Source organism: Microcebus murinus, chromosome 7, assembly GCF_040939455.1.
Source record: "Microcebus murinus isolate Inina chromosome 7, M.murinus_Inina_mat1.0, whole genome shotgun sequence".
Classification (NCBI taxonomy): domain Eukaryota; kingdom Metazoa; phylum Chordata; class Mammalia; order Primates; family Cheirogaleidae; genus Microcebus; species Microcebus murinus.
In genome coordinates this window covers 40,272,783-40,416,961 of record NC_134110.1, presented here as the reverse complement: position 1 = coordinate 40,416,961, position 144,179 = coordinate 40,272,783, and the positions used below count along the sequence as shown (strand labels likewise).

General features: G+C 39.8%; 1 long non-coding RNA gene and 1 other non-coding gene across 2 annotated transcripts; one reads left to right on the top strand and one right to left on the bottom strand.

Annotated features, from left to right (window-relative positions):
- Positions 1 to 61,376: 61,376 nt before the first annotated feature.
- On the bottom strand, positions 61,377 to 138,192 carry LOC105882744 (LRAT domain containing 2). The gene is made up of 8 exons (XR_012920153.1): positions 137,459 to 138,192; positions 129,030 to 129,161; positions 128,468 to 128,592; positions 127,930 to 128,056; positions 123,085 to 123,170; positions 102,881 to 103,183; positions 74,595 to 74,672; positions 61,377 to 61,631 (listed from the first exon to the last, which is right to left on the bottom strand). It is a non-coding gene; the product is annotated as an LRAT domain containing 2 (transcript).
- On the top strand, positions 66,438 to 77,788 carry LOC142871928 (uncharacterized). Its single transcript, XR_012920154.1, has 4 exons — positions 66,438 to 66,513; positions 70,352 to 70,533; positions 76,250 to 76,340; positions 77,575 to 77,788. It is a non-coding gene; the product is annotated as an uncharacterized LOC142871928 (long non-coding RNA).
- Positions 138,193 to 144,179: the final 5,987 nt, after the last annotated feature.

The window sequence follows — 144,179 nt, the reverse complement described above, 5'->3', positions numbered from 1 at the left end:
GCCAATAATATTCAAAGGGAAAAAAAGACAAGATTTCAAAAATTATAAATACCCTCAAGACACAGACTTAATAGAGTCTCCAAACATAATATCTATCATGTCACAGCAAACCTACCCAAAATCACAAAGAGAACACATTAAAAATATTCAAAGGGAAAGAAAAAAAAAAACATATTCTACTTTCAAAGGAATAATAATAAGATAAACCACAGACACTTTGACAGAATCTATGGAAGTCAGAAAGTGATAGGAGTGAATCTTTAAAGAAAGATAATTGTCAGCCTAGAATGCTATACCTAGTAAAAATATTAGAAATTAAGGCAAAGTAAACATTTTTTTCAGATTTAAAAAAACTAAAATAATGCAAACTGTATTAAAAGAAGCATGAAGTTTGTTGTTCTTTAGGCAGAAGGAAAATGATTCAAGAGCGAATCAGAAATTCAGAAAAAAAATTAACACCACTAAAACAAGTAAAAGTGTGGATAAACCTAAAAGAATATTTATGATAAAAAGCCATAACAATGTCTTGTGATGTGTATATTTTAAACTAAGTTGCACAAACACAGTCACAAAGGATGTTCAGAAGTTTAACAGACTTAAGGTGCTATCTAGAATTTGTATGTTCAGGAAGTTATAAAGTGAAAATTTACTTGGATTAATTTTCACTGGGTGCAGTGGCTCATGCCTGTACTCCTAGCACTCTGAGAGGCTGAGGTAGGTGCCTATATTCCTAGCACTCTGAGAGGCTGAAGTAGATGGATTGTTTGAACTCAGGAGTTCAAGAACAGCCTGAGTAAGAGTGAGACTCCATCTCACTGCTTTCTACTAAAAATAGAATAGACCCCATCTCACTTTCTTTCTACTAAAAATAGAAAGAAATCAGCTGGACAACTAAAAATATACAGAAAAAATTAGCCAGGCATGGTGGCACATGTATGTAGTCCCAGCTACTCGGGAGGCGGAGGCAGAAGGATTGCTTGAGCCCAGGAGTTTGAGGTTGCTGTGAGCTAGGCTGATGCCATGGCACTCTAGTCTGGGCAACAGAGTGAGACACTATCTCAAAATAAATAAATAAATAATTTTTAAAAATCTACTTGGATTAATTTTAATACATCAAGCATATATTTTAGAATACATAGAATAATCACTGAAAGGTAATAAAATAATGTCTAACCTACTAGCTAATAAAGAAATGAGATGTTTTTCCAAAGAAAACCTTGATTAATCCTAAAGAAGGAAATAAAGGGGAAGGAAGATAGAATAGATAGAAAACAAATATAAATATGAAAATCAGTGTTGCATTATATATATAATTACTGATTTATACTTTACAAATTAAATTGCACATGGAAGACTCCAATTTAAGGGCAAAGACTGTCATATTGGATGAAAAATGAAAGCCCAGATATATGTTTATAAGAAAGACACCTTAAATAACATACACCCATGGAATGATTGAAAGTTAGAAAATTTAAAAATATATATTGTGTAAATACTAGCCCAAACTTGCTACTAGTGTGGCTATACCATGATATGACAAAGTACACACTAACATAAGGAGGATTACTAGCAACAAATACTGACATTTTACATTAAGTAATGGGCTAATTCAATGGGATGACATAACAACCCTAAAATTGTAGTTACCAAATAACATAGTCTAAAAGTATGTAAAAACTGACAGAAATAAAATTAGAAATATACAAATCCACAGAGTGGAAGATTTGACAAATCTTTCTCAATCTTTGCAAATAGAAGTAGAAAATAGAAGAGAAAGTAGAAAATAGAAGTAGAAAATAAAACATTTAAAAATTAATAACAGTTTTAGATACCTCATATAAGTGGAATCATGCAGTATCTATCCTTCTATTTCATTTAGCATAATCTCCTCTAGGTTCATTTATGTTGTCACGAGTGGCAGGATTTCCTTCTTTTGCAGGGCTGCATAATATTGCATTATGTGAATATACTATGTTTTCTTTACCCATTCATCTATTGATGGACACTTGGTTGCTTCCATGACTTGTCTACTGTGAATAATCCTGCAGTGATCATGGGAGTGCAGATATCTTTGAACTCCTGACTTTAATTCCTTAGGATATATACCCAGAAGTGGGATTGCTGGATCATATGATAGTTCTCATTTTAATTTTTTGAGGGACCTCCATACTTTTTTCAAATTCATAGAAGCAGAGAATATAATGTTAGTGGCCAGGGGCTAGGGACTAGGGAAAATGTGGAGTTGTTGCTCAATGGCTACAAAGTTTGAGTAATGCAAGATGAGATCTCATAGTGCCTAGGCAGAGCCCTCATAGCTTAGCCACTTCCCCAAAGGTTTTATCTCTTAATACTGTCACATTAGGGTTCAAATTCCAACATATGAATTTTGGAAAATCACATACATTCAAACCATAGCATAATTATTTCCTCAAAACATGGAAAGCCCTAATAAAATGATCTATCTGGCAGTATCAATTTCTATTTTTCACTGGAAACCTTGACATATCATTTGGCATTACAGGATCTTCTTTGATTCCAATTGATTTCAATTTTTTCAGTGCTTCCACAAATAGACAGTCAGTTGTCTAATATTCCAATTTTCCAGCAACCCCCATTTGTGCTCAAGTTCCTGTGAGAGTGGCAGTTCAGAGACCTCCTCACCCTTAGGTATGGGATTTTCATCTCCACAGAATCCTCTCATATTTCATCCTATCCACATTTCATGGTTATATTATCTAAACTCACAGATCTAATACCCTTTTAATTCCTGTTTTAAACCAAAAATCTCATTTTCTACTTAGTCTTCACAGTTCTTTTGAATTGCATTATTAAATAGGTCTCAATAACTTGTATGTGTTTATGCTATGCTTGCCCAAGATTGACTACTGGAGGGTGAAAGCTAAGTCATGTTCTCTCAGATTGGTATGGATAACTGAATGGAGAGTAGCTCTCACCCAATTTTATTTGAGATTCCAATATGATTGTTTAAAATTCCAGTATTTTCTTTTGAAAATATAATATTAGAATACCAGCATTCATGTGCATGTGACCTCTAGCCTTCATCAGTACCTCTCCATTACTATGCCCTTTGACAGGAGGAACATTCAAAAACAGAAAATAAAGATAACTCTCCTATGTTAGCTGTATATGATAAATTCAAAATTCTATTCAATTTGTTTTTAATTTTTGGTTGTTAGTGTTAGTTCACATGGGCTTCTATTCATAATTCCCCCAACAAATACTTAAAAAAGAAGATCTAGAGATTTCCACTGAAAAATCACACAACATATTCACATTTATATATGTATCTATTTATATCTATAGATAGATATAAACATATGAATAGATATATGTGCATATATAATGTATCCCTATATATACTATATATTTATATTTTGTTATCACACTTATAGATAGGATGTATAACAAATAAAATCAAAGAAAATTTTCCCAAATCTCAGTCTTTTAAAAGATTTTTTTTGGCATTACAGTTTGAAATAGCCATTATTGAAATGAGAACAAGATCTAAGTAGAGAAAGATAGAAGCATTTTGAGGCAATATTTATGGCCCAACTGTGGGCTAAAAACAAAACATTTATTGGTACATCAGTCTTCATGCTCATAGGGTTTTCCTTAATCCCCCACTAGTTCTATGCAACTCAAGTTTATATTCAGAAAATGTAAGAAGTTAAATTGCTTTAGGTTTGAAGCTTTAGTAGGGAAGAATTACAAGTATAACAGGACAAATGCTTCTCATATATTTGTTGTTTTTAATTTTTTAAAATATTCCATTTAACCAAGTGTAAGCTCCACAAAATAACATATTAAGGCATGCTATTTATTAAATGTCAATGATGTGCCATGTATTGTGCTGGATGACTTACATAAAATGTCATATTGTGATACAAATATTCTAAGATATAATAACTGTTATTATCCCTATATTACATATAAGGAAATTGAATTTTAGCATGGTTAAACAGCTTTTCTGTGGTCTCACATTCAGCAAGTAATGGTTTAAATTTTAATCCAGGTCTGTCTGATATTAAATCCACACACTGACTTCTTCACTATGTAAAATCAGGAGGGAGTTGATAAAGTGGAGTAGTTTGTGTAAAAGAGATCTCAGTATGATTGAGAAATAGAATCACTGGGAGTATATTAGCAAATAATAATAATAATTAAAACGCTAAATGACTGGATACTGTGAATTTAATATTTCAGAAATGGTCCCATTTTAAATAAAAACGAGATGACAATTGTCTTATGGTTAAAGTGGATTGAATATGAAAACTCTTTGCAGGGGAGAACAAAAGAAATGAGGAGCAAGAGTGTTGGCTGTGCCATTCATTTTAAGGTTCAATTTATCAGGATAATGACTGCCATTGAATTGGAGACTTAGTTTCTGTTATGGTTTGAATGTGTGTGTCCCTCTGTATTTCATCTGTTGGAACTTAAATCCCAAGATGATGGTATTGGAAGGTGGGGCCTTTGATAGGTGATTAGATCATAAGGGCTCCATCCTTTGAATAGGATTAATGCCCTTAAGAAAGGGCTGGAGGGAACTAGCCAGGCTCTTGTGTCCTTCCACATTTTCTTCCATGTGAGGTCACCACAAGTAGACGCCATTGATGGAACAGACCCTCACCAGACACCAAATCTGCTGGTACAGTGAGCATGGACTTTCTAGACTCCAGAACTGTGAGAAATAAATTTCTATTATTTATAAATTACCTCGCCTATGGCATTTTTTATAGCAACAGGGATAGACTAAGGCAGTTTCCAAGGTCCATTAAAGGAGAAGTCACAAATAGGTACCAGTAAAGAGAAGAGGTAGAACAGATGGGGATGACTAAGACAAGAGGAAAAGAATTAGTATTTTTTAATAAGCTTGAACAGATAATTATCTAGAAGCCTTATCACTGAACAAGAAGGGTGTCAATCCCACCTTACATTCTTTAGCACTTAAAAATCAAACATTTGTTATCTCACAGTTTCTGTAGGTCAGGAATCTGGGCATGTTTTAGCTGGGTCTTCTTCTTTAAGGTCTCTTACAGGCTTCAACCAAGGTGTTAGCCTGGGTGAGGGTCTCATCCAAAGGCTGCTTTTGGGGAAGGATGCACTTTTAAGATCACTTGGTTCTTGACAAAATTTTAGTTCCTCAAAATCTATTGGATTTGGGGCATACGTTCCTAACTTACTGGTAGCTGGAGATATCCCCTAATATCCTTTCCATTGACTCTTCCCCAAATGTCAATTTATTTCATCAAAAACGGCAAGGAATAGTCTCTCGAAAGATAGAACTCACAATCTTAGAACCTAATTATTAAAGTGACATCCCATTGCAGTGGCCATGTTTCATTAGTTAGAAGCAAGTTGCTAGCCCAGCCCACACTCAAGGAGAGAGGGTTACTCAAGGGTGTAAATTCCTAGAATCAAGGGTTATCAGGGACCATCTTAGAGGCTGTCTGCCCCACTGGGTGTGAGGGAATATGAAGCATCTCACTGAGAAGCCGCAAGGGAGGTGGCATCCTCAGAGATCAGCCAGGTTTCAGCTAAGGGTAGACACTATAGTGAATATCAAGAGGAACTATGTTGATTTGCAGTGGGATAGGGATTCTAGTAGGTGCAGAAGAAGGATTTGAGAAAGAAACTGGAAAATAGGTTGAAAGAAAAGGAAGCTCAGAGGAATGTGGCTAAGAATTCCATGAGGAAAAAGTAGATGACCAGAGGAGCTTCTGATGATAGCATGGGCTATCATACCCTGTTTCCCTGGATATGGGGATCAAAATACAGTTAAGGCAAATATACACCCTGGGTTGTTCTCAAAAGTGAGTTATTTCATGCATTAGTAAAAGGCAGTCTAGAATTAGAGGTACAGGTTCTTTCCAGCAACCACAACAAACTTCGCTGACCACATAGTGCCCAAACAAAAAACCTTCACTTCATCTCCTCACCTCCCTTGCTTACAACTGTCCGTATCAACTCAGATACCTTAATATTCATATGAGAAAATAAGTGATAGGATGGATGACTCTACGTATCTGAATATACAAATCAGGCAATGCTGTCAGAGGATGGGGAGGTATAAGATTCTCATGTAATAAGAAATCCATACAGAGTTGGACCTCTGCCCCTCTTTTCCTGGCACACAGCTTCTAAAACTCTGAGAATCTCTGAAGCAGTAAGTATATATATTTTTTCTGGTACGTTAATGAGATGACTGACAGCTGGGAGCTCCTAGATAGCCTCAGGATAGAGACTCGTTACCAGGGCAACCAACAAGTAATTGGAGGGTTGGAACTTTTAGTCACCCTCCCTACCCATCTCCAGGGAGGAGAGAGAGGCTGAAGATTGAGTTAATCACTAATGGCCAATGATTTAATCAATCATGCCTACATAATGAGGCTTCCATAAAAACCCAAGAGGACTGAGTTTGGAAATCCGGGTTGGTGAAGGTGTGGAGGTCCAGGGAGGGTGGTGCACCTGGAGAGGGTACAGAAGCTTCATACTCCTTCCCATATACCTTGCCCTAAGGACCTCTTCCTCTATCTGCTTGTCTGTAATCTCTGTAATATATTACATAATGAACCCATAAACATATGTGTTTCCCTGAATTCTGTGAGCCATTCTAGCAAATAACCCAACCAAAGGTGGTGGGATGGGCTAGTCAGAAACACAGGTCACAACCTGGACTTGTGTCTGGCACGCAGAATGGGGAGCAGTTTCACGGGGGTGAGCCTTTTACCTGTAGGATCTGATGCTATCTAAAAGTATATAGCTTTAGAATTGACTTAAATTGTAGGACACCCAGCAAGTGCCTGAGAATTGCCCCATGTGAAAAATATACCCACACAGCTGGTGTCAGAAGTGAAAGATTGAGAGTAGGGTGAGTATAGAAAATAAAATAGTTGGCTTTTTCTATTTACAGGAAAGAAGTATTTGGACAGGTCAACTAAACTGGGAAAGATGTCACGTCTGGATGTCCAAATAGGATCTAGGGGATCATGTATTGATTTTTGTGCCTCCTTCCATTTGGTTAATAAATTATGTTTCGAGGTCTAATATTTTCAGTTTCTGCCAAATTATGGCAAAATCTGCCTCTACCAGAAGCCATAACGTTTTTATGCTGGCCACCTCTGATGCCTGTACATGAGTGAATCGTGTTCCCAGGAACTATCATCCACTGTTTTTCTGATGTAGAGTACTGTAAATTGTTAGGCAAATTGAATATTGAGGTCCACCAAGGCAGAATCCTCTCTCCTGTCTCGTTTCCTTTCCCGTCTTCAAAAATCTGTATCTAGTTTAAAACAAACATTATGGAATGCTGATATAATTACATAGATATTTAAAGCTTTCTAAATTCTTCCATCACCAAAAACTAGAAGACAAAATCAAGCCCTTGCCCCAAACTTTATTTTGTATTACCAATGATGAATGTAATCTCTGTGAGAATATAAAATATCCCTCTTTCACTTACACTCTCTCTAGGGAAGTCATTTCAGGACTCTTTACGATTGCTTTAAAAAAGCTATTCCAATAAGTATTCAGCATTCAAAGGGAGTTAACTGGCTGTGGGCCTTAGGCCTTTAGAGACTTAGGACACAGGAAGTTTCTGAAAGTGATTCTATCAACTTTAAAAACATTGAACAAATATTATCAAAGGGCCTGGCATTCAGTGGGATGTTTCTTTGTGTTTTTATCTGTCCATTGGGTACCCTTGGAGAAGGATCCTTGGTGACAGAATCAAACACCAAAGTGCCTACTTGTTCAGAACCAGGCAGAAATGCAAAGCCGGAATAATATCCTTTTGTTTCTTTTCATATGAAACAAGCTTATGGGGTTGCGGGTGTGAGGTAAAGAAAGTAGAGCCAAGACCCACAGTATCCTGTTCCATTGTTTGGAAGCTTTGAGAAATATTGCTTTATGTCTTTTGTCATTTTTTGTTTCAAACCAGGGAATTTTTTAATGTGCTTAAACACTGGAGTAATCCTGGTGACAGAACTGGATAAATTGCCTTTTGGGGAAAATATAGAGACACTGAAGCAAGTTTATTATGAACAAGAAAATGGGTGTTGTTTCCTGGGACTCATGAATTTTCGTCATTTTATGTTTGGTTTTTTAAAAAAAAAAAAGTTGCATCTCCCTTTCCCTACTATCTAACTATCTAACTTCCACTATTTCAAATATAAGAAGAATGTTCATGGGTGCTTTAGAGCAGCACCTACCTCTGATACGTTTCCCTTTGTTGGATATTTTCTTTGCTTTCCTTATGTTCTGATTATTGTTACCACCTTATTGGTCCCAAAGTCAATTTTTTCATTTTTAACTTTCTGGCTTAATTTTTGTGAGGTGGGAAATCCATCCTTCGATTCCCCTTAACATTGGTGAGTAATATTAAATAACTAAAATAACGTTAATGAATAGTAGGGAGAACATGAAAATTATGCAAATAAATAATAATAAGCATAAATGTAGTAAAGCTTTTTAAATACAGACTTTATCCTATTTGTTAAAATTACTATATATTACCCCCCCAAACAATTTAACCAGTACTGTAAAAAATAAAAATAAAAATCTCAGGACCACGCTCAACTCCTTATGAAAGAGGGAAGATCAAGCCTGGAGGTTGAGTCAGGCAATCCCCTTCAAAATGAAAAACTATTACTAATGTTAGGCATTAGCCAGATTTCCCAGGGAAAGGGAAAGGGCCCAAGGCAGGGTGGGGAACCTGGCCCTCAGGCGTCTACCAGGACTGCCATCACAGATCATTCATAAGGAAATTCCTTTCTGGCCTCCCATAAACAAGGACATGCAAATTGTAACTTTAGTTCTACAGGGTAAGACTAGCCCCTAAAACTGAAGTCTACTTGATTCCACACCAATAATGTTGATTACAAGTTGATGTTTTCAGATGCAGAACAGAGACAAGATATGATCAATCATTCTTCCTTCTACCCAGGGATATCCCCACAACTGATTCTTTCATTGCTCCCTTTTTCTCATCAAACATTTACTTTGGCTTATGTATAATGTAGATTTCCTGGGCCTCATAAGAATGTAACTGTCTGTCTTTCTGCCTACCTCCTCTCCTTTTTCTGTCTGCGTGCCCTCTCAACTGTGAATACTGAGTTCTAAATTCCCACTTTAGAAAAAACAATCACAGATATGTCTGTCACTTGTGTTTTTTCCCCAGGAAATTCCTCAAACTTTGGCTTAATAAACCTCCACTGATTGAGACCTTTATTTCTACCACTTATTTTGGGTTGTCAGTATGGTGCTTATTACATTTGAGTTCTCTGGTACCAGTCTATGCTCTGTCACTTGGAAGCTAACTTATGTTCACCCTACCCCCTGTAAGCCAAAGCTAAGGGAAAGAGTGCTCAAACCATGGCAACTGGTCCGAGTCCCGTTCCAGTTTCCTATCTAATGAAGTACATCCATTCATTCAATACATATGATCAAATGTTCACTATGTGCCAAGCAAGGTTAAGTGCTGGGCAGTCAGCAGTGAATGGTATAGACAGTATCAGTGGTCCTCACTCTCATGGAACTGATGTCCTAGTTGGGAGACAGACAAAACCAAACAAGCAAAACAAGCAACTAATTTACATCGACAATGACCTGAAAGAGAAACAGGGTGATATGACTGGGAAGTTATCAGGGTCTGAGAAGGGATGCTGTTTCCACACTGGTCATGGAAAGCTTCTCTGAGAAGACCACGTTTGATCAGCCACAGGAATGGGGAGCAGGGGCCAAGTGCAAGGAAATCTGGGGACAAAACATCAAGGTAGAGGGAATATTAACTGCAAAAATAGTAGAAATAGGTGAGCTAGAAGTGTTCAAGAATAGAAAGAACAGTGTGACTACAACATGGTGAGAAAACAGTCACACAACTTGGAAAACAGGCTGGGTCAGATCGGACAGGGCTTAGTAGATCATGGTAAGGAGCTTAGATTTTATTCTAATGGCTACCAGAAGCATGAGGGAGAGGAGAGTGATATGTACCCTTACTCCATCCAAATAATTGATAATGATTACTCTTGGTAGATTTTTATTTCAAACAACAGTTTATACTCATCAGAACATGATAAATTTTCCACAACACTGAAAAGAATCAGGGTTTCTGGGAGAAATGCCTTAATCCAGGTGTGTGGTGGTGGGAGTACAAGAGCCTGAAATGTCTTGTTATGCCTAAGAGCAAAGAAGTGCCCAAAGACTAGCAATGCCATGTCAAAGCACATGAGAACCGGCTTGAGGGGGCACTGAATGACCACATGTTAGACTATTTGATCATTTAAAAAAATATTTTAACACGCTGAATATGTTCTTTAAAATATCTCTACTGATAATCCTTTGTGTGTGAGAGATTGTGTGTGTATGTGTGTGTGTATGAGACAGAGAGAGAGAGAGAGAGAGAGAGAGAGGCAGAGAGGGAGAGAGAGGAGAACAGAAGGAAAAGTTCCTTTTAAAGAATGACAAATAAATTTGTAGAAGCAATTATAATAGATTTTAAAAGTTACAACCTTTCAATGTGTAATAATAAGAGAGTCAGTAAAGGATCATATATAGTGATCTTTGGGCAAAAGGTTTTGAATTACAGATTATTCACATGACATTCAAAATATCCTACAGATTACTGATTAATTACAAGAGGAAAATGTCTCTTTATAGTGACAGGAACAACAAGTGATCAAACTCAGCATCACCAATACCAGGAAAATGAACAAAAAAAAATAAAAATCCGACATCTTCTACTACTTTTGATGTAAATATTAGAAAATACTTTTTTTAAAAAAAAAAAAGGGCAAATTATGACTCATGCTGATACAAAATAAGCACATATTAAAGATTTTACTTAACTCATGAATCATTGAGAGAACTAGGCAGTTGTTATAACTGGTTCAAAAGAGGATCCCAGTAACAGATACACTGTAGATCAGGATTATTGAGATGGGTGTGCAAAAGAAAGCAAAGCTGGTTTGTCCACTGGGGGATTGAGAGAGGAAGATAAGAGAGTCAAGTGAACCTCTTTGGGCAGGATAAAATTTACATGTCAGTAAACAAAATTAGGTTGCATTGCCATCATTCATCTACAATTTATAGAGTTGTAACATAGCTTCCATAGAATCAGAGTCAGATAACCCAGAGGAATTCCTCTAGGGAGACAATGCATAGTGTTCCACTGAAGCACAAAATTTTAATGAGACACAATAAGAAATGCACAATATTAATTGTGGAATATTTTAGCCAAAAATGTTCAATCCAAACTTAATCACACAAAACTCGAAATTGCACATTATACAACTAGCCTTGACCCTCTTTTTTTTTTTTTTTTTTTTTTTTTTGAGACAGAGTCTCACTTTGTTGTCCAGGCTAGAGTGAGTGCCGTGGTGTCAGCCTAGCTCACAGCAACCTCAAACTCCTGGGCTCAAGCGATCCTCCTGCCTCAGCCTCCCGAGTAGCTGGGACTACAGGCATGCGCCACCATGCCCGGCTAATTTTTTTTTTTTATATATATATCAGTTGGCCAATTAATTTCTTTCTATTTATAGTAGAGACGGGGTCTCGCTCTTGCTCAGGCTGGTTTTGAACTCCTGACCTTGAGCAATCCGCCCGCCTCGGCCTCCCAAGAGCTAGGATTATAGGTGTGAGCCACAGCGCCCGGCCCAAGCCTTGACCCTCTTGAAACAGTTGATGTCATGAAAAATTACGGAGAGAATGATCTTTATTATAATAGAGTAAAAGGCATAATGACTAAACAAGGTGGATGATTCTTGACTGGATGCTGGATTGCTAAAAGCTATGAAAGATCTTTGGAGAAAAAAAGAGAGAAATAAAAAAAAAGAAAAAAACAATGCTTAAGTTAGGGCAAAGAAAAAGAGAGAGAAAAAAAAAAGATCTTTAGGAGGCTATTCAGGAAAATTGATATAGATACAACATATTAGTTGATATTATTGAATCAGTGCTAATTTCCTTAGCTCTGATAATGGTTCTGTGGTTATGAAGCTGAATGAGAGAAATTCTTTATTCTTAGGTAAAAGAATATTATGAGGGATTCAGGGTTAACACATAATCGTGTCTGCATACTTCCAATGTTTCAATAAAAGAAAGCTACACACATAGAGACAACAAATTGATCTAAGAGGTTAACAACTGGTGAATCTAGCTGAAAGGTGCATAGATATTCCTTAAACTATTATTTTTAATTTCTTATAGATTTAAAGTTTTTAACATAAAAAGTTGAAGAAAAGCTAAAAAGCTCTTAGAACAAAATAATGCTTATAGAATGAGTTTTTTAAATAATATACATTAAATATGTAGTTATAAAAATATATAATTAGATGATTATGATATACAGAGTGAGGTATGAGAGAGAGAGCAGAAAGAGAAAGAGAAATAGAGAAAGATAGAGAGAGACCAACTTAATGTATGAGCTGCTAGCCATCCAATATTTGTCAATATTCAAAAAGAGCCTCTGTTTGGATTCTATGCCAGACTTCCCCTATAGGGGGGTGAAGGTGGGGGACAGGGGAAGTCCCTACATTGTCTAGTAAAAGATGTCTTTCTAATGTGAAAATAGTTGCCAATATTATGGTTGTCGGTTTTTAGAATCTATTGATAAAATAATACATAATGACAAATGTAGTCATGAATTCAAGAAATACTTCAAAATGAATTTCTATGCCATTAAGCACAAGAGCATTTACATAAATGTGTGAATTGAGAATTCAAATGTGGATGAGACACAGTGTTTGGTTTAGAGACTATTTAGAATGTAGAATTATTTGGTGGGGTCCTACATTGTTGTGTCTTTTGTTTGTTTGTTTCTTTTTTACCACTCTGCAGACACACAAACACACACAAAAAAGGAGATCAAAATGAAAAAAATTGTAGATGATAATAACGAAGAGCTTATTTTTCTTCTATCATCAAACATCCTCTTGGATGAGAAGATTAAATTTCAGTTCACCTGTCTTTAAGACAGGTGGAAGTTACCAAGGAAAGGACTCAGGTGCTGGAGTCAGTATGCATGGCATAAACTTTGATTCCATCACTTTCCAGATGTTGTATCCTAGGAAAATTGCTTGGCTTCACCATATCCTAATTTCATCATCTGCAATTAAATAATAGTAACAGAGATAATAAAACGAATGTCTCTGGGGTAATTGTATTTTTCTTTGTTCTTCTAAATTTGTACATGTATCATACCTTGCCATGTTCCCAAAAGGATATGAGGCAATATGCCAACAGCATGGGGATTTAAATGGATAATTTATGGAATGTATTTGTACATAATAGACATACAACATTAGTATCTTCCTCCCCTTACTTCCTATTTTAAATTTTAGCATTTGATAACTCTGTGATCTTGAACAGTTAATATTATTTTAGGCCAGGTGCGATGGCTCACGCCTATCATCCTAGCACTCTGGGAGTCCGAGGCGGACGGATTGCTTGAGGTCAGGAGTTTGAAACCAGCCTGAGCAAGAACGAGACCCCGGGAAAAGGGAGCAAGATGGCGGATGAATAACACCGCCAGACAGAGGGTCTCTGCAGAAAAGACCGATTCTAGCAGAAACTAGAGGAAAGAAGCAAGAAGACGAGCATACAGCGGACAAGGGCCGGAAGGAGGGGTACCTGAGACCCCGGGAGACTCCACGGGAGGAGGCTGCGGAGGAGAACTGGAGGCTGAGACCACCGGAGCAGCCCGGAGACCAGCGGCAAGGGTAGGTGGATCTGCTGTTCCCCCTCCCCTGCATTCGGGACTGCTGGTGGGCTCCCCAGCGGGTGGAGAGACCTGCGGACACCAGCCCAGAGACCGCCACCGCCAGCCAGCGGAGAGCCTGTAGCAGACGTGGCACCAGGTTCCCAACTTCCTCCGGGCACCGTGTGCACAGACCCAAGCCAGGCAGCAGGCGCCATATTGCCTCCTCCTCCCCTCTGCCGACCCTACCCGCGGCTGCCCAGAGAGACAATACAGCCACCAGCCGGAGGCACCTCCAGGGAACGGGACCTTCCCGTTTGGGACCCCGCCCGCCCTCCCAGGTGCTGCTGGCACCGTGTTCCCAGGAAAACGGTGCCGACTCAGAGGCTGAGAGACATAGACCAAGCTTGGGCTCCCTGTGGGTGAATTAGGACCGGAAATCCTCTCCCTGGTGGGAATACAGTTTGAACTCTGGGACCCAGAGGTCGGACCTGCAGACCAGATCCCCTGCACCGAGGGCTAGCATTGCCCAGGGCACAGAAGGGTTATATGTGAACAGCCTACTGAGGTCTGTGTGCCTCCAGGGGCGGATCCGGTCCTAGAGGGCAACCCTCCTCCCAGGAGGAGGCCGTGCGCCCAACCCAGGTGGCGTTCCTGTGCAGGGAACCTCCCCGCCGGCACCACAGTCCGGGGAGGCCTGGCGGCTTGTGGTCTGGCCTGCTGGCAGAGGCCCAGGAGTAGCTGCGGAGTTGGGGAGGGTGGAAAGAAGCGAGGCCTGCTGCAGACTGCTGGTCTCAGACAGCCCCACCCCCACACCCAGACTTTCTGGCTGAGCAGGATCATTCCAGCCCCGCCCTGACAGCTCTCCCTGGAAGCAGAGAACAGAACTTTGACCCCTGCTAACGGCCTGAGGCCAGGCTTACCCAACCCAGCTCCGCCCAGAACAAGAGCAGATAACAGGACTCAAAATCAACACCATAGCCTGTTCCTCCAAGCAAACGCCACCTACTGACAGGGACGGCATCTTGCACAGCCTTTCCACGGCACCCACTGACTCAATATACAGGGAGTGGTCCAATTTCACCCACAGGCACCACCTAACGCCTCAAAAACTAAACAAGGTGTGTGAATACCCAAACAATAACCTAAGGAAAGAAACAACAACTGATCGACATGGGAAGAAATCAGAGAAAGAACTCAGGAAATATGAAGAACCAAACGGAAAACACACCCCCAAAGAGGAGCACCAGCCCCCTAGAAACGGACACCGACCAAAATCAGGCAACCAATATGACAGAAGAGGAATTTCGTATGTGGAACATAAGAACACTCACCCAGCTGCAACAACAACTCAATAACCAACACCAAGAAACCACAAAAAATCTCCAGGATATGAGAAAAGAAATAGACACATTGAAGAAAAGTGTAGCCGAACTCCTGGAAATGAAGAATCAATTCAAGGAACTACAAAATACAGTGGAAAGTCTCAAGAACAGGGTAGATGAAACAGAAGAAAGAATCTCAGAGCTTGAAGATAACACTCTCCAATTAAATAAATCAGTCACAGAAATAGAGCAGAAAAACAAGAGAAAAGAGCAAAGCCTACAAGAGCTGTGGGATTATGTGAAGAAACCTAATGTGAGGGTCATAGGGTTACAAGAAGGGGAAGAAGACAACACTCAAGGGTTGGACAAGCTGTTTGAAGATATAGTAGAGGAAAATTTCCCAGGCCTTGCTCAAAAGCTCGATATACAAGTTCAAGAAGCCCAGAGGACCCCTGGGAGATTCAATGCAAACAGGAAGACGTCACGTCATGCAGTCATTAGAGTGACCAAAGTATCAACTAAAGAGGCCCTTCTAAGAGCTGTAAGACAAAAGAAGCAAGTGACATACAAGGGAAAGCCAATTCGAATAACATCAGACTTCTCTAATGAGACTTTACAAGCAAGGAGAGACTGGGGCCCCATTCTCACTCTTTTGAAACAAAACAATGCCCAGCCTAGAATATTATTCCCTGCAAAACTAAGCTTCATATATGAAGGAGAAATAAAAACATTCTCAGACAAGCAAAGGCTCAGAGAATTCACCAAGACAAGACCAGCCCTACAAGAAGTACTTAAAACAGCGTTATGCGCGGAACATCATAATAATAACCCACGGATATAAAAACAACCAAAACCCAAAGATATTAAAGGCCAGATATTACAATGGCTCAAGACAGAAATCATAGCAACAACATCCAACCCAACAGAATGATCAGTAATCTACCTTACCTATAAGTTCTCTCAATAAATGTGAATGGCTTAAACTCTCCACTCAAGAGACATAGGCTGGCTGAATGGATAAGAAAATACAGGCCAAGTATATGCTGTCTTCAGGAAACACATTTAACTTGCAAGGATGCACATAGACTAAAAATAAAAGGGTGGAGATCAATATTCCAAGCAAATAGAAGCCAAAAGAAGGCTGGTGTGGCAATTCTAATTTCAGACGATTTAGTTTTTAAACCAACAAAAGTAGTAAAAGACAAAGAGGGTCATTATATAATGGTGAAGGGCACAGTCCAACAAGAAGAGATAACAATTTTAAATATATATGCACCCAACTTAGGTGCACCCAGATTCATAAAGCAAACCTTACTGGAGCTAAGCAAATGGATTAATAGCAACTCCATAATAGCCGGGGATTTCAACACCCCACTGACGGCACGAGACAGATCCTCCAAACAGAAAATTAATAAAGAAATAATGGACTTAAACAAAACTCTAGACCAATTGGGTCTGACAGACATCTACAGAACATTCTACCCAAAATCCACTGAATATACGTTCTTCCTATCAGCTCACGGGACATTCTCTAAGATTGACCATATCCTAGGACACAAAGAAAATCTCAAGAAATTTAAAAAAATAGAAATCATACCATGTACCTTCTCAGATCACAGTGGAATAAAACTAGAAATCAACCCTAACAGAAACTCACATTTCTACACAAAAACGTGGAAATTAAACAACCTCCTACTAAATGATTACTTCGTAAATGAAGAAATCAAGACGGAAATAAAAAACTTCTATGAAGAAAACGACAATGGAGAGACAAGTTATCAACTCCTCTGGGACACAGCTAAAGCAGTTCTAAGAGGAAAGTTTATCTCCATAAATGCCTATAACCAAAAGGCAAGAAGATCACAAATAGACAATCTAATGAAATGACTCAAAGAGCTGGAAAAAGAAGAACAGACCAACCCCAAACCCAGCAGAAGAAGTGAAATCAACAAGATCAAATCAGAACTAAACGAAATTGAAAACAGGAAAGCTATTCAGGAGATTAATAAAACAAAAAGTTGGTTCTTTGAAAAAATAAACAAGATTGACACGCCATTGGCTAAGCTAACGAAAAGCAGAAAAGAGAAATCTCTAATAAGCTCCATCAGGAATAAAAAAGGAGATATCACAACTGATCCCAAAGAGATACAAGATACAATTTATGAATACTACAAAAATCTTTATGCACACAAACTGGAAAATGTGGAGGAAATGGACAAATTTCTAGAAACACACAGCCTCCCTAGGCTCAACCAGGAAGAAATAGATTCCCTGAACAGACCAATCTCAACAGCTGAAATAGAAACAGCAATTAAAAATCTCCCTAAAAAGAAAAGTCCCGGTCCAGATGGCTTCACACCTGAATTTTACCATACCTATAAAGAAGAACTAGTACCTATCTTGCAGAAACTATTCCACAACATCGAGAAGAACGGAAACCTCCCCGACACCTTTTATGAAGCGAATATTACTCTGATACCAAAACCAGGAAAGGATGCAACAAAAAAAGAAAACTACAGACCAATATCCCTAATGAATATAGATGCAAAAATTTTCAACAAAATCTTAGCTAACCGAATCCAGACACTTATCAAAAAAATAATCCACCACGACCAAGTGGGCTTCATCCCAGGGATGCAGGGATGGTTCAACATACGTAAATCTATAAATGCAATTCACCACATAAACCGAAGCAAAAACAAAGACCACATGATTCTTTCAATAGATGCAGAAAAAGCTTTTGACAAAATTCAACACCCTTTCATGATACGAACACTTAAGAAAATAGGCATAGAAGGGACATACCTAAAAATGATACAAGCCATATATGACAGACCCATAGCCAACATCATACTGAATGGGGAAAGATTGAAATCATTCCCACTTAGAACTGGAACCAGACAAGGCTGCCCACTATCTCCACTTCTGTTCGACATAGTGCTGGAAGTCTTGGCTACAGCAATCAGACAGGAAAATGGAATCAAAGGTATCCAAATAGGGGCAGAAGAGATCAAACTTTCACTGTTTGCTGATGATATGATATTGTATCTAGAAAACCCCAAGGATTCAACCAAGAAACTCCTGGAACTGATCAATGAATTTAGTAAAGTCTCAGGATACAAAATTAATACACAGAAATCAGAGGCATTCATATACGCCAACAACAATCTAATTGAGAACCAAATCAAAGACTCAATTCCCTTCACAATAGCAACAAAGAAATTAAAGTACCTAGGAATATATTTAACCAAAGAGGTAAAAGACCTCTACAGGGAGAACTATGAAACACTGAGGAAGGAAATAGCAGAGGATGTAAACAGATGGAAATCCATACCATGCTCGTGGATCGGCAGACTCAATATCATCAAAATGTCTATACTACCCAAACTGATCTACAGATTCAATGCAATACCTATTAAAATCCCATCAGCATTCTTCACAGATATAGAAAAAATAATTTTACGCTTCGTATGGAACCAAAGAAGACCCCGAATATCAAGAGCAATTCTAGGCAACAAAAACAAAATGGGAGGCATTAATATGCCAGATATCAAACTATACTACAAAGCTGTAGTAATTAAAACAATATGGTATTGGCACAAAAACAGGAATATTGACCAGTGGAACAGATGTGAGAATCCTGATATAAAACCATCCTCATATAGCCATCTCATCTTTGACAAAGCAGACAAAAACATACGCTGGGGAAAAGAATCCCTCTTCAATAAATGGTGCTGGGAAAACTGGATAGCCACCTGTAGAAGGCTAAAACAGGACCCACACCTTTCACCTCTCACAAAAACCAACTCACGCTGGATAACAGACTTAAACCTAAGATATGAAACTATTAGAACTCTAGAGGAAAAAGTTGGAAACACTCTCCTAGACATCGGCCTGGGCAAAGAGTTTATGAAGAAGTCCCCAAAGGCAATCACAGCAGCAACAAAAATAAATAAATGGGACATGATCAAACTACAAAGCTTCTGCACAGCCAAAGAGATAGTCATGAAAGTAAACAGACAACCTACAGAATGGGAGAAAATTTTTGCATCCTATGCATCCGATAAGGGACTGATAACTAGAATATACTTAGAACTCACGAAAATCAGGAAGAAAAAATCAAATAACCCCATTAAAAAGTGGGCAAAGGACTTGAACAGAAATTTTTCTAAAGAAGACAGAAGAATGGCCAACAAACATATGAAGAAATGCTCAACATCTCTAATCATCAGGGAAATGCAAATCAAAACCACAATGAGATATCACTTAACCCCAGTGAGAATGGCCTTTATCAAAAAATCTCCAAACAATAAATGCTGGCGTGGTTGCGGAGAGAGAGGAACACTCCTACACTGCTGGTGGGACTGCAAACTAGTTCAACCTCTGTGGAAAGCAATATGGAGATACCTTAAAGCGATACAAGTGAATCTACCGTTTGATCCAGCAATCCCATTGCTGGGCATCTACCCAAATGATCCAGTGACACTCTACAAAAAAGACACCTGCACTCGAATGTTTATAGCAGCACAATTCATAATTGCAAGGCTGTGGAAACAGCCCAAGTGCCCATCAATCAAAGAATGGATTAATAAAATGTGGTATATGTACACCATGGAGTACTATTCAGCTCTAAGAAACAATGGTGATATAGCACACCTTATATTTTCCTGGTTAGAGCTGGAACCCATACTACTAAGTGAAGTATCCCAAGAATGGAAAAACAAGCACCAGATATATTCTCCAGCAAACTGGTATTAACTGAGTAGCACCTAAGTGGACACATAGGTGCTACAGTAATAGGGTATTGGGCAGGTGGGAGGGGGGAGGGGGGCGGGTATATACATACATAGTGAGTGAGATGTGCACCATCTGGGGGATGGTCATGATGGAGACTCAGACTTTTGGGGGGAGGGGGGGAAATGGGCATTTATTGAAACCTTAAAATCTGTACCCCCATAATATGCCAAAATAAAATATAATTAAAAAAAAAAAAAAAAAAGAAAAAAAAAGAACGAGACCCCGTCTCTACTATAAATAGAAAGAAAGTAATTGGCCAACTAATATATATATATATATATATACACACACACATATATATATATATATATATGTATATATATATATATATATATATAATTAGCCAGGCATGGTGGTGCATGCCTGTAGTCCCAGCTACTCAGGAGGCTGAGGCATGAGGATTGCCTGAGCCCAGGAGTTGGAGGTTGCTGTGAGCTAGGCTGACGCCACGGCACTCACTCTAGCCTGGGCAACAAAGTGAGACTCTGTCTCAAAAAATATAAATATATTATTTTAGTGTCTGAGGTATTGCCATTTGCAAAATGGGGATAACAGTCACTATTATCCTAGGATTTTGGAGTAAGAAGACTTATTTCTGTGACCTTGAGCAAATCGTTGAGTCTCATTGTGCCCCAAATTCTCCTCTATAAAACTGAGAAAATATCTGCCTTGACTATAATGATCAGATGAAATATTATGGCTGCAAAGGTCTTTGCAAATGTTGAAGTATATAAACATATAAGTAACAGTTACTCTATCAATAAAAGTAAGGAAGGCAGGAGGCCACGCAAAGCTATATGTACAAATAATCTTTAAAATTATAGTTCTAAAATTGTACTGTTTTGAAGTTGGAGAAATATTAATTAGATGCTTGGTAAGTCATAAAAGTATCAACAGAATACTCATAAAATACTGTCAATGTTTTATTTGAATTTTATGATAATAAGACTTCAAAACGGACAAAAATGATAAAGTGGAGAATTTATGTAAACGCTTCTGAATTCCTATGGGAAAATATACCATAACATAGTTACGCTGTTATTATCATTTTATGATTTTCATTACTTTCCTATTTGAAAATTAAATACATGATAAATATATTTTTCACCCTGAAATGCTGCCAATCTCTGTGTTATCAGAGAGAAAGGTATACTTTGTAAAGAGAAGCAAAGAAAAGGGATCATTTTTGGCCTCTTCTCTTCCTGGGAGAAGGTATTATATTATAGGTTCCCTGGTGTTTCAGGATGGTTTAATTTATGAATATCCCCCAGAAAATATCCATCAAGACTCCATCAGCTTGCATGTATATTTCATTCCATCATTCAAAAGTCAGTGACCTATAGATGGTCAATGACAGTGTAGGCTTTTGATTAACGTAACTGCTGATCTTGCACCCTTAGAACGTCAAAAGAACTGGAAACGGTTCTTGCTAAATTCTATAGCTGCAATGACAATGTCAACTGCATAGAAAATTTAGTTCTCTTAAGGAGAAATCCCCAAGCCATGCAATTTCCACAAGGATGATTAGTTTGAATCATAAAGTATAGTGCAATCATCTCTTTGAAGGAAACAAGGAGAATGTAACTTGAAGAGGCAGATTCTCTTTGGGGTCCAAATCACTTCTGGTGGTGTTGCAGGAAGTGACAATAACTTTCAGGCTATGGGAAAAAGGAATTATTGTTGCCACACACTAAATTACCCTAGGGAGGCATGGATGAGTTTATTCATCTTCCTGAAAGCTTAATTTACTACTGGAAGGAATTGACCTATGACTCACAGAGGAGTGGAACTCATATCTACTGAGCACCTATTATGTTTCTGTTACTATGAAATATACTTTTATGTGTATCATCTTATTTAATCCTCACTACCATATAGATACAGGTGTTAATACCCTCAGTTTACTGATAAAACAACGAAGGATGGACAGATGACAGAATGTTTCTAAAGTCATAAACACAAGTAGCACAGCAAATTTGAACACAGACCTGTCTGCTACCAAAGCTCATGATGTTTCAATCACAAAATGCTGTCACTGGTAGAGCCCAGAAAGCAAGTTCCCTCCTTTTATAGTCTTACATTAATCCTTCCTCCACCACCCTTAAACACTCCTACCAGTTGGGGATAGGTGTTGATTATAATCTACCTTATTAGACTAGAATCTATATGGGACTCAGGAAAATCTGCAAGAAAAAAAGCAAACAACCCCATTAAAAAGTGAGCAAAGCGGCCGGGCGCGGTGGCTCACACCTGTAATCCTAGCTCTCTGGGAGGCCGAGGCGGGCGGATTGCTCAAGGTCAGGAGTTCAAAACCAGCCTGAGCAAGAGCGAGACCCCGTCTCTACTATAAATAGAAAGAAACTAATTGGCCAACTGATATATATATAAAAAATTAGCCGGGCATGGTGGCGCATGCCTGTAGTCCCAGCTACTCGGGAGGCTGAGACAGAAGGATCCCTCGAGCCTAGGAGTTTGAGGTTGCTGTGAGCTAGGCTGACGCCACGGCACTCACTCTAGCCTGGGCAACAAAGCGAGACTCTGTCTCAAAAAAAAAAAAAAAAAAAAAGTGAGCAAAGGACATGAACAGAAACTTTTCTAAACACAGACTAATGGTCAACAAACATAGGAAAAAGTGCTCAACATCTCTAATCATCAGGGAAATGCAAATCAAAACCACAGTGAGATATCACTTAACTCCAGTGACAATGGCTTTTATCAAACAGTCCCCAAACAACAAATGTTGGTGTGGATGCAGAGAGATAAGAACACTCCTACACTGCTGGTGGGACTGCAAACTAGTACAACATCTATGGAAAGTAATATGGAGATACCTCAATGAGCTAAAAGTAGAACTACCATTTGCTCCAGCAATCCCATTACTGGGCAACCACACAAAGGAAAAAAAAAGACATCAACAAAAAAGACATCTGCACTAGAATGTTTATAGCAGCACAATTCACAATTGCAAAGATGTGAGAACCACCCAAGTGTCCATCAATACATGAGTAGATTAATAAAATGTGGTACATGTATACCATGGAGTTCTACTCAGACATAAAAACAATGGTGATCTACCACCTCTTGTATCATCCTGGATATAGCTGGAGCCCATTCTATTAAGTGAAGCATCTCAAGAATGGAAAAACAAATACCACATGTACTCACCATCAAATTGGTATTAACTGATCATGTATGTGCACATATAGTAATAACATTCATCAGGTGTCAGGCAAGTGGGAAGGGGGATGAGGGGATGGGGATATTCACACCTAATGGATCTGGTGTGCACGGTTTGGGGAATGGACACACTTGAAGTTCTGACTCTGGTGGGGCAAAGGCAATATATGTAACCTAAACATTTGTACCCCCATGATATGCTGAAATTAAAAGAAAAAAAATCTACCTTAGTAGAAATCTGGGCTTGATGGGGCTTCTGTATTTTTCCCTAGGCCTATATACTTCTGGAACATAGTAATGATTGCTAAATTATCCATCAAGCTATTCATCTATTACCAAAGTCTTATTTGAGAAATAAATGTTCCAAATAATATTTTTGTTCTTACCCTAGGACAAGAAAAGAAAAGAGAAGTGAAATCCAGTTGATAAGATCAAAGAAGGAAGTAGCATCAAAGAAAACTTGAAGAATGGATAAGGCTTCTTTCAGTATGAAAAGATGGCATCAGAAATAACACTCATGGAATAGAGACTACCATGAAGAAAGGCTCAGAGGGAGCTAAGTCAGGAGCAAAAATGTTAGAGAAGACCTAAAGATGGCTCTGACACTTAGACTAATGAGAGATGCTGGTGCTATCAACTCAGACTAAGAAAGGTAAGGAAAAGTTAACAAGCTAAGATTTAGACCTATGGATCATGTTAGCCATTTGAGTCATTCTTCCAATTGCTCAGGCTAAAAACTTTGGAGCTAACCTTGACACTTCTATTTCTCTCCCACTCTGCCTCTGCAGGGCAATCCACCACCCAACCTTGTTGGCTCTACCTTCAAAGTATATTTTGAAGGTTTGTGGTTTTAGCCATCATCTGGATTACTGCAATGGCCTCTCAATGTGTCTTACTGCTTCCGTCTTTTGCTACAGTCATAATAGAGCAGGCAGAGATAGTGTTTAATTTTTCCCCCCACTCAAATCACTACAGTTTGATGCAGGGTAAAAGCTGGAGTGCCATGGCCAGTAAGATTCAGCACACTCTTGCCCCCGCTCCATTTCTCTTCCTTCTTACTCTGTGCCATTCTGCCTGTTGGTCACTCCATTCATCCAACCACACCAGCCTCTTCACTCTTCCTACAACACGCCAGCCATAATCGTGCTATACAACATCCCTATTTTCTTTGACTTTTATTTAGACAGCTCATGTCCCTGGTAACTTCATTGTTCTCTTCCTCACTTCTTTTAGATCTGGGCCCACTTTCTCAGAAAAGCCTTCCCTGATGGTCCTTAGAGTCCTTCCACACCCAGCAGCTCCATAATCCCCTTCTGTTTCGATATTTCTCCTGCATAGACATTATCATCTTCTTACATAGCTTTATTATTTTTATTGTATGTTGCCCCCTACTAGAATGCAAGTTCCAAAAAGACAATAGAAGTATCTGCTTTATCCACTGCCGTATCCTCAGTGCCTAAAATATGCCAGGCATAAGGGGTGCTCCATAAATACTTTTTGTATGAGTGAATGGGTGGATTAAGAAATTGGGAATTCAGGGAAGAACCCAAGACTGAATTAATGATTTTGAAATCGTTTGCCATTGAATCAGAGAGGTAATCACCAAAGGAGGAGAGTAAAAAAAAGGGAACATCAGAGAATGTTTGGATTTACTTTGCAGGCAGCAGAAGGAGATGGAACAAAAGTCTGAAAAGGCGCTATATATATAGTATAATATAAATATATATTTAATACACATATTTGTACACATATATAGTACATAATATATAAATATATAGTCTGAAAAGGAGCTATGTATAATATACATGTATATCATTCATATGTACACATATATATGAATATATATATACACATTAGTTCATTCATTCATTCATTTATTCACTTACATATTTATGTGCCTCAGAGGCAAAGTTGAGCTACATAAATTGATTTTAGGTCCAACAGATTTACTAAACTCTCTAAACTTTGCATTTGGTTCAATATTTTGCCTGTTGCTAAAATTTTCTGTAAGTAATCACATGATTTTTAGATAATGATGGTTTTATCTCTTTTCTTTCAATTCTTAATCCTTATTTGTTTTACATTTGAGGATTACACAAGGCTTCCAATAATATGTTGAATACTAGGAATGATAACAATCTTATCTTGCTAATGAATTTTAAAATGTTCATCTAAGATTTCTCCATTGTTACCTGTAGATTTTTGTTGTTTATAACATTTATCATTTTAAAAGTTTTTGTTTATTTAAAATCATTAAGTATTGAATTTTAACAAATTTTTGCCATCTAATGAGAAAAATCACATTTTTCTTTTACCTTCAATATATTTTTGCAGCTCTTTACATTGATAGAAGTTTTTAAGGTTGAACCCTTACTTGATTATGTTGTATTAGTTTCAAATACACTTTCAGATATAAAAATACATTTCAATAGCTAATGTTTTATTTCATATCTTTGCATTTATATTATGATGAAATAGGCATGTAAGTTTCTTTTCTTTTTCTTACTTGGAAACCAGATGACATTAGATTTATAAAATTAGTTAGACAGCTTTTTTATTTTCTACCTCTGAAAAAATTATCTAAGAGAAGCATTCACTGTCCCAGTGGTTGGAAGAACAATCTAAAATTGGGAATTATTGGGATAGGAGGACTTTGATTATTGCACTGAATCATTTAGTACTGACTTTTGCATTCAAATTTTCTTTTCCTTCTTGTACCAATTTTGGCATTTACACATTTCCAGGAATTTATCCTTTTTATCTTGGTTTTCAACTTTATAAGCATATATTTATTTAAAATGGTTTATATTGTTTTAAATTTATTTTGTTTCTGTATTTTCCATTTCTATTAAGTATTTTATTTATTTGCATTTTACTGTTTTCCTCAATCATTGTTGATGAAAGTCTATCTTATTAATCTTTACGAAGAATCAGCTTTTACTTTTAAATTTCTTTTTTCTTTTCTCTTTGTTTTCCTGGATTTTCTCTTTTTCTTCAATGTTTTCTTCTTTTTATTTATTTGAGTTTACTCTTTTTACTTTTTCTACTTTCTGAATTGAATGTTTAGCTTTTGTCTGAATATTATGGCCCTGACAGAGGCATTTGAAGTGTAAGTTTTCTCTCTAACTACAACTTTCGTTGTGTCCCACAGGCATCAACATACAGTGTGTCAATACCTCTCAATTTTAAGCATTTGATAATTTCCGTTATGATTTCTTCTTTAAACAGACAATTACCTCATATGTTATTTAAATTCCAAATCTGTGAAAATTTTAGCTATTTTTATGATACATTCTTAAATTTATGACACTGTCTTTAGAACATATGGTCTGTATGAAATTGATTCTTTGGAGTTTAATAGTGAGGTTTCCTTCCTCGCCTCATATATAGTCTATTTTTTTAAAAAAAAATTATCCCATATTTTCTCAACAGTAAAATATATCCTTTGCTGGGTAAAAGTTTATATAAATATAGATAAATATATATGACACAAGCACTGATATAGAAATAAATATGGGTCTATCTATAGAACATATAAGACTTGGGTGTATTCAGATCTATGATATCTCTGGTTTTATCTGTTTTATCTTTTGATCTTTCAGTTACTAAAAGGAGTGCTTTAATATCTCCAACTGAAGTTATTGAATTCTCTATTCCTGCCTTCAGTTCTGTCAGTGTGGCTGTTTTATATTACTGAGTATACACATATTTGTTAAGATGGCTATACCTCCTTGTTTGATCATTCCTTTCACCAGAATAAAATGTTCCTCTTTTCTGCTGCCTTCTGAGAGAGTTCTTCAATCTGATTTCTAACTCATTAATTCATTCCTCAGCTATATAGTCCATGAATTATGATTTTTATATCAAATTTATAATTCTCATACCTAATATTTCCACATTTTTTAATAACCTTGAGTTACAGCTTTATATTATCCCTTACCTCTTTATATTTATTTTGCTTATTTTAAATTCTTGAGCCATCTGTTCCAATAATTCTTCCTTAGTTGTAGATGTTTCTTGGTGTGTATGTGTATGTTTTGTTGGCTATATTGATTAAAGCTGATTATGTGGATTCGTGTCCCCTGGAGGCATTAGTAAGGCATCACTCAGTCTTGTAAGGTGCATTGGGGAAGATGCAAAAGCTAGGTCCTGGTCCACACTCCTTTATGTGAATTTGAGGTGTGAGAGGGGGCCCAGAGTGAGCCCAGGTCCTGCACAGTTGATCCCTCCCATTTGCTGCCATTCTAAAACACCTCTGTTCTGGGATACATGCGAAATTCTTAGAAATAAGCTTCACTAGAATGAGGCAGTCTTCAAAAATGCAATCGTCCAGTCCTAGGGATTTGGAGGGAGGTGAGGTGAACAAGAAATTGTTCACTTCCCATTTGTTTTCATCAATTCTTCATCCCACCAGGGCCTTGCTCTACCCTAACTTCACCGCCATGGAGTTCAGTGCCCTGGGATGCTGTTGGCAATCTCCGCAGATGAGGGACCAACTACTGCTCTGAAGCAACATGCGGAGAAACAACATGGAGGCTTTCCTTCAACCCGTACCCCGCCTCAAGTCAGGACACCTCCCCCCAGGCTGTTGTACCCAGAAAGCCTCCAGTCTCCCAGGAATTTTATCAGGCCATTATCTTGTGTTTGTTTTTTTTCTATAGTCCACACTTCTGTATTGTTTCTATCATTCTTCCATTGCTGGTCCATGCTGATTTACCATCTCAGCCATGTCTAAGCAATACTTAAGCTTTCACATGTGTCAGGGAACCCTCTGTAGTCAAGCAAGTAATAGAAACATCTCAAATTTAGAAAATTATATCTATAACTTCATGCCTAGAGCATAGGACTGTCTCTAAAAGCTGCAAAACAAAGGTATTTAATACCATACAGAATTGTCTAATATTCATTTGAAAAATAAAGTATTTCCTCTAGATCTCCTCAGTCATATCAAGCCAGGCATCATCATCACCAGTGAGAAGAGTATTCTGAATTTTAAGCGTAGAGTTGGGTTTGCCTCTTTTTGTTATTTTCCTCATTGAAATTTCTGCTATAGATTTGTCGGAGGTCAAAATGTAATGGTCATCATTTGAATAATCTCCCAGGCTTGACTGTATCTGTCCATCACTTTTAAATACTATGCCTACTTTAAATGCACATGCCTACAATTTCACCAGAAAACTGACTCCTGGGACCATTTGGGACCAGCATTATAAGTCTGGCACCCTCCACTGCCATGACTCTAGCTCCTTTCAAGCCATGTGGAAGCCTTTCTTATGTAAATGAAGAATTCCTGTTACCTTCTTTCGGATAGGTGTGCAGATGCCTTTCTTTGCTTTCATCATGCCCAATTAGAAGAAGCAAAGGACTGGCTGTTTTGAGTAACCATCCTCATATTACTATTGGTTTGCTTATGATATTAATATAATATATGCTTAAAACATATATTATATTAAAATGAATGAGATAGTCCTTATTAAAAGAATCCATGTTGTCTGAAAATTGTATTTCAGAGGATCTAAATTTCTTAAGAAGCATTTCAAGATCCTTGTGACTTCTAAATAGGGCATTTGATAACTCCACCCAAATACTAGAAAGCTGGATAAATCTTACTATGATAGCAAACTACCTGGCAGAAACTAATTGAATGTAATTATTTTTAAAAAGCAGAAGAGCTGCCTAAATAATAAACCCCAGCTCTTTCATCTCCATCCGAAAACACCATAAAATTTCTAATTCTGACTCTGTGTTTGCATACATTTTTCTAAGCTTTTATGCAAGAAAAGATGATGACCAGTTCCTCAAATATTTTTGGTAAAACTATTGTATCTGGACAAAAAGCATTATTTGTTTTTGAGCTTTACTTTTCAAACTCAGTAACAATTTCCTTTTCAAAGAAAAGAAACCGTTATCTTTTTTCTTAATAGACAGAAGTCTGCCCTGAAAATGCTAATGCCCATGGGCTCCTGGACTGATCCCCAAGGAAACATTGGCACCTCAGCACATGGCCTCAAGGCATCCAGGTTAATAAGCCAGTTTAAGGTTAATGCCTGTTCTTACATGGTCATCAATCCTCTTTAAAAAGAGCTGCCAGGATGGGATTTGCCACACCTGTCAATCAATTTTACTCAAGACACCAACAAGGAGCTAGAACAAAAGCTAACACCAGAGGGAAAAGCAAGGTCAAACAAGTTTGACAGTTTGATGTACATGAAACAGAATTTTATATTAGCCATAACTAAGTTGAGGCTACTTTTCCTGGCTATTCTTATATGTATGTCTGAGTGAAATGAACTTCTTCATGCCCCAACATGTTAGAAAGAATTTTCTGTTTACTGTAAGTTTGTTTTATGTTATTACCCTTGTGTTCCTAGTTATTAATATTATTAAACATTTAGTGTATTTATTTTCATATGTACAAATATTTCTACTTGCAATGTCACATTAGTAACATAATGACTATTTTCAACATTATTACCTTCTAAGTAAGTCTTCCCCAATGTCCACATCAACCTACTCTACTTTCATTGATTCAATCAATGTTCAGTGAGAGTCTCCTACAGACTCAACACCATGCTGGTCTCTAAGGATACAAGACTGACTTCCTCTCTTAAGGAGCTTGAGTAAGGAGTGATTCCTACAAAGTAGTCTTCCACATATGTCATTACTGTAATAAACATATAGTATTTGGAATTAATCACATTATAAAAGTACATGTGAAAAGCTTTGAAATAAAGAAAAAGATGTCTGATGTCTTCAGTGGAAAGCCAGGCATAGACTAAGCACATTTGTTTTGGTTAATTCCATGGAGTCCATGAGCCTTTCGTTGTCTATGAGTCACTTTACAACTCTATAATTTGTTTATAACTGATAATAATGACATAAAAAATGAATTTTATGTAGGGAAATACAATTGATATTCCCACATACATGCCATTACAAGACATAACCAGCTTCGCATATATTTTTAAATTCATTTCAGCATTATTTATTTCTCATATGTGTTTCTTCGAATAGTCCTTTTGAACCACTGATAAATATCAGTCCCCTCAATCAAGCCTTTGACACATGTTCACTTGCATGAGAGCCATGATTATACCTGTATTTTGTTTTTTGCTTGTGATTATTTATTTATTTATTTTTATTTCAATAGATTTAGGGGGTACAAGTACTTTTCTTTACATGGATGAATTGTCTAATGGTGAACTCATGGCTTTTAAGGTACCTATCATCACAATAGTGTACATTGTACCAATAAGTAATTTTTAATCCCTCACCTCCCCACTCTCCTATTTTCTTAGTTTCCAATGTCCATTATCCCACTTTATGAACATGTGTACTCATGGTATAGCTCCCACCTACAAGTGAAAACATGTATTAATAGTACATATTTTTCCATTCCTAAGACACTCCATTTCAGATAATGATCTCCAGTTCCTTCCAAGTTGCTACAAAAGACATTATTTCATTCTTGTTTATGGTTGAGTAGTATTCCATGGTGTGTGTGTGTGTGATATATGTGTGTGTGTGTGTGTATATATGTGTGTGTATATATATATATATAGCACATTTTCTTTTATCCACTCATTGGTTGATGGGCATTTAATTCCATATCTTTGCAATGAATTGTGCTGTGATAAATATTCTAGTCCAGGTGTCTTTTTGATATAATGATTTCTTTTCCTTTGGATTGATACTCAGTAGTGGGATTTCTGGATCAAATGATAGATCTACTTTTAGTTCTCTGAGGAATCTCCACAGTTTCAATAAAATTTGTACTAATTTACATTCTCACCAACAGGGTATAAGAATTCCCTTTTCACTGCATTTGGGCCAACATCTGTTATTTTAATAATGGCTTTCTGACTGGAGTAAGGTGCTATCTCATGGTGGTTTCAATTTACATTTAACTGATGATGACTGATGTTGAACATTTTTCATATCTTGGTTGGCCATTTGTCTTACTTCCCCCGGAAAAAATCTGTTTATATCTTTTCCCCACTTTCTGATGGAATTATTTGATTTTTTCTTACTGATTTATGTGAGATCTTCATAGATTCTGGATTTTAGTCTTTTGTCAGATGTACACTTTGTGAATATTTTCTCCCATTCTGTAGGTTTTTTATTTCCTCTGTTTATTTCCTCTGTTTATTTCCTTTGCTGTGCAGAAACATTTTAGCTTAATTAAGTCCCATTTATTTACTTTTGCTTTTGCTGAATTTGCTTTAGAGGTGTTAGTCATAAATTCTTTGCCTCGGTCAATGTCCAGAAGAGCTGTTCCTACATTTTCTTCTAGAATTTTTATGGCTATATAAAATGTTATGGTTATATTTTTCGGTTATATCTGTAAGTCTTTCATCCAAATTGAGTTAATTTTTCTAGATGGTGTGAAATAGGGATCCAGTTTTACTCTTCTGCGTGTGGCTATCCAATGTTCCCTATTTATTGAATAGGGCATCCTTGCCCTGGTATATATTTTTGTCTGCTTTGTCAAGAATCAGTTGGTTATAGCTACATGGTTTCATTTCTGGGCTCTCCATGCTGTTCCATTTATCTATGTGTCTGTTTTTATACCAATACCATGCTTTTTTAGTTACTATGGCCTTGTAGTATAATTTGAAGTCAGGTAATATGATGTCTCCATGTTTGTTATTTTTGCTTAGGATTTCTTGGGCTATTTTGGCTCTTCTTTGATTCTATGTGAAATTTAGGGTTAATCTTGGGGGGAGAGGACAAGATGGTGCATGAGAAACAGCCTGCACATGCTATTCTTATGGAGATAACCAAAAGTGGTAAGTTGATATTCACCTTCAGATTGATTGTCTGAGACAGAGCATTGACAATCAACAAAGAGACAATGGGAGGCACCAAAGTGAAGGAGAGGGAAGTGGGGCAACCCACTTGGCAGGATGGGAAATACCCAGAGAAGGAGTGGCAGTTGGGGAAGGGACAGAGAAGAAAATCCCATGGCTCCACACCTGCCAAGCAGACATTGCAATCCAAGTGGAAGGAGGGCCCTTCTACTGCTGCACACCTCTGGACTGATACAGAGAGCTACCTGGAGACAGTGCAGCAGCACTGATCCAGACAGAAGGCACAGTGGGGTCACTGGCCAGTGGTGGTGCTGCCACCAATGGACCTATGCAGACCAAACTCCCACAGCCCTGGCACTTACTGCCACTACCTAGGTAGTCCTCCCCAGTCACCACTTCTGTCACTGCAAGGGACCTGGGCAGAGAAAACTCCCTTGGCCACCTACCACCACAAAGAGGAACCCGCCCTGCCCCCATCTAAGCTTTCAACAGCAGTCTGAGGACTAACCCACCCCTCCACATGAATATCGCGCAATACCTGCTTGGACAGTAACAACTCCAGGGGAGACACAAGACAGCAGCAGCTTTATAGGCTCCCAGTGTATCTACCCCTCTCCTGCCTGGTCAATCTTCTGGAGCAGGACTCAAGCATGTTATCCAGGGACCTTTCTCTCTCTTCACTGAGCAAGAGAGTCCCCAACAGAGGAGGACAAGTGTACCACAAAGCTATCTGTATTGAGCTGAGAGAAGAGGTTACAGATGAGAAGGAACTACATAAGAACTCTGGCATCAGGAAAAAGCATGCTGTTTTGACACCCACAAAGGATCACATTAGCTCTCTATCAATGGACTCCAAACAAAAGAAATTATTGAAATGTCAGATATGGAATTCAAGATATGGATGGAAATAAGATGAATGGGATTGATGAGAAAATTGAAAACCAACACAAAGAAACCAAATAAAAATAATAATAATAATAGTTGAGGGCATGAATGAAAAACTCACTAAAGGGAGGGGGTGGAGCAAGATAGCGGACGAATAACACTGCCAGACAGAGTGTCTCTGCAGAAAAGACAGATTCTAACAGAAATTAGAGGAAAGAAGCAAGAAGATGAGCATACAGCAGACAAGGGCCGGAAGGAGGGGTACCTAAGACCCCAGGAGACTCCACAGGAGGAGGCTGCGGAGGAGAACTGGAGGCTGAGACCACCGGAGCAGCCCGGAGACCAGCGGCAAGGGTAGGTGGATTTGCTGTTTCCCCTCCCCTTCATTTGGGACTGCTGGTGGGCTCCTCAGAGGGTGGAGAGACCTGTGGACACCAGCCCAGAGACCACCGCCGCCAGCCAGCGGTGAGCCTGTAGCAGACGTGGCACCAGGTTCCCAACTTCCTCCGGGCACCTCCGTGTGCACAGACCTGAGCCGCGTGGCAGGCGCCATATTGCCTCCTCCTCCCCTCCGCCAACCCTACCCGCAGCTGCCCAGAGAGACAATACAGCCACCAGCCAGAGGCACCTCCAGGGAACGGGACCTTCCCTTTTGGGACCCTACAGCTGACTCAGGGGAACTCAGACTGTGAGATCCCTACCCGCCCGCCCTCCCAGGTGCTGCTGGCACTGAGTTCCCAGGAGAACGGTGCCGACTCAGAGGCTGAGAGACATAGACCCAGCTTGGGCTCCCTGTGGGTGAATTGGGACTGGAAATCCTCTCCCTGGTGGGGATACAGTTTGAACTCTGGGACCCAGAGGTCGGACCTGTAGACCAGATCCCCTGCACCGAGGGCTAGCATTGCCTGGGGCACAGAAGGGTTATACGTGAACAGCCTACTGAGGTCTGTGTGCCTCCAGGGGAGGATCGGCGTCCTAGAGGGCAACCCTCCTCCCAGGAGGAGGCCGTGCACCCAACCCAGGTGGCGTTCCTGTGCAGGGAACCTCCCCGCCGGCATCACAGTCCGGGGAGGCCTGGTGGCCTGTGGTCTGGCCTGCTGGCAGAGGCCCAGGAGTAGCTGCGGAGTTGGGGAGGGTGGAAAGAAGCAAGGCCCGCTCCAGACTATGGGTCTCAGACAGCCCCACCCCCACACACAGACTTTCTGGCTGAGCAGGACCATTCCAGCCCCACCCTGACAGCTTTCCCTGGAAGCAGAGAACAGAACTTTGACCCCTGCTAACGGCCTGAGGCCAGGCTTACCCAACCCAGCTCCGCCCAGAACAAGAGCTGATAACAGGACTCAAAATCAACACCATAGCCTGTTCCTCCAAGCAAACGCCACCTACTGACAGGGACAGCATCTTGCACAGCCTTTCCACGGCACCCACTGACTCAATATACAGGGAGTGGTCCAATCTCACCCACAGACACCACCTAATGCCTCAGAAACTAAACAAGGTGTGTGAATACCCAAACAATAACTTAAGGAAAGAAACAACAACTGATCGACATGGGAAGAAATCAGCGAAAGAACTCAGGAAATATGAAGAACCAAACGGAAAACACACCCCCAAAGAGGAGCACCAGCCCCCTAGAAACGGACACCGACCAAAATCAGGCAACCAATATGACAGAAGAGGAATTTCGTATGTGGATCATGGGAACACTCACCCAGCTGCAACAACAACTCAATAACCAACACAAAGAAACCACAAAAAGCCTCCAGGATATGGAAAAAGAAATAGACACAATGAAGAAAAGTTTAACCGAACTCCTGGAAATGAAGAATCAATGCAAGGAACTACAAAATACAGTGGAAAGTCTCAAGAACAGGGTAGATCAAACAGAAGAAAGAATCTCAGAGCTTGAAGATAACACCCTCCAATTAAATAAATCAGTCACAGAAATAGAGCAGAGAAACAAGAGAAAAGAGCAAAGCCTACAAGAGCTGTGGGATTATGTGAAGAAACCTAATGTGAGGGTCATAGGCTTACCAGAAGGGGAAGAAGACAACACTCAAGGCTTGGACAAGCTGTTTGAAGATATAATAGAGGAAAATTTCCCAGGCCTTGCTCAAAATTTTGATATACAAGTTCAAGAAGCTCAGAGGACCCCTGGGAAATTCAACGCAAACAGGAAGACGTCACGTCATGCAGTCATCAGACTGACCAAAGTATCAACTAAAGAGGCCCTTCTAAGAGCTGTAAGACAAAAGAAGCAAGTAACATACAAGGGAAAGCCAATTCGAATAACATCAGACTTCTCTAATGAGACTTTACAAACAAGGAGAGACTGGAGCCCCACTCTCACTCTTTTGAAACAAAACAATGCCCAGCCTAGAATATTATTCCCTGCAAAACTAAGCTTCGTATATGAAGGAGAAATAAAAACATTCTCAGACAAGCAAAGGCTCAGAGAATTCACCAAGACAAAACCAGCCCTACAAGAAGTACTTAAAACAGCGTTACGCACGGAACATCATAATAATAACCCACGAATATAAAAACAACCAAAACCCAAAGATATTAAAGGCCAGATATTACAATGGCTCAAGACAGAAATCATAGCAACAACATCCAGCCCAATAGAATGATCAGTAATCTACCTTACCTATCATTTCCATCTGTTTACATCCTCTGCTATTTCCATCCTCAGTGTTTCATAGTTCTCCCTGTAGAGGTCTTTTACGTCCTTTGTTAAGTATATTCCTAGGTATTTTAATTTCTTTGTTGCTATTGTAAAGGGAATTGAGTCTTTGATTTGGTTTTCAATTAGATTGTTGTTGGCGTATATGAATGCTAGGTATGAATGCAAGGCTGTGGAAACAGCTCAAGTGCTCATCAATCCAAGAATGGATTAATAAAATGCAGTATATGTATACCATGGAGTACTATTCAGCTCTAAGAAACAATGGTGATATAACACATCTTATGTTTTCCTGGTTAGAGCTGGAACCCATACTACTAAGTGAAGTATCCCAAGAATGGAAAAGCAAGCACCAGATATATTCTCCAGCAAACTGGTATTAACTGAGTAGCACCTAAGTGGACACATAGGTGCTACAGTAATAGGGTATTGGGCAGGTGGGAGGGGGGAGGGGGGCGGGTATATACATGCATAATGAGTGAGATGTGCACCATCTGGGGGATGGTCATGATGGAGACTCAGACTTTTGGGGGGAGGGGGGGAAATGGGCATTTATTGAAACCTTAAAATCTGTACCCCCATAATATGCTGAAATAAAAAATAAATAAATAAATAAACTTAAAAAAAAACTCACTAAAGAGAGAGATAATCTAAGAAAAAATATAACAGAACTTCTGGAAATGAAAAAGCCATTTGGAGAATTAAAAATACAGTGGAAAAGTTTTAAAAACTGAGTAGCCCAGGCCAAAAAAGAATGGTAGAGCTTGAAGACCAGGCTTTCAAATTAACCCAATGAGTCAAAAATGAAGAAAAAAGAATCAGAAAGAATGAACAATTCCTGTGAGGAGTATGGGATTATGTAAACCAAACAAATAAAATAATCATAGATATCACTTAGGGAGAAGAAGAAAAAAAGCAAAAAGCATGAGAAAACTATTTGAGGAAATAATGGAGGAGAACTTCCCCAGTATACCTATAGATTTAGACATCCAGAGGTAAGAAGGTAATGAAACACCTGCAAGATTCATGGCAAATAGAGCATCACCGTGGCACATAGTCATCAGACTGTCCAAAGTCAAAGTGAAGGAGAAAATCTTACAAGCTATGAGATGAAAGCATCAAGTAATGTACAAAGGAAAACTCATCAGATTAGCAGCAGATTTCTCAGCAGAAACCTTACAAGCCAGAAAGGATTGGGGCCCCATTTTTAGTCTTCTCAAACAGAATAACTGCCAGCCAAAAGTTTTATACCCTACAAAACTAAGTTTCATAAATGAAGGATAAATATAGTCTTTCCCAGATAAGCAAACATTAAAGGAATTTATCACCACTAGACTTGCTCTACAAAAAATGCTTAAAAGTGCTATACACATGGAACAGAACAATCAATACCCACCAGTGTAAAAGCAACCAAAATTTAAAACTCAAACTCCTATAAAACAGTCACACAAGGGAGAAAACAAAGCAACTAGGTAATAATTGACATGATGATGACCAGAGCTATATCTCACATATCAATACTAACATTGACTGTAAGTGATCTAAATTTTGTGATTATCAGGCTAACAGAGGAATAATCCAGGTATAATAAAGGCTTCCTCTCTGGAGTCCGGAATTAGAGGAATCCCTACTCATGATTTGGTAGGAAAGGGTCTCCTTAGGGGGCTTCAATTGCTAATGAACGTAGCAATTCCGTATGATGCATGGTGAACCATATTCTATAGGCAGCCATTCTACTCCATGTAGATATTTCCCAAGAAGATCCACCCATGAAAGAGAGAAGCATGATTCTCTCTAAACCATTTCTTCTCACATTTTAATGTTCATAAAAAATCTTATTAAGCCAAAGATTCTGACTCAGCAAATCAGGGAGAGGCCTGAGATTCTGCACTTTGAAAGCTCCCCGGGTGATGCTGATGGTGCAGGTGTATGGACCACAGTTTGAGTTCAGGGGTTTGGTCTAGCCTCTCAACCATGTGCTTCTTTAGGTGACAGGTGCAAATCTGCTGATGTCTCATGAGGAAATCCTGTCCCTCATGAAATGTCACATTCTTTTCTTCTGTACCTAAGAGTAATGAACTGATCATCATATATTTTGATTAGACACAGATGATAACAATAGTAATCATTTTCACTTCTATCTGCCAATTGCCAATTATGTGATATTGGCTAACTTCCCATCAATAGTGAATAAATGCTCTCTTGCTTACATATTATCATGAATACAGTTCATTATAAAAAATAGATCCTCTTTGTTTTTATCTTGTCTGACAACTAGACCATTTATCTCACAAGTTCAGCTTACAATCGTACTTTCCATCACTTCCTTACACCATTTTCCCTCAGTTAACCATAGTTTGAAAATCAAATTCCTGCCTTTAGACTTCAGGATGGTCATGGGGAGTCCAGGCAAAATTCTTCTTTCCTATAAGGGCTCCCTTAGTCTGGCTTCTTCCTATGAGTCTCCTGCCCAACCTTCTTGTCATTTGTCATTGTCAATCCATCTCAAAAATATCTTCCTCATTACGATCATCTATTTCCCAACTGTAATAAAAAGACTGCTTATTGGCAACAAGCTCCATTATAATCAATGAAAATCAGGCCAAGGAAAGAGCATAAACACCCTGAGGGAAGGAGGAAAGATGAGGTAGAGAAGAAATGACAGTTTGGCCAATTTCTTGCTTTGTCCACTAGGTGACATCATCATCCATAGCTGTAAGAAATAGCCTCAGGATCACCTTGGGGAAAGTGCTGGCTTCCAGGAATTCCCCTGGGCCGAGTGATTAGAAAGTGAGTGTGCCTAAGTCAACAAATGCTTGCATTTCCATTCTAACAAGAGTCCTGATAGTGCAGCCTTAATCTCAAAGCAGAGAGCTATAAACAATGAGCATGGCTTTCGAGTTAGATGTATCTGGCTTTAAGTATAGAATCCATCACTTACTGGCTGTGACTGTGTCCTTGGGCAAATGACTTAAACACTCTGTCTCCATTTCCTTATCTGTAATTTGGTGATAATAGAAGTCTTGTATCATAAAATACTTTTCAAGATTAAATTACTTAACAGCAAAGAAGTATCTATCACATAATACATATTCCATTGATATTAGTTATTCCCCACTTTCCTTTTTTTTTTTTCCAAAAGAATGACTTTTAAGTGCTAGAAATTTCAGGTCTTGTAAACAGTTGAAATTTTTTAAGAATGGTGAATTGTTTTAGAAAGTTTTCACCCTTCCCAAATAATTAAATCAGAAATATTATAATGTAGACACACACACACACACACACAAATACACACAGTCTCCGCACATTTATTTATTTTATGTTATTAGGTAAACATGTGATTAGGTAAAATTTTGTTCTAAAAGCACATTTTTAGCAACACCATTAGTTCCTTTTGCTCCATCTTGGTAGAGTTCATTCACCACTTATTGCTATCATTGGACTTTTCATTAATAAAGGTAGTATTTATTGTTTGTAACATAATAATACAATTGCACTTTTCTAAGATATTAGATTTAGATTTTTCTCATTTAAACTTATAACAATTCCAGCAAAATGGCAGATTAGATATTATTTCTCTTGCACAAATGAAAAGCTACAGTTCACGTAAGTTAGCAAAAATCATACAAGAAAGAAGAATGAGAGATTATTATCAGTTAATCCTTCAAGACAGATTTACTTAACCTTATGTTTAGGTGGAGACTGAGCTTTTGAAAAGTTAGGAACTTTGCCCAAAGTCACAAAACTGATAAATGAATGTGGCTAGAATTTGAATTCAGATCTGTATGATCCCACAGCTCACTTTGTTTACTTTTCTACTGTATCACTTCATATCTAAAGCTGTTTTTTAGGCAGCACTTTATATTAATGGCGTATTTATATACACTATCTTGTTTTGAATCTTATCCTTACAAAAGTTCTCTGAAATTGGAAGAACAGATGTCATAATTTTAATTTTAGAAATGTGGCTGGATGTTCAATTACCAAATATGTGGTACAGCCAAGTCACAAACTCTATGGTCAGAAGGTTTGGTTGGGCTGGTTGTGGGAGAAGAAAGCATCTGTGTGGGCATTGAGGTGTCTACATGGCCAAGGCCAGGAGAGTTACTATAATCCCTCCCCCCTTCAAAGACTAAAAAATTGTGCAAGCCCCCCACCCAGACCTCTTTGGAAGATGCTGTTTTGGAATTTAACAATGGTGGCATCTAGGACTGTGGTCATATGCTTAACTAGGCTCCCTATCATAGGCACAACTTGTTTTTCTCAGCAAAGCTCTTTTTATTTTCCAAGGAAGTAAGAGTTCAGATTAGAATACAGAAGTACATTAACAGCAGTGCCGGAGAGCCGGCACCTGCCTAAAACAGGCAGCTTGCAAATTAGCCCCAATCGATTGGATTTCCAGAGAGAAAGGGGAATAAAAAGACAATCAAGTCAACCCCCTACCCCTGTCCAGCCAGTGGGGGCATATCATTCATGTCTCAAACTCAGTATGTGCTGTTTATAAATAGTTCCAGACCCCATGATGCCAAATAAACCCTCTGCTATTTATACACCATTTGAGATGAAGCAGAACAGGATTGAAGCCTGCAGCCTACACTCAGAGTTTTGAGAAATTCACAGAACATCCTCCTCAAGGCTTCTAACTTGTGGCCTTAAGATTTTAATGTCAGATTCTGGCTGCAAGTAAGGGGCGTGAGAATGCCTGGTGAGCATAACGAATGTGTGCAAGGGCCAGTTACCCGGTTGTACTCACAACTTTATTGCTGTAGCCCAACAGCAAAAGTGAAATGTGGGCCTCCTCTGGTTGAAGCAGAGTTGAGGGGCACAGCCCCATGGTAAACTGCCCATGTATTATTCTTAAACTATCTTCTTAGAACAGACAAGGGTCTAGGTGGAAAGAAAAAAAAAAAATAGAGTTCATACCAGTCATTCCAGGTAGCTCAACAGAAGGAATTTAATATGGGGTCCTGCTTAGGAGTGCATTGGGATGCCTGTAAGCCAAAGAGGAGAAGGTCAGTATATTAGTTCAGATCTTCCCAGAAGCACACACCAAGGTGGGATTAGATTTATTGGAGAAAGCCCCTGTAACGTATAAAGCAAGGGAGAGCAGGAGAAGGCAGCTAGAGCCTTCAGAGCCAGGCAGATCGAACACCTGTGAAAGGAAGGACAGCCAGAAAGAGCCTCACGTTGCAGCATAGTTCTGACAAAGTCTCACGCAGGTGGATGGGGACTTTCCAAGAAAGAGTTTATTATTAGAGGAGTCATGAATTAGGCAGGAGTGAACTGTATCCACTTCCCTTGCCATGTACAGTCATTGGCTGGGAGCAACCTGGTGGAAATATACTCTCATCCAACCCCAAATGAACCCATAGAGTGGTGAAGCAGCTGAGATTATCAGTCAGTTATGTTACCCTGGATATTAAAGCAGCATCCATAGCTTCCAGGGTGAGGAAACCCAGGCAGTAGCAACAGTGAGAAGGCCAATCCCAGCCCTTCAACTAGAGAGGCAAGGGGAGGAGAGGATGTTACTTTATTACAGAAACCATTGCCCTGCAGGTGCTGGGACAACAGAGAAAAATTGTAAAAATAAACAACAATAACACAGAACTGAAGTTCAGAGGAAGATTCGACCCAGGCAGACCACTGGGTACATGTAAACTTGGGCCTGAAGCTAGGTCTAGCTCTGGTGTTCTTTCAGACCCAACTCTTCTCCATGTGCACTAGACCCAAGCCTACTCAGCTCAGCTCATGAGTTTTCATGCACTGGGGTATTTGTATGTATGTGTACATGTTCACATATGTGTATATATGTGTTTATGCACATGAATATCTTTATGTACATCTATCTAATCTCTATATCTACAATTTTATAGGTTCCAATATGTGTACACTTCTTCATATTCATTGTTATTGTGCATGTGTGCCCATGTATGTGCATTCATGTATGAGTGCACATGTATATGGTCTATGAAGAAATATGGATAGTGCTATGGTTTGAATATTTGTCCTCTCCCAAACTCACATTGAAACTTAATCTCCAATGTGTCAGTATTGAGAGTTAGGGCCTTTAAGAGGTGATTGGATCACAAAAACTGCCCTTATGAATGGATTAATCCATTAGCAGGTTAATAGATTAATGGGTTAATGGGTTTACATGGGAGGGGAACTGGTGGCTTTGTAAGAAGAAGTGAGTCCTGAGCTAGCACATAAGCATATTCAGCCCCCTCACCATGTGATACCCTGCACCACCTTGGGATTCTGCAGGGTCCCCACTAGCAAAAAGGTCCTCACTAGGTGTGGCTTCTTGATCTTGCACTTCTCAGCCCCATAACTATAAGAAATAAATTCCTTTTCATTATAAACTACCCAGTTTCAAGTATTCTGTTATAAGTAACAGAAAAGAGACTCAGGCAGTTATGTGAGACCATATATGAATGTGTATTTTGATCTGTGCAGATGCATGTTTACACATATGTGTGTTAATCATTCTCTAGCCATTTAAGCATATTGCAATGGGTGTACATGTGAGATGCAGCCAATTTATCACTAATTTCTCATGTATGGGCTCGCTTCTGGCTCATAGGTGTCAAGAAAGAGCCACAGAAATTTAAGTGACTTTGGTTTCCATTGGATATCCTGTGGTCCTCCATTTGATGCAAATTTAAATGAACTGAAATGGAGCATGAGATCAGAGCAGGATGACTGCTGATTTCATCTTCCCTCCCCGCTGGGCCACAGATGGAGCCTGGTAATTCATCCCTCTCTGCTCCCCAGGTCAGGGCTCAGGGTCCTTTTCCATTATCTATTGTTGACGACCTTGCCTCTGCTTCCTGGGTCCCAGCCTTGTTTCTCGACAAGGGGTTCAGCAACAATCATTTGGTGAATGTGATCTTGGGCTCTCTTGCTGAAATATTCACACCAAGTTCAAAGAAGCACATTCCTCTGCCTTCTCTTGCTTAGAGGTCTTCTTTATTTCCTTCTCATGGATTATTTTAAGTGACAAGTTTCCAGCTATTGTCATGGTTTGTCTGTTAATGTGGTTCAAGGCTCTTGAGGAGTCTTCAAGCTAAGAGGCTATATTATCCTGCAGTATAGACATACCCATGTGAAATTTAAACTCTATGGTCAACACCTGTGTTCACAGCGCTCTAACAGTGCAGAGCCATTTGAGGTCCCCTAAGCATTTGGCAAATATACATTAAAGCCACATTGTCAGGTTTGAGTCCTGCTTTTCTTTTTTGCTTACAAGATAGAGGATTAGACTTTCCAACCGAGCCTACTAGAGAGAAGTGAATCAGAGAGTTAAACAATTCTCTGGTTTGCCTTTTAATTTCTCATCCACTCTCCAGACTCAAATGCTTTTCTCCTCAATTGAAAGGGTTAGGGTTTGCTACTGCTGTGACTATATTCAACGACTTACAGTTAATGTGCCAACCATGCCATGCTCTGGTGTTTATCACCTATGGGGGTCATTAACGAACTAAGTTTTCAGGGTCCATTACTAGAATAATTTCTGGTTCTCCACACACTGTAGTCAGAGTGATCTTTTAAAATGCAAATCTCATCATGTGACTCTCGGCTTAAAACTATCCAATGGGTTCCCATTGCTCCCTGAATAAAAGTCAAAGTTCTTAACGTGGCTATAAAGGCCCTGCATGCTGCCCTCCCCCGTCTTCCCAGCCTCATTCCGTGGTGCACTCCTCCTTGAATTTCTTCTATGGAAAGCCCTGACACGCTTTCAGTTTCCCTAATTGACAGTGCTCCTTTAGCTCATATTGTTTCCTCTTCCTGATAGTCTCTTTCCTTCCCTTCTTCTCACTAGCCAGATACATTAATATTCAGACCCCAGTTCTAATGGCACTTCCTTCTGCACCTGCACACCAGGCCAATCCTTTCGTCTGGCTCCTTCGGGCCCCCTTCATAGACCCATCCATTTGTAATTGGGTGGGTTCTTCACTGGAGCCCTGACTGTGAGTAAGTCTACATGTATTTCTGTGATTTTTTTGCTCAATGTCCATCTTCCACCTGACACAGAATAATAACTATGTAAGTTTGGCTCAGCACTATACTCTCAGTACCAAATATTGGCACCTGGGCCATACATAGTAGGCACTCAGTAGATATCCACTGAATGAATGAATGAATGAATGGGCATGCACATTGGGGCTTTACCCCCATTGCAGCGAAACCTGAGCCTCGGTGTGCATGCTGCCCCTCCACCTCTTGCTGTATCCAGTTCCGACACCCCATACCAAAAATTATTTCTTCTAAATATATATTTATGGTACTTGGGCGAGCTGTTTTGCTGACAAGGGAGAAAAATACACACTACAGCATTCAAGCTGCCTTTCTGAGATAAGGGAACAATGCTTATATACTTTTTGCAAAGTTTGGCAATTTTCAATTTAAATATTTACCAGGAGTTCGATTATCATGTTTGCCATAAATGTATAATGCAAGGAAAAATGGTAATAAATATTTTAATAGACCTCAAAAAGGCTATGAAAGACAAATGGAAGGAGATTTATCTCAATTGAGGAGAGCTGGAAAGGCCTTTTATAGAAGTTTCAAACTGGGCCTTGAGGTTTGGGTAGGTTATAAAGCCACTGCCCTGTTCCCCAGGCCAATCCTAGCCAACTAACCACCTTTGCAGTCCAGCTTAAAAGTCACTTCCTCGTGACACGTTGTCTGACATCATCCCCCAACCAAGTTACGTACTCCCAGGATCCTTTCTCTATTATCCCATCTTGTATTTGTCTGCCTCACTATGCTCTAAGCTCTGCTGGAGGAGGAGCTAAAGCTGTCTTACTCATCACGATAGCTGCATGGTTTAGCACAGTGCCTTACACAGGACACCCATGCAATAAATACCCAATGAGTGAATGAATTCTAGAAAATGGGGAGCAAAACCGAAAGCATCTAAACTGCTACTCTTAAAAAATACAGTTCAGTGACCCTTCTGGGAAACAGTGTCAACCGACATCAAGAACTATGAAATATCTTCATAACCTTTAACCCAGTAAACCTACTTTTGGGAATCTCTCCTAAGAAAGCAATAAAAAATATGGACAAAATGTTGAACAAAGATCTTTACCTCAGCTTTTTACAATAAAAAAGAGTAAAAAAAAAAAATTTTTTTTTGAAGTAGGAACAGCAATGGAGGTATGGGAAACACCATGAAGACATTAAAGAAAGGAAAGCTAGTTATACAAAGTGTACATAGAATAACATTTGAGTGGTTAAGCATGTGTTGTATATTGTGGCATAACAAAAGAGAACTTTGAGAGTCCAGTGGAACCCAGATTTTCAAGGGTCTGGAATCATAGTGTAGAATTTGTACTTTCTCTCATCAAGAGGAATCACAAGTTTCTTAAGTTGGAGGATAGTAGCATTTGATATTTACTTTACAAAAATCACTTCAGTTGCCAAGTAGTAGAAAGATTACAGGAAGAGAACAGAATAAAAGTATAGAGAACTTTTGGGAAGCTACTATAGTTTCCTAGTTCCTGGTTTCTCAACCTTGGTACTATTAACTGTTTACCCTGGATAAGTCTTTATTGTGGGTGGTGGGTGCATTGTAGGCCATTTAACAGCATCCCTGGGCTCTACTCACTGGATGCCAGCAGTACTTGTCCCTTAAGGTATGACACCAAAAATGTCTATGGATGTGACAGATGTCTTTCTTCTGAGGGACAAAACTGCCCTCAGTAGAGAACCACTGATCCAGGTGATAGGTAAAAAGCTGTAATTAAAAGTGACAGTCATCAGGATGAAAGAACGGGTCCAATACCACAGACACTGAATGAAGTGAATTCTCACAGGGAGCAGCCACTTGTCACTGTGCAACACAACAGGTACACTGCCTGTGGACTCAGGGCTCCTCCTCAGAGGAAGGGTAGACTCCTCTTAAAACAATCTCCTTTCCCCTGAAATCATATGGATAGCTGAGCTCTAGACATTTCCACCTATCGTAATATATTGGATTTGGTAATCAAGGAGCCATACTACTTCTGTAGTGGAACTCTGATTTCTTTTGGAGGAATAAACTTCCTCTGCTCCCAGTCCATGGGCTTCGTTTGAGCTCCCAGCCTTGGCTTGTAGGGTGGATTTACTAAATCAGGGCTCTGAGCCAAGCACACACAATGGGTGCCATCATGACACTTCAAGGAAACAGCCTGTGTAAGGAAGGGAGAGAAGAAGAGCCAAGAGAATGGGGAGGACCAGAGCCCTGATGACATTGTCTGTGCTCTGGAATCCTGCCACTCCTGAAGCCAGGACATCTATGGACTCTTTAATGAGTCAGTAAATTTGTATTTTTCCTTAAGCCAGTTTGGTTGGGATTATCTGAAGAACTAAGGGTGAGTCATATTGTTCAAGGAGAATAGCAGTCATCTGTAAATATCCCAGAATCAGCATTAGAAAATATAGAATGGGCATTGGATGTAGAATCAAATATCAGAGTTGAATCTAAGCATGATTATGCATCTGTGTATTCATTAATCCACCAAAGTTTTACTGAGTGCTTATTGTGTCCTGGGCAATGAACTAGACTTTGGGGCCATAACAATGCAATGAGGATGGTCTTACCTTCAGAAAATATACACTGTAGAGCTCAACTGATGAGTGTCAACCCTGATTGTATGTTACAGTCACTTTGTGAAGTTTTAAAAATTCCCATGCCTGAGTTTCATGCCAGATCAGTTAAATAAGAATTTCTTAGTGGTGAGACAGACATTAGTATTAATTGAGGTAATTCTAATAAATGGCTAGTGTTCTCTTCTTATTTTACAGAAAAAGAGGCTGAGGCACAGAGCGGTTAAATAATGTGCTCAAGACTATACCACTGGTGAGAGGCAAAGCTAAGATGTGAGCCCAGATAGAGTCCAGAGTATGTCCTCCTCTTGATAATGAAACACCATAATTTGAAAGGCACCGTAACAAACACCATGGTATATTTAGTCCAGTATAATCTATAATTATCTATAGATTAAGTTTGTTTTCCAAATTCTCGGCTTTGCCTTTGCCTTTCCTTGTTCTCATTCTCACCAATCTTAACCCCACACACATGCCTTCCCCATGCATAGGGCTAACAAATTCTTTTCTCTGTTCTATTTAAAATATTCTTTCCAGAAATTATCAGCTACACCTTATGTGCAATTCAGAGCGACCATAAGTCACTGTGCGTGCTTCCTTTATGCAATCAGAGTTACACTTGCACTTTGGGGGTAGTATGATATAGTAGAAAAAGCACTGGCTTGGGGCTTATATGGAGGTCTACAGTCTCAATGTTGTCAGTTTAACTTAGCAAGGTCTGTAGTGTCAGGTAAATTACATAACTTCTCTGAGCCCTGGGTTTTTGTATCTAAAGTGGGAATAACAACATCTCTCTTGCTATGTGGTTGTGAAGATTAAATTGAAATATACTTACAGCTCTTAACATAGTGCCTTAAACATAGTAGACATTCAATTAATGGTAACTATTGCTATTAAGATTTCTCTGGCGTTATATCTATTATATTTTCATATGTCTGAGGGTGTAAAAAATATGCAATAATAATTAGACACCCAATATTTTCAACCACCTACTCTGTGCCTGACACTAATATCATTGCTTTGCATGCATTTTCTCAGCTATTCCTAAAAATAAATGTAAAATATAGGTACTACCATTTTATATATTTTATAGATAAGAAAACAAAACCAGAAAGCTGCCACATAGCTCATATAAGAAAGTATTAAAGACTTAAGTAGTTCTAGCTCAAATCCTAGAAGGTTCCTTTTTTGGAACAAATATGAGCATTGCTATTACTACGTGTACCAGGCATTTACAGAGACTAATGTTTGCATATATTGTCTCATTTAATCTTCACAATAAGCTTACTTTACAAATAAAGAAACAGAGGCTCAGAGAGATTGTGTTAGTTGCATGGGAGTGATTAGAACCCTGGTCTGTCTGATTCAAAGCTTGTATGCTTTTATTTTTTCTTCTTGAAATGAAGGCTTAATTAAGAACTCTGATTAATTCAGATTATATGTAAAAGGGCTTCCTTTTGGATCCACAAGCCTTAACTCACCAGGGTAGGAATGTAAATCTAACAAGTTTCCATTTCTATCTACACTATTTTGTTAACTTCTAAGCCCTCTTCCCTTCTTTTCTTGGCCAGACATTGATACCTCTTTAGCAGAGTTCTATCTAGAAAGCCCTCTTCTTGGGAGGATGCACTCCGCATCTCCTTCTTAAGTCCACTTCCCTTTGCAAATGCCAGCCATACTTGTCTGCTTTGGCTTGGAAAGAGTTTCTCTATTTCAGATCAGAAAACTCTCACTGCATTAAAAGAGAAATGCCTGCAATATGTTCAAATAGGGTAATCAGCCCAAGTCTATCACATTGAATTAGTGGCAAGATAGTTCCTATGACTTAATTAATTCTCCTATTATCAGCATTCCTGCTCTCCAACTGAACCTCATTTACATACTCCTGTAGAGCATCATTATTTAAGTTTAAAGGCACTTAAAATCAAGTCACACATGGCTATATGGTCTGGAATCGGTGCAGGCTATTCATAGAAAAGCACTGAATAGACATATAGAGTGAATGGAAGATGTGTGGTTTTGAAGCCTGCATTATTTGTGCCATAATTCTAACAAGGACCTAAACACCTACTGCGTGCAAGATATTAAACAATGCATTTCACTGTTTATACTGTACACAGGAAACAATGAATTTAAAATAATGCTATCCTATAGAGTTATTGATCTGCATTGTACATATTTCCTGGTCATAGGCAGCTTCCACACAGGAACATCTGGATGCAAATTAAAGAATTCAATTATTCAGATCCAAGTGGGTATATCTGTTTCCCGGTAGCTGGGTAATTGACTTATAGCTGGCATCCTAGAGACATAGCCCAAGGCTATTTTGACAAAGACAGAAGGAAGTACTGGATTTTTTTTTTCTAATGCTGCTAAGAAAAAGATATTTGCAGCCATGCTTGACATTATGCAGATAACCACCGAAACTTCCAACCTATAATTACTATTTGGTCACATTGAGATACAACATAAGCCTTCTGATTAATACAACTGTATAAAAAAAAGACTGTCAAGGTATTGTCATAATATTGTCTGCTATTTTCCCTCTGGTAAATTTTCTGAGGCATAGACCTGCCCATGTGTAAAATAGCTGTGGCAAGGCGGTAATTGCCCAGAAATAGGGGAAAGCTAAGAATAGGTTTAGAATTTAGACAATCATAAAGTAAATTTAAAAACACTGTTTCAAAATCATTTTTAATCTAAAAATCCAATATTAGAACTTTTATTGTGTTAGCCTAGTCTCTGAAACAAGAACACAGATTTAAACTTTTGAAAAATAAAATGATAGGTCAGTTTGAATTTTCTCTTTATAGACTTTGATTACTTTTATGGAATTCTCGTCCTCTCCAGATTTCCTGGAATGCAAGGAGGTGACTTCTCCATGCTTTCGATGAGGAAAGAAGGAAGGCTGGAAAGGGAAGGAAAGAGGGAAAGAAGGAGGAACAAGTAAGAACTGACACACTTTTCCTTACATGCAAAAGACACTTGCAGTTAGTGCCATTCTCTTCTCTCAAGCAGCTTCCCACATAAGAGCCATCTGCACAGGGAAGGAGGTGGCAAAGCAAGTTGCTGACAGTAGGCAGTGAAGTTCATCTCTGGCTTTATCAGGAAGAAAAATGGAAAACGGAAGCTTAGAGCTGTCAGTAATTTCAAATGCTCCACTTTTCCCAGATGATAGAGAAGATCTTGACTACTCTGGGCACTGCCTGGCCTCAAAAATCTGCAAGGACCCTCTAATGATTCACAAACTTGAATGTGCATACCAGTCACCTGGGAATTTTGTTATGGTACAAATTTGGTTTGGGTGAGTCTGAATTCTGTATTTCTTATAAGCTCCTAGATGCCTGCTGCTGTCTGTCCATGGTCCACTCCTGAAGGCCCACCAAGGCCAGCCTCATCTCCCCCTCCTCTGGGAGTTCACCCATACCCAAGACAAGCGGAACCACTTGCTCTTTGCTAAACAGGGCATTGTGCTCTTCCACCCTCATGCCTCTGCCTCTTCCAACTCCGTCCCGTAAAAGTTCCCAATATACCCCCTGCATATGCCTCCAGCAGTAAGCTCAAAAATGCTTTCTACTCTGCCATGCTGCCCAGTTCATTTCAAGGATAGGTGTGCATTCCTTCTTCCCACAGTTGTCTTTGATGCTACAGGGTGCTGGATCTCTCTCTCTCTCTCTCTCTCTCTCTCTCTCTCTCTCTCTCTCTCTCTCTCTCTTAATTTACTGTTTAATGGGACATAGTGAATGCCCAGCACTGCACTGAGGGTGATGAGATTCTGAGAGGGACAGAGTTCTTGCCCTCTTGATTTCTACTCTCTTCAACTGCCCTTATGCTCAGACTGGGAAAATCAAGTCTGGGCACAGGGACATTGGAGAGAGCAGGAGTGCAACACAGTAAGTTAATACAATATGGAGCTGCTCTGGAAGGACTCAAGAGCTGAGTTTTAAAGAAATATTTTATAAGGTTAAGAAGGGAATAGTTTCTCCAGATGAAAATATATATGTATCTATATATCTGTATCTATATCTATATTGGCTGGACATCAAATTCCCAGCATTTTGGGAGACCAAATTGCTTCAGAAGAATTGCTTGAGGCCAGGAGTTCAAGACTAGACTCAGCAACATAGTGAGACCCCAGAGGATTCCCCCCACCTCTAAAGATATATATATATATATATATATATATATATATATATATATATATATATATCACTTGTGATATATATATATCACAAGCAATAGCACAGCAAGAAAGGATTAAACTGCACTGGACTTGCACTGGATGTTAGGGAATGAGAAAGCCATGAGATGTTGCTGTGGTAAAAAAGACAAGGCAGAGAGGAATCAAAAGTTGAGGCTGAAGTCTCCTGACTTCCACTATTGAGATTCTCTGACCTCTTGTCAAGGACTTGAGGCTAGGATTCCCTCCTTCAATCCTTTTAATTGACAAGCCCTAATTGGAATTCTGGACAAACACAATCTACAGGTAGACATAGAAGCTCTGAGCTGACACACACTGAAGTTACTTGCTTGGCCCCTGGGCTTTGCCTAACCCACAAAGCACACATCCAGGTCTTCAGTAGTAGCAATTTCCATCTCCATTCTTTGTTTTGCCCAGAAGCAGATCCTGAAGCAGAGAATCAAATGCAAGTAGTTCATTAGGGATATGAAGACCAGTAGGGGAGTTGGAGAAGTGAGAATAACATCAATACAGGGTGTATTACCAAGCCAACTACCACTGTGGGTGACTGGAACTTAACCCCACTGGGAAACTCTGGGAGCCAGTAGGAGCTGGGGTGTTTAAACCATTCCCACTAGTTGTTACTGGGGGATGCTAGCACTGAGGATGTTACAGAGGTTACTTCCCTGGCTCTTCCTGTCTGCCACTGCTGGACAAAGGGTGTCCTACAGCAAAAGAAAGTCCTCGGGCAAAGAAATGTAGGAGCTAGATGCTGGCAAGTTGGTATGCCCATGCTGCACCGCTGGGGGAGGGGGCTGTGAGCAGAGTGCCGCATGTGTCTGGTGTCTGCCATGGACACCAGTAGGCCTGTTCCCTCCCACCACCACCCCCAGCCCAACTTCCCCACATCTGACTTGGCTGATGCAATCTCCTTTTCTGTGCTTTGAGTTTTTCTCCAATTGGAGCTTCTCTTCCCACTTGCAGCATACACCGAGGTACTCAGAAAACATTCATTGAATTCCATCTGATGACTCAAATCCAATGGGCTACCTGGTGAATTTATTGTAACATGATACTGAGATGATTTTACATTAACTACATATTTTATCTGTAGGTCAACATTTTATATTACATCCTAGGCCTCTGGTAGTTGATGAAACTGTGAGCAGATTTTTCCTTTTTTGTCTCTAAGCCTACATATTTTGATTCAATTATATCACCACGCTATGCTTAGGGGGTTATATTACATTGCCTCTTCTATGCTCCAATTGTGCACAATCCTGCAATATTAGGGAGGTCTTACTACAATTCTTAAGCCTCAAATATATTTCCCTAGTGGTTTGATCTTTACATCCTCTTTTTGGGTTTTATTAATGGCATTAGAATTAAGAGCCTGAAGCAGCAGCTACAATTTTTGCCTTTTAACCACTTACCTGTTTAACAGAAAGGAACGTTAACCCCTCCATTCTCAAATCCTGTGCTTCAGGGGGTATTAATAGCATCTGCAGCTCTAGCAGCAAGCATGTGACTCAGGCCTGGCCAATCAGAGCATCGCATTCCCTCTGGACACTGTCATTGGTTTGCTATAGACATGTGACCCATTCAGAACCAGTGAAATGTAATGTGATATTTCCTAGAACTCTTTAGAACATATTTTCTTCTTTTCTTCTGGACTTGAACCTGGCAGAATGTTGGCCTGGAACTGCTGTAAGATATCCTGTTGTCAAACCCGAGGCTGAGAACCACAATAACAAAGAGGAGAACAGAACTGAGAGAGGAACAGAGGCTGAGACTAGATGAAGAGCCCAGCTGAGCTTGAAGTCAGGGATCCTTCTTGCCTTGGCAGTTATACAAGACAACGCATCCCTTTTGGCTTATGACAGTTTGGTTAGGTTTTCTGTCACTTGCAACTAGAAGGTCTCTAACTAATACAGAATCTGAGAGACCCCTCTATAAATCCCAGTCCACTTCTTACTAGCTCAGTTTGTTTTAGTTCAGCGTCTATATTTTTTGAATGGGGACAAAATATTTTCCTGAAAGGTGTTGTGAAGATGAAGTGAGATGATGTATGTAAAGATCTCTGCACAGTGTCTTCCTCAAATGTAGGAATCCTCAAAACTTAACCCCTTCTTCCCTTCCCCACTCCTCTCTCTGCCCTTCCCACTGTCTTTCCCTGGGTACATACCAGTCCAACAAAGGTAAATATGTGCACAATGACCGCATTGCATAATTGATAAGGTCAAGGAACATGAGCATGGAAACCCCATGATCAATGCACCAGCCTCCATGGTGAGGAGGAAAGTGGCTCTCTAGGTGACCTCACATTGATATCGGAACATTTGGGTCATCTTTGTGACTTGCACAATTTCTTTGTCTTCTCTAAACCTTGTTTTCTTCTCTCTCAAATGAGAAGGGTGGTATAGAGATGATATCTGTGGTCTCTTTCAGCTCTGAAATGCGTTATACCTCATTTCCTGAAATGCCTCCTGTCCAACTTCTTGGACTCTAAAATCCCTACACATGTGCTCAGAGCAGGGCTAAGACTAGGGTGAACAAATGGGGTGCCCAGGACAGAATATCTAAGGAGATGCTCACTCTCAGCTGTCAACCCGGCACCAGCATGATGCCAAGAGTACATGCCTCCTTCAATTTTGCTCCACAGGTGCCAAGCTTGATCACCCTGGTGTCAGGCCTGGCAGGTTCCACTTACAGCAATACTTGCCTTAGGATATATGAACACTGAGTGCTTTGTTCACCACAATGGCTCTGACCAGCTAATGCTGTTAAACAACCTTGAATTTTGAGATAGACGCAGGAAACCAGACCCTTTCTGGATCCAAAGGAAGACTTTTCCTGACTTATGAATTCTGGGACCCATTTTAATCAACCATGGATCGACTTATGAATCATATTGTTTTATCAGGAGTTCCACTTTTCTATTTTAAATTAACATAAGCACAATGAACCTTTCTTACCAAGAGCCCTGCCTTTTCTAGCATATCACAGTCACCAACATTGCCTTGGCTTGTCAGAGAACTACTCAGGAGCTTCTTCATCAGTGTGGGTTTTTATTTGGAAAATACATTGACTGAAATTCTTCAAAAAAAGAAGCAAAACAAAACGAAACAGAAAACACCTCTGTGGGGCACATTTTCTCAGGATCTCTTGAGGCCATGTGCTCCAGGCAGCAAGTCACTCACACACACTCACAGCTCAAAATAAACTCTTAAAACAACAAAAACAACAACAAAAAAAAACCTCTGGTATTTGTTTTATTCTTTGACAAAATGCATAAAATGCATATCATATAGTCTTGAGAGAAAGATGTTGATCTTACTCCATTCATGAAAAGCTGTGTGTTTTATGTTAATTTTATTTGTCAATTTGACCAGGCTAAGGAATGCCCAGATAGTTGGTAAAACATTATTTGTTTTAATGTAAATTATTGAGAAAAGAAGTGAGCAGAAAGAAAATACCTAAACATTGGTAAGAGAATAAAAATAATAAGAAACAGGAAGGAGAGGCAGGAATTGGGTTGAAAGGGAGCCATTTCCAACCCCATCTTTGAGGTAGATATTCACATGCAAATATATTTATAAATGTATTTTGCATATTTGCAAAATACTGAGCACTTTACACATTACATTGCATTTAATGCTTACAACAAACAAATTAGAAGACATGGGTATGGCCAATTTATAGATAAGTAAATTAAGACTAACTGAGCCAAAGTCACTTTCTCAGGGTTACATGTCTCAAATGTGGTAGAAGAATCTCAGTTGAAAAGGAGGTCTCTCTGACTATGAAGACAGCTAAACTCCCTTCACAATTTTCCAGAGTCAATATAATTTTGATTGACTGTTTGTTCTTTATGTTCCCAAAGGTTTCAGTGTTTCTGGTCATTGTAAAGGGAAGAAGTTTTAACTCCCTGATCACCAAGGGAGTTAGTTTTAATAGCTTGGTCTTGTGGATAGAGTAACAGAAGAGCTCTTTTTGAAGAATTAGGACTCTGATTTCATGAATGCTTTTCCAGCAAAGTTTCACAGCTGTGGCTGCAACCATCTTTATAGCATGGCTCTCATTATTAGAGTGCCCCTAGCAGCCACTGTAATTTCCAAAAGAAACATTAAGGCTATCTCCACCCCACCCCCAACATCTACTAATATATCAGTAAGAAATGTCTTGCTGATAGCCCTGAATTTTGACATCTCTAAAAGAGAACATCTTTTGTAGTTAGTGCCTTTTAAGAAAAGCAGTTTTATGAGTGGACTTTCGTGTAATTTGCATAATTTCTTTACTAATCCAGAACTCAAAACTTGCCCTGCTTCTTTAGAAATTGAAACGGAAAACAGCCATCTCAAGGAACAGCTCCAATGGTGCTGCAGCTGCTATTTTATGGCTCTCTGAAAAGGCATCTGTTTGTGAGAAACACAATTAACGTCATTTAGTTCCTTCCAAGCACCCAATAGTGGATGAAGGATCACCAGAAGAGAAAGTGAACAGCTCTTGGAAGGGGTAATTGTAGGAAACCTACATTTGGAGCCAATGACTGAACTGGTATTGGCTCCTTCATAGCGCCAGAAGGATGACTCTGGCATGTGCTCAGGGCAGACGTCCATGTTTCCCAGCCTTTGTAAGAGGCATATATGCAGAGTAAAACTAACTACCTGAAGGAATATAAACCATTCTGGGGTGAACTTTGCCTACTGCTTGAATAGATGGCTTTATTTTCCTTTCAGACTACACAATTGATATATTCACACGCTAATGAGTTCCTGGTATATAATGTAATAAAGGAAATACCTATAACATATCCTTTGCAATTGTTGTGATCAGTTAGGTATTATCAATGGTCTTTTATAGTCTAAAAATCTCAGCAATCAGTTCTTATTCCTCCTTTTAGGCTATTTGCTACACTGATTAAACATATTGTATTTGTTTATTTCACTCTCTCCCATTAACTCCACCCCAGGCTCAGAGTCCCTTAATTACTTCATTACATCCCCACTTAGCTGGATGAACTTCTGCAAAGCTCTGAGTCCCTAACACCTGACACATAACTGACCTGCAACAAATACTTTTTGGATGCATTGATTTTCCAAACTGGTTTCTAGCTACATTCATGCGCTATTTCTCATAATGTATTAACTTCTGTCACAAAAATGGGGCAGTCCTGTCAATCAACAGTGTGTGTGTGTGTGTGTGTGTGTGTGTGTGTGTGTGTGTGTGTGTGTGTATTATATACATATACACACATCCACATATAGATATGTATATGTACACACACACACACAATATTCTAGGATGGCCATCTGGCAAACTGGAAATAGGAAAATTTAGTCAGTCTTTGGTGTTTATATTCTTTTTTATCTGTGTGTTTCTTTACTTTTTTTTTTTCTATTTCTATTTTATCTCTAGCTCTGCTACTAGCAAGCTATATATCCATTGGCATATAGCTTTTCCTTTTTGGCCATAAGTTTGTTTGTGGTTTAGGCTTCTTTCTACGTATCCTTTCTGTTCTGACTTTTTATCCAATAGAAAGAGACCCATAAAAAACAAGTTTTGATGGGAAAAGATATAGAAAGAGTGTAAAATACCAATTAAAACTTAAAAGACAATTTGGAGATACCTCAATGAGCTACAAGTAGAACTACCATTTGATCCAATAATACCACTATTAGCCATCTACCCAAAGGTCAATGCCATTTACACAAAAGCCATTCTAAGGATGTGGAAATAACCCAAGTGCCCATCAATCCATGAGTGGATTAATAAAATGTGCTATATGTATACAATGGAATACTACTCAATTATAAGAAATGTTGGTAATCTAGCACCTCTTATATTTTCCTGGCTAGAGCATGAGCCTATCCTCCAAAGTGAGGTATCACAAGAATGGAAGAATAGGTACCATATTCGCACACCATCAAACTGGCACTGACTGATCAACACTAAGGTGTTCACACAGTAGTAATATTCTTTGGGGGTAGGAGGGTTGGGAGTGGGTAAACTCACAACTAATGGATGCTGTGAGTGTTGTAGTGGGGGAAAGGGCATGTCTTAAATCATGGTTGGGATGTGCCAAAGTCATAACATGTAACCAAAATGTTTATATCCTCATAATTTCCTGAAATTAAAAAAAAATTAAAAAAACTTAAAAGACAGAATCATCATAGATTTCTGATAAGCCAAATTCAGATTTGTGTGTAAGCCTCCATAGGAAATAGAGAATTCAGGGTGGGAGGTGGAGTTGGCTATCAAGTAGGGTTACATGGAAGTTTGGAGAAGAGACTGAATTCAAAAAGTTGTTTCTGGAGAGGCTAATTCAAAAGACGAAATGATCTTAAGCACGATTCTAGACTCCATAGCATTGGTCATTGCCTGGGTAGTTCTCTTCTCATAAGAGCTGGCCTTGGCTGGGTTCTTTACTGCCAGACTTACCCATTTCCCATCGTGGTTTCTGCCCACATGCTAAGCCTTATTCTGTAGCCTTCTAATTGATTATGAGAGTTAATCAATAGCTTTTCAATAGTCTTGTATGCCTAAGTTGGACAGAGTCTTGAAACCAAGAACCTTCACAGATGAGAAAACCAACGGATAGAGACGTGGAGAAACTCGTCGAAAGTCACAGTTGTAGCTGGCACTGTTGTGATTCCAGACAGGATGCAGTGCTCGAGAACTCTTGCTCTTCACCAGTACTCAACACTGCTGTTTTTAGCAAGAGGATATGCAACCACTTTTGAAAAACAATTCTACAAAAATAGTAAGATTAAACATGTGCACAATCTACAACCCAGAAATTGCATCATAGCTGCGATATAGTGCAAAAATCAGTGCAAGACTTTTGAGATCCTCCCATCAAAGGTGGAGTTTATATTCCCACTCTGCAATTCTGGCCTGGTCTGGTGATTTTTGTCCAAGAGTGTAAGGTAGAAGTGGTGTTGTGCCAGTGCTGAGCCTGGGCCTCAAGAGACCTCACAGCTTCTGTTCTTGCTGCTTGTGGAAACCTGCCATCCTGAGTATAATCCCTGGGACAGGCTGCTGGCAGATGAGAGAGAGACCATGTAGAACAGAGATGAACCATCCCAGCTTAGGCATCTTAGATCACCCAGTCCCCAGATGCCACGGCAGGAATCACCAATGCATGGAAAGCCCAGCTCAAACCAGCTGAACCTGAGCTTAACCTAAAGAGCCCACCCACAGAATGGGGAGCTACATAAATGGTTATTGTGTTGAGCCACTAATTTTTGAGTTGGTTTCATGCAGCAAAAGCCAATTTACTATGTATCTTAGGTATGTATACACACACATACTAGGTATATATCCTTTTTATGTACACATAAACAAGGAAATGGATATAAGAATGTTCATGGCAGCATTGCTGATAAATAGCAAGAAATTTGATACAATTTAAATAGCCAGTAATAAAGAAATACATACACAAATTGTGTAATATTAATCATGGAGAACTCTACAGCAGCAAAAATCACCTAGAAGGAAAAATGCTTAATAATCTGGGTGGATCTCACATGCAGTAAGTGAAAGAAAAAAAAAAAGATGGTAAAGAACACATGCAATTTGTTGCTATTTATATGAAATTGAAAAACAAGCAAATTATGTATCGATTGGGGATTCTTTTTTATGTGGTAAAAGTATAAGAACTGCTTGGAAATAATAATCACTGTATTAGTCAGTGATTCAATACAAGTTTATTATTCACATCATAGTCCAGTGAAGTTGGTAGTAAGAAACTGGTCCGCACAGTCATTCATGGATCCAATATTGTTTTTTGTAGTTCCCCCTCCTTGAGAACTTCAGGACCTGCTCTATGCATCCAACTAAGGAGAGAGTTTGAAGGATTGCTCAAGAGGTTTTTGTGGATCATATCAAGAAGTTATGTACTTCGTTTTATTCACATTCTAATTGACCAGAATTCAGTTACATGCAAAGAAAGTATAGGTGTGTGCCAAAGAAGAAAACAAACTGGGCTTTTGGAGTAGATTTTGTTGTAGTTAGGACTAGGTGGGTGGTGTGGAGGGGAAGAGTGGAATATATTCAGGGGAGAAGAAATCGAAGACTTCACCTGTACTGTTCTGTTTTACTTAAGCCGGGGAGAATGCAGACATAAATTTTTATTATATTTTTCCTTAAACAGTTGTTTCTTCTGAACTATGTCATAATACAATAAAAAGTTTATTATAGTAATTAGAGTCTAGGAGCTCTAATCAAAGAGAATGAGATTAAAACAATTCTTCTGTATGAAATATTCAGGAGAAATGAGTCAGAATTCTAGAATACCATCTTGGAAAAGGAGTAGGGATTCTGCAATTTAGTATACAGGTGTTCAGGGCTGATCTCTATGCTGGGTTGTCCTTTGAATCAAGATTGATTCTGCAAAAGGGTATAAATAAGTATCAATAATATTATTAAAGGAGGGCAAGAAAGTCTAAATATCCAACTATTTCATGGAAGAGTTTTACATATACCTTCTTGTCAAAGAATCATAGAATTTCAGAGTAGGAAGGGTCTTCAGAGATATGCACTCTTATCAGCTTTCTACTAGGGCGGTCATCTCCTCTCCAGTGTCTATGGCAGGTGGTCATCCAGCCCCTGCTAGAACACTTCCAGTGGAGAGAGCTCTAGGCCTTCTCTAGAGACCTGACTGTCCATATTTACTCCCTCAGATCCTGCTTTCTGCCGGGCCAGGACTAGATAGATAAACCAAGGCAATCCACTGTGTTGTCAACTGGGGTGTTTTTCATGGTAAGGCTAATGACCTTTCATTGTCTTACACCAATGAATGGTTCCACGGCATACCTAATGGGGGTACATTTTGGAATATATGGGACTTTCATCAGACTTTGCAGGTGCTTATTTACTTCTGCTTATTTCTAGTCAAATTTCTAAAGTAATTTTTTATTACTGCAGAACACATATCCAAGATCAAGGTCAAATTCTTTTTTGGCCATCCAAAGTTGATATTCAGTCTGAGGTGGGGGCGGGGGCGTCATACCCATGGTCACAAAGGTGATATTTCTTTACTCTGTTCCTGGGGAAATTTGTTTATACCTCCTTTTTGATACTTCAGATATTCTGCCATCAATGACAGAGTGACATTTGCATATATTCCTTCTAGTAGTTGATGAGTTCCTCACAGGCATATTAATCAGCTACAATGTCTGTTTCACAGAAGATAACCAATACTAAGGGGAAAATATGAACATAAACATTAGAAAAGTAATAAGGAAAAACAATTTAAAAGTATTAATGGGATGTGAGACTACTACTTAATAGGAGTTATTAATGACTATCCAGCTATATAATAAAAAATAAATTATAATGGAGGTAATAATAATAAGATGTCAATGAGAAGCTAGTTGAATACTTAAATTACACACACATTTAGATGGCTTCCAGAATACAGGTACTATAGCAATACTAAAAGTTCAGGCCACCAGGCATATGAAATGTCTTCCTTTCTCTAGACACTCAAGTCCACTGTATTCAAGTGCAAAATTCATGAAGAGGCACATGTTTTCAAATGTTTTCAAAACAAGAGAGAAAAGATTGAAAGCGACAGCTCCCAGCTCCCAGATAAGAGTGTTCAGTTTTGAAAGTGTCAACCTTCTCCTCCCACCTGAATATAAATACAACTGAAAGGTAAGTACAAATGTAAGATAAAAATTATAACTTAAGTTCATGGGCAAAATGAGCTTGTCAATACTCTTCTGAATTAAAAAACAAATTCTCAGAACCGCAGGTCACCCCACGAAGACAGAGCCAGCTAAACTGTGCTGGTGACATGGCTAGGAGATGATGAGAAGGACAGAGTCATGCTCATTTTGTTCTCCCAACTCACCAGTCAGAAAAGACACTCTTCTTGAGCAGTGACGTGCTGAGCCAATGGGAACTTCTCACATAGATATAGAAGAGGTAAATAAATATTCCCCAGTAACAAAACAGGATTCCCAAATTCTGTCTGTAGTCTAATAACTCATTCCCCATAAAACCGTGAGAAGTATGCCAGTACTGTGAATCTTGCTCATGACCCAGAAAAAGGCTCCCAGAAAACCTGTGCACCCCTCCCACACCAAGGAACAGCCATTATTTCCCCTCCTGGTAGCCCCAGTGAATGCTGATGGAAATGCAAGCCTGCCATGGGTAATAAATACACAAGAAGGTCTGAGCTTCAATAGCAAGGTGCAGAATCAGGAAACATAAAATAGAGCTGCTTAGGATTCTGCTGACTGGTCTGGGGCAGAAATAGTGCTGGCTGATTGTACACTTCCTCTGTCAGAGCCTGAAAAGCTCAAAAAGATTGTTCTGGAAAATCCCGAGGCAGTTATAAATTTATTGTCACAAGTATTCTGTTGTCAATGTGAAATTCTAGCTGGGGTCTTAGAATTATGTATTTCAATTTAATTAGGAAAAAAAAAAGGACAATAAAGCCCAAGGAAGCACATCAATCTTTTATAGTGTAATTATATAGTCTTTTTGTAGCTTTGCTCTGTGACCTTAATGCAGATATATATACATATGTGCCTTTGTTCTGTGAATTTATGTATTTACATAAACATATTGCACATTGTCAGTTATGAGAGATTTCTTATATGTCAATTATCTTGAGTAAAGCATGTCTCTTCAAATTTTAAAACTTCTTAAATATTAAATATTATACATTTTAAAAACTTTAAGTAGATTCCATGAACTAGTAAAGAAAATTCTGGAGAAAAACAGCTATTTTTCTTTTATAGAGATAGGGTCTTACTCTGCCACCCAGGCTGGAGTCTAGTACCATAATCATAGCTCACTGTAACCTCAAACACCTGGGCTCAAGTGATACTCCTGCCTCAACCTCCCAAAGTGCTGGATTCACAGGCATGAGCTCCACACTGGGCCCCATTTCTCAAGTTCCTGTGTTCATCATTATGAACATAGGTGACTATGGGAAGAACTTGGGTTATTGAAATATCTAGAGACATTTATCCTTACATGTAATGGTCCAGTCTATGTTCAGTATCTCTGTCACTATTAGCGGTTAGATATTTTTAAGATAAAATTTACACACAGTGAAATGTTCAGACCTTAAGCATATAATTTGATGAGTTTTGATAAATGTGACACTTATGTATTACCACCACCCCAATCAAATACAGAATATTTCGATCACCATAGAAAGTTCCTTTATATCCCCTTCCAGTTAATCCCACTCCCTTCATAGAAAACCACTGTGCTGATTTTTATCCCACAAATTAACTTTGCCTTTTTAAAAATTTCATATAAAAATAACCAACAGTATGTATTCCTTTATATTTGGCTTCTTTCAGTCAATTTTTCAGCTTCATTGATGCAATTGCATTTATCTGTAGTCATTTTTTTGTACTGATGATTACTATTCCATTGTAAGAGTAATCACAATGTGTTCTTCCATTTTCCTGTTGATGGATATTGGGATGGTTTCCTTTTTATCCTGAAATGAATAAAGCTGTAATAAATATTTTTTATAAAACTCTGCATAATCAACTGGATAAGCACATGGGGAAAAAAAACTTGGGCTACTACATAAAATCACATGCAAAAATTAGTCTGCAATATATCATAAAGCAAAACATAGAAGCTAAAACCAAAAAGTTTCCAGGAAAAAAGGAATATAGGAGAATATCTTCACAACCTTAGGGTAGGCAAAGATTTCTTAGACACAACATAAAAAGTAATAAACATAAAAGAAAAATTGATCAATTCAACCTCATAAAAATAAAAAAACTCATTAAAGCACGGCAGAAAAGTCTTTGTCAATGTATTGAAACTGTCAATGCATTGTAAGCATTCAAATGTACTGGCAAATACATTTGACAAAAGAATTATATAGAAAATAAATAAAGATCTAAGGGCAGGAGAAAAACAAAAGAAAAGAAATAAAGAGACCTAAAAGTCAACAATAAGAACATAGGTGAATAAAACATTGACAAAAAATTTGAAAAAACACTTCACAAGAGAGGATCTATGAATAGCTAATAAGTACATGAAAAATGTTCAGTATCACCATTCAATCCAGCAATAGCACTACCAGGCATCTACCCAAAAGAGCATAAGACATTCTATTATAAAGACATCTGCTCCCGAATGTTTATGGCAGCACAATTCACTATTGCAAGGATGTGGAAACAACCCAAGTGCTCGTCAATTCATGAGAGGACTATTAAAATTTGGTATATGTTTACAATGAATATTACTCAATTCTAAGAAACGACAGTGAGCTAGCACCACTTATACTATCCTGGATTAAGCTTAAGCCCGTTATCCAAAGTGAGGTGCCACAAGATCAGAAAAATGGGCTTCACATGTACTCACCATCAAATTGGTACTGACTGATTAACACTATGGTGCTCAAATGGTGGTAGTGTTCACCAGGGATTCTGGGGTTGGGGGTGGGGGTAGACCCACATCTTAGGGATGTGGTGAGCATTGTGGAGGGGAAGGGAAAACCTCTAACCCTTGCTAGGGAGAGGCAAATATATAAAATGCAACCAAAATATTTGTACTCTCATATTTTCTTGAAATAAAAAAATAAAATAAATAAAATAAAAAATAATAATGACAGATCATATTATACCCACACAATGGCTACAAGTAAATATTCTCACAAATGCTGGTGAGAATTTGTAGCAACTGGAACTCTCTACATTGCTGATAGGGCTGTAAAGTGACACCACCACGTTCAAAAATTGGCAATTGCATGAAAATTTAAATATATGTAATTTTACCCAGCAATTCTACCCCAACCTATTTATATAAAATAAATGAAAACCTATGTTCAACTGCTATTTTTGATGACTTTGTGCTTTGAAGTGCTTTCCTTTAAGGTAGGACAGAAACAGGATAATAAAGGGAAGCCAACATCATCTGAGCACCTGCCATGTGCCAGACATTGTGCTAGGCAGGTTATACATATTATTCCAGGACATATGTAATGTTCCTAAAGGTAAACAGATAAATAGATGGCAGATAAAACTTTCCTTTACTCTTGAGTGCAGTCATCAAATATTTAATAAATCTCCATTGGTATTGGGCATTGCTTTAGAGTGCTGGGTAGACTGCATGAAAAATAAATAAATGAATAAAGGATAAGATTCCTATTTGCAAGTTTCTTAAATCCTAGTGGGGCTGGAGAGACATAAAATATCAAAAGAACAAATAAATAAAAAGGTGGTTTCTGATAGTAAGAACTACTGCGAGGAAGTTGAAACAGGGTAGTATGATGGAATGGTGGATGGGGTGGAGGAGCAGCAGACAGGTAGCCACGGAAGATGCATCAGAGGTAATGACATCTTGGAAATGCTACTCCGTTGTTGAGAATGAATCAGGCCTGTGAAATTCTGGAGAATCATGGTCCAGGGAGAAGAAACAGCAAGTGCAAAGGTCCTGAGGTAAGCACTAACTTGATGGGATTAAGGATTAAATAGAGGTCTCTCCCATCCAAGTACCAACCAGGACTGGCCGTGCTTAGCTTCTTTTTTTTTTTTTTTTTTTTTTTTTTTCCTTTTTTTACACAGAATATCAGATCTTTTGTTGTCATCAAGTAATCAGTGAGACGTGCTTAGCTTCTGAGATCAGACGAGGTTGGGTACGGTCAGGGTGATGGACACACTTGAAGCTCTGACTCGGATGGGGCAAAGGCAATGTACATAACGTAAACATTTGTACCCCCGTGATATGCTGAAATTTAAAAAAGTAAAACAAAACAAAACAAAAACAGAGGCCTCTGTGGCTGGAGAGGGAGAATGACAGATCAGACTGGAAAGATAGGTAGGAAGGGGCTAGATCACACAGCATCTTAGACTCTACAGTAAACAGTTCAGATTTTATTCTAAACTCAGTGGGAGCTTATGATCTATTTCTGTGCTTCTCTAACCTGGTTGCATAATTAGAATTACCTGGGGAGTTAAGGAAAAACAAAACAAACAAAACAACAACAACGAATAGAGCCCATTGGCTTTCTTCAACTCTCTGGATTGTTCTAATGTGGTGAGCACAACCACTCTATTCTTAGATGCCTGGGGGCAGCCTGAGGTACTTGCAGAGGTTTTCAAAAAAAAATTTTGGCCTTCTCTTCAAACAAACATTGTGATGAAGCTGATGCACATATACACTTCAAAGTGCAGCCCATTTACCAGCCAGCAAGTAGGAGAGCTGAGATTTGAACCCAGACATTTCTAACTGCCTAGCAATACTTATTTTTCATACACACCAGCCACAAATTAAAAAAAATAAATAAATAGCATCCACTGAATTACTCCTTAATTTTTCTTATCTAGTATCTCAGTTCATTTTGTTCTTAGAAAAGGCCACAAGAAAAGCTAACATATAATTATGAGTAGCAGGTTACTTTTATATTTCAATTCCTAAGTTGGTTACAGCAATGTCAAGGTTTTTCATAAAAAAGATGAAGAATCTCAGAATAACTTTAGTTTTTACATAGAGTCTGAACGTTGTTTACTTAAAATTTGTTTCCCCACTGTTGTCCAGCCTAATAGGAGATTTAAGATATGTTGGTGCATCAGTGAAAGGAAGTCAGTCTCTGGCATGATCTGCGGGGTTGGGACAAAATTTTCATTTGTAAGCATCAAGTTGGCTTTATTTGAAATAAAGGTAGAATTTAAAGAGAAGAGGTTTTCGGCCGGGCGCGGTGGCTCACGCCTGTAATCCTAGCTCTCTGGGAGTCTGAGGCGGGCAGATTGCTCAATGTCAGGAGTTCGAAACCAGCCTGAGCAAGAGCGAGACCCCGTCTCTACTATAAACAGAAAGAAATTAATTGGCCAACTAATATATATAAAAGAAATTAGCCAGGCACGGTGGTGCATGCCTGTAGTCTCAGCTACTCGGGAGGCTGAGGCAGCAGAATCGCTTGAGCCCAGGAGTTTGAGGTTGCTGTGAGCTAGGCTGCTGCCACGGCACTCACTCTAGCCTGGGTAACAAAGTAAGACTCTGTCTCAAAAAAAAAAAAAAAAAGAGAGAGAAGAGGTTTTCATAAGGACTAAAGCTTCATTTTTGCTTGATATCAATTTGCATAATAACCTATGTGACTTCTGTCTAACATGTTTTCAGAATCAAATACTAGAGAAAAACAAACATTTTTTTTCAAATCCAATTGTGATTTTATATGTTGCCAAATATCAGCTAGCAATAAGGAACAGGAATTTAACTAGAGACTCAAGTGACTGTCTATTAAAATTCAGTGTTAATATAAAGTATGACCTCTAGTAGACCTACTTTGTCAGTGCATACAAATAACTTAATTATATTGGCACAAATGTTTTGTATGTGTATAAAGAGGTTGATAAACCATTATTGGTTATCAACATCCCTTACCATCAAGAGACTTAAAATATGCTACTGGAAGAAATCAGATCAAGATGATAAGGGCTGCCTGCCTTTCATTGTGTTCCTGAACAAATACTCTGATCACTGTGTCTCCAGATGTCACGCCCAACCACTCCACCCAAGTAGGCAGCTTCTCCTCCTGGCCCGAGTCTGCCTTTTAGCAAGACTTAAATATTTTATCGCATCCCTTTTGCATCATTCAACTGCAGAACTATTAACAGAACTATTCACTATATCATGTGAAAAAAATTAGTAATAATTCAGAAACAAAAATGGTATCTTAGTTCTTTCCCCACAGTGCTCCTATCTGGTTACTAGCCGCCTTTGTTTGATCCCAGGACCCAAAACTGATGCCACTGTTCCCAGTACTTCTGCCCTGGGAAATTTCTAAATTTCCATAACTTAGGCAACTGCTGGTCCAAAGGTATCTTCGTGCAACTAGACAAAAGAAACCACCTCTGGGGGATCCAGCTCCTTATCCAGCTGCAAAGCAGCTAAGTGAGATTTCAACACCTATTTGTCCCCAGTCTAGACACCCGAGAAGACTTGTGCAAATCCCTGGGGATTCACCAAAGCTATCTTCGTTAGGATGAGGAAGGTTTAGTAACCTTCTATCATTAGTGAGTGTGTTTTTCGGGGTCTCTCCAACAACCCTAAATGTCTAATTAAAGATGTCAGACAACAAAACAATTTTTTGATGGGGCAAAGAGAAGAGGGATTATAGTTGTGTGTGTGTGTTTATATTTCATATTTCAACAATTAAAATCATGTTTCCAATGCTGGCCCCTGCCTTAGGGAGAGCCACGGTAAGAAGGTCAACTCTCACCAATCAGGCTGCCACCGGAAATAGCCAGAACAGGGCTTTATTCGGCCTTATAAGGTAGGATCAGTTTTTAGTCCAGGGCAGGAGACGGAGAAGACACAAGCTGTCAAACTTCCAGACCTTTTTCTTCAGTCTTTGGAACACAAGGGTAAGCTTACTTGACTAGTTTCTTTCCAAATCACTGTGTTTGTATGTGTGTGTGTGTGTGTGTGTGTGTGTGTGTGTGTGTGTGTGTATGTGGCTTTTCCTTTTGGAAACACAGGATGTATTTTTCAATAGAAACATGGTATCAGCAATAACTAGGAATCATTGTGACCACACAATAAACAATATTATTAAGATACATACTGAAGAAAGAAAAGGTTTATGTGGATTAGCCAGAGTATCTAACTATTTCTGTGAAAAAAGTTTCTTAAATTTGGATATATTCTGTGTGTTATATGAAGAAAAGAAGGAATGGAGGATGAACTGAGTCCTTCCTTGTTCTGTGCTAGAAAATTCAGTTACTTTAGGTTTCTTGGGCAAATGTCACCCCAAGGACTCACTTGGCTCTGTCCAGTTTGGGCCAGAGGAGCCTGTCTCTGACTCCTGGTGGGCAAAGGCATTTAGAAATGGAAAACAGACAGTGGGTCAGTGATTTGTTACCTATTATGATGCCTACAGTGTTTTTCTTTAGTATTGGCCAAAACTATTATTTTAACCAAAATTACCAAATGGAAACTAAAGACAAAGTAAAAATCTTGAAAGCAGTGGGAGAGAAATTACACTTTACCTATAGGAAAAAAACAATTACAATGATAGCAGAATTCTTATTACGAAACATTGAGGAAGCGGCACAACTGAAAATCATGGGCATTATCTATAAAATAAACATAGGAATACTCTGAAATGTAGAAAGAAGAAGACAGATTGGCTAGAAACCTCAGGACCAGAGAAATAGTGTGTTTCACATCTTTTACAAAAAATAACTCCAAATGGGTCACTGACTTAAATGTAAATCTATAAAGCCTTTTAGTAAAACACATAGGGGAAAACCTTGAGGATCTAGAGCTAGCAAAGAGTTCTTAGACTTGACCCTAAGCATGATCCATAAAAGGAACATTAGATTGATACATTAGACTTCATAAAAATTTAAAAATTTTGCTGTATGAAAGACCCTGTCAAGAAGATGAAAAGAGACTACAGAGTAGCAGAAAATATTTTCAAACAACATGTCTGACAAAGCACTAGTATCTAAAATCCATAAAGAACATTTCACCAAAGAGGATGGCAAATAAGCACATAAAAGATATTTGACATCATTAGCCATTTGGAAAATGAAAATTAAAACTATTATGAGATATCACTGCACTCCTATCAAAATGTCTATAATACAAAATGGTGACATCGAATGCTGGCAAGGATGCAGAAAAACTGCATTATTCATACATTGCTGGTTTGAATGTAAAATGCCACAACTATTATGCATAATAGTTCATGAGTTTCATTAAAAACTAAACACACAACTATCACACAACTCAACAATTACACTTCTGGGCATTTATCTCCCAGAAATGAAGACTTCAGTTCACATAAACCTGTATATTAAACGTGTAGCAATTTTATATGTAATAGTCCAAACAATACAAATGTCTTTCAGTAGGCGAATGGTTTGTTTAAGCAACCATAAATTTGCTAAAAGAAAAAGCAAAGCCCCCTCTTCCTCTTTTGGAGTATGTTACAGAATAATCTCATTTATTTAGAAAACAAAAACAAAAAACCCAGAAAAGATAAAAAATGTATTCATCCTTTCCTGTGAGAACTTATCACCATACTTAATGAGGAGAAGTTTCTTTACAGAAGTATTTTAGCTGGTAGACAGAGGAATGGTCGAATTAGAATGCTGCCATTTTGCAACACCTTGTGATAGACTGCAACAACGGGTGATGGATCATTCTAGATGATGGTTTTCATTGGCTGCTAACACCTTGGCCAACATTAACTTGCTGATGAAAGTATGAAATGTCACTTTTAGAAATTCTTGACACAAATCAAGCTAAAATGTGAACAAAGCTCTAGTTCCAACCAACAATTTAAAGGGAACAGAACAGTCTAAATAGTAGGAAAATCCAAACTGTGAGGACCTCCAGAGACTAATGATCTGGTTTCTTGAAGTATAAATTGTAATGATAAAAAGAGACCAAATTGTGTGAGAGATGAAGAGAGCAAGAAAGACAGACTACAGAGAAGAGAGCATGCAGGATGGGAATTTATAATTTGAAACTACTTAAGAGAAATACAAAGCATTGCATTGCATTTATAAATCTTATTTTGATCCTGATTCAAAAAAACTGACAATTTTTTTAAAAGAAAATTTTAATGTTAGCTTGGTTGTTTTACTTATTAAAAAACTTTTTTTATTTTAATCTGTTTATGATAATGATATTGGGATTATGTTTTTTAAAAGAATGCTTAACTTTTTGAGAAAAATATTGAGATGTTTATATGAAAGGATATGATCATAAGGACTTGCATTAAAATGATTGCAGGAAAGACCTCATGAGGATATAGGGGCAACCGGTTTGGCCATAAATTGATAATTGATGGAGTTGAGTAAGTACTATGAGGAGTTTATTAGGCTGTTATGTCAAATGTGTCTATGTTTGAACTTTTTCATAATGAAAGAGTCTAGAAAGCATCATCCGGGGGGAGGCAGTGTCTGTGGTGGATGTGAGGACTATGCAACAGAAGTAACCAGAGGTCATCAGGCTCAAAGCAAGAGGCCAGATTTTCTTTTCTGTTCTTTTCTTTTCTTTTCTTTTTTCTTTTTCGAGACGGAGTCTCACTTTGTTGCCCAGGCTAGAGTGAGTGCCGTGGCGGCAGCCTAGCTCACAGCAACTTCAAAATCCTGGGCTCAAGCAATCCTCCTGCCTCAGCCTCCCGAGTAGCTGGGACTACAGGCATGCGACACCATGCCCGGCTAATTTTTTCTATATATTTTTAGTTGGCCAATTAATTTCTTTCTGTTTTTAGTAGAGACGGGGGTCTCACTGTTGCTCAAGCTGGTTTCGAACTGCTGACCTTGAGCAATCCTCCCACCTCAGTCTCTCAGAGAGCTAGGATTATAGGCGTGAGCCACTCACCCAGCCAAGAGGCCAAATTTTCAAAAGTGTAGAAAAATAATGGTCATCCTCATCCAAAAATCTGAAATTCAAAATGCTCCAAAATCCGAAATCTTTTGAACACTGACATGATGCTCAAAGGAAATGCTCATTGGCACATTTCAGAATTTGGAATTTTTAGATTGGGGATGCTCAACTGGCAAGTAAGTGTGCAATGCAAATATTCCAAAATTCAAAAAAAAAAAAAACAAACCCAAATCCATAACACTTCTGATCCCAAGAGTTTCAGATAAGAGATAATGAACCTGAAATACAAATGAATGAACCTCAGAAAGAAGCAATTTCATGAATGAGTTTCACAAACAGGGTATTGAGGCAGGTATAAAAGGATACATACAGCATGCTTACATTTATTTAGAGCTAAAAAAGACAAAATTAATCTACATTATTTTGGGATGCATACCACCGTGGTAAAATGATAAATAAAAGAGAGGAATAAGATTATTCCAAATGCCAGAATACTGGCATGGCAGAGGGAGAGGGTCTTTATCCCCAATCCCAAGATATTGTGCAGAGAGCTTCACAGTGACAATAACATCCCACAGAGAGCAGGTAGGGACATTCTGTGAAGTAAGGGAAAATGGGAAAGCATGTGCTTTTGCAGCAATGAATCCGGACAGGTAACTTTAGCCCAGGAGACCAGTAGCTGCATGGGATTTTGTCTGGGATGTTAGAAAGTACAGGATAGAAGGAGTTGATTCTAAGCAACAGACCTCAGCATTCTGAATGGAACTCAGGAACTCAGGATGAAGTTATTTAGTGTCCAAGCTAGCATAGGACTCCAGGTTTCTGTTAATTCCTGTTTCTACCAGTAGCTTCTTACAGGTCGGGGGAATGAGCTACCAGCCCCTTCTGAGGCCACTAAAATCTGTGGGACTTGACAGCCACCAGCCACATCTGCTCCATCTGTTTGCAACTTTCTCCTCTATCTGCTGAGACTGCGTCTGCCATAAGCATCTTTGTATCTCCAGAGCCCAGCACAGTGCCTGGAAAACTGTAGATGCCTGGTAAGCCCTCGTCAAATGAATGAGTGAAGAATTCCTATTTTACGTTTGGTGACCTTGAGCCTAGAAGAGCTACAGAAAGGAACAGGAGCCAGCAATGGAACAGATTGCTTAATACTCAATACTTGATACTCACAACCATTTTCCATACCCAGTCTGATTTTTAATTCCACAAACTCCTCTGCATTTTTTGGAATCCAGAATTGGGCAGCTAGGATTAAGGTACTGTGAGGAAGGGAGTGAAAAGCAATTTTTCATTCCTTCAGTAAGTGGTCATTCTACATTTCTTTGAAGTAAAGTGCTGTTGGGAATTATTGCTCTCTAAGTGAAAGCACTGTGAGGAAGAGGAGGGAAGGGTTGTTTAAAGAAGGCGAGGAACTGCAGAGAGACTTGAGGGACCAGCCACAAATCAAACAAGATGGGAAGGCAGTACAAACAGATCAATGAATGGGACTGAGCACAGAAAGCAAAAACAAACTTCAAGGCACCAGACAATTAGAAAAGGAGGTGGGAAAGAGAGAGGGGGAGGGCACCAACAGAGCAACAGGAGCTTGTTCAGGTGACAAACAGTGAGTGCCCGTAGCCACTGCCAGATGCATCAGCTGCAGCAGCCTCCTAACTGGCCTCCTTGCCTCTGGCCTCAACCTGACCCAGGCAAGACTCCCTGACCTCCTTCAGATAAACAGCAAAGTCAAGAGACATGTATTCAACTCCAAGCTCCAGAAGAAGGCTGCCCAACAAAAATATAACACAAGCCATGTATATGTCATTTTAAGTTTTCTAATAGCCATGTGAAAACAGTAAAAAAGAGATGATAGTAATTTTAATAATATGTTTTATTTAACCCAATGTATCCAAAATGTTATCATTTCAACATACAATCATATGAAAAATATTAGTGAGATATTATAGTTTATAGTCATACTAAGTCAATGAAATCTCATGTGTATTTTATAGCTAGAGCAAATTTAAATCAGACTGGTTCCATTTCAAATACAGCAGAGGTTGGTGATCCTGAACAGTGACATAGATCTACTCAAATGACAATGACAGGCACAGGGGCAGTCCCTGTAACATAGCCATTGCCTCACTATGGATCCGCATGCTGTAAATCCAAATGTGTTTCTAGGAATGCCAAGTTTATGACTTCACATTGCAAAGCATCCCTTCATGATGTTACCGAATCTTCAGAGATGAGAGAAGGGTCCTTCAAATGACACAGATCACCCAGCCACCACTAACAACAAGGACATCAAAGGCAGAACTTCTACAGCAGGAAACCCAAAGATCTTACAAGGGTCCAGTTGGTTGCATTTTTTAAAAATTCTTTAAGGGAATTTAACTAAAACATTTTTCTAGAATGCGTGCTGCTGGAAGTCACACATGTGCCACACTTGTAGCAAGGGTAAGGGTTTCTCTTCCAGTAAAAGTCTTCCCAGGAAGATTTTCTCCACTGCCAAATTCTGGGAAGACAAATGAGTGTTTCCAGCCATGCATCTAGCTTATGATAGAATTCTCTGGAAGCTGTCCTAGTCAGATAGAATCCTACCTCTCCTATTCTCCGGCCCCAGCCAACCTCCCGGAGCTCACCTCCCCCCACCCTATTCCCTGCCAGACTTTGAGCCTCTCCCCCACATCCCAGTTGAGCGGTCCTGCTTCTGCCTTCTCACGCTCTGCCTTGCCAGGCTCATTGCTGCTGGACAGGAATGCTCTCCTGTCTTCCACCGTGCAGAACATAGCTCGGTGTTCAAGCGCTAAATCACAAATCACATAGTATTTTCTCTATGAACCCTCTTTTAACACTACTAAGTAAAGTGAACAGTAACTCTCTTTGTGTTTCCACAGCTATTTGCATGTTGCCATGTAGCAGTTGTCACAGTGATGTGCACCAAACTCACCATAGGGTGGAAATGAAGACAGACCTGGGTTCAAATCCCTGCTCTGCCATTTTCTAGCTTTGCGCTCCATAGCAAGCTACTTAACCTCTTGCAGATTCTTTATAATTAAAATGGAAACGAAAGTATCTACCTAATGACACTATTACATAATTTTAGTTAACACTAACAGAATGCCACTCAATAGTGTTTATTAGTACTGATAGTATTAAAAGTACCTGACACTTATGCACGAGTCCTTTAAAAACTATTCATTGAGCATCTACTAAGCACTGGGCACTATTCTAGCTTTAGAGGAGAGATTCAGGCAAATAAACTGCTCAGTCCCTTCCTGAGAGCAGCTTATTATCTCAGTAAACAAAGCTACAGTCTTTGATGTTGGAACATAAGCTTTCTTTCTCCTGTTCTGTCCTCCAGAAGGCGAGTAAACAGCAGTGCCTGCCTTTGGTAACTAGGCTCTGTTAGGATGCCTGCTGTTTGGCTGAAAAAAGGAGACAGTTGAAAGGTAAACAAGACAGAGCTCTTTTCAGTTAGACAGGCCTCAGTGGGAGTCTGCACAGAGTCAGTGATAATTACAACACAATCTAAAAGAAGATACCCTCTCCCTACCTTCCTTATATTTACTTTTCACTTCAACGTCAATTTCTGAAGTTTCCTCTTCCCTCCCAAGTGAGGACAGGAGAGGCTGGGAAGGATCTGCCCTATCTAAAAACCAGGAGCCAAGGCTGAGAGTTAGCAGGGCCAGTGAGTGGTTTAAGGATGTTGGTGCCCAGGCACATTGGCTCACGCCTGTAATCCTATCTGAGGCTGGAGGATTGCTTGAGGCTAGGAGTTTGAGAACAGCCTGAGTAAATATATCGAGACCCTAACTCTATAAAAAAATAAGAAAAATTAGCAGGGTGTCACCTATAGTCCCAGCTACTCAGAAGGCTGAGGCAGGAGGATTCCTGGGGTTGAGCCCAGGAATTCAAGGCTTCAGTGAGCTATGATCATGCCACTGCACTCCAGCCTGGATGACAGAGCAAGACCCCATCTCTAAAAAAAGAAAAGGATGGTTGTGATGACACCCATCTTCCTAATGTGTTGAGGTTTTTTGTTTTTGTTTGTTTGATTGTTTTGTTTCTTTTACAAAATAAGAGAAAATGCATGAGATTATTCTGATTTATCCATACCTCCCTCAGGACTATTTAGATTAGAAAAGACAAAATTAAATATTTTCCTCTCTACGAAAGGAGATGATCCGGGAGAGGAGAGTGGTGTGCAGAGTTGCCAGGGATACTGGAGAGACGAGAGCAAACCTGCCTTCTGGGAGCTGGAAGGCTTGTGCTGGAGCAGAAGCGAGCAGGGCAGGGCCAGGGGGCAAGAGAGAGAGCAGCGACTTGGAAATCAGAAGCCCAGAGCCATGGGCCGGGCGGACTGCTCAAGGTGTGAGGAGTGGCTCTGCTCCACTGAGTGCCTCCCTGACATCAGGTTCAGGTCAGCAGAAGTCTTCCAGATGTCCTTTCTGTAGAGAGGGGCCTCCTACCACACTGCCAAGTTAGGTCAGATTAGGATCAGGAAACCTTAATCCCTTCCCAAGGCTGAACTGGGAGGGTGGGGGCTGTCCCAAAGGCATGTGGCTGATGCAGCAAAGCCAGCCTCCAGGTTGCAAAGCAGAGCCCTGGGTCACGGTGTGGAGGGCCTGCTTTTCAATCCCACTCTGGGGCACAGTCGATGCTAGAGGATCTCTGGAAACTTCTTGTCCCAGGAGACTCCGTCCTCCTCCAGGGGTGTGGGCGGCAGACGCTACTGGTGCTGAATAAGCTACGAGTCTGGTCACAATGCCATTTCACAGGCTTGCGTCCCCAGACAACTGCAGACTGAGGAAGCCCGATGATACTTCCCACATTCTTCATCTCTAATAATCGTTTTCCACTAGGAATGGAAGAGGCAACTATCTAGGTTCAAACCTGAGTATTAAAAGAAAAGGAGAAAAGAGGGCAAGGGGAAGGAAGAGAGAGATAAAGAGACAGAGAGAGAGAGAGACAGTTTCTCAGGACTCTGATTAAAAACAAAACAAAAGTGATTTAAACAGGAGCCTCCATTAGCTGTAAAAAATGCCCTAAACAAAACAATACCTGGTGCCCCGTAGTGACATTTACTACAAAGAATGGAAGACGATGTACTGACCTGGTTTTCTGAGGACTGTGCCATTGCAAAGATGGGGAAAATGCAGCTGCTTCTGCACAAACGAAGCAAAACCCCAAACTAGAAAATGAGAAGGTGAATGGTCAAATAAGAACAGCTTAGAGCGCCAGCCAGCAGCTTCCCTCTGCTGGGCACCCTGAGAACTCAGGGAGCAGCCACTCAACTAACTGTGCTCCAAGTAGACGCCAGGGAGAGGGGCAGAGCGGTGACTAGAATGAGGAGGTCAGCATCACATCTCAGATCTTCCTCTCAGGGGTGGTCTCAGGGCAGGAAGTCTTTTAACACCCGTGGACTCCTTTGCAAATGGGTGGATGGCCCGTCCCTCACATTTTCCTTCACACACATGATACTTTCTTCCAGACCCTAAGCCCCTCATAGGTACTAAGAACTTTCTCATTCAGTTCCAATTTCATATTCCCAGAGCCTGCATGGCACAGAGTGAATGGAAGGAAGGAAAGAAGGGAGGGAAGGAGAAAGAGGGAGGAAGAAGGAGAGGAGGGAGAGAAAAGACCGCTACTGAGAGAAGCATTGTGGCATAGTAAAAGCCTAACTAATTGTTCTTTAAACTAAATCTCGTGGCCCCGGGTGTACTGGGCTACAGAGTTGGACTGCACTGTGTTAATTCTCCCAGCCAAACCAGCTGTGTTATCTCTGCAAGTTTCTTACCCTCTCTGTGTCTCACTGTCCTGAATAAATGAGGAATTGTGATGTCATCCATGTCCTAGGGCTCTTATGTGCATTAAATGGCAAAGAGTATAAAAATTGCTAAGCACAATGCCTGGCACTTTCAGTTACATGCTAAACACTAGCAATTATTGGTAGGTAAGAAGAATGAAACTGTGTTGTTGAATTAAGTTGAGCAATACGGAGCCCCATCTGCTGTAACTCGCTACCCTCCGGTAATTCTGGACACAGCCCTTGTTTTCCCTCTGAGATATTAGAAATTTGTGGGATGCAGCAGGAATCATTATAAAAAGGACTCAGGCACTGAAATCAGACCTGGGTTCTAATCTCAGATTCATTGCTAACCTCTCTGAGCAGCAGTCCTTATCTGCAATGCAGGGGTTAAATATGCCTCCTGGACAGCCATTGGGAGGATGCAATAGGTAATGCAGGCATTTAGGGCCACTACACACTCAGCAGTGGCTCTATGAATTCCCCTCCATCCCTGCTGAACATCTCCTCTGCTAGGTGTTCATAGCTAGTTTATAGCTCAGCAGTTCATTGCTATTTTCCAGGCGAGTAGAAGAATACCCCCTACTTAAGCAGCTACACTGGAGCTGACAACACCAAGCCCCATTTGGACATGTGAGGTGGCCCTTTCCCATGCTTGATAGAAGGCACGAAGTACCTGGGGTCTCCTGCAGCCAGATATGTCAGCCTGCTGCCAGCACCAGGGACAGACTGCAGTCACATGGCACTGCCCCTTCCAGAGGCCACATCTTTAGCAGGCAGCAAGAAATGCAAATCAGGATATGAGTAGCTTTTGAAATGACTCTATCTATTGTCAGACTGAGATGTTCCAAGACAGCCGGGTGACTCAAAGCGTATATGAAAGAAAGAAATACTCATCAATTCCCAAAAAAAGTTTCATAAATGACTCAAGAATGACAGCTCTTTCGTTTCAAATACATTAGCAACCTGTTGCACAAAGAAAGAAAATTTCTGAACGTCTTGCAGTATGATTTTGGCTTCAGGGTGAAGAGAAATAGAGCATTTCATAAAAAGGTAAGCAAAGATTTCTGACTGCCTGATCCTCCTATTTTCTCCTTTTCCCCCCAAACTGGGGCTGATGCTAAATTCTAAAAAGGAAGCACAGAAATGGATAATAATGAAATGGAGAACACTAGCTCTGATTCACTAATGTTTTTTGATGGTTATTTTTCCTCCTTTTTGCTAGTTAACTTTTTTTTTATTATGGAACATTCTGATATGTATAAAAGTAGAATAACACAATGAATTCCCACCATCCATCAAACACTCTCAGCAATGATCCAGTCTTGCTCCAGCTCTACCTTCACTCACTTCCCTTCCCCCTATTCTATTCTAAGGAAAATCTCAGACATGAGATGACCCTTTTACCCATGATATTTCATCGATACCCCTTTACTGAGCCCCTTCTAAGTATGCTTGCCACTGGGCGGGCAAAAATGGATAAGGAAGATTTCCTGCCCCCACAGAGCTCATCTTGAAAGGGGAAGCAGACTTTCCAAAATGTATAAAGTTAATAGTTGTATAACAAATTTATATAGAAAATTTATATAACAAATATTGTAGTATGTGAACTTTACCAGGCACATTCTCAATGCTTTGCAATATTAACTTATATAATGTAGTCTTCCTGACAACACGGTGAAGTTAGGTCATATTTTTATCCCAGTCTTACAGATGGGAAAGCTGACGCACACAGAGGTTGGGCATTTTTGCCCAAGGTCACACAGCAAGTGAGGGGTAAAGCCGGGATGCAAAAAGTGCTATGAAGTCACAGCAGAGGAAGTAAGTAGGTAACTATATCTGGGGCTATTGAGGGGCGAATAGAAGTTGCTCACATAGACAAGCAAAGGAAATTGCATGAGCAAATGTCTTGAGAAATAAAGAGCTCAGCACACAGGAAGCAAGCATTATGGAGGCAAATCAATAATGTCCAGAAGTGGAACTGCAAAGGCAGGCGAGGCCAGGCTATGAGGGTTTTTGTGGCCATTCCTGTGGCTTCTGGGTGGCCAGAGAGATTGAGCAGGCAAATAACAAGATCAAATCATATTAGGAATAGAATGCTGGAGACAGTGTGGAAGACTGAACATAAGTAGGAGAAACAGAAGGCCTGCAGGTGTCCAGGTGAACTAGGAGGTGATCTTGTCTGAACCAGAGCAATGGAAATGGGAACACAGTTAAAGATACGGAAATGAGAGTCTAGTGACATGGTGCTAACTGGGACTTCTCCTGTTTCTTGGAATTTTGGCAGAAGCCCAAAGCTCTGAAGAAAAAAGAACAAGTATTGCAAATTCTGAAGAGTCAGTAAAGAACTTGGACACATCAACAAAGAACTTGCTAAGAGGTGGCCAAACCCATCCTGAACTCCTTTGCTCATTACCCACCTCCAATCTCCATGTAACAGCAGGCTAGAGATGTGTCCAGGGTGTCTTTGCAAGACATGGCTGGACTGCTAGGGAATATGGGAGAGGGAGCCTCTCTTAAGCCAAGGAAGGGAATTCAGTGGCTCCCAGGACCAACAGAGGACCAGAATAGTGAGGAAATTCTTGGGAGGGCATGAGAAGTATTTCTCAGAGTTTGGTGGACACAGAATAAACTGGCTCTTGTTCTAGCAGAAGGCTGGCTGGATGTGAATGCTGAGCTAGAGACCCGCAGCAGGAGTGCCCTGGAACTTCAGGAACATTGTCTAATGTCTCCATCAGTTAAAAGGATGCCACAAAAGGGAGTCACCCAAGAGATAATCTGCCTGGGCTGCAGTTTCCCAAGAGGAAGGAGCTAGATTGTGCTGCTAGAAACATATTCTGAGAGTTAGAGCCCTACCATGTTGGTGAGACAGTCTTGGTCAGCAGTGCAGCATGCAAGTGGCCTTGAAAGGGATGGGGGTGTGTGCAGAAAAGAGTTAGCATAGCCGGTTCAGCTGCCGTTCTTGGAAAGGCCTGCTTGCAAGGTTAGCCCTTGACTACGAGCCTTGGCTACTCTCTGGGAACTCAGAATGTTTCCACCACCCTCCTTCCCATAACTGATAAGATTGGTGCCTAAACCATTTGCACAAACACTATGGTTTATGCTGAACACCTGCTTTTCTTCTGGGAGTTTTGAATTTTAGTATGTGCCAGGCAGAGGCTGCCTACCTATCAGCCCCCAAGAAAAACTCTGGATGTGTTGTCTCTAATGAGCTTCTCTCCTTGACAATACTTCACATATATCAAAACTCATGCTGGAGAATTAAACGTGTCATTTGTGACTCTACTGGGAAGGAGCTTTGGAAGCTCGTGCCTGGTTTCCCTCATGCATTGCCCCATGTGTCTTTTCCCTTTGCCGATCTTGTTCCGAATCCATTTGCTGTAATAAATCATGGCTGTGAGTATGATTATGCGCTGACTACTGTGAGTCCTCCTATCTATTCATCAAACCTAGGGATACCTCCAAAGAACCAGCCAGTGCCCCCCAAGAGTAGCAACACCAGCATTTGAGTGTCTGCCAGACAGAGGGTGCAGATGTCAAATTTGACAGTATCAGTCATGTAAAACCATTTTTAGACTTTAATTCCTCAATTTTCTCCTTGAGCTGATCCTGAAGAAAGCAGAAGCAGCAGGGGGTGTGGGGGAGGAGGGAAGAAAGAACAAATGAAAAGGAGAAGCAAAATGAGAGAGGAGGATGAAAAGTGAACACCCCCTCCCACTTTGCAGGTCATAAACATGTGCGTCTGACCTGCGCCATGCCAGGGAGGTGATGTGGTGGAGGCGGCGGGGGTGAAGGTTAGAAGGGATGGGGTGGAAGAAAGTATCAAATTAGATATTAATTTAGATATTAATTTCTGATATTTTTAATATCTGAAAGTAAGACTGGTGTGATAAGGGAAAGTCACTGGAAAGAAGTTAGACAAACCGTGTGATCTGCCTGAAATGTTATCAAGGATGGGAAAGTGTGTATGAAGACAATATGAAAGCAGAATGAGACTCTTTCTTGATTGAATCCTACTAAGTCCAGACCATCCAATAAAACCAAAACCCACATCTAAACACAAGCAGGTGCTCAACAAAACCACATGAAACATACAGGTAGATATGTTGATCTGGAGTTTAGCTCTGCAATTTCCTAGCCATGTGATCTTTGCAGAAATTTCTTAATCTCTCTGATCCTCAGTTTCTGACTTAATAAAATGTGGTCTTGAATATCAACCTCACAAGTGGGTTGCTATGGGAATTAATGAGAGAAGGCATAGAAAGTGCCCGGCATATTTGGGGTACTCAACATGTATCCATCTCCTACACTTCTTGGCCACTGAGTGTATCCCACCCTCTTCAGAGTTTTATTAAATCTTTGGAAAAGGTATTTGTAAGGTTGTATGTTGTCATTATCTTTATTTTGTTTGTGGGCTTGACCACTTACCCATGTTTGCAGAATCTGTAGTTAGTGAACCTAGGATTTGGATGAGGAGGTGCGATTCCTCTATTGCAACTAAGCTGAGAGAACCAGGCACCCGTGCTCTGACGCAGCCTCTGTTCTCATCAGGAGTGCGAGACACCGTGTCTACCAACACACATCATTGGGCCATCATTTTTCTCAAGGAGAATTCAGCTTGTATTTCCTTCCCTATTAATTTTGCTATGATGACAGATTGAATTATATTTTTTTTCAGTAAGAACAGACATTTTCGCATCCTTCCAAAATACCTCTCCATCCATGCCTTGGATAATACAGATATGCCTGAGATTCCAAGGAGAAAAAAAAAATATTGGATTCAATCAAAGCAAATAAAAGAAGGTGTTTCTCAAGCCAAGGCAGCACCACAAACCAGCCAGTACATCCCTGGGACGTTTCTGAGCACCAGAGAAGTCCCAAACCAGCTACTCAGCTGCCACACTCAGGAGAGCCCAACCCCTTCCAGAAACTGCCAGCCAGTCCTTCTGCTCGCAAGAGTTGGAAACAGTCCTAGCGCATGGTTCTTGGATTTCCCTCTTATCCTTTCCACTGCATATTTAGTCCTGATTAGAGGGAGAAGGCAAAAAAAAAAAAAAAAGCCTTAGAAACATACACATTTAGCAAGTATATTTTAGCAAACTTTATGCCCCTCTGACCTTCATTTTCTGAGAATGAGGAGCACAGACTCAGATCAGAGGTTCTCATCCTTGGCTGCACCTACAATCATCTGAGAGCCTTTAGAAATACAGACGCCCAGGCCCTCCCCTCATCAGTTAAATCCAAATATCTGGAGCTGGGGCCAGAGAAGGGGTGTCTTTCAAGCTCCCCAGACTATTCTGAAAGGGAGCTACCACCAGGCTGACCGTGCTTGTGGCTATTTCCACCTCCAACATGCATGTTATGATCCTTTATTTAAAGTGTGACTATAAAGCCATGAGACTGGCTTCTCACACCGCTCCTGAAAAACCATCAAACTCTCAAGTTTCTCGGTGCAGTAGATGAAATCTAGGACAACCTTGTGGACAGAGCAAACCGTAATATAGTTTTAAGAACTTTTCTAATGCTAAAACATCTAGAAGGCAATGATGAAATATAAGACCAAGGGAAGCCAAAATGTAAATGCTGACAAGGTCAGGAGAGTAAGATTCCTGTCTGACTGAGCCCAGGTATAGCAACAGGAAGGGGTGGGGTTTGTGGGACCAAAAATATCTGTCCTACGGGAGACATGCAAACAACCCGCCTTTCTTCTCCTCTCTCCCTTCCATCCTCCCTCCCTTTATTTCTTCCTTTCTTCTTTTTTTTGTGTGTGTGTGTTTGTTTTTTCATTCTTTCTTTCCTCAACATCGCATTGGCAGAATGAAAGATTAAACCTGCTTGTTTAATTCACCTGTGGGTCACCTGTCTAAGACCCCTATCCAAGATATTCTGATACCGTACGTTAGTTAGGAAAAAAATAACAACAATAAAGCAAATATTACAAAAGCATCTGTCTCATTACTAGACCTCCAAATGGTACCGTATCTTCCGCATCCCACCCTGTAGCGAACAATAAAATTGAGAGGTCAAGGCTGGGCACGGTGGCTCATGCCTGTAATCCTAGCAATCTGGGAGGTCGAGGCGGGCGGATCGCTCAAGTTCAGGGGTTTGAAACCAGCCTGAGCAACAGTGAGACCCCATCTCTACTAAAATAGAAAGAAATTAATTAGCCTACTAAAAATGTATAGAAAAACATTAGCCGGGCATAGTGGTGCATGCCTATAGTCCCAGCTACTCGGGAGGCTGAGGCAGTAGGATTGCTTGGGCCCAGGAGTTTGAGGTTTCTGTGAGCTAGGCTGACACCACAGCACTCACTCTAGCCTGGGCAACAAAGTGAGACTCTGTCTCAAAAAAAAAAAAAAAATGAGAAGTAGACAATAAAAGCTGTGGCCAAACACTGCCCTAAGCCCACTCGGCCCTATTCTCTTCATACATCTCCATTGCGCTACAAATGTGACCCCATAGTCTTAAACCAAATGTCTGTTTGCAGTGCTTTGATTCTGTGTGCCACTCTGGTTTCTCTTTGGGGCTTCCTGCTCCTCTTTCTCACCTAGAATAGCAGCACATTCGTTCCTCCAGTTATAGCGCATCCTACCACATCAGGAAGGAGGGCCTCTCTCATCTCCCCAACGCTGGACAGCCCTACCAACCGGCTGTCCCCTAACCTGGGCTTTCCCAACCTCAGCATCATTGACATTTTGGGCAAATAAAATCTGTTTGCGGGAGCTGTCCTCTGCGTCCTAGCATGTTCCCCCACCTCTGACCACTACCCACTAGATGCCAGTAGCAACTCCTCCATCAAATTGTGACAACCAGAACTGTCTCCAGACGTTATCAAGTGTCCTCTGGGGGACAAAATTGCCGTGGGTGAAGGCCACAGCTCTAACTGAACACCGTGTCCCAGTGCCTGGGAGGAAAAAAATAGTACAGTAAGCTCCATCAGTTTGGGACAGAGCCAGCATAATATCTGGGCTTCCAAAAAAAAAAAGCCCCAACTGAAACGAAAACAAGCTTCAGAATGATCAGCTGTGTCAGTTCCATTTAATTGCAAATTTGGACAGGCTCTGTGGAGTGAAGTACAGAATGTTTCTTGCCTTGGGCATTGATATTATATTAGAATAAAAGCAACCTGAGAGGCATTTGTTTCTGTGGGAAGTGCGTGCATGGGCAAATCTCTGCTCATCAGATTGTTTTGAATTAATGTGGAAGCTATAAATAAAGCGTTCTCCATTTTTTTGGACCGGCTTTGATCTATTGTTATCTCTCCCTTTTTAGAATCCTTTAAAGGCAATTTCCATTCAGATCCTTCATCAGTGAAGCAGACGGACTTCAATAATTCTCAAAAACCTCCGTTGTTCTCTGCACACAAGCCCCATGTCAATCAACCGAGCAGCCCTCTCTCCTGGATGGCTGTCCCTTAAGGCCCCTGGAGAATAGAGGATGGATGGACGGACTAGGCTGCACTAGCTGGGACAGGCGTGAAATGTGAGGAGGATAGCCAGTTTGACTGACGTTTTCCTCCTGTGTTAAGGTTATTGAGTAATTGTGATAGAATTACTGCAGTCACAATTCTTACGTGCCCTGGAGGAAGGGGCACAAAAGAGATGTGTCTCCTTGTGGGGTGAGGGGTGTGATCCAGAATCCTTGCCTCCAGTTTGGTCATCAATAATGGAGTCCTCTGACAGCAGCCTACATTTCTGCAATTGCTAAAAGCCACGTGCGAAAGATAACGTGAGTTTCTATTGTGGCAAGATAGTCAAAAGTCCAAAGTAATTGAGCATTAGTGTGCCAAATAGTATATGGAAGGAAGTGTGGTAGGGAGAAGAGAATGACCATCCTTCGAATATCAGTTCTGCCTCCTACTTGCTTTGGAGCATGAACCCCTCTGAGATTTAATTTCCTCTATATAAAATCAGAGTTATCGTGTTTTATCATAAGGTAATCATATGTTTTAGAAATCTGCTATGGAGAGTGCCTGGATTAATGTCTGGTCCATGGAAGGTATTGCTCCTCCTTCTCTTCCTCCTCTTCTTCATCAACATCCTCTACATCTTCATCATTATCATCATCATCATCATCATCATCATCATCGTTTCTTCTTAGAGAGAAGAACAATAATATGGTGGACATAGGCCATATTTCCCTTTTATGGAAAAGAGGACTCCAGCTATTCTTTCCGTAGGACATTGTAGGGAAAAAGAACATTTTCCCCCAGGATTCTCAGTTCTAGAGAAGAATGGAAAATTCCTTGGAGGTCCAGATTCTTGCAGACTTTCCAAGGCTGAGTGGATAATAGTAGTTTTCACAAAGACTTAAAGGCCCAGAGGCTACAGAGCGGGGTTTGCAAATGCAGTATTTGTTCCCTGTCCTGTGAACAGCATGGGCTCTGATTTCATGGAATTGGAAGACCCGCATGTCATAAACATCCTTTCCACTCCAAATGGAATGCCAGGGAGGGTTAGAGAAGCAATGTGGATGAAGCGGTAAGCCGTGGACCATGAAAACAGATTCACACGGAATCAAATTCTGATTCTGCCACATAAGAGTTGTGGGGCCCTTATCATCTCTAAACCTCAGCATCCTATTCCAAAAACATGGGTAGGATAGTTCTCACTTCATAGAAAATAATATTCTTGCTCAATTTTCACAAGGATTTACAACAAACTCCCAGAGAGGAGGGATGTGTTCAGTGGGAGGAACTCGTCAACTGAAAATGCTCTTAAAACTAGAGGCTATAAGATGCTGAGAGCCACGATCACTATGTTTCCTCAGGTCAGAGTTGAATAACATCGACAGAATAATCTTTCTTTCTTCTTTCAAAGTGGTGGTTGCTCTGTGTGAGGCTGGAGGGAGGCCTGGAGGGAGGTCTACACCAAGGATATGAGTTTAATGTAGCTGCTTCCAGACAGAAGGACCCAAGAGCCACAAAGCAAAATGACAGAGGAGTCAGAAGGGTTTACACACTCAGGAGGAGACTCAAGGCCCTGTGTCAGTTCACAAAAGACAATGCAAGACACTCTCAGGCCAAAACAGGAGGATTAGGAAGAAGGTAGGTCCCATAGATTTTCATGTTTAGGACGGAGTCAGAAACCATTGCTTGCTTGTCTCTTTCGACCCTTTGGTACTTCCAGGCTCACGTGCCAGGGGAAGCAGGGGCTGCCTACGGATTTACAGACTCCTCATTCTTGCTACAGGTAAGGAAATAAATAATGTTAGATTTGTTGCAAGGGCAGAATTCTGTCGAAGAACACTTAACGTTGTTGTAACAGAAACTGGAAAGCGGAGTCCAGTTTCAACATGTAGCTCTGCTCCATATGTACTGTGGTTTCCAAAAAGCCTTCATCTAAATTTGAGCCTCATCTGTAAAATCAAGTTGTTAATTTTTGGTAGTAATTCTGTGGTTTTTCTACCTGTGACACTGTGAAGTTGAGTTTGAGGTTCCTGTGACGTAGCAGAGTCCACAGGGAGCCACTACCCTCCTGCAGTCATCACGCATCTAGAATGGAGGGAAATTGCCCTACACCAAAGCTAGTAATTAGCCCAAAGTACTCAGGAATCCATTTCTTTCTATCACATAATATGAATGACACGTTCTGTCTTCTCAACTAAGTGCAGCTAATGCATCAGTCTTCCCTATGAAAAACAAAATAGACTGGACTAAAATCCAGTTTTAACTAAAGGATGATGCCTGCACCTCAGAATGGCCCCTGCTGGTACAACAGAGCAGTTTGCCTGTGCTATTATGCAGACTTGAAATGCTCGTTGAAGGCTCCCAGGAGACCACGGGGAATTAAATGCAAAGACAACTTTGCTTTTCCGAGACTTTGGAGACCTTTCCTCATTTGGAGTGTGTGTGGAGATGAATTTTAAGCACATATCTGTGCTTACTGAGTTTGAAGCAAATTGGAATCTTGACCACAAGGAATGAAGGTGGCTAATCTAATTTGAAGACTGCATGCAGGCAAATGAGTGCATGTGAGCTTCTTAGGACCCATGTCCTGCCATTAGCAAAACCCAAGAGAGAAAGGAATGATAGATTTATCTTCAGGGAAGAATAGGTCCCCAAGGAACACCGAGAGCTTGCTGCCAGCTCTAAAATGATGTGACTCTATGGGTCTGTGACCTTGCAACCCTTAAAAATTACTTGATGAAAACAGAAATACACCCTGACAGGTTCACAAGTAATGGTAACAGAAGTTATCCCAGCCACGCATTCTTAAGCACCTAACATATGCCATGAAATATTAATTATATCTTCTCTCTCTCTCTCTCTCTCTCTCTCTCCTCTACCTTTCTACATATACATAGATATAGATATAAATATAGATATAATTTGACACAAAGGATCCACGAGGTTAGCATTTTCACCATTGTTAGATGAGGTAATTGAGGTCCAAAGAGGTTAAATATTAATAACTTGATCTTGATAACCAGTTAATAAATGGAAGAATCAGCATTTAAACTTTTGTCATCTGAATCCAAAGTATTTTCCACTGTTTCATCCTTCATGGGCATTACTAGATATAGCATATTTGTATAAATGTAAAATAATAGACCTTCAAATAAAGTTTGGGGTAAAAGTCCCCTTCTAAACCATCCAGGTGGTGTAATCAGCATAGTCCTTGACTAATGGTTGCTAGACATACCCCCAAAAGAAAAGCAGACCTAGAGGTAGTTTCCCACGAAAGCTCACTGTAACAGGTCAGCACTATACCTTTATAGTATGAGGTGAAAATCTTGGCAGGGCATTTCCTCCTGGGACTCATTTAGGGTCTTGCTACTCAAAGTATGGTCCGTGGCCCAGTGGCATTGGCATAATTCAGGAAGTTGTGAGAATTTCAGGTTCTGTTCTAGGCTTGATGAATCAGAATATGCCTTTTAACAAGGCCCTGGAGTGATTCTTAGTTACATTAAATGTTTGAGAAGAGCACCAAAATAGGAATAATATGGATTGTTCACAAAATCTAGGGGACGTCCACGGATATTCCCAAATCTAGGTTCCTGAAGTATTGTGATTTACATTGATTTCATTTGTTTTTAAAGGGAACATGGCATATAAGGATACGACAACATTTATTGAACATTAACGCTGTCCTAGGTATTGTACTAAGTCATTTATGTTTATTATTTTATTTAATTCTTATAACAACTCTGCAAGGTGGCCAATCATTATCCTCACTATATCAAGGAGGAACTGATGTTTATGGAGTTTGGTGAACATGCTCAAAGTCACTCTGCTGGTAAGGCGTGAGTCAGGGATTCAAACCCAGGCAGTGTGACACGGGGCTTACACTTGGAATTGATTAGCATGCTGTCTCTCCAGCCCATGCCAAGGAAACATCCAGGAGAGGTCAACGGGGCATTGCGCTTCAGTGAAGTTAGCTAATGCTATAATGTTCAGCAACAGCCTGCCTATGCACAAGTGCATCCTCCAACAGTTATCAGGCCTACAGAAGGTAATTTATTGCCAATTAAATTACAATGTTTGTAGATTAATTACAAAGTAAATTAAGCACAGTGATCAAGCGGTGTTGATAATAATGGGACAAATAGACATCATTTGCCTCCTGTTATGATGCACTGACACAGATGCAGCATCACCTGGAATACATTCTTGCCAAAAGAAAGAATTTAACCTGGATCAAATCAGAAGACAGACAAAACCCAATTAAGGAGCATTCTCCAAAGCAACTTTCCTGTACTCATAACCATATCAGTTTTATGAAAGGAAAAATAAAAGGGCAGGGAAACTGTGGCAGATTAAAGGAGACTAAATTGACATGCCAACCCCAGTGCACTTTGTAACCCTTGACTGAATCCTGCATGAGGTGTGCAGAGGCAGAAACAACTATAAAAGTGATTATTAGAACAATTGGGAATATCTGAATATGGACTGTCCATATATTAAATTATAGAATTGTGTTGGTATTAAATTGAGCATGACCATCTCATTCTGGTTTTGTAAAAGAAAGCCCTTGTTCTTAGAGACACATGCTGAAGGCTTTAGGGTTGAAGAGTCATTTATATGCACAGCTTCCTCTTAAATGGTTCTGACAAAAGAGAAGAACAAGATAAATCAGATGTGGCAAAAGGTTAGTTTGTAAATCTAGATAAAATAAACATGAATTTTCATTGTACTATTCTTTCAATTTCTCTACAGTTTTGAAACTTTAAAATTAATATTCTGGAAAAAACAAATCAGTGATGATTCAATGTTATTTCCATTAAATAATGCCACTTTTGAGTAAGAGAATCAGGACACAGTGTGATGTGTAAGAGGATGTAGGGATGAGAGGCTGGGGAGAAATTTGTGCTTAGAAGAATAGAAATTGCTAGTAACCTAGGTAAGCTGTAGGCAGATGGTTACCTGTTTTGAATGTTGTGCATGCATTTTGCAGTAGGAAAAGAAAGTAGAAATTGCAACTTACAGAGAGATCAGCATCGTTGACTTTGTTGTGGTTTGTCAGCCTTGCTTTGCCATTCCTGTCAGTAGTTGACACTGGAGTCACAGGATTCACCCCAGCACCCGTCATTTCTAACCCATCTCCCTGAGCATCCTCTTGCCTCAGTCCAGAAATGTGCTGGGGGATTGCTGGGGGCCAGTACCCACCTTCTTTGCTCAGGGGTTGGTCCTAGGTGGTCTTGCTTGCCCTGCCCTACTCTCACTCCTAGCCGCAGATGACTGGACTAAGATTAGACACCTGAACTAAGCTGGTTCAATCAGGTTTCTCTCCCAGGAATCTCAGACACTGAAGAAAATGAGTCTAATCTGGAGAAGCTGAGCTGAAAAATCATGTAGAATCGGAGCAAAGCATAGCCAAAAGCAAGCCAAAGTCATGAAAGAGCAGAAACCATGAACATGCAAAGACAGGCGGTCATCTGGAAAAAGGAGACTGGAAGAAGGAATGTGGGGAGCAGGGGGACAGAGTTAAAAGACCCTAAGTGCCCAAAGAGTCAGAAACAGCACAGGAACATCTTTATCTGAAGGCTTCTTAATGCCTTGCTGCTTTTCCCATTAATTCTGACTTCCTCCCCACCCCACTCCCCAGGGGAATGCTCTCTTCCTCTTTTCCTTGAACTTGTTAAACATGAGCTCGTTAGTCAGGAAAGGCTCAATTCCTTGAATATGCTCCTTGTTTTTCTGCTGGATATAACTTGCCCCTCCCCACTTTTGGCTGGGCTGGTCCTACAGTCCAATCCATTTCTCTTCCAGGGCACTGGACCTGGTACACTCAGTCCTGCTCTGATGGAGTGGTCATTCTAAATCCATCCTCATTGTCACTCCTGCCTTTACTGGACCCAGCCCATTAGATGGGACCCCTGATGGAACCAGACTTTAATTCATATACTCTTTTAGTCTCTGGACATTGATTCATCGGTTACTCCTTTTTCAGGCAACACCCCCAAACCCCAAACTATTGATCCCAGCCTCCCGATCCTTTCAACCAATCTGTCTCTGAGCCAGTCTTGCACCTGGGCTCACTTGAATGGCAACATGATTTATTTTACTGTTTCTTTTGTTAATGCATAGATTGGTGGGATGTCTGTTCTATTTCTAGTATACTGATTGCCTTAGGGATTCTAGAAGGACATGAATAGGGGCTGCACTATTTATGCTTTCATTTAAACGTAATGCATGTTCACATTAGACTTCTTGGGGAAAAATAGAAAAGATAAAAGAAGGAAGAAAAAACATTCATAATTCTAAGATACAGAGCTAAGTTCTATTAATACTTGGCTTATTTCCTTTCAGAGTTGGTTGAGCGCAATTCAGATTATGTACCATAACATAATTTTCAGTACTCACTATGTATTAAATGGAAAGCATTACCCTGTATTTTAAATGTTCTTTTAAAATATCATTTTAATAGCTGTATCATATTCCATTCTTTATAAAAGATGTAAAAATATGTAAATATAAAAAATAATCTAGTTAAACATACCCATACCATTGTATTTGTCAGTTGTTTTCATCATTTTCTAATATAAACAACCCTGGGATAAACATCTGTGTGTGTTTTAGATCTTCGAAGCAAAATGACAAACTGCTTTCACAAATGGCTTTACAATTTGCTCTGTGCTTTCTCCTCTGGTTGAAAGTTCTCCTCTTGTACAGCACCTTCCCCTGCATTGCTGTCCTTATTATCCCAGTGTTTATAAATTTTAATTATGAAAACAATGAGGGCTCATATTTGTTTATGTTTTTGAAGACTAGTAAGGTTGAGTTTTTTAATTCGTTATTTGACTTAATAGAGGGCCATTAAATGAATAATAAATTTTGTTTCACTGCATTATTGTCAGTTGTATATTTTTGGCATGCAATAGTGTCCTCTGCTATCCAGTGTCTTGGAATTTCAAAAAGAAAACAAAAAAACAGCAGCAACTCACCATGTGAGTAAGACAAAGGTAAGTGCCATGCACATAGTGTTAGTGTCACAGAGTTTTGCCAATTCTCTCCAAACTCAGAGACAAGCTTGAATGGTTTCATATTTCAATGGGGAAAAATAAATGAATAATATACAAATGAAGATTATAAGTGAAGAAAAAAATTGAATGCCTTTGTTGTAAATGGCTATTCTTTGTTGTTGTTTTTGTTGCTTGCGATTGTTGTTAATATCTGGTTTCGAGTAGGCACTGTTATAATATGGAGGATTTGAAAAGAATTTGAAGGTAAAAAAGCTTACATAACATGTAGTTTAAGGGATAGAAACTTGTATTTCTGAGAGCTCTAGGTAGAATTCTATTGATAACAAAGATTCTAACCTACAAAGATTGGATTCCGTCTTAGTTTAGAAAATGTACAGATAACAGAAATGCAACAGTGCTAACTGTTCATATATGTCACAGTTACCCAGTAACTTTCATTTATTAAGTCCTTCTGATGTCTGACCAGCTTCTTTCCTGCTGTAGTTTAGTCTATTTTCCTCCAAATTCTAGATCAGCATCACTCTTCCTGAGCTGCCAGGAGAGGGAAAGGAGCCAGTGGGAAGTCTAATGATTCAGTTAAAGTTGCACTGAGTTAGAGACTTCAGTTTTACCCCTCTTGAAAATGCCAGATAATTCCATTGCTGAACTGACCCTAACCTCACCTGATATGGGAAGACTCTTCATCTCCAAACTTGTCACAGGATGTTCGCACTTTATTTTGTGATTGTTAACACAAGAAGTCATTTTATATGCCAGCGATTTTACCTCCCATAGGAGCAGTGACATGCCAGAGGTGACTTGTACCAGCTCAGGGAAACCAGTTGTTAAATGATCAGGAATTTTGTGAGCTGGCTGTTACACACAGCCATTTTAAATTAGATAAACTTAAAATTAAATTGTTTTTTAAAAGTAATAAATATATTAAACTTATTTTACTATTATCTGTGCTCTCGAGGTGATTTGCATCTATTGTCCTTGTAAGACAGAGATTCCATATAATTAATTGTGCACTACTATACCTCTCTTTCCAAGTTGCTTTCAACAACGTCACATTTGTAGCTTGAAATTGGCCATGGCAGGAGTATGTACGTACCCCTTTGAAATTGGAAAATGCTACAAGTCAGGGCTTTCCCTTTAACTCCCTGCCCCCAACAGGGAGACAGTCATTGTTAAACATGTGCTGTGCACCAAGGCATAGGAGGGGAGAGGGAAGGCTCGATAGCAAGAGTTTGGGTTTGAAAGTCAGAGAAACTTCAGTTCGTATTCTGACTCTGTCACTTACCAACTCCATGGCTTTGGGCAAGTTATATAACTTCTCTAAGCCTCAATTTTCTCATCTATAAAATGGGAATAACTCAGTTGGTAACAGTTTCTCATAATACCTTTTTAAAAAATAAGACAACCATTTGCCTCTCAAGATTATTTTGTTTTATTTTGAGATGTTGACTTTTTAATATATGCCAGGTATTTTTCACGGTATTCTGTCATGTCAAAAGGTTCTATAAATGCTAACTATTGCTACTTTTACTACTATAATTATTGTGAATTTGGCATATAAATGTAAACCATAACACTGAGAGTTTGTCATGTTAGATAACATAGGGAAAACTTTTTCCCTTTCTATCGTGGCATAACTGTGATAGGGCTATGAGCAATTCAATGATGAATAAATAAATAAGAAGGAAAGAGAAAGAGGGAGGAAGGGAGGAGATGAGGTTAGAGAGGGAGACAGGGACAAATTGTCTGGAAAACCTTGAAAACTGATTGGAAAACCCATGTGCCACACTTAAAACTAGCACCAGGTTCTCAGGCCAATTGGCAGCAGTTGAAGATTTTCAAGCAAGAGATTGCTATAATCAGATTTGTGCTTTAGATATATTATTTTGGCATCAGTATGGAAATAAAATGGAGAAACCAAAGCTGATGAGGGAACTAATTGGGAAGCCACTCTATGGTCCATGTGAGAGATGATGATGGTTTAGAACTAAGGTAGAACAGTAGGGAGGGAAGTAAGAGATGGTAAGAAAAGTACTAAGGAAATCCCTGGCTATAGAAAGGCTTTGCCATTCTCCCATCCTCCCTGCAGAGATAACCAGTAGCTAGAGAGAATGCTTGGAATATTTCAGTCTATCATGGGCTCTGAAAAATAAATTCTTACATTTGTGTGGATGAATTCTTAATTTAAATGATAATCATTGGAAGCACTAAAAAGATAACAGTATTTTTGTTAAGCAAAAAATAAGTAAACATAGGCCGGGCGTGGTGGCTCACGCCTGTAATCCTAGCACTTTGGGAGGCCGAGGCGGGCGGATTGCTCAAGGTCAGGAGTTCGAAACCAGCCTGAGTGAGACCCCGTCTCTACCAAAAAAAAAAAATAGAAATAAATTAATTGACCAACTAAAAATATATATACAAAAAAAATTAGCTGGGCATGGTGGCGCATGCCTGTAGTCCCAGCTACTCGGGAGGCTGAGGCAGGAGGATCGCTTGAGCCCCGGAGATTGAGGTTGCTGTGAGCCAGGCTGACGCCACGGCACTCACTCTAGCCTGGGCAACAAAGTGAGACTCTGTCTCAAAAAAAAAAAAAAAAAAAAAAAAAGTAAACATAAAATGACAAATTGGACTACATTGCCTAGATCTCTCTAGAAAAGGTGCTGACAAATCTTTCATGTAAAAAGCCAGATAGTTAATACTTTAGTCTTTGTGAGACATATAGTACCTGATACATTGACTCAATTTTGGGGTTACAGTGTGAAAGCAGACTTTGACAATAGTTGAATGAATGAAAATAACTATTTCTCAATGAAATTTTATTCATGGATGCTGATATTTGAATTTCATATAATTTTCAGGTATCAGAAAGTGTTCTTTTTATTTTTCTTCAATCATGTAAAAATGAAAAAAACATTCTTAGTTGGCAGGCCCTATGAACCCAGGAAGTGGGGTGGATTGGCTGTGAGCTCAGTTTGTTGATCGTGGGACAAGAGGCATGGAGGGCCTTTGTGTCATCTCTGTGGAGTCCCAACTTTGTGCAAAAGGTCACAGAGAATCATTAAAAGGAGATGGCACTTGAAGTGTGGGCAAAACACCAGAACAAACTGAAGAGAGTAAAAATGTCCAGAAAGACATTTAAGATGGGACAAGTGAACTGCCTCATTCTTGAGGTAAAAAGTCAGATCTGGAGAAGCAAAGTAAAATGGGCCCAGCAATTTCCTTTATCCAGAATTGCTTTTGGAGCACTCTGGGATCAACAACTGTATTATGTTACTTCTATCTCTGTCACTAGGAATTTGATTTTGAAATGAATGGGGTTTGAAAAAAAGTTTCCTTAATTGGGAATTAAAATGGAAAGAGATAGAGAAAATGCTTGCAGAATGTCTAGTGGGCCTAAATGAACTCAACCTTCAAGCCCATGATAATAGGCCAGGATGCTGGAAACCACATAGATGGCTCTTTGAGAAAACAGCTCTAGGAGAGGGGCAAGATCTGAGATGAGTAAATTTCACTCTGATTTTCTAAAAAAGTAAGGTGTGGAAGGGATGGGTATATACAACCACAACGAGTAAGCTGTGCAACGTTTGGGGGATGGACACGCTTGAAGCTCTTACTCGAGGGGGGAGAGGGGCATGGGCAATATATGTAAACTTAACACTTGTACCCCCATAATATGCTAAAGTAATAATAATAAAAAAAAAGAAAACAGACAGAACCTGGGTCCTTGAATAATCTCAGGTAACAGAGCTGCCCGTCAGCCCTGGACCATCTGCCTATCTCTAGATTGTTACATGAGAGAGAAATAAACTTCTTTCTCATTTGAAAAAAAAAAAAAGTAAGGTGTGTATCTTAGAAATGTCAGGTTAGGAAACCCAATGATGGTCTAGAAGGAAATTCACATACAGACAATAAAGTAGGAGGATTATCTGTCCAAAGGATAGAAGTCAGTTCAGGACAGGAACCCAAAACTAAAACCACAATAAGCTCATTTCCTTTATTGATATTGTTAGTAGGCGGGCAGTTGAAAAACACAGCACAAATATTTTATGACAGGATTTAGCAAGGCAGATGCAAGACTTCTCCTGGCATCCTTTTAGATTTACTGGAGAAACATGAGCATTTGATGAAAACCCCTGTGCTGTTTTTGATGGGCATGAGCCAAGTGGCTTTCCTGATCTCTCACATGAAATTTTATCCTCTGGGAGGGGAGAAAAAGAGAGTGGAAGAGAGGGCAAGAGAGGGAGAGAGGAAGAGGAAAGAGAAAAAATATTTTTGAAAACACAGGGGATTTTACTGACTGCAAAGATTCCTTTTTGATCAGTAAAGCTAATTGGTTGTGATGGTAGCTGCTATAAGAACCAAAATGTGAGTGTGTTTCTATCACATGAGAGGTGCTCTGCAGGTGTTTTTCTCCTGGAATTCCTCTGTGGGGAAGAATTTTTGGACAAGAGAGGACTTTGGTGTCTCTCAGCAACATCATCCAAAAAGTCTATCTACTTTAATTCCCAGCATAAAACCAATTTTCTGTGATTAGAACTTGGTGGTTCTGGTGCTCTGAGGAGTATCTGAAGAGGTAAGGAGGCCCTCCGTAGCATTCATGGATACTGCCAAAGCTTGCGTGGTGGCTGCTCTGCCCCTATCTCTAGCTCCTCGGCTATGCTAAAGATTAATATATTCCATATCTGAATCAAAACCTTGACCGATTGCCCTGAAGTTGTTTTTAGGGCTTTGCCATTTAAATTTTAGAGACCTTCCATTTTATTCTAACTGTTCTAATCCTTCTCACTCAGATCCACTTCTGACTGGATCTATCACCAGTTTGCTAAAATGTCATTCATTCATTCCAACTCACCCAACATCTATCGAACGAACATCTACCAGATACCAATACTGTGCTAAGTGCTCAGAACACAAAGATTAACAAGATAACATTTTCTACACTTAAGGAGAATATACTGCAGTGAAGAAAAGAGATTCATTAGGAGAAATTCTTTCATCAAAGCAAAGGCAGGTAAGGGATATAAGTTAGAGGACAGCTGAGGGTCAGCAAGGAGTGAGGACCTTAACCTTGCAGACAGAGGTGGGGGAGTTAGCAAAAGTAATACAAACGAGGAATGCTGGCTTCATGCAGTCACTCATTCATCCGTTCCGAAGATATTTATTGAGCACCCACTGCAGTGGTATGAATGCTTGTGTCCCCCCAAAATGTGTATGCTTAATCCCAATCCTCAATGTGATAGTTTTAAGAGGGACAGCCTTTGGGAGGGGACAAGGTCATGAGGGTGAAGCCTTCATGAATGGGATTCGTGCCTTTTTAAAAGAGGCCCCAGAGAGTGTTCTTGCCCCTCCTGCCATGTGAGGATGCAGCGAGAAGGGGCTATGTATGCACCAGAAAGTGGGCCCTCACCAGACACAGAATCTGCTAGCACCTTGATCTTGCTCTTCCTAGCCTCGGAAGAAATATAAGCAAGAAATAAACTTCTGTTGTTTATAAGGCGTTTTGTTACAGCAGCCCAAAGAAACCAAAACTCCATTGAGTGTCAAGTAAAGTCAGGAATTTCTGGCCAGTTTAAAGGCCTGGAGGCAAACATCCGGAGGGTTCTCTGTAATATTTCTCTTCCTTTTCCCTGCCCTCTCATTTCTTTTCAACACTTGACAGTTCTTCTTCTTGTGTGGTGCTGCTCCCCTGCTTGGGAAATAACACAGACTTTTTGATTTGGTAACTTGCTAATGTAGATTCTCTCCCAGGCAACTATGCACGTTAAGGCTTTAAAGAATTTCATAAATGAAACTAAGGGCATTTTCCCAATGTCACTAATCATCCAGGAAATGCAAATTAAAACCACAATGAAATATCACCTTACCCAATGAGAATGGCTTTTATTAAAAGGTCCTAAAACAATAGATGTTGAGCGTGGATGCAGAGAGAAAGGAGCACTTATACACTGTTGGTGGGACTGCAAATTAGTACAACCTCTGTGGAAGACACTATGGAGATTCCTCAAAAAACTAAAAGTAGACCTACCATTTGACCCTGCAATCCCGCTACTGGGTATTTACCCAAAGGAAAAGAAGTCATTTTATCAAAAAAGCACTTGCACTCAAATATTCATTACAGCATAATTCACAATTACAAAGATATGGAATCAACCCAAATGCCCATCAATTCATGAGTGGATTAATACAATGTGGTATATGTATACCATGGAATACTACTCGGCCATAAAAAGATAAATTAATACCTTTTGTGACAATCCGGATGGAACTGGAGACTATTCTCCTAAGTGAAGTATCTCAAGAATGGAAAAACAAGCACCACATGTACCATTATTATTGGAACTACCCAGTGAACACACAAGTGCACAGAGGGAAGTAAAAGTCATCGGAAATAAACAAGGGAGGTGGGTGGTAGAGAAGGAGCAAAAACCTACCTAATGGGTGTAATGGGTACAATGAATACTATTTGGGTGATGAGCACATCTATAGGCAGGACTCAAGCATTACAAAAGCAATCCACATAACCTAAAAATATTTGTACCCCTTTAATATTTTGAAATTAACAAAAAAGAAAGTAATGACAATTAAAGCAGCCCAGGAGGAGACATAAATTTGTGATAAGAGATCAATCATGTGCTGACTACCAGTTCCCACTTCCAGTGCTTCTTTGATTAGAGTCAAGGTCACCTCTCCAGAGAGCTGTGGGGCTGCTTCATACAAAAGATTCCTGAGTGTTTCAGGGTTGTGGGGATCACAAGCACATCTTGTCTCCCTAGATATCAATGGAGCTGCTGGAATAGCCCAAGTGACCGTGGGCAAATCTACCCCCTTTTTCAGACACTCAGAAGAAATGGACTTGCTCATATTCAGAAGTGATCATCGCTGTTAGAAGCTTCCAGAAGAGAAGATGGGAAGTTGGGCTGGAAGGAGGCAGTGTTAACAGCAGAACAGACTGGCCACGCTTGTAAATCTTTTCCAGCTTGAACGATTTAGACACCAAAAGCAACCATGCTGCACTCTAATATTTGTTTTTCACCCCTCCTGTCTAGAACAAAGTCTTTTCCTCTTTCTTCGACCCCTCTGACAATTTGTAGCTGGCATTGAGCATTTCAAATGTGCCGTTTTGATTTGGATGATGACAAGATATTTCTTGAAACTGATTTACTTTATGCCAAATACGAAATTGGATTTGCAATGGTTGGAGCAGATGGAAAACCCATGAAAAAATGCCAGAGCAGCCCCATGACAGGCCCAGGGGCTGTGAAATCAGGCTGCTTTTGAATGAGAGCAGGGTGGTGTCCTAGGGCTCTAACTCAGGCTACAGTAAAAGGGAAATTAGCAAGGTGATTGAGAGGTGCTCAACTCCCTTTAAAGTGGAGTCTGATTCTGAATTTCTGAATAGTCTGTGTAGAAAAGCTCAACATCATTTCCTTCAGTTAGAGACTCCCTCCCGCCTTCCTCCCAGGTCTCTGACTGTGTTTCTCACACAGCCTCCTCTTCAGCCCACATCCTACCCTGACTCCCACCCCCCATTTCTCTCTCCTTTCCATTCCTGGCTTCTTCCTTTTGTCCTTCTCTGTCTCTTGTCTCCGCTCACCTTCCTCTGCCTCCCTGCGTTCATTCCGCCCCTGCCCATTGCTATGTGTTCCAATGGCTGGGGCTCCCTTCAGATGGATTTTTCTGCTATTAACAAAAACAAATGAATGACGATGATCAGAAACTGAAGAGGAAGCTCTCATTCTCCCTCTGACTTCAGACAGCTTGCGGGTGAGGAAGAGGAACCACGGAAACAGAACCTCCAGGCTCTCCATGGGCCTCAGCCGCTCAAAAAGAGCCCGCTCGGCTTCTACCCACCTAGATCCTTCCTGTGTTGGATCAAGGGGTCAGGGGCACTGCCAGGGGGATTTGTCAGCTGCCCTTATCCCAGGGCAAACCTTTTCTTGTAACTTGGTACCATTTTACAACCTCTTTCTGCTCTTCTGGTGTAGTCTTTGTTCTGCATTACCTAAGCCTGCTAGGCAGACAGCCCACTCAATCTGTGAATGGTCTTTGGTCTTCTCTTCTTTTCTACAAAGCCCCAGTTCTTTTCCACGCTTCATTGTGTCCTCCATCCTCTGCCATTTTTCTACTTTGAGGCCATTTCCTCATCCTTCCAGCTCTCTTCTCCCTTGTAATCTAGTCGTGATGATATTCTCATAAGTCTATTCCTGGCCTTGGTATATAGTTCTCTTTGGGGGCAGCGTTGTTTCCATCCATTTTACCAGTGCACCTGGCTAACTTTTATCTGTCCTTTCACTTTAAGCTTTAAGGTTAACTCCTCCAGGAAACCTTCCTTGATTTTCTCTACCCACATACACTACATCCTGCCGCCCACATGCATTCACTCTTTCATAAGTGACCCACACATAAATACACATCCCAACCACACAATGTACACATACACACACACACACACAGAAATCTACATATATGCCCAACCACACATATCACATTAAACCATATGTAATCACCAATATTTAACTTACTTCACTTACAAAGCAGTAGTTTTATTACATATTCTCAACTTTGGTATTCCTCCTCTTCTACCCATAAATACACACCCACTCCCAAATGTACGTTCTCTTTTGCACAACACAAAGCCTCCAAATGGTACTTCTACTTAGTGTTATGTGTAGGAATTGCATGATATTCTCATCTCCTTCACACTCATCATTTCTGGTGACATTGCACATTACTGGTAGCAAGTTGGACATTAATTTTTCTTAACATATAGTTGGGAAAGATATACCTTGATCTTCTGAGGCCCCAGAAGTTTAGAGGGGTTAGTAAAAGGACACTTGGAATAAAGTTTCCTTGGTATTTCAATAATTCCATCTCACTGTAGAGTATAATAAATGATAAGCCTGTAAGTCAATTTCTAGAGGGTTCTACATGATAACAGTACTTAAAACCAGTGTAGAAAGTACAGCCCAGAATAGGATAGAAGGAATGCAATTCGGTTCCATTAATATTAAACATCTACTATGTACCAGTGCTGTGGATTGAATTATATCCCTCAAAATTCACATGTTGAAGACCTAACTCTCCAATGTAACTGCTTTTGGAGAAAAGGTTTATGAGGAGGTTAAGCAAGAGCATAAGGGTGGAGCCTTAATCACATAGGGCTGATGTGCTTATAAGAAACACCAGAGATGTTTGCATGTTTGTGTGGTACCAGAATCATACTGTGATCCTCAGGAATCACGCTGGAAAACACGCTTTAATTCCTTAGGTCCAGCCAGGCAACAGAAAGCACTTCAAGTATTTTCAAAAGAAGAAAGTCACTGCATGAAAGAGGTTACACAAGGACTGAAAAGAGTTTGACAAACCAAATCAGAGTAAAGGAAACTAGAAAATAAATATCCACCCAGAAAGAGCAAGAAGTCACTTACTACCCTTGGGTGGGAGGAATCGAAGCACAAGGCTCTTTTCCCACTAGCATGTAAGCTCTGTGAGCGTGGAGACGCTCATAATTCCTAAGAATCCATCTCTCTCTCTCTCTCCCTCTCTACATGCACAGTGAGGAAAGGTCATGTGAGGACATACCAAGAAAACAGCCATCCACAGCCATCCACAGCCATCCACATCCAGGAAGAGAAGCCTCAGCAGAAACCAATCCTGACGGCACCTTGGTCATGGACTTCTGCCCTCTAGAACTGTGTGGGGGAAAAAAAACGTCTGTTGTTTAAGTCACCCGGTCTGTGGCGTTTTGTTATGGCAGCCTGAACAGACTAATGCAGCCAGGCACGCTAGTCCAAGCATGAGCGACGGGGCAGTGAGCAGACAGACGAGGTCTCCACGCTCACAGAGCTTACACGCTAGTGGGAAAGGAGCCTGATGCTTCGATTCCTCCCACCCAAGGGTAGTAAGTGGCTTGTTGCTTTTTCTGGGTGGACATTTTCTAGGTTCCTTTACTCCAATTTGGTTTGTCAGATTCTTTTCAGTCCTTGTGTAACCTCTTCCAAATCAGTGACTTTCTTCTTTTGAAAATACTGGAAGTGTTTTCTATTGCCTGACTGGACCTAAGGAATAAAGTGTGTTTTCCAGCGTGATTCCTGAGGATCACAGTATGATTCTGGTACCACACAAAACATGCGATTGATGCTTTATTCATTCTTGTTGCCATAATATTCACAATACAACTCTCCCTCCTTCCTCTCCCTAGAAGTTTGGTTCCACAACTTGTCTTTCAGAAGCTCAACAATCCTTCTCTGAAGATAATTAAAATAATGTCATTAAAACAAATTGAAAATATTGGATTGGTAGCTGAGTCCAATTCATATGTCTCTGGCAAGGACTTTTAAACAAAGGTGGGCTTCAATCTATGCAAGTAATAGAGTGATTTTTGTGAAAGTCCTACTAATTTGCTCGCTCTTGGTTTATATAATATTTATTATATTATATAATATAATATCTGGGCAGGCTGGTTTTATGTCTTTATCATTAGAGTTTCTTGGTTTTACACATGGTGCTGACAGATGAAGTCTTCTGTGATTTATAAACAGGACCTCACTGCTGCTTCTTGGAACTATGGGTTTTTTTGTTTGTTGGTTTCTATTTTTTTATTTTTTATATTTTTTATGTTTAATTATTATTTTTTATTACCTCATATTATGGGGGTACAATTATTGTTAGGGTTACATATCTTGCCAGTGCCCCCCTCCCCCACCCCGCTATGCCAGAGCTTCTAGCGTGTGCAGCCTCCATGTAGTGCTGCACCGCACCCACCGTGTAAGTACACACCCTTCCCCTTCTCCCCTCTTCCACCTGTCCACCTCCCGATAACAGATTTTTTTTTTAGACATTTTGATTACAGTGTATATCTTTGCCTCTCCCTGAAAGGGAATAGAGGTAATCCCTTCCCCCCCACAATGCTCACCACTTCCTTAAGATGTGGGTCCCCCCCACCAATCCCTGTTGAGCACTACCATTTTTTGAGCACCATAGTTTTAGTCAGTCAGTACCAATTTGATGGCGAGTAGATGTGTACCCCACTTTCCAGATCTTGTGTTTTCTCGCTTTGTATTACAGACTTAAACTTAATCCAGGAAAGCATAAACCGTGCTAGCTCACAGTCATTTCTTAGGCTTGAATAATATTCCATTGTGAGCATATACCACATTTTAGTTATCCACTCATGAATTGACGGGCACTTGGGTAGTTTCCATGACTGTTCAATAGTGAATTGTGCTGCCATAAGCATTCGGGTACAGATGTCTTTATAATAGAGTGACTTATGTTAAGCTGTGCCTGAGCTCAAGATAAACAAGAATGAGTCTTCCTGGATAGTCATTTTCAAACAGGAGTTGTCAGCAGGAGATCCCTGGGCCTACTGAAATAAAAGTAAAATTTTATTTGGACTACACATGATTTTATTTTTTTCATTGGAATGTGTTGCCAAAATCAGTTAGACATTTTATATTTAAAAATCTAAATCCCTCTGGTCTATTGAAAGGTTGAGACGTTTGGACACAAGTGTTCCTTTTCCTACAAGGTAACAACAGCTTCCTAATTTAGAATAAAGCATTTTCTCTCAGGTCACTGCAGTGCCCACAGGCTCAATCAATCATCTACTTCACCTGTCTGGGCCCTGTAGTCATTTGAGTTCTTGTCCCTGCGATGGAATGTGGCATGAGGGAGGACTAAGTCTGTGTAGTGCTAAGCAACCGAGGCGTTGAGACTTGTTAATTACCTCAGCTTCGCCAGCCTATCTGACTAACACATATGGCTTTTCTGTTGTCACTGGTACAATCTAGGTGGAAGTAGGACATACTCCTGAGATATGTACCAGTGTACCAGGTTGTATTAGTCATGGTTCTCTAGAGAAACAAAGCTGATATATAAGTTTTATTTATATGTATAAAATATATATGCTGTCTGGAAAGTATCCAGCCATGTAATATGAAAATAGTATTAGCAATGGCTGGATACTTTCTAGACAGCCCTAGTCTATTACATATAGAATATACACATATATTTTATGCACACACACACACTCTCTCTCTCTCACTCACACACACAATTGACCTTTGAACAACACAAGTTTGAATTGATGGGTCCACATAGGTGTGGATTGTTTTCAATAAATATATTAAAAACATTTTTGGAAATTTTTGACAATTTGAAAAAGCTCACAGATAAAACATGTAGCCTAGAAATATCAAAAAAGTTAAGAAAAAGGTATGTCACAACTACATAAAATATATATAGATACTAGTATATTTTATCATTTATTAGCATAAAATATACACAAATCTATTAGGAAAAGTTGAAATTTATAAAGTTACACAAACACTTACAGACCATACATGGTACCATTTGCAGTCAAGAGAAATATAAACAAACCTAAAGATGTAGTATTGAATTATAACTGCATAAAATTAATTGTAGTGCACACTGTACTTCTATAATAATTTCATAGCTACAGCCTGTTGCTTCAGCAGTGAGCTCAAGTATTGTATCACTTAAAATGATGTTATAACACTAATCATCTCCAAGTGAGCAGTTTGTCTCTGCAGCAAATTTCATATAGCTGTAAAAAGGGGTCCCTCATGGTTCTGTGTGTTTTTCATTATGATTAATGCAATACCGAAAACCTTGCATAAAACCATGGGACACCTACAAAATCCCACTAGTGATGCTCAAAATGCTCCCAAGAGGCAGAGAACAGTCCTGACATTACAAAAAATGAACAAACAAACAAAAGCAAACAAACAAACAAAAAAATTTTGATTTCTTGATAGGTATTGTAGACGAGATCTGCAGCTGAGGTTTACCCACCATTTCAAACAAATGATTCATCTTGTGAACAGATAATGTATACTTAAGGTATTGATATAGTACAGCACTGTAAATGTATTTTCTCTTCCTTATGATTTTTTAATAACATTTTCTTTTCTCTGGATTACTTTCCTATAAAAATATAGTATATAATACATATACACACACACAAAATATGTGCTAATCAACTGTTTATGTTATTGATAAGGTTTCTAATCAATGGTAAGCTATTAGTAGTTGAGTTTTGGGGAAGTCAAAAATTATATGTGGATTTTAGAGTGCACAGGGGGTTGGCATCCCAAATTCTGCATTGTTCAAGGTTCGATATGAGAAAGAGAAATTTTAAAGAATTGACTTACAAAATTATTGAGGGTTATAACTCTGAAATCTGATGTATGAGGCAGGCCAGCAGGATGGAGAGTCAGGTAAGAGTTGGTATTGCAGTCCTGAGTCTACAAGCTGGGAGCTCAGGCACAATTTCTGTGTTGCAGTCTAGAAGCAGAAACCCTTCTTCCTTGAGAAATCTGTCTTTACACTTAAGGACTTCAACTGATTGGCTGAGGCTGAGCCACACTGTGAAGGGTTATCAGTTTACAGCAGTCCCCTCGCCCCATCTGCAGCTTCACTTTCCACGGTTTCAGTTATCTGCGGTCAACATCCATCTGAAAGTAATAAATGAAAAATTGCAGAAAAAAACTATTGATAAGCTTTAAATTGTGCACCGTTCTGAGTAGCACAATGAAATCTCCCTCTGCGCCTCTCTCTATGTACAGAAACGTGAATCCTCCCTTTGTCCAGATTATTCACGTTGCATACCTGTTAGTCACCTGGTAGCCATTGTGGCATCACAATGCCTGTGTTCAAGTAATCTTTATTGTACTTAATAATGGCCCCAAAGCACAAGAGTAGTGACGTTGGCAATACAGACAAGCCAAAGAGAGGCCATAACATCCTTCCTTTAAGTGAAAAGGAGAAAGTTCTCAATAGGGAAAGAAAAAAAATTGTGTGCTGAGGTTGCTAAGAGTTATGGTAAGAAAAAATCTTCTATCTATGAAATTGTAAAGAAAGAAAAGGAAATGCCTGCTAATTTTGGTGCCACATCTCAAACTACAGAAGTTATGGCCGCAGTGTGTGAAAAGTGCTTAGTTAAGATGGAAAAAGTATTAAATTTGTAGGTGGAACAATGTATTTTGAGAGAGAGAGACCACATTCATATAACTTTTATTAAAGTATATTGTTATTAATATACTTGTTCTATTTTATTATTAGTTTGCTGTTAATCTCTTATAGCGCCTAACTGTGAAATTAAACTTTATCGTGGTTGTGTGTGTATAGGAGGACACAGAACATGTAGGGTTTAGTACTAACTTGGTTTTAGGCATCCACTCGGGGTCTTGGAATGTATCCCCTATGGACAAGGGGGGACTACTATACTTAGAAGTCTATTGATTCTATTGATTATAAATGTTAATCACATCTTTAAAAAATACCTTCACACAAACACCTAGACTAGTGTTTGACCAAACAACTGAACACTATAGCCTAGCCACACTGACACATAAAATTGACCACCACTCTGGTTATAAACAAAACCTTAGGAGTGTACATCTTCCTGATCCATCAACTTTACTCTTTGATTAGAAATGTGAAAAATTATCTCCATGTTAAAAGAAATAATCTGCAAGTGACTAGAAATTTCTCTTGGCTTTTTAATGTAAGACAAAAAAATTAAAGAAAGCTTCAAAACAGCTCTCTACTGCTAGGCTTTGCCAGTTGCCAGTTGGAGTACTTACTGGAGTGGATATGTTTGTATACATTCATCTGTATAGTCCGTACACCTGGCTTCTTATGCCACAGTCTGGCAGAAGCCCAAGACTCCTGCTGCTTCTCCTGTCTTGCCTCCTCCCCAAGCAAAGAAACATTTTGCTTTGGATCAAGAGGAAATGAAGGTCAAGGACATAATGAGGTTGTAGCAGTGGGCGGTGGGGAGAAAAAGAGGGGTGGAGCAGAGAGTCAGCGTGCGCAGGAGGAAAGGGTCCCAGGCAGAACTTAGGGGCAGGGCAGGTGCTCCCTTCTACACGGGGATCTTGTCCTGAGATTTTTTCCTCTCTCCATGGGAAGTGCCAGGGACTGAGAGAAACCTCTCAATGCCTGCTTCCGACCCTCCCAACATCCTCCCCGACCCCTGCATTTGGAAGTTCGAGTGGGAACCAGGTAGGGGTTCAGAAGAAATTCAAACAAGGAGCAGACCCCAGAAAACAGGTAGAAGAACACTTTGAAGCTAGGTCACTGTGGTGGGGGGACAGATTACGACACAGACTCAAGCAGACAGGACCAGATTTGGGTCCCAAACTCAGCCACTCACTGACTTTCAAGGTATTATTTAATCTCTCTGAGCCTCACTTTTTAATTTGTAAAATGGGCATTAAAAATAGTATTTCCTTATCTCACATACACATGCACATAACACAAAAAAGCAAAGGGATATAAAGAAATTTTTGGAGGCGATATGTATGTCTATTACCTTAATTGCGGTGATGGTTTCACTGGTGTGTGCATATGTTGAAACTCATCAAGTTGTATGCCTTAAATGTGTGAGATTTACTGTATATCAATTATACATCAACAAAGCTGTTTAAAAAAATAGTATTTCCTTTTAAGGTTATGATGAGAAATAAAAGAGATTACTCCAGGAAATGCAGATAAGTTATAATTATGTACCACTTTTAGGTTTTTCTTTGGTTTGTTCTAGCACTGTAAAGTATGTACTTTCTGAATATTTACTCAGTCATTCTCATGACACACCTAAAAGTTAATTACTGGGGTGCTGTTCCTTGTCTATTTAGAGCCTGTGTATGAATCAGCAAAAGGATTCCTTTTTCCAAAACATTTTACTTCCACCTATTAGAAAATTGTCATAATACGCTATTTTTATCAGAACAAGACTTTATATCATGTGAACTAAAATAAAATTTTAAGGCTCACCCCCCTCCTCCACTGGCTGACTGAATGGACCCCCTTGTGGCCAAAGGGATATCCCAAAACTAAATTGCCTGCCAGCAGGAGTGACATCAGACATGCCTCATCATGCTCCCCTCCCTTCTTGAAAACATTCTTATAATCCATTAACAGGCCTAAGGCTATGCAAGACAAACCTGCAGGTCCTCAATTTACACAACAAATATATGTCTGGTGGCTTATCTCTGATGAACATCTCCTTATGTTAAAACATTCCAAGCCTTTAGACAAAGCTTCATGTCTTTAACCAATTACAAGTCAAAGAATCTTTAAACTCTCCTATAACCTGTAAGCCACCCCCCCCTTTGAGATGGCCCATCTTTTCGTGCCAAACCAATGTACACCTCCCACGTATTGATTTATTACTTTCCCTGTAAACCCTGTCTCCCTGAAATGTATAAAACCAAACTGTAACCCAGCCACAGAGAGTCCACTTGCTCAAAGCTTCTTGGTTGTGGCTCTGGGTCATGGTCCTCAAATTTGGCTCTGAGTAAATCTCTTTAAAATTATTTTACAGAGTTTGGTCTTTTATTTCCGTTGACAATCAGCATCTACTGGGAAACTTGGGTAACAAACATACACATCTCATGTCTATGATGTGGATGGTGCTCTCTTAGATCTGTTGCCATTGTACACTGTACAACTTGCACAACTACACATAGCAGAACTGTTGATATTATTGTTACCCTCTTTTTACAGAGGAGACTGAGGTTCATAGAGGTTGAGTAAATCAGTTGCAATTATATCAAGAAGCATCACTGTGCTTCGAGCCAAGGCAACCAGTATAATGCCACATGTTTAAAACATTAAACATTAATTGCATAATTACAGTTTTTGTCCTTGTTAGAACTGACTCAAAAAGGACTTTGTGACATGTTTTTTGCCTTAAAAGGAAAGTTAGTCTAATGACAGCATAATAGATAAAGTAGGGGGAGAAGATAATTGCATTACTTGTGTGAATTGGCCCAGTGTTATTAATTGGGTTGTGCAACATAGTTTAGTTTTCAATGTTGTAATGCAGCCTTTTGCATGTGTTTAAAGCTTTGCTAATTATTAAATGCCTTGCATCTGTGACACACTTTATCCGCTTCAAAGTGTTTCTCCATTTACTCCTGACAATCGCCCTGGATTGGAAAGGGCACAAGGTATTACCCAGATTCCACAGATGTACAAAAAGAGACTCCATCTAGCATGGCCCCCTGTTTATGTGTTATAGGGCTGGGAAGGTAAGTGTTAACTCTTTTGCTCAGGAACAACAATGAATCCCTAAAGTGAGGGAGGGCCCCAGACTGCCTGCTGAGTCTCCTTCTCAACCCATTGGACAAAATCCCCAGGGATACAAAGCTAAGAGGCAGCACCGACCCTAGAGAGCTCACACTGGCCAGCTGGTAACCAGACAATGTCACCATGGACAGAAGAGTGCTGAAATGGAGGTGCACTGGAGTATATCAGGAAGCACAATGTCCAAATCCCAGCCCTGCCCCTTACTAAGGCTCAGGTGAGTTCCTGGGCTTTCCTGGGCTTCAGTTGCCTCATTTGTAAATTTGGGACACAGTAACATATCAAGGGGTTAGTGGGAGGAGAAAACGGCTTTATATATGTAAGCACGTAGAACGGCACTGATACATAGCCCACCCCAAGGATCTGCTGTGTACATACACACACACGTTGCTTCCTCCCTAAGGCAGAGGTGATCAGTCCTTTGGGGTCTATAGAGAAGGCTTCAGAGAGGAAGCGGCTGTCCTATACAGTCTATTTAAGAAAAATATTCCTTGAAAGAAGAAACCAGAACACATACCATGATGAACACCTAGTTGGCATTTTTTGAAATATGGGTGATCTCCATAAGGGAATGAGAATCTGCCAAGGTTACTGACAGACCCATGATTTGGAAATACTAACTTTAAGGATATTTCTGGAACACATAAAACACACTTCCCTTTGATTTTAAATAGGGAATACCAAGCATAACAATCTTTTCTGGATGATTCAGGATCAGCCTTTTGCTTTTAGATCTCTTCTCAGTGCACCTAAAAGCTACTCCTAATAGGCTGCTTAAATTTACAGGGTAGCTGGAATCCAAGAGGGACATTTCCGCCCTGACAAATAGTATGACCAGGCAGGGTCAAGGTGCTTTGCTCCTCGATGGTCTGCTACACCACGTTTTGGCTCTCTGGGACCTGATTGCGATGGTGAAGGGAATCTGGGGAGTCTCCTTGAACCCTTTCCTGACACTGCCCCGTGTGACAGTCCTCTACTGTGTGGACTTCAGTTCTTTGCCGATTTCTATTTCTTTTGTTAGTCTTAACAAAAGGACTTGGACTTTCTAGAACAATGGGCTCTACGCTAAACGAAAACACTGAAGAAACTTAGAAGGGAAATACAGATTATATCAGTATGTCTCCAGGAATGTGCCAATACAAAATAAAGACTCGTTTCTATCAAATAGGTCTCCTGCTATGTTTATAAAACAGTTCTGAGAGTTATGGGAAACAAAAGAAGTAAAAGTAACAATTAACATTTCTTTGATGCTTGAGAGTTTGCAAAGCAGTTTCACTTCAGGATCACTAAACAAGAGCCTCCTGAATATCAAGGGGTCTAGAACAACTTAGATGACGATCCTGGGACTCCACCATTTTGAGTTTAAAATGTGTTCTTTTTCCTATGACACTATCTCGCCTGCCTATAAACCACTCTGTTCCTCATCCGGGTCGTATGGAGAACTTGTTCCCACCACAAGCTTAACAACAAGCTCGTTGTTAAGATGCTGAATGAGGCTCCCCTGAGCCCTGCAGGTATTCAGAGGAAGCGGATGCTCTGAACTGGGCTGTTAGAGGCCCTTCCTAAATGAGATGGGGTGTCCTTTGAGTAAGGGTTAACTGTAGAAATTGCATGAACAGGGCGTGGAAATAGAAATAAGCCACTGCTTCTCTTTCTTTCTCTCTTTTTTTTCCAAGTGTTTTTTCCCCTTTCTTCATCTCCTTCTGTATTTCCTCTACCTCCTTCCCTCTACGATGACCAGTGTTGGGTTTTTGTCTTGTTTTGTTTTTATTTGTTTTTCACTTTCTCTAAGAATTAGAAGAAGAAAGGGAGATGGGCTAGGGACAGGGGGACAAACCAAAAAGAGAACTAGGTAACATTTCCCCCTTTGGTCCCAGCTGACCTGTAGGTTGAACTATATGAAGTGGGATAGTATTCAATCTTTTAAAAAAATAATTTTACCTTTAAATACAACAATTTCATATGATTCAATCTAAATATATGAGAAGATTAATGACACATTTTTGGGTAAAGCCCAGTAAAATCTAGGAACAGGCTTTATCAAATCAGTCTGGGATTTGGCGCCACCTCTCAGATGGCCCCATGACACCAGCTACAAGAATCCTCATGCTACTGCCTGTCTTGGGTACCACTGCCCCATCCGTGGTCCTTTTACAGGCTTTGTTAAGACAGAGCCACACAAGACCCTGGGAGGCAGGAAGTCTTGTTATCTCCCCTTGACTGCTAGGAAAACAAGGGCTCATCAAGGAAAGTACAGACCTGGGTTTGAAGGGTTTGAATCCAGAACTTCCCCATCCCTGGCTAAGTGACCTTAGGCAAGGTATTTAACGTATCTCGGCCCTAGGTTCCCATGTAAGGAAAAGGATAATGACACATATCATATCGCAACCCTGCATCATTAAATAAGAACCTGTATGCAAAGCATTTCATCACAGTTCCTGGTTCAGAGCCAGCAATACTTGGTAGCTGTTTTAAAACACATTATTAATCATAATAAACCCTGGTATAGGGAAGGGAAGACTTTCTTTTTGTTCTATCCTTGAGGGTTTGATAATTGAGCCTTTGAAATACAGTGACAACAGGCAGATTAACAAGAGAAAAAGCATACACATTTATCATGTGCCCTGGGCATCTGGAGAAAAAAAGTGAATACCCCCCAAATAAATGAGAGTAAGGAGCTTAAATTCTCTCTTCATGGGGGAGAGAGGGCATCTGCAACTTAGAGGAGAACAAACGATTTAGGGGTATGATGAATGGGCCCTTAGAATGGATGGCAGTTTATGACAAAGTTTGCCTGGGTATAAGGTGTCCACTTCTAGGCGCCTTTCCTGTGATGTGACCTGATGGAATTAATCCTTCCTGGGCGGGGCAATAGAACTCCCTAGGAGGAGAATGATGACGATGGAGGATCTGTCTTTAGGCAGATAAGGGGAGTTCAGAATAAGCCTCTGCCTGCATTTGTTGTTTTTCAAGTGCCTTCAGCTTGAAGTATTCAATACACCAAAGAAAGCTATTTTGGGGTGGCATTTTCTGAATGCCTTCAATAGAAAGGCCTGAGTGAATGACAAGATGCAAAAATTAGGTTTTCGTATTCTCACTATGCCAGATTCGGAAGCAATACAGGGAGAAGAGGGTTGCTGCATGTATATCTGTGGGCAGGTGGTTCAATGGCCATGAAGTGCTTCATCTGGCTGAGCCAGGAGGGAGGCAGGCTGCATGGCCCCTCTCCAGGTGACAGCTGTCCATCTGTCAGGTGCACAGCCCATCTGGCTGCTCGGGAGTGATGTTGGGCAGTGGCAGTGGCGGGAGAAGCTTGTTAATATGGAAAGGGCTGAATTAGTTCTGCCAGTGAACTGGCCGTCAACCACCCCCCAATGCATCCAAACGGTCCAGGTGGTACCATCCAGAGCTTTGCTCTCCAGCACCTTGCAAGAGTAGCTTGGTTTTCCTGATAGAAAACTCCAATTGCAATTTAAGGGGCAGGTGGTTCTATCACCTCAGAAATGAGAGGTTTATTCTATTATTCTCATTGGGGGGGGGGTGGAGGGAGATAAAAAGCCTAACTGAGCACCTACTGTATGTTAGTCACTATGCTCTGAAAATCCAAAGGTAAGTAAGACCCTGTCAGGGAGCATGTATCTCAGCGGAGGAGATAAAGAGAGTCAGCTTCAGTACAGAGTGATGGGGCAGATCCAAGGTCTGCGGGGCCTAAAGCTTATATAATTCATTGGGGTCCTCTTGAAAAACATAGTATCAGAATAAAATTTAAAAAATTATTAGGTATGAAAGTGAATGGATGAATATTTATTTTGAATGAGAAAATAAAGCACAACAGACTTCTGGAGCTTTTGAAATGCAAGTCCCCTTCTTCTGGGATCTTTTTGGGCAAGGGACCAGAAAAATGTACATATAAAATCTTCCCGATTACTTTCTGTCTTCTCTGCCCTGCTCAGAACAACACTCTGCATCACTCAATAATGTCTGCCAATGGAAGGGGAAGGGCCCTGAGGTTTAAGCACCATTCCCCCCAAGGCCAATCTACCTCTGAGAGTGAGGAGATGGAGATACACACACACACACACACACACACACACACACACACACACACACACACACACACAGAGAGTGATGTAGGTAAATGCACAATTGGAGCCTTGAGCTTGAGTTTCAGGAAGACTTCCTGAAAGAAGAGACCCATGAGCTGAACTTGAAGGATGGGAGCAGTTAGTGTGAGGGATGGGAGCAAAAAGGGCTTCCAGACAAGGGCAGCAGTCTGTGCAAAGGGGAAGAGGCGAGAGTGGATTTGGGATAGCTGTGTTGCTGACCATTGGTTGCTGTGATCAAAATGTGTTTGTAGGGGGGAAGGGTGCTTAGAGCAAAACTTCCCATTGACTTACAAATTTGGGGCCCTGGAACATGGAAAAGTGGGCAATAAAGCATGGAGATAAAACCCAGCCCACCTTATTCACACATTCCAGGCCTCCCAGGTTGAAATGCTTCCTTTTTATTGTCCTGAGCCCTTCTTCTGGGAATGCTAAATGCCCTCCTTTCCCATCTATGGGAATGAATGCACAGAAGCCTCCTTCTCCTCAAGAGTGGTCATCAGCCTCCTCCCCTTCCTCTTTGCTGCCTTTGACTGTGTTAGTGACTTTTTTGAATGAAGATATCACCCCTCCTCCCTGAGTCCCGTTATTTAAAAAGGGGGTATTTTGAAACATTGAGTTAGAAGCGACGAACACTGCAACGATGCATCCCGAACACAGTCCACACTCATTAAATGTTTGGTAAATGATAGGGTCAGTTGCAGAGTCCTGAGTCCACGTCCCCATTCTGCCATTTAATCACTGGAAGGCTCTGGGCAAGTTTCTTCATTTTCTTAGTCTTGGTTTCTCCATATCCGGCATCTAAATGAGATATGAGTATAAATCGCTTACTACAGCGCCCGGCACAAAGTCAGCCTTTATTAATGGCAGCTGCAAGACAGCCATTCACTCTTTCATCGGATTTGCTGGAACTTACAGGTGCAAAGGTGAAGATGATGGACCTGCTCCAGAGGAGCTCTGGGTTCGATGTGAGATACCAGCTCATAAATAAATATGGACACTCTGGTGCAACGGGGGTTGGATAGAAGGGAAACAACACCCTCTGGAATGACTCCCCTCTGCACCTAAGGGGGCGATGCCTGGAGCTGAGTGAGGCCAGGAGACCAGACATTTGCCAGGCAGACCCATCATCAAAGGGAAACCCCGGCAGAAGGCAAAGCCTGTAGTTCTCTGATTCTGAGGGTGGAGGCAGGGGCAGGAAATGAGACACACAAGTGGGCGGGGAGCCTAATGCAAAGGTTTAATTGTCTCAGCTGTGCTGTGGCAGATAAGAGTGTACATATTGGGGGGCAGGGAGTGTGGGTACAGGGGGGACCAGTTAGGGAGGTGACTTCAACCCCATCGACACACTCTACCATTTATGACCAATTCATTGTAATTAGTTTACAAATTCTCCGCTCCCTCCAGAGGTGAACATTCAAGCAGAAAATCTAGATTTAGAAAACTATGTACTCCTTTTTTTTATCATCATTTTTAGTGTATGCTCCCTCCTAAACCCTAAATCATACTCTGCCATCCTGCACACTAGCCTGGGGCTAGCACATAAAACCCACAGACAGCAAGCCGGGCTCTGAGCAATTGCCCATCTGTTTACTCTCTCCCTTAATAATAACAGCTGCCACTTAGTCATCCAACAAATGTAAGCAGAATTCCTGCCACATATTTGGCCCTGAATTACAAGGTGGGAATAAAAAGTGAATAATATAATCAGGGCACCTCCCTTGGAGAAATTTGTACACCAATGGAGAACTTTTCATAGACTAGGTGCATTTTTTCCCATGTGCTGTTCCCAGCCATGCTGTGAGTTGCAGGTATCATTTTCTCCATCTGAGAGATGAGGAAACAGGAGCACAGGGAGGGTAGGTGACTTGTCCAAAGCACACAAATGGAACTTCATTGTTCTTAACTATTTGTCTTTGATTCTTAACCATCACCCTGTTAGGAGAGTGCTATGGTTTGGATGAAGTCTATTTCCACCAAAACTCATGTTGACATTTGATGCTCAATGTGGTGGTATTTAGAGGTGGTACCTAGTGGGAGGTTTGCACCATAAGGGCAGAACCTTCATGAATGGATTAGTGTCCTACAGCCAGGGTGAGTTTCTGGTCTCTCTGGAATGCATTAATTCTGGAACAGATTAGTTCCCCAGAGAAGAGGTTGTTTAAAAGAGTCTTGCTTGGTTTCTCTCCCTTGCCTCCTCTGTTGCCCTGTGATCTCTTTGCACATGTCCAGGAACTCCCTTTCTGCTTTCTGCCATGAGAGGGGCCATCACCAGATGTATCATGATCTGATCTTGGACTTTCCAGCCATCAGAATTGTGAACCAAATTAACTTCTTTTCTTTATAAATTACCCAGCTTAAGGTATTCTCTTATAGCAACACAAAATGGACTAGAGAATGTTTATAGCAGCACAATTCACAATTGCAAAGATGTGGAAACAACCCAAGTGCCCATCGATACATGAGTGAATTAGTAAAATGTGGTATATGTATACCACGGAGTTCTACTCAGCCACAGAATCAATGGTGATCTAGCACCTCTTGTATTATCCTGGATAGAGCTAGAGCCCATCTACATCTAAGTGAAGCATCACAAGAATGGAAAAACAAGCACCATGTGCACTCACCATAAAATTGATATTAACTGATCATCACTTAACTGCACATATAGTAACAGCATTCATCAGATGTTGGGAAGGTAGGAGGGGGAAGGGGGGATGAGTATATTCACATCTAATGGGTGTGGTGAGCTCTGTCTGGGGCTTGGACTCACTTGAAGCTCTGACTCGGGTGGGGCAAAGGCAATACACATAAGCTAAGCATTTGTACCCCTGTAATATACTGAAATCTTTAAAAATTTAATAGATAAATAAATAAAATGAAAAAACAAAACAAACAAACAAAAAGCAAAGAGGAATATCTTATGCCTTCCCATGTCTCCTTCCATGAAGAGGGAACTCCACTAACAAAACATGACAGTCCCCTCTGCTTCCTCCAGATGAGAAATCAGTTTAGGTAGTAGCAATTTGGAAGGAGAAACTCTACTTTCCTCATCTCTTCCTCTCACTGCCTTTTGGCCTTGACACAGTCTCAAAGCACACCCTCTGTGTCTTCCTCCATGCACTCCTCCCACCACCAAAAAATGTTAGCAGTGAGTGGTTAAATAATTCATGCATCGTCACAGGTATATTTGAAGCAAGTAGTCTTACCCCAGAGTCTGCATCCTTGGCCACTGCATTAGTTTCCTAGGTCTACCGTAATAAAACACCACAAACTGGGTGGCCGAAACAACAGAAATTTATTTCCTCATGGTTCTCGAGGCTGCAAGCCTGAGAGTGAGGTGTCAGCAGGGTTGGTTTCTTCTAAGGCCTCTCTCCTTGGCTTGTTGATGGCTGTCTTCCTCTGATATTTTCATGTGATCTTCTCTGTGTATGTGTCTGTGTCCTAATCTTCTCTTCCTAAAAGAATACCAGGGCCCAGTCCAATGATCTCCTTTAACCTCAATGACCTCTTTAAAGATCCTGTCCCCAAATACAGTCACTCACATGAGATACTGGGAGTTAGAAACTTCAGTATAGGAATTTGGGCAGGGCACTCAGTTCAGCCTACGGCCACCACTCTGGTAGACCGTCTCTTTAGTGACTAGACAACATTGGTACCCAAAATAACAGGATGTGAAGGAAAAAGCTATATAGGCTCTCAGGAAGAGACAAATAAATTAATATGGGAATTAAGAGGAGGAAGGAATTATCTCTAGCTCCTGGAATGAGGCAGGGCTGTGAGGAAGCAAAGGGATGCACATCAGGGTTCTTGGCCACAGGTAACAGAGACCAGCTCTAGCTTTCATAAAGGCATATAATGATTGTGGGGAGAATAGGAGGAGACTCTCAAAATACAAGAAAAAGATGAAGAGCCTGACTTGTGAAAAAAATAAACAGAAGTCTTTCCAAGGGTTCTGGGTAGCAGGAACCAACAGAGAGCCTCTTCAGAATAACTCTTCCAGAATGAATTTGCTTGTTGCTTCTGCCATTAGCACATCCTTTGAGATTCAAATTCCCAAAATAGGAAGCTCCACAGGGCTATCTGGAGATATATGCCCACTCTTTGGCTGGGGGAGCCTAGGACACCAGGAACAAAGGTTGCATCCAATGGGGGTGGGTGGTGCCCTGTACAGAGATCAAGGAAGGGGAAGCAAATGGTAAGCAGGCAAAAACAGCACTGCAAGGAGATGTACCTTCCTGATATTAAAGCAGGGAAAATTGAGCCTTAGCTTTAGGAATAACTGATAACTTAGGAGACCTCAGACTTATAAGAAGCCCAGCTAATTCCAAATCATGTATTCTTTCTATTTAGCCCATTGTGCATCAGCCTACCCACTCCTGGGGTAAATACATTAATATATTAGTAAATATATAAATAAACAAAAAAGCAAATACATGACTATGCTTGCATTCCAGAATTTTAATCTACTTATTTATATATACCCTTCCTTCACTACAAAACTGAATTGAAGGCTGAAATATGTTTATTAAGAGGGCTTTCTTTGTTTGATTATCATTAATATTCAGTGAAAGATTTGAATCCACATAATCTACCTATTGCAAAAGAAGAGCAAGTTCTAGTCTTTCCTCCTGTCAATTCACCTAGGCCCTGACAAGCTGAGGAGCCTTTGTATGCAGCTCAATTCCTGCAGATGATCTCTGCTTTCTTGCCGTTGTCCAGCCCACGAGGCAGGGGTCATGTCCAACTCTGTGCTCACGGTAGCATTTTACATATTGTTGGATCACAAGTAATGTAAATTAACATTAACAATGTGAATAAGTTTGTCATATATATGAGTGAGGGAAGGCTGCAGTTCCATGTTTGGGGAAGGGTAGCTGGGGTGAGGCAGGAAGGCAGCCAGTCCTGCATCTATCAATTTATCAGGTATTTATTGAGCCTCTACCTTTGTGCCCGATGTTATGCAGGCCACCAAGGAGAGAGGCAAGAGAGTAAGCCAACAGCTGCTTCTCAGGAATGTCTCATTTCTATAGCTCAGTAACTAGAATCTGGGCTCAAGCATAAGTGAAACATTAGACAAACTGAGACAGCCCCAGGATAGCTGTCCAGTACTTCCTAAGACAGTCAAGGTCGTGAAGAGCAAAGAAGGACTAAGAAACTGTAATAGACCAGAGGAGAATGAGAAGACATAAGAAATAAATGCAATGTGATTCCCTGGATTGGCTGCTGAAATAGAGAGAGGATTACACTGGGTTGAATAGTGTTTCTCTCCCCTGTCCCCCCAAAAATGTATATACACCAAGAACCTGTGACTATGACCTTATTTTGAAGTAAGGTCTTTGCAGATATAATCAAGTTAGGATGAGGTCACACTGGATTCAAGTGGCCTGGAAAATCAATATGATGGAATTTTCCTCTTATAAGAAGAGGAAAATTTGTACACAGAGACTCAAGCACAGTGAAGAACATCAAGGGAAGGTGAAAGTAGTGATTGGAATGATGTGTCCATAAACTAAGGAACACCAAGGATTACCGACAGACACCAGGAACCAGAAAAGGAAATGTAAAATTCTTCTCTAGGGCCTTTAGAGGTAGCTTGGGCACCTTAGTTTTGGACTGCTGGCTCAAGAACTAAGAGAATAAATTTCTGTTGTTTTAAGCCATCCAATCTGCGGTATTTTGTATGGCAACCCTAAAAAACTAATATAAAGACATTAATGGAAAGAAAGAATATTAAAATCCAGATTAAAACTGGAATTTAGTACATGATAACAAATCTACTACCATAAGATGCTAACAATAGAGCAAACTGAGTAAGGATTTTACCAGAATGCCAGGATTCTGTGCATCTTTGCAAGTTTTCTATAAATAAAAAATTATTCCAAGCTTTAAAAAATGTTTATTTGGTGGGGAGCGGGGGAGGCAACTCACAGGCTGTGTCATTTTTGAATGGTCACCTCCCTAAGCTTGGGTCTCTTCATGCATAAAATGGAGATAATCAGTCCTACTCAGAGCTGTGGAGTTTAAAATGCAATAATGCATATAAAGTGCTTAGCAGGTCACACCTTTTCCCATTTTGATTCTGTCACTCAGTCTCTTTGCCAGCCCTTCCAAAATCATGTCACGGTGAATTTGCCCAGCTCGTGCCCTCATTCACGCTATTGTTTAAAATGTCAACAAAGAAAAGGACAGAACCCTCCAGGCAGCTGCTGGATTCAGTGGCAGCATCTCCACTGAACAAGGGCAGTTTTCTAACTCGCTGAGGATCCAGCTATCTCGTGTTATATCTCAGGCTAAAATCTAGGCACTCTATGAATCAACATTCCTCACATGTCCACTAGTTGAGTAACTTTAATAAAACAGAAGTGAGGTTACTCTTGGGCAGATATGATGCAGGTAAGGACAATGTTCTTTATGTGACCATGTAGCATAATGGTTATGTGGAATCAGATTCACCGTATTGGGAACCTGGCTATACCACTGACTAGTGGTGGTCACTGGGTAATGCGGTTATACGGTTATACTCTCTTAGCTTTCACAGTTCTCCCATCTGTAAAATTAGGACAAAAATTCCTTCCTCATAAAGCTGTTATTAAAGGTTACATTAAAACATGCACACCAAGCTCTGAGCTATAGGTTTTTGCACACAATAAGCATTGACACTTAGTGTGTGCCTATGTCTGTGTGAGTGTGTGTATGTGAGTGTTGTGATTAAATGGAGCAGTGACTGGCATAGTAGGAGGGAAACAACGCTGTGCAAATGAGGACACTATGGGTCAAAGAGAAGCTGTGATCGGACCAAAGTCAAAGTCACGGTGCAAGAGAACAGCAGAGGCAGCAGTAGAACAAAGGACTCATGACTCCTAAGGCAGGAATCTTAGAAATAATCTAACTGCTTTTACCTTGTAGATATGGAAACCGATTCCCAAATAATATCTGTAGGCTTATCCAGGGCACCAGGATTTGTTAATGGTAAATATGATGCCTTCATTTCATGTGTTCTGACTCCTAGTCTATGCTTTTGTGTGGTTTTTCTGGGTTCTCAATAGCACCTGATAAAATCTGTGCATAGAACATCCAGTCTGCAAATAAAGAGCTGACTATTCACGTCTTGCTTCTCAAAAACCAGGGCAGCTCTGAGAGTTGTCAGACATTTGGATAAGGGGGGCAAGGCTAAGGACAGTAAAACCAGGGCAGCTTCAATGAAAACAGTGCTTTGCTGAAGGACCCGTGGCTATACCTTAGTGTAAATACTGAAAAAAGCACCGTAATCCCAGAGGCCCTTAGCATTTACATCACAGCTAAGCAGTACTTTGGGCACTCAGAGAAGAACCAAGAATATTCCAGCCCAGCCCTGCCTCATTCATACTGTGGAAATATACAAAAATCACTTCTTTCCATGCTATAGTTCATATTAGAAATAATGGTACCAGAGAGTCGTAATCTCCTTGAAGGTGTTCAAAAAGACATTTTGATTCTTTTTGTTTCATTTTGACTCATTTGATCCTCATAACAGCCCTCCAGAGTATTATTGTTATTACATTATAGCCCTATATTATAGACAAGAAAACAGGTTCAATGAGATAAAGCATTTGTGTTTATTTGACAAATGTATATTATCAACAATGATAATAAGGAAAATAGTCATTGTTAATATTTGCTGAGCATATATCACTGTCTCAAGCATTTTAAATGTATTTGTCATTTAATTCCCAATCAACTCTATGTTGTTTGATAACATTATCTAATTTTATTCTGAGACACAGACAGTTTGCCTGAGATCACACAGCTAGGAAATCAAGGAATCAAGATGCAGTCCCGGGCAATCTAGCTCCAGAGTCCATGTTCTTACCGTGAACTGTAGCAAACGTGGCCAGTTGCTGAACATTAAGCTATTGAGCCGAACAAGACATGGCTATAACTCTTCTCCTTAAGAAGGCTAGTCTGGAAAAACTGATATGTAAAATAGATCATCACAAGTGAGGAAGATAAAAAAAAAGTTAAGACTCACTATCAGAGTAATGACATCGGAATAACTAAAGTCAATATGATGTAGCATGGACTGAAACCCTGACTGAATAATCAATATTCATTCATTCTTTCTTTCATTTGATAAACACTTAATACTAAGCACTAGGGATTGAAAATTATAATTAAAAAGGGCATTGTTCTCCTGAAGAATCGATAATTATAGCCCACAGAAAACATTTACCAAACCACATCAAGCCCACTACAGCCTTGGTTCCAACATGAACACACCAAGAGTTCACTGACCATACAATGAAATGAGGACTATTCAGCACTGCACTGCCCTACCCATCCCCCACCCCACCAATGCCATAAAGTGGCACCAAGGAACATTCCATTGCACCCATTTAGCAGTGGTGGTCTGATTCAATATAACTTCAAGTTAAATCACTTTCAGTAATGCAAACTTAATGAGGGTCCCTTTAATCCCCACAGCCACGATTTTCCTCCCAGAAGCCTGGGTCTTAGCTCTGCCCTGAGAACTGTGATCTCTAGTGGAGGGTCTCCAGCTTAAGTCTCTTGAGGAATTCCAGGAATGTAGCAACAGTCAGTACATTCTTTAGATGACAACTAGGCTTTGGAACCAATCCCCACAAAAATGTCCTTTGAAAGACGTGGCTCACTCCGATTTTCATACCTATTCTCTTTGGGGTCAGAAATATCTCAGAATACACTTTCCCCAGTACAAAATATTTTGGGGATAGAGAAGATGAGATTTCAATTAGAAAAGGCAAAAGACGGCGTTTTCATTCCTAAAATAACTCTTAAAATGCAGCTATAAATTTCACTTTCAAGCTCAGAGTATGTGAGGTGAAACTATAAAATATGCCTACTTCAATGTGACTTCCAAATATGGTTACAGCTCTTTCATTTTTCCAAATAATCAAAAGAATATTCACCTAGCCTATTAGCAAACAGACAAAGACTTGAGGTCTCCCCAACAATTATTGTAGAAGTGTATCAGCATGTCCATTGTATCTAAAGGGGACAGGAGGGGAGTGAGGTAGTTTTGCTTCTGCTTCTAAATAGCAAGGAAAGAAAAAAATTGCGGTTTCATCTGTCAACTGTCATTTCTTCTTGCTGCCATGTTGTGCTCTGCATAACTTGATGGTTGATGCATGTCCACTGCTACTGAGATGACCTTTTTGATCTAGGTCACTGGCCAGAGCACAGAGAAGCTCCATGTTGAGCTACAAGCTCAGCCACTTAGCTCCAAAGGTTACCCAGTGTGCCCTGGTGCCGCTTCAGCTACTACTTTGCCAAAACCCACTCTTCCCATCTCCCTGTACTTAAGAGTGCTTCTGTGAGCCCGGGCCACCTACCTAAGCAACTATGTGGGGGGTCTTTTTTATTTCTTTTATCACTAGGCTTTGGCTAGACCACCCTGGTCTCTATCCTGGCCCATCTTCCTAGCTTCCTTTTATCCTTGGACTCTAATTGCAGACTGGCCCTCCCATGAGTTTTGCATGGCAGTCATCCGAGTGATTAACACCTTGACCAAGATCGTACCCTTCTCAATCACTGCTACTCCTCATGGATACCTGTTCATTCTAAATGTATGCAACTGAAGGAGTCATTCGATGACTCTCCCCCGAACAGAGATCTCCTTCAGGACTATTTTCACTACCTCTAGTTAAAGAAGAGGCCAGCATTGTTTTTCAGGAGCAGCAATATGATCCCACTAGCAGCAATATGCATTCAGAAAGCAACAACTATTGAAGGCTGTGAATGGGACAGGAGCCTTTTTCTTTTCATCATCACATAGCACCATATTTTATCCTCAGAGTAACTAGAGCAGCGTGGGAGGGACATTGGAAATAGTGGTCATGGCAGGGAGGGAGAGCAGCCAGAGTGCAGTGGTAGGTGGCTTTGTCTGCTTTTTTCCCTTCTGGCCTGGAAGCCAAGCAATTAGGAGCAAGCCTGCCTGCGCTTACCAGCTGTCCAGTCGATACCGAGGGTGGCCCTGCAGAGCAAATGAAGGAGAACAGAAAGGAGGCTCCAGGACTGGATCTCTACCCTGGCATAGCTCATGAACAGATTTAGCCAACGGCCCTCAATGTGAATGCCTGGGATTGCAGGGCGAGTGGCCATTGCTGTGTGCTCAGAGGACAGATTCTTTCAAGAAAACTGCCCTGTTGTGCTGAAAGCCTTGAGCCCTTCCCTGTGTTTGTCCCAGAGGCTCCGGCTGCCCTTACCTGCTTGTCTTTTTCCAGGGACGTCTGGTCAAACAAATCAATTAAAAACATCAAGCGCTGGAGGAACACAAACAGGGGCAGCGGGAAAAGGCCTAGAGGTGCCAAGCTCTGTTTTCAGCTGCTCTGGGTTTCCAAGCACGTTTCAAAAATACAACCCCCGCCGCCATGGCAAACCTGCCTTTGATAAAACACAATGTACGATCTCTAATGTTGACACAGAGCAGATGGGACTTTGATTTTTTTTTAATCTGTTTTTGATAGAAAAGAAATAGGCATAATGGATTTTTTTTTTTTTTAAATTTGGGCTTTTTTTCCCCTCATCACATGTATACCAAACACGGAGAACTCGTCAGTACTCTCTCTGTTTCCATCATCGATTCCATCTGTAACTAGGAGTCTCTGGTTGACTGGCCTTGCTTTTCGTATCAACCAAATAGGGCAAAAGCTACTGGCTCCAGGTTCCTTCCAACTGGCTCAAAAAAGTAGCTGTGGGGACCGCACACCAAGAGTGTCCTCAGATACACAGGCAAGGAGACAGTGGCTTATCAACAATGATGCACAGAGTGATGGCTGAGCTGGGGGTACGAAGGGGCAGTTGTCCCTCACCCACCCCACGTATTGCTGTAATCTAAATGCAAACAGCAGGCCTTCCATAAAAATGTGGCTTCAAGACAAGCTCCAACAGTTAGCAGCCTCTAAACCCTCCAGAAGCAGGCTTTCCAGAAATGACCCAGGTCAGAAAATATCCTTTCTCAGGCCCTCCCATAACTCCTTAGAGCCTCATCTGTGCATAGGATGCTCTGGATGGGAGGGGATGTCACGCCCACGTGATTCTATTCCCATGATAACAGTTTGTGTAGGGGCAGATTGCAACAGAAACCAAAAGATGGGTTAGGCCCTCCCACATTAACCCTAAATTTTCTGATTAAATGATGATGGCAGAATTGCTGCTCAAATTTCAAATTTAATTCACTCTTGCACTTTTTTACTTCTACTCTTCAAGACTCCTAGAGAAAAATAAATTAAAAAAAAGAGAGAGAGAGAAACAGAGATTGAGGACAAAAGGTAAACCAAACAAGGAAGCATGACTCAGGGAAGTGGGTGCTCTGCTCTATGTCGGGAATGGCTTGGCCTTTGCTTTCAATCTGACAGGCTCCTTGGGAAATTAGATTGATTCAAAGGGACACAGGGCAGGTTTGTGTAGGAGAGGGAATGCAGGTTTTGTTGGCCATCCCAAGTCCTGCTCACCATCCCACCATGCTTAAGGGGTGGGGGTGGGGGAGGGGGTGGGAGGAACCTGGTAGGATTACACACTGGAAAATTTATCTTATGATCTGCCAGATTCTAATCTCTCCAACACAAGTTAAATTGCCCTAACCAATTTCTAGAATAATCTGGAAATATAAATAATTCCCCAAACAACTTTTTCACGGAGAAAGACAAACCATGTTATACATAAATTTGAAAATATATAGAGAGAGGGACATAAAAGATTGCCGGATTATCTCATTGTGTAAGCTAGCCACAGGAAAATAGTCTATTTCTAATTTTTATATATTTTACATGCATTGGAAGAACACACTCTTGGTGGATTTCTAAGATCCAGTGCCATAGTACATAACCAAGAGGACACTTGTCATTTTATTTGCCCGGTTGAATGGCAAGTTTCATGATGCGTAATAGGTGTTCAATAAATGTTTTGACTTAAAAAAAAACTTGTTTAACTACCATTATTCAGTTTATGAGCATTTAATAAACAAGCAGGTGAAAAAGAATGTCCTCAACACTGGTGACAATGATGATGATGATGTTAGGAATCACAAAGAGAAACCAAGATAGAAAGATAGCCTGTATGTGGGGTAACCTGTCAGTTTCCTGATGAGCCCAAGTCAAGTGGGAGTGCTGGGCCTGAATTCAACTCCCACTCCTACCACGTACCCGGATGGTTAGTCAGCACATCATAGCGCATCTATCCTCAGTTTTCAGTTTCTTCATCTTTAACTGGTATACAGATTCCCCAAAAGCTGTGAAAATCAAATAAGAAAATTGTATGCAAAAGCACTTGTAAATGGGGTTGTACAAATATAAGCAGGTCATTTTGTTATCAATTTAAAGAACCACATAGGTCTCTTAGCATCCATTCAAGTTTTAAGACAACTTAACTACAAACTATCTACAAAAATGCAGAATAACCAAAGATGACATATTCATTTTTTTTATTGCTGCACAATCAATAACAAGAAACTTAGCAGCTTAAAAGAATTCCTATTTGTAGTCTCATAGTCTGAAGGTCCCAAGTCCAGGCAGGTTCAACCAGGTTCTTTGTTTAGAGAATCACAAGTCTGATGTCTAAGCATCAAGGCGGGTGGATTCTTCTCTGGTGACTCTGGGAAAGGAGCTGCTTCAAAGCTCCATGTAGGCTGTTGGAAGACTTTAATTCCTTGGGTTGCAGGATTGAGGTCCCTGTTTTCTTGCTGGCTGTGGTGCTATGCACCACACTCAACATCTAGAGACTGCTCTCAGGTCCTTGCTCTGTGATTCTCTCCATCTCAGCAACAGAAAACCTCGCTTAAATCAAAGCCTTCCCCTATGAACTCCTCTTCTACTCCCAGATAGAGGAATTCTCCTTTTAAAGTGGTAAGCTTGGTGTCCAACAGGATAATTGCTCTTTAGACTAACTCAAAGTCAACTGTTTAGTATCCTTAACTACACATGCAACATCCCTTTTGCCATGAAATGTGCATAACCACAAGTGTGATACCACATTTTATTCACAGTCCTGGGGATGAGGGCTGGACAACTGAGGGAGGGAGCACCTTAAAATTACAATGGACTCATTAGAAGATAGCTTTAAATATGTACATTATGCCTATTTTGGTATAACTCTCTCTCCTCTCATTAAGATTTGGGGAACACATCCATATACTCCTAATGTTTGGTGCAACTTCCAGCAAAATGTGGGTTAATGTGGGTGTGTTGAATATATACTTAACGTGGATTTGTGGAATAGAGATGTGAGGATTCTTTTGGGAGACTGCTTTTAAATCTCAGCTTTCATAACGAAAATAATGATGAAAGTACTTTTGTCATAGTTAATAGCTGTATACTTACCTTGCCCCTCTGCTGCCTAGCAAAATACCTAGCAGTGGGCCCACGATAAATAATGTAGAGTGCATAAGTAAATAAATGAATGAATGAACGAATGGGTGGAAGATTTTTCCATTTAGGCTTAACTAAGAATATCTTCTGACATCTGTATACCAAGCAAGTTTAGTTTTTTGGAAAATGAAGATTCTGGGGAAAAGCTTTGGTTTTGATATTGCCTTGCAGGCATTTTTTAAAAAGTTTCCTCAGGGATTTGTTCCACTAGATCTACTTACACTGGATAATGCTGTCTGTTCTCAGCCAGCATGGAGGGGCCAGTATGTCCAGACTGGAGGGAGATTTGCAGAGATCAAAGACACGTCTCCCTGAGGCACCAGAGGGCACCCGAGGAAGGACCAACTCCAAGAGCCTTCTCTCTAAAAGAGTTTCAGAGCCTCACCAGTCTGCCAAGCATTTGACTGCACAATGTATAACAGGCAAGATTCTAGCTCAGCAAAATGTAAAGGGTGCCTACCAAACAAAGCACAAAAAAATCTTCCAGATCCCATCCATGCAAATGACAAAGCCTCCTCACTATTTCAAAGCTTCCTCCTTGAAAGCTGGATTGACAGATCTTGGGTTTTAAAAAGGCAGCTTAATACCCAGGACCACAGCCAGCGACGTGGCAGAGAAACACAGCCCACCTTGTTGCACATAAATCAATGTTCTGCTCTGGGCCATTAGTGGCTGGTTATTATTTAAAAACAAAAATCTGCAAATGTATTGGTTACACCTTCATCAGATTGTCTCTCCAGAGGATTCTTTTATGATTCTTCTGTTTTCCAAGTTACACAAAACAATTTTCCATTAACCGTATCCAGGCATATTCTGCTTACTAAACCAAAGCCATTTGCATAATGGGTAATTTCATACACACCCACACACATTAGCTAAATATATGTGTAAACAAATACATTGTCAAGGTTTGGACACATTTGGAAAATGCAAAACACCACTGTGTAGAAGCAGAGGATGACAGCCAGGTGTATATGAGTTCCAAGTTAAAGAAAAAATAAAATATAATAATCTGTAATATTTATAATAGCACTCGCTACACTGTTCTAAGTATTGTCCCTGTATTAATTCATTTAATCCTCATAGACACCTTATGGTGTAATTGCAGTGTTATTATCATCTCCCACTGTCAGATGGGGAATGCTGATGCCGAGAGAGGTGAAATACTTTGCCCAAGGTCAAACAGCAGAGCTGGGCACTGAACTGAAGAAGACTGGCTCCTGAGTCCATGTGAGTAATTATCAGCCTCTACTGCTGCTAACATACTCAGTGGTGGGCTTTCCAAACTCCATAACCATTTCACTATCATGCGACTAGGCTCTGCCTCCTGCTAGTGGAAGGCTCCAGGTACCTTGCTCCATTTTGCTCAGCCTCAGTTTTCACATTCTTAAAATAGGTATAAAAATAGAGCCAAGCCCCTAGGGATGATTGCGGTGAGGATTATTCATTTCTTCATTCAAAAGCTATTCATTAAGCACCTATATTTGCCAGGCACTGTCCTGAACAGCAAACAGAACAGACAAAACCTCTTCCTTCGCAAAGCATGTATTCTAGAGTAAGAAAAGACAATAAACAAAATTGTAACAAAACTATTATAGTCAATTCAAAGCTAATATAAACTATTTAAAGAAATACAAAGTACAGACAAGGATGGGCGCTAGGGCTGCTGGAATTTCAAATGGGAGAGGGGATCACGAAACTCCTCCGTGAGAACATAACATTTGGGTAATGCTTAAAGTTTCAGGGGGTCTCATATATTTCATTTGCAAACTAGCTGAAGTAACACATAAAAATCACTTAGCATAGTGCCTGGTACATTGCAGGTACTCAACAAATGTGTGGTTACCTTCCCAGTGAGGCAAAATAATTATTCTCTAAATTTTATTTTAAAAAATTAGTAGTTACTTTTCTTTCTAGTAGTAGAGCTATGAAATCTTACTGGAAGAGACTTTCTTTCTGAGGAAAAGGACCACTGAAAAGACCTTTTTTAGTTATGTACATGATAAAAGTAATAGGCACTCCCCTCCCCCCCCCACACACACATACTCTTTTTGGGGAGAAAATAGTAAATAGGATTAATTTTTCATGCAGCTGGTTTGGAGATTTTTTTGTTTTTGAGCTTTGTGTGTCTATTTATGTAGTGTTGTGTGTAGGTATGTTTGTTATTTCCTTAGTATATCAAAACCCTAGTGTTCCCATTAGTGGGAAGGAAGAGTGATGCAAATCCTCCCCTATCCCCCGTAGACCTAGAGAGCAGTGTTGCTGGGCAGGAACGACCAAATGCACAGAGCGCACAAAGGACCTTCTAGTTCAGCAACAATTCAGCCCTCCAGCCCTACCCCTTTGAGTTGCAAGATTGTTTCATGGATGCCCCATGTATCAGAGTGGCCCTAATAGAAAACAGCCAGCAACAAAGCAAACAGATATATCTCTGCTGGAAAAAAGAATAAAAAAAAACGTGGAATAAAGAAAGGGGAAGCTGGTGTCCTGAGCTCATCACCAAAGCCCGGGTGTTCTCTCCAGGAGCAGGGGGCTCAGGAGGCCCTGCCCACCACAGTAAAGACTTGCTAATGCTGCGGTGCTTCCTAGCAGCCAGCCTGACTGTGGGAAGCAAAACTATTCTAAAGAGGGCCCCATAAACTTCCAGTCCCTTGGTTATTCCATCTAACGCTAATCTACATGCCGCTAATCTACATGCCGCTATAAAGGGTCTCTGCAGATGTAATGAAGATTACTAATCCTCAAAATAGAGAGATCATCCTGGATTATCTGAATGGGCCCAATCTAATTAAATGAGCACTTAAAAGGGGAAGAAGAAGGAAAAGCCAATCAGAGAGATTCAATACATAAGGGGAACTCCATCCACTGTTGGTGGAGAAAGTTCACCAGGAAGTATGAGAAAGAATTTAATCTGGCTCTAGAAGCAAAAGACCAGCCTGGCTGGCAGCCAGCAAGGGAAAACAGTACTCTCAGTCCTGACATGAACTTGGCCAACAACCCAAATGAGCTTAGAGATGTATTCATCTGCAGAGCCTTTAGGAAGGAACACGGTCTTGCTGAGACCTTGATTTTGGCCTTGGGAAACTTGAATCAGAGAAACCAGCTGAGGCAACCCAGATCTCTGACACATAGAACAGTGTGATGAAGAATTTGTGTTATTTTAAATCACTAAGTTATGACAGTAACACATTAAAGTAACACACTGACCTTATTTTAAAGAAAGTGGCTGTGTGTGTGTGTGTGTGTGTGTGTGTGTGTATAAATACAAAGATTCTGGCAAAAAATCCTGTAACCAGTGTTCTGGGGCAGAGGGTGCCTGTGTGAGATGGACTGGGAGTTTTTCTCTTCTTCCTCCTCAACCTGCTTTTGCAGAAGCACTACAGGGCAGGAAGCTATAGGGCGGCTGAAGCAGTGGAGAATGGACCTCTTCACTGGGCTGATCAGGTATAAGATCAACCCTATACTCTCATTCGTGACTGTGGACCTCTCTTCCCCTCCGTACCCACAATTCTGACTCTCACCTCAGAAAGTGACATGGAGTCTCCTTTTCCTGTTGTTTGTTTATTGCTCTGTCTTTGGTTTATTTTTTAAATTGTGGTAAACTATATATAACATAAAATTTACCATTTTATCCAACTTTCTGTATATAGTTTAGTGTCATTAAATTAGGTACATTCACATTGTTGTGCAACCATCACTATGCTCCATCATCCCCAGCTGGAACTCTGAATCCATTAATTAATAATTCCTCCTGCCAAAAAAAAAATAATAATAATAATCCTCAGGGTGAAAAAGCCATTGATATGCTTGCACATATCACAGAGATAATGTTCTCCCATACGGCATCCTATCTCATTTGCTCAACACAAACTTAGAAAAGTTAAGTTTTGTCTCCATGATACCGTGTCTAGTGGGTGATGTAGGCTGTGTTTTAATGCAGGTCTGACTGTGGGACCCCAAAGCCAGTGATCTTTCTAATATGAATGTTCAATAAGTCAAAATAACATTTGTGTCTTATGTACATGCCCAATAAGTGATTATTTTTCAAGCTTCCTGCAACTGAGAAATTCTTATCCTTTCCTTAGGTTTTCCACTGTGGTTGGCTTTACAATGACCAGTCAAAGAAAAAGGTGACATAGATAGCAGTTTAAATTTCACTTACCAACTGCATAAGAAAAGCTCTGTCTCAAGACCTCACATCAATGCAGAAAATTTCTTTATCCGAGAGCCGGGTCAAGGCAATCATTAGAGAAGGAGACCAAGAGATGCCATCCCAGGAGACAGGATCTGATGAGACATTTTAGAAAGACATCCACGTGTATTATTGGAATCCAAGCTACACCACTTTAACAGCTGGATGATCAAGGACAAGTTACTTAACCTCTCGTTTACTGGTTCCTTCTCTGCAAAATGGGGATCATAGTAGTACCTACTTCATAGGGTGGTTTACATGTTTGGACATCTCCCTTGAATGTTCAAATAAATGCCTAAAATTAAACACATCCAAATTAAATGTGACAATTCTGATTTCCATCCTCAAACTACTCCTATCCTAGCCTTCCCCATTTCAATAAATGACAATTCTATTCTTTAAGTGGCTCCATCCCCAAACAAGCAAACAAAAAAGTAAAATTTCTGGCTCCTTTCCCCATACTCCATATGCATTCACAAAATTATATCACCTCAATCCTGAAAAATGCACCCAGAATCCAATCACTTCTCACCTTTAATGGTTGGAAACCTTGTTTGAGTCACCACAATCTCTTGCTAGATGATTGCAGTCACTTCCTAATGGTCTGCTCGCTTCTACCTTCAGTTCTCTGTGGTCAATTCTCAATGCAGTGGCTGGCAGGATGCTTTGAAAACACAAATTAGTTCATGACACTCCTTTGCTCGGAACCTTGCAATGGTTTCCCACTTACTCAGGATAAACTCAAAGCTTTACATTGGACTGCAAACGCTAACAATTCCCCTCCCCCACAATTCTTCTAATCTTGTGTCACCTCCTAGACTCTCCTCAGATAACAATGGTCTCCTTGCTGCCCCTTGAAAAAATCATGCATGTTCCTGACTGGGGCCTGTCCTTGTGCTGTTCCCCCTGCACATGATCTTCCCCTAGGTGTCCATGTACCTGCCCCCCTCACCTCCTTCAAAGCTTTCCTCCAAAGTCACCTCTTAGCCACAGCCTCCCCCAAACACTCTATTTAAATTTCTAATCCCAACCCTCCACCAACCACACACACATCCTTCCTATCCTTCCTCCCCAGTTGTTTTTTTCTTTGTCATATAAAACCTTCATCACTTTGTAATATAATCAATAAATATTTTCTTTTTAATTGATTTCTTTCTCCCCACTAAAATATAAGTCCCAGGAAGGCATACATTTTATTTATTTTGTACACTGCTGTATCTCTGTCTACCAGACAGGGTTTCTCAACGTTGGTGCCATTGACATTGTGGGCAGGATAATTCTCTGTTGTAAGAGACTATCCTGTGTGTTACAGGATGTTTAGCAGCAACCCTGGCTTCTACCCACCAAATGCCAAAAGTACCTTCTCAGTTATAACATGCAAAATGTCTCCAAAGATTGCCAAATGTCCACTGGGAAGTAAAATCTCTCCCCATTATGTCTAAAACAATGCCTAATACAGAGCAAATGCTTGGTATTTATTAAATTAATAAATAAATTAATATTTCTAAAGCACATAGAACAGTGCTAGGCACATAGTAAGTACTCAAGAAATGTTACTTGCATTAATTATGATGAATATGTTATTTTTGATGTTGATGCTGTGTTGTTGTCTACATCTAGAATAAACCATAAAAACATTAGAATAAACTATGGAGATAACCACGCTGTTTTGTGCAGCCTTAAGATTTGATACAAATTTCATTTTCTAAAAAATATATTTGAATTACTTTTAAAAAGGCAGTACAAAAACTCCTAAGTGTTAACACATTGGATACCACTGATTCATTAACTTGTGTTGCCACATTAACTTATTTTTGTGCAGACCTCAGAATACATCATCTTCTGCCATCTCTGTGCATACATTTTAACTTTTTATAAATATGTCACTGATTAGGAAGGCTATAGTTTGGCTCTGGTGTTTATTTTTATTCTTGTCTATTCCTGTTGGCTCATGTAAAACTGTTCAAGCAAGTATTCTATGGTTGAGTTGTATCAAACATACATTGATTTAATCTGCCCAAATTCAACTACACAAGCTTGGCCAAAAAAATAAAAAGAGAAAAGCATAATTTTCATTCAAACATAAGCCCTAAATGAAAGCCAATTATTTCATCTGGTGCTCAACTAAAGCAACAGCAATCTGTTCTACCCAGGAGGAACAATTAGCTATATTAGAGTTAGTGGAAAAATGGAATACTGTACACAAAACCAATATACCATATTTTATGGCAGATTTAGAATATTATTCATGGCCAATTTTGACATATATATTTACAGTCCTTTCTTATTTACAATCTTGAAATCCAAAAGATCTTTGAAGAATAGGATTTTGAAGAACTCATTTGGCAGCAAATACTACAAGATTATTTATGGTCATCATTTTCCGCACAAAAAAATAAGATGCAATGAAATATTGTCATAGATCCTGCCAAAGGTGTTAACTAGAAGAGAACACACGCATCTTATCACCATTATAAAATATGAAAATTCTGAGTTTCAAAACATATCTGACCACACAGTTTAAGAAGGGAGATTACAGACCAGTAACTGGATTTTAAATCCCTTGCTGGTTTTTGACCCTGACACCTGAGTAAGATGTTACCGAATAGTAAAGTAATACCATTCTTCAGCAACCTCACTCAGAAAATATTCCCTGCCTGTATCTCCCATGTCAAACGAGTAGCAGTGAATGGAAAACAGACATAGAATGTGATAAGTATGCAGATCCTTTTTTTGCTTACTGTAGGTTTGGGGTATTTATTATCTCATTTTTATATTTATAATATCACATGAAAGTACTTGTGCTATAATCCATATAAACCATTAACCACAAGGACTGAATGTACTAAATACTAAGTCTTATTATTATTACCATTATAATTATCATCATTGTCATGGCTGGTGGTTAATCTTTGAAACCAAATTTCTTACCAGTCTTGTTTCACACTTTGGCAATAGATTGTTTAAAGTTCATACTGGGATAACAAGGCAAACTGTTAAAAACTGTCACATGTGCTCTCACATGTATTATATCTCATTTGCTTATGACAGACTTTGTCAATAAAGTAGATAAAGCTCTAACTAGACTGATCAAGCAAAAAAAAAAGAGAGAGAGAGAGAGAGAATACACAAATGGCCAACATCAGGAATGAAAGAGCAAACATCATTACAGCTCCAATAGATGCAAAATGGACAATAAGGGAATATTTTAAACAACTTTTTGCCAGTTAATCTGATGATAGATAAATGAAAAAATTCCTTGATAGATATAAACTATCCAAGTTTACTAAAGAAGAAATAGATAACTTTAATAGTCTAGTCTCTATTAAAGACTTTGAAGTCTAACTTACATTTTTACCAATGGCCCAAATAGCTTCACTTGTGAACTCTGCTAAATGTTTTAGAAGGAATAATATCAATTCAACACCAAGTTTTTTTAAAAAGAAAGAGGAGGAAGCATTTTCCAACTCACTTTTTGAGGGCAGCACTAGCATGATACCAAAACCAAATAAAGACAAAATAAAAAAAGAACATTATCGATCAGTATCCCTCAGGAACATGCACATAAAAAAAATAATACATTCTCAGGATATAAATTCAGTCATAGATTAAAATGGTAATAGCATTATGGACAAGTAAAGTTGATACCTAAAATGCAAGATTGGTTTAAAACATAGAAAAATCAATTAGTAGCAAACCAAATCTAGCAAGGTACAAAAAGATTTATATACTATGTCCAAATGAGGTTTATTTCAGGAATTCAAGGTGTTTTAACATTAAAAAATTCATTAATTTAAGACATTATGTCAATAAAATTTGTAAAAGCCACATCAGTATCTCAATAGACAGAAAGAACATTTGACAAAGTCCAACATTCTTTCATGATAAAATTACTCAACTAACTAGGAATATAATGAAACTTCTTTAATTCAATAAAGGGTATTTATGAAAAATTTATAGCTAACATCATATTAATAATAAAAAACTGGATATTTTCCCCCTAAAATCAGAAAAATTAGGAGATTGTATACTCTTACAACTTCTGTTCAACTTTGTATTAGAAGTTCCAGCCAGGGCCGAGCGTGGTGGCTCACGCCTGTAATCCTAATACTCTGGGAGGCCAAGGCGGGTGGATAGGTCAAGGTCCGGAGTTTGAAACCAGCCAGAGCAAGAGCAAGACCCCGTCTCTACTGAAAACACAAAGAAATTAATTGGCCAACTAAAAATCTATAGAAAAAAAATTAGCTGGGCATGGTGGTGCATGCCTGTAGTCCCAGCTACTCAGGAGGCTAGGGCAGAAGAATTGCTTGAGCCCAGGAGTTTGAGGTTGCCGTGAGCTAGGGCACTCTAGCCCGGGCAACAGAGTGAGACTCAGTCTCAAAAAAAAAAAAAAGAAGTTCTAGCCAGGACATTGTCCAGAAAAGGAAAAAAAAACAAAAAGGCATCCAGATGGGAAAGACAGAAGTAAAACTATCTTATTTATTGACATGATCTTATGTACAGAAAATCATAAGAAATTCACTAAAACTATTAGAACTAATAAATGACTTTAGCAAGATTGCAGCACACAAGATCAATATATGAAAACTCATTTATATTCCTATATACTTGCAATGAATAGCCAAAAATGAACTTAAGAAAACAACTCCATTTACAATAACATCAAAAAGAATAAAATATTTGGGAATGCATTTAAAAGAAGCACAAAACATAAACTCTAAAACCTAGAAAGCATTATTGAAAGAAAGATCCAAATCAACAGAAAAAAGTATCCCCATGCTTATGGATCAGAAAACTTAATATCATTAAGATTACAATACTACCAAAATTAATCTACAGATTCAGCACAATTCCTATCAGAATCCTAGCCAACTTTTTTTATAGAAGACAAGCTAATTATAAAGTTAATATGGTATTGTGAAGGACCAAGAATAGTTCAAATAATCTTCAAGAAGAAGAAAAATGTAGGAGGGCACACACTTCCCAATTTCAAAACTTACTACAAGGAAATAGAAATCAAGATGATGTGGCATTGTATTAAGATAACATGTAGATTAATAGAGTAGAATTAAGAGTTCAGAAATAAAATCATGTGTCTATGATCAACTAATTTTTGACAAGAATTTGAAGACCATTTAATGGGTAATGGTCTTCAACAACTGGTGCTGAGACAGTGGATAGCCATATGCAAAAGAGTGAAATTGGACCCTTACCTCACACCATACACAAAAATTAATTTGAAATGGAGCAAAGACCTAAGATATAAGAGCTAGAACTATAAAACTCTTAGAAGAAAGCATAGAGATAAATCTGCATGGCCTCCAATTTGGCAAAGGATTTTTAGATATGAAACTGAAGTCATAAGCAACAAAACAAAAATAAATTAATTGAACTTCATGAAAATTAAAAACTTTTGTGTTTCAAAGGACACCATCAAGAAAGCAAAAAGACAGCCCCATCTAATGGAAGAAAATATTTGCAAATCATATTTCTAATCGGGGACTTGTATCTAGAATATATAAATAAAACTCATAACAACTCAATAATAAAAAGACAAATAACCCAATTTAAAAAATGGGCAATAGATCTAAATAGATATTTTTTGATGAAGGTACACAAATGGCCAATAAGTACATTAAAAGATACTAAAGTTATTAGTAATCAGGGAAATGCAAACCCAAACCACAATAAGATAGCACTTCATACCTGCTTAGGATGGCTAGAACCAGAAAGTCAAATAATAAGTGTTGGCAAAGATGTGGAGAAATCAGATCCATAATATACTAGTGATGGGAATGTCAAATGGTACTGCTTTGTACAACTGTCTGACAGTTTCTCAAATGGTTAGACATAGAGTTACCATAGGATCCAGCAATTCTACTTCTAGGTATGTATCCAAAAGAAATTCCACTTCTAGGTATGTACCCAAGAGAAAATGAATATATATTAATATAGTCCACACAAAAATATATACACAGATATTTCTAGCCACATTATTCATAAAAGCCAAGAGATAAAAGGAAAAGTTAATCAACTGATGAATAAATAAACTGAAGAATAAATTAAAATCATGGCATATTAATCTAATGAAATATTATTTGGCCATAAAAAGAAATAGAGTACTGGCACACGCTACAACATGGATAAACCTTTCCCAGCCCATGCTAAGTGAAGGATGCCAGTCACAAGAGGCCACATATTATATGATTTCACTTATATACATGTCCAGAATAGGCAAAACTATGGAGATAAAAACCAAATTTGTAGTTTCTCAGAACTAGGGGGAAATAGGTGAATGGGGGCATGGGCAAAAGCTAAAGAATATGAACTTTCTTTCTGAAGTGAGAAAAATACCCTAAAATTGACTGCGGTGACAAATACTTTACAAGTGAATATGCAAGTGAATTGGACACTCTAAATGGGAGACTCTAAATGTATGGTATGTTTTAAAAATAAATCAATGTAATTTACCATATTAACAGACAGAAAAAAGCAACCATATGATCATCTCAATAGATGGAGAAAAAATATTTCACAAAATACTTTTCATGGCTAAACAACAACAAAAAAAAGCTTTGAGGAAACTAGGAATAGGAAGCATATTCCTTGACCTGATAAAGGGCCATCTGAAAAGCTGATATCATATTAAGTGTTGAATAAATGAATGGTTTCCTCCTACGATTAAGAACAAGGTTAGGATATCTCCTCTTACCATTTCACTACATCATTATACTGGAACTCCTAGCCACTATTATAAGGTAAGAGAAAGAAATGAAAAGGACACATAGTATAAACAAAAAATTAAAATCTCTTTATTTGAAGACGGTCCTGCAATTGCCTATGTAAAAACTTCTAAACAAGCCTCAAAAAAGTTACTAGAACTAAAATAGTGAGTTTAGAAAGGTCATAGGATACAAAATCAATATACAAAAGCCAATGACTTTTGTATATACCAGCAATGAACAACTGGAAAATGAAATTGAATTTTTATTAAATTAAATTCAAGTTAAATCTTAAAAAACAAAATCAGAAGAAAATAATACCATTTACAATAGCATCAAAAACACGAATAAATCCAAATTTCATTCGGATAAATCTAACAGCACATTTACAAGATTTATGTGCTGAAAGCTATAAAACTTTGATGAGATAAATTAAAGAAGATCTATATAAATGGAACGATATGCTATGTTCATGTATCAAAAGTTTCAATACTGTTTACAGTGTCAGTAGTATCCAAATTGATTTATAGTTTCAATGCAATCTCAATCAAAATCCTAATAGATTTTTTTTGAAGAAATTTTCAGGCTGATTCTAAATGTGTAAAGAAAAACAAAGAACCTAGAATAACAAAACAATTTTGAAAAATAACAAATTTGAAAGAGAAACACAATCTGATTTCAAGATGTAATCAAAATTAAGTCTTCAATCAAATCACAGTAATCAAAACAATGTGGTATTGGCATAATGATAGAAATATAAATCAATGGAACGTAATAGAAAGTCCAGAAATATGCCCACAAATATAGGATCAGTTGATTTTTGACAAAAATACTCAGGCAATTATTGGAGAAAGGATATTTTTTTCAAAAAATGGTACTGGAACAATTGGACATCCATGTGCTAAAAACTGAACCTCCACTGATATCTCATACTGTATATAAATGTCAGGATAAATGGATCACAGAACAAATGTTAAACCTAAAACTATAAAACTTCTAGATAAAATCCTAGGAGAAAATCTTTATGGTCTGTCTGGTTAAGCAAAGACTTCTTAGATAAGGCCCATGAGCCACTAAAAAATAATTGATAGAACGTCATCAAAATTTTTAAATTTCTACTATCTGAAAGACACTATCAAAGGCATTTTTTAAAAGCCACAAATTAGGAGAAATATTTACGAAACACGTATCTACTAAATACCTTGTACCCAGAATACATTAAAAAAAACCCTCTTATGCTTAATTATAACTATCCTATTTTTTAAATGGGCAAAAGATTTGAATAGTCACATCACCAAAGAAGAAATGCAGATGGAGGCCAGGCACCGCCGTGGCTCATGCCTGTAATCCTAGCATTCTGGGAGGCTGAGGTTGGCAGATTGCTCAAGGTAAGATTTCAAAACCAGCCTGAGCAAGAGCGAGACCCATCTCTACTAAAACTAGAAAGAAATTGGCCAGGCGTGGTGGCTCACACCTGTAATCCTAGCACTCTGGGAGGCCGAGGTGGGCGGATTGCTTGAGGTCAGGAGTTCGAAATCAGCCTGAGCAAGAGCGAGATGCAGTCTCTGCTATAAATAGAAAGAAATTCATTGGCCAACTAATATAGAAAAAATCAGCTAGGCATGGTGTCGCATCCCTGTAGTCCCAGCTATTCAGGAGGCTGAGGCAGGAGGATTGCTTGAGCCCAGGAGTTTGAGGTTGTGAGCTAGGCTGACGCCATGGCACTCACTCTAGCCTGGGCAACAAAGCGAGACTCTGTCTCAAAAAAAAAAAAAACTAGAAAGAAATTAATGGGTCAACTAAAACTATATAGAAAAAATTAGCCGGGCATTGTGGTGCGTGCCTGTAGGGAGGCTGAGGCAGGAGAATTGCTTGAGCCCAGGACTTTGAGGTTGCTGTGAGCTAGGCTAATGCCACAGCACTCTAGCCCAGGCAACAGAGTAAGAAAAAGAAAAAAGAAAAGAAAGAAAGAAAGAAAAATGCAGATGAAAAATAAGCACATGAAAAGACTTTCAATACGTTTATTTATTAGGGAAATGCAAATTGAAAGTACCATGAGTAGTACACACTTAACAGAATGGCTCCAATTAAAGCAACAAACAAACAAAAAGCAGAAAATACACTGTGCTGGTGAAGAGACAGAGAAACTGGAATTTTCATATATTGCTAGTGGGAATGCAAAATGGTGCAGACATTCAGGATAAGTTAGGTGGTTTCTTGGACTTAAACATACACTTACCACAGGACCCAGGGATTGCACTAATAGGTTGCTGGAACACTCATGTCTCCACTGCAGGAGCATAACTGACTTATGGCCCAGTGGCTGCCTCTCTGGATCCATCAATGCAATCACACGAACAACACACTTCCTGTGGGCTGTTCTGCTCCTGCTCAGAGCCCAGTGAATGGGCCTAATCAAGACCATTCCTTGTGACAAATAACTTCTCCAAAGACAGTGTTAGAATACGCTAAAATAAAATAAAAACAAAGACAATGTTAGCTCAAAGACTCACCAAAGCCTTGGCAGAACCTGTCCTAGAAGTGTGCCAATCTGTGGTTTTCCCTGCTCAGTTCTCTTCTTTCTTCTTTTTCTTCTCAAGTCTTATATCTGCATCGTGGGTCTGAAGCCCCTCCCTGCCTTCTCCCTGTTGTCTCCACTTCTTATTTCATGAGCATTTCCTTGAATCCCTGGCATGTCTGATACAGTCTTTGAATCTACTCTCAGAGGATTCAATCTACAGTACTTACCCCCAAAATGTAGACTTGTCTACACAAAGACCTGTGTGGAAAAGTTTCTGGAAGCTTTAATACATAATACGAAAATGTTGGAAAAAACCTGAATGTCCATTAGCTGCTAACTGAAAAAACAAATGGGGAATCTGTATTATGGAAGACTTACTACTCAGCAATATAAAGGAACAAATTATCGATACCTACGATAACATCGAATGAACCTTAAAACCTTTAGGAGATTTATTTATATGATTCCTTATGTTATTCCATTTATACGACATCCTGGAAAAGGTAAAACTATAGGTACAGAAATAAGATCAGTGCTGACAGAGGCTGAGAATGGGGGGCATTATTGATTATAAGGGAGGTGGAAAGATTTTTGTGGGGTGGATGGAAATGATCTCTATCTTGATTGCAGTGTTAGCTACTTGACTGTATACGTTTTTCAAGTCTTCAAACTCTAGACCTAAAACAAGGGTAAATTTTACTATATACAAATTATACTTCAACAATCTGAATTTTTAAGAAGAAAGGAAAATAGGTAACTCTTTGAGAGCCAAAAATCCAGGCAGAGTCCATAATAGCAAAAATCAGTATAGAGGGCCAGGCGCAGTGGCTCACGCCTGTAATCCTAGCACTCTGGGAGGCCGAGGCGAGCGGATCACTCAAGGTCAGGAGTTTGAGACCAGCCTGAGCAAGAGCGAGACCTCATCTCTACTAAAAATAGAAAAAAATTAATTGGCCAACTAAAAATATATAGAAAAACTTAGCCGGGCATGGTGGTGCATGCCTATAGTCCCAGCTATTTGGGAGGCTGAGGCAAAAGGATTGCTTGAACCCAGGACTTTGAGGTTGGTGTGAGCTAGGCTGATGCCACAGCACTCTAGCCCAGGCAACAGAGTGAGACTCTGTCTCCATAAAAAGAAAAATCAGTATAGAAAGTTGTCTGATACCAAGTCCGAAGAGTATCTTCAGGCAATAAAGTCCAGACAGAGTGGCGAGCATCACATCAGTTTGGGTACAGGCCCTACCCAGAAGCCTAAGCCCTGTAAAAGGCCAGCACAAGGGCCTGTCTTCAATTCTACATTATTGGTTCTAGAAGAACAAATAAATGTGACCTGTAGTAGTTTTCCATTATGGAGAAATATCATCTCCCTCCTTTATGATGCTTGTGAGAAAATGCATGTGTATGTACAATGAGTGGTTCTCACAGAATAAATAGAGCACCTTCGTGTCATCACATAACCCCCTTTTTTGGAAATAATGTGGTATTTCCCAAATGTGTAAGAGACCTTTTAGTATAGCAACAGAAACATGAAAAGAAATTGAAATAAATTTCTTTTCTGAAAGTAAAATGTGCACAAAACTAAAGAATGTCGTTTCTGTCTCCCTTGCAATTCCAGGTCCCAAGATTTCATGAAAGCTGAAAGTGTCACTTATAGATCCCATTGTAATCATTTTAATGTCATCCCACTCTGTGACTGTTATAGATTGAATGATGTCCTCCTCCTTCAGATTCATATGTTGAAGTCTTAACCCCCAATACCTCAGAGTGTGACTCAATTTTGGAGAGAGGGTCTTTAAAGAGGTAATTAAGGTTAAATGAGGCTACTAGGGTAGCCCCTAATCCAATATAATCTAGGGCCCTTATAAGAAGAGACTAGGACATAGACACACACAGAGGGAAAACAAATAAAGAGAAGATAACCAAGAAGAGAAAAAACCAACCCTATAGACATCTTAATCCTGGTCCAGAATGAGGAGGAAATAAATTTCTACTGTTAATGCCACCCAGATGCTGGTGAGTACTTCATTCTGGCAGTACCTGGGTGACTAATATAATGAGTTTCTCTGGAGTGTGTGCATAATAAGTACAGGCAAAACTCTAGATTCTAAATCTATGATTTCTGCCTTGCTGGACCCAGGCCAAGGCAAGAAACTCCAAATGCACGTGTCCTAAATTGAGCCAGATGTGACTCAGCCAGGTAGGACACCAATCTCAGCCTTCAAACTTATTTAGCAGTGCTGGTACAATAGCACTGTGAGCCTTTCTGTGTGACTTCTTGATGGCATTTGTGCCTTGTAGGTGCCCATATTTAAAAATGAACAAAACAGGTGTTTTGATTTAGTTATACATTTTTGAGCTTGAACAATTTGTTTCCTGAATCCAGGGCAAATTTTACTTGTTTTTTCACTACTCCAAATACTACAGTGAGCTCACCTGCACGACAGAGTAATTTCAATTAAAAAAAAAAACCTACGATAATAATTTGAGTCCCAGAAAGAAAGAAGGATACGTGACAATATTTATGTGTAAGGGATACAAACTGAGCACGTTCTCTGAACCAGCCACTGTGAACACCAACAGACAGGCAAGAATGCTGCTCCATTAGGGAGCACCCAGCATGGGAGAGAACAGCTACCATACAGCATTGTGGGTCACAGCAAGAACTTTAAAACCAGAATGGCCTGGGTTTGAATTCTAGTTTCATCACTTTTTGCTCTGCTTTATTTGTCTGTTTTTAATGTTGCTGGGGTCTGTTTCCTTCTTGAAGGCATTCTATTAATTATCATCATTCATATTCAATACTACCTATTATCATTTGTGTAAGAGTTTGGGACACTGCAAAGCACTTTGACATACATTATTGTTTTTATCCCTAAAATGTCTCTGTGAAGTCAAAAGGAGGGTATTGTTATATCTATTCTATTTGTATGGAAACTAAGTATGAAGAGGTTAAATAACTGGATCATGGTCACACAAAGAGACAGTTTTAGACTCAATTCCGTGTCTTCTAAGGCACAATTCTGTGCTCTTTCTCATCTGCACACTGCCTTCTCCCTCACCATAGGTGATCTGGAGGGCTTCTGATTGCTTTGGGCAAAGATTTATTTCAAAAATCCATCTTCCCTCCTGCTTGTGAACATCAACAATCCATAAACCAGGCAGACTCCAACCACGCCAGACACATGCGAGTCTGCTAAATGCCTTTTACTGGGACAACTGGTATCAGCAATGACGATCTTCACAAGACATTCACGCACATCCCCTGAGGCTTCCTTCCTGGAATCCAGGTCATTTTAGGAACTCATTTAATACAACTATGCTTTGAAAGGTAACTGCTATTGGCATGCTCTGAAGCACGCTGTCAGGAGGCAGCCCACTCCTTAAGCACCAGCTGCTGAAGGCAGGGGCCATTAACTGGCCTCCCAGTTCTTCACCACGGAACTCTCCCAGCGTGGGGTCTGAGTGATCTTAGTGTCAAGGGCCATTTGCCTGGGGTGTGCTCTCTGATGCAGAAATGTCTGGGTCTGGGCCTTGGGCTGTAAACAAGTATTGCTCAGGTTTAAAATGTAAACCTCAGTTAAAATATATATATATAAAAAATATATATATGTATTTACATCATGACCTAGTTACAGGTATGCTTAAAAATCATGGGTAGAGAAATCAGTTTAGTGAGAACAACCAGCACTCATAAGAATTGATTGGACTGGAATGGAATAGGATGAAATGGTAAGGAATGGAATGGAATAGAATATAACCGAATAAAGAGTGCATTGCACATGGAAGGATTAAGTGTCTATCTCTATCTACTATATTTTTCTATTTGATTATAATCTATTGACATATCTGCAAACTGGACACCATATTTAATGTATTTCTTACAGTGAGTCCTAGTCAAAAAAAGTTTGAAATACCCTAGTCTAGAGGAAAGCCAACAGAAGGAGGTTAGAGTTGTTGAGAATTTAAAGAAAAAGCCAGAATAAGGTTTGGGAAGATGAAGGAATTCTCACAGTCCCTCAACCGCTCACTAGGTTCTTACTAGCACCTTCTATACACTTTTGTTATACTGAATCATACTTTTCTTTGTTTTTTTATACTTACATATGAACTTCTTGATAGCAACTAATAACTAGCCTAATGTAGTTCTCTCTACATATTTGAATATTTAAAGAAAGAAATCAATCAATGACTAAGGAAGTGATTATCAAGATGAATACATGAGTGAAGCTCTTTCCCTCCTTTTTGGGGAGAGAGAGGCAGGGAAGGCCTGTCTGTGGACATTTTTCAGGCAGCAAGGAAGAATTTAAGCAAGGTACACTTTGGAGGGAAACTCTGCAAATGAAAAACAAAACAAAAAAAAAAAAAACACACTTTCCCTGGAACTAACTCAGCTCATATAAGTAAAACTAAAAGGAGAGATGAGTAGATTGGTTAATTCTATGAAAAACATATGCCACTGTAGGCTGATCCATCCAAACTTATTAGTTTGAAAAGCAAATTGCCTTTTAAAACATAGTTGTGTTAAATCAGTGTTTAGAAATTCCCCTTGGCTCTGCAAATATTCAGTCTTATGAGGAGATGCCATGCCCCTGAACACATTTGCAACTGTCGAGAAAGTGAATCCTGGCATATTAGAGCTAGAAGGAGAAAATAAACTACTCCGAAGTCTTCATTTCATGATACAGATGAGGAGGCAGAGCAATTGTTCACCTGAGCTGTGCCTAGAACCCAGGTCTGGTCTCTTTTGGGTCAGGGTCCTCGCATCCCATAATACTGCCTTCAGTGTGCCTGTTGAAGGGAATTTCTCTTCTCCAATTTTGTGAGAGAACGTGTCTCCCTATTATGAGATTAGGACTTATTAAAGGAATTGAAATGTTGAACTCTAATAGCCTTCTCCCAGATTCTGTGGTGTCAGAGGAAATATTCCAACATGCTCACATCAAATTAAGTGTCAGATGAAAAGAGCTTCCAGGAATCTTAACTCCAAGAACTCTTTCCTATCTTGCTCTGTTTCTTTTTGAACTCTTGCACTTCAAATAAGTCTTAATGCAAGCTGATCTCAGAAATATCCGTTTTTCTCAACGCAGCTTAAACTGGGAGACTGGAGAGATCCTCCCAGATAATGATGAAGTTGTAAAATGTGCTCAGGGATAGTCATGTGACTTAGAGAGCTCTCTGCCTTTTACAGTTAAAAAGAGGGAATATCATATCTTTTAAAATATACTTTTTTTTAGAATAATTTTAGATTTACTTTTTGTTGCAAAAATAATACAGAAAGATTCCATCTACTCTTCAGCCAGTTTCCCCTGTTGCTACATCTTACATTATCATGGTACGTTTGTCACAACTAAGCAATAAAGATCGGTAATTATTATAAATCAGAATTCACACTTTATTTGGATTTCATTAATTTCCCCTCATGTCCTTTTCCTGTTCCACAATCCCATGCCGGAGACTACAGTGCATTTAGTCATTAGGTCTCCTTAGCCTTCTTCTCTGATGTGACAACTTCCTAAGACCATATTTGTTTTTGATGACCTTGACAATTTTCTGATTTTTTTTATTTTTTAGAGATGGGGTCTCACTATGTTGCCCAGGCTGATCTCAAACCCCTGGCCATCCTCCCCTTCAACCTCTCAAGTAGCTGGGATTATAGGTGCAAGCCACAGTGCCCAGGTGACCTTAACAATTTTGACTGAGGGAATTCATACAATGTCCTTCAATTTGGGTTTGTCTTATAGCTTTCTCACATCAGTTGTTACCAGTTACAGGTTACCAGTGGTTTTTGGATCAGATTTGAAGTGCCATTCTCACCACATCATATTAAAGGTACAATATAACTTGTCACTCATAATGTTAACATTGGTCACCTGGTTGAAATAGTGTTTGCCAGGTTTCTCCTGTGTAAAGCTACTCTTTTTTCCTTCCTACATGCAGTTCTTGAAAGTGAGACACTAAGTATGTCCCACAGTCAAGGGATGAGGGGTGTGTGTGTGTACATATATATACATATATATGTGTATACACACACACACACACACACAGAGGACGTGCAGCTTGCAAAACATGTCACATTCTTCTTCCCTTTCTTCCTCTGTTCATGCTGCAGCCTCTGCCTGGAGCACACTTCTTTTGCCTTGGCTAATCCCCACTCATCTGTCAATACTCAGTTCTGACTTGACTTCTCCTGAGACCCTTGTCATCTGTCTAGGCAGGGTAGGGCCTCCCTACTCTGCTCCACAGCACCCAGTTCACCCTTTGCCGTGCAGTTTCATGTGTACTTATTATTTCACCACCTCTCTCCGGTCTGTGAGTTTCTTGAAGAGCAGAATGGTGTATTATATATTTTATCTTTAGGATTTAGAAGGATGTTAATAAATGCTCACTGAATAAATAATTGAATGAAAGAATTTGAGCCTCATGACACTGAAGGAGATCT